Source organism: Ahaetulla prasina, chromosome 3 (genome assembly GCF_028640845.1).
Source record: "Ahaetulla prasina isolate Xishuangbanna chromosome 3, ASM2864084v1, whole genome shotgun sequence".
Classification (NCBI taxonomy): Eukaryota; Metazoa; Chordata; class Lepidosauria; order Squamata; family Colubridae; genus Ahaetulla; species Ahaetulla prasina.
Genome location: NC_080541.1, coordinates 127,009,535 through 127,153,713, shown reverse-complemented (window position 1 = coordinate 127,153,713; position 144,179 = coordinate 127,009,535). Strand labels below are relative to the sequence as shown.

At 38.6% G+C, this 144,179-nt stretch overlaps 4 protein-coding genes across 7 annotated transcripts in view; 3 read left to right on the top strand and 1 right to left on the bottom strand.

Annotated features, from left to right (window-relative positions):
• The window catches only part of APOBEC4 (apolipoprotein B mRNA editing enzyme catalytic polypeptide like 4), an 8,885-nt gene extending 2,363 nt beyond the window's left edge, over positions 1 to 6,522 (top strand). Inside the window, exon 2 of the mRNA XM_058177792.1 lies at positions 4,687 to 6,522. Coding sequence (XP_058033775.1) covers positions 4,717 to 5,727 — 1,011 coding nt within the window. The 5' untranslated portion in view covers positions 4,687 to 4,716 and the 3' untranslated portion in view covers positions 5,728 to 6,522. The remainder of the gene's footprint in view (positions 1 to 4,686) is intronic.
• A 3,342-nt stretch (positions 6,523 to 9,864) lies between these two features.
• ARPC5 (actin related protein 2/3 complex subunit 5) lies at positions 9,865 to 17,127 on the top strand. 3 transcript variants are annotated; one of them, XM_058177594.1, is made up of 4 exons: positions 9,865 to 10,065; positions 12,105 to 12,176; positions 13,941 to 14,117; positions 15,779 to 17,127. In XM_058177594.1, exons 1-4 carry the CDS (start codon positions 9,922 to 9,924, stop codon positions 15,839 to 15,841), a joined length of 456 nt encoding a protein of 151 aa, XP_058033577.1. In that variant the 5' UTR covers positions 9,865 to 9,921; the 3' UTR covers positions 15,842 to 17,127. The 3 variants fall into 3 exon arrangements, with proteins under 3 accessions (XP_058033577.1, XP_058033578.1, XP_058033579.1); XM_058177595.1 differs by having other exon boundaries at positions 9,950 to 9,989; positions 12,106 to 12,176; XM_058177596.1 differs by lacking the exon at positions 9,865 to 10,065 and adding an exon at positions 10,151 to 10,184 and having other exon boundaries at positions 12,106 to 12,176.
• A 20,867-nt stretch (positions 17,128 to 37,994) lies between these two features.
• NCF2 (neutrophil cytosolic factor 2) lies at positions 37,995 to 61,381 on the top strand. The gene is made up of 15 exons (XM_058178149.1): positions 37,995 to 38,365; positions 38,970 to 39,052; positions 39,893 to 40,001; positions 41,478 to 41,612; positions 42,969 to 43,076; positions 44,682 to 44,741; positions 52,146 to 52,189; positions 52,680 to 52,821; positions 56,514 to 56,576; positions 57,166 to 57,241; positions 57,608 to 57,627; positions 58,296 to 58,441; positions 58,526 to 58,634; positions 59,154 to 59,316; positions 60,590 to 61,381. The coding sequence occupies exons 1-15, from the start codon at positions 38,192 to 38,194 to the stop codon at positions 60,691 to 60,693; spliced, it is 1,536 nt and encodes a 511-aa protein (XP_058034132.1). The 5' UTR covers positions 37,995 to 38,191; the 3' UTR covers positions 60,694 to 61,381.
• A 3,929-nt stretch (positions 61,382 to 65,310) lies between these two features.
• Positions 65,311 to 127,658, bottom strand: SMG7 (SMG7 nonsense mediated mRNA decay factor). Of its 2 annotated transcripts, XM_058176974.1 has the most exons (23): positions 127,462 to 127,658; positions 113,844 to 113,875; positions 112,643 to 112,760; positions 110,989 to 111,121; positions 108,622 to 108,793; positions 107,098 to 107,169; positions 105,450 to 105,600; positions 104,638 to 104,773; positions 103,165 to 103,327; positions 101,449 to 101,605; positions 96,819 to 96,889; positions 94,732 to 94,792; positions 93,865 to 93,984; positions 90,674 to 91,106; positions 88,463 to 88,607; positions 87,149 to 87,540; positions 85,566 to 85,940; positions 76,807 to 76,956; positions 73,178 to 73,258; positions 68,682 to 68,838; positions 68,050 to 68,220; positions 67,823 to 67,971; positions 65,311 to 66,741 (listed from the first exon to the last, which is right to left on the bottom strand). In XM_058176974.1, the coding sequence occupies exons 1-23, from the start codon at positions 127,488 to 127,490 to the stop codon at positions 66,628 to 66,630; spliced, it is 3,582 nt and encodes a 1,193-aa protein (XP_058032957.1). In that variant the 5' UTR covers positions 127,491 to 127,658; the 3' UTR covers positions 65,311 to 66,627. The 2 variants fall into 2 exon arrangements, with proteins under 2 accessions (XP_058032957.1, XP_058032958.1); XM_058176975.1 differs by lacking the exon at positions 76,807 to 76,956 and having other exon boundaries at positions 127,462 to 127,657.
• Positions 127,659 to 144,179: the final 16,521 nt, after the last annotated feature.

Genomic DNA, 144,179 nt, shown 5'->3' with positions numbered 1-144,179 from the left:
ACTGATGACCTCCCCCAGCGGCTTCATATAGATGTTGAACAGGAGAGGCAAGAGAATTGACCCCTGAGGCACCCCACAAGTAAGGCGGACAACCTCTGCCCCCCTGTCAACACCGTCTGCGACCGGTCAGAGAGATAGGAGGAGAACCACCGATAAACGGTGCCTCCCACTCCCAATCCCTCCAACCGGCGCAGCAAGTTACCATGGTCGATGGTATCAAAAGCCGCTGAGAGATCTAATAGGACCAAGGCAGAGGAGCAACCCCTATCCCTGGCCCTCCAGATGTCATCCACCAACGCGACCAAAGCCGTCTCCGTACTATAACTGGGTCGGAAGCCGGACTGGAACGGGTCTAGATAGACAGCTTCATCCAGGTACCGGGGAAGCTGCCATGCAACTACACTCTCTACAACCTTTGCCACAAAGCGAAGGTTGGAGACTGGACGATAATTTCCCAAAATAGCTGGGTCCAGGGAAGGCTTCTTGAGGAGGGGTCTCACCACCGCCTCTTTCAAGGCAGCGGGGAAAACCCCTTCCACCAAAGAAGCATTTATAATCCCCCGGAGCCACCCTCGTGTCACTTCCTGAGTAGCCAATACTAACCAGGAGGGACACGGGTCCAGTAAACATGTAGTTGCATGCAACCTCCCCAGCAACCTGTCCACGTCCTCGAGAGCCACAGAATCAAACTCATCCCAAACAACCTCAACAAGACGCGTCTCCGTCATCCCACTTGGATCATCGCAATTTTGGTCCAGACTATCCCGAAGCTGAACGATTTTATCGTATAGATAACCGTTAAACTCCTCAGCACGTCCTTGTAAAGGGTCATCCCGTCCCTCCTGATGAAGGAGGGAACGGGTCACCTGAAACAAGGCGGCCGGGCGGTTATCTGCCGATGCAATGAGGGTGGAAACTTAAGAACGTTTTGCCTCCCTCATTGCCACTAGGTAGGTCTTAGTAAAAGACCTCACTAGTGTCCGATCAGCCTCAGAACGGCTAGACCTCCAAGTGCTCTCTAGGCGTCTTCTCCGGCATTTCATCTCTCTCAGCCCCTCGGAAAACCAGGGAGCCAATTGAGATCTACGCCGGGTCAGAGGCCGCAAAGGCACGACACGGTCCAAAGCCCCAGCTGCGGCCCGTTCCCAGGCCGCAACTAGTTCTTCAGTCGTGCCGTGGGCAAGATCCTCAGGTAACGGCCCAAGCTCCGTCCGGAACCTCTCCGGGTTAATCCCTTGTTAATGAAACATTTCAATAGAACATTTTCCCCACTATTTCCAAATTTGAGTTAGTCCACAGTATCAATTTCCCAGGTAATCTGAAATCAAAACAAAAGGATAATTGGGAGTTAGTACATGTGAACCAGGGGTGGGCTCCACTCACCCTTACTACCGGTTCTCAACAGGAGCCCACATGCGCGCTTGCTTCATTCACGCGCTTGCATGTGCTTCTGCACATGCGCAGATCACCAGCGACATGTCGGGGTGTCTAGATGTCTCAATTCTGAATCAAGTAGACTTGTATTCTTCAATAGCCTTGATTCTGGGGATATACAGGAACAGTAGAAATAATTGTATGAGAAAAATTGCCTATAACTATGATCTCTATTCATGGAGTGATAGAATGTGAATGCTTGTGTGTGTGAAGTTGGGCACCAGGGGCAAGCTTTGGATCTTGCTTATGTGCTGACCACACTGCTGCCTAGCAGGATCCATTCTTGAGCTCCTGGACATTGTTACTGATTTTGGAATTTCCCCAGCTTCCAGTGCAAATAGTTAGCAACATCTCTTCTGTATCAAGGAACAGGATCAAAGGCATCAAAGAGCCTCCACTGTAATTCATCAATAAATGGGAGATAAAGCATATATATATATTCTGTTTCCAGGATTATTTTTCCTGGCAGTAAACCTGACAACAAAACTAGGAATCTACTTTTTTGTTTGAGAGTCACCATTATGGCTTGACATCTGCTATTCAACATCTGCAGAAAAATGCTAGGAAAGATAATTCATCAGACTGGGTTCTGATACAATCAATTTGCTGATGATACACTGTTTTATATATCTTCTGTGGGTTGAGGTAGAGATAGAAATCTTAACCTATTATCTGGAGACTTGATAATGCTATCAAGTATTACAACCATACAGTATGTTAGCCTTAGTAAATTGACCAGACAGGAAATCTGACTAGATAAGCTACATTAACAAAATCTTGTAAATCCAAAATCTCTCCTCATCTCCTTTACAGTTCAAGAAACTAGGGAGTGTTCCTTTTGAGCTCTTGCCCCATCCACTATCTAGCTGTGGGCTATGTTCTCTCTATCAGATTGTTCCCTAGCTCTTTGCCCTATGTCCCAGGATCTTTCCTACATACCATTATTACATGGTATCACCATAGCAAATCAAATAAATTCCTCCAAAACATCTTAAATAAGCCAAAAGACCCAGTCGCTCAAAAAGAAATACTATACAGTATAAAGACTATAACGTTAAGCTACCATGCACTATAGACAGGCAGGCTAACAGAGTGCATCCATGACCACCAACTAGCAGTCATAAAACATGATTTAAAAAATTCTTAATCTCACAACACAAGGACAAATTAAACTATAGTTTCAGCTTGGAATCTGTGGGTGTTCTAGACCAAACTAAATACAAAAATGCTAAGGAATTCCTGGAAGTTTGACATTCCAGAATAGTTTGTCAGCCATCAATAGTCACATAGTAATAAACCACATTTACACACCATTCAAAAAAAAAACTAAGCTAAAAAACTAAGAAGGAAACAAGACTTGAACACATCCTCTCCAGCAACCAATATCCAGATAAGGAGGGATTAATACCAGACAAACAATCAAGCAGAAACCAATATCATAATCAAGGAACCACCAGGAAGAAAAATCACATCCCTACCAACACAGCTAGGGCAATTTGCTGTATATAAACAGGAATAAAACCCCACACTGACTAGCAGTGATGATTTAACCTAGTTGGTAATGAAATATCTGCAAGCAAAAAAACAAGCTCAGAGAGCACTACAATATGTAATCTATCCTGTGCTTTCCAGTTTGCATGTATACCCAAAGGTGCAACACAAGGAGGGAGCAGAAACACCCACACACTTTACTAGGCTACACAGAATATAAATGCCTCTTAAAGGCCACAGCTGGTGAAAAGATTGGGAAAAAATCCTTCCTTTTCTACTGACATAACAGTCTCACAAAAATTAACCATTTTAAAGAATAACGTTATACTGATAAAATTCAAGATTACGTTTTTGGAGTTTTATCGGGATAGATCAGGGGTGAACTCTAAAAATTTTCCTTACTGGTTCTGTGGGCGTGGCTTAATTGGTGGGGCTGGCTTGGTGGTCAGATGACTCGGTGGACGTGGCCAATAACATAATAAATAATAAAAATAATAAACAAAATATACAAAACAATAAGAGATACCAAAAACCAACTTTCACAGTTTACACACACAACACAACACAACTGACTCACACACAATGTAAAAGCAGCTGCACTTCACCCAAAATGACCCCTGCAACAAGCAGGAACCTCACACAGCCATAAAAAGCTCAAAAACTAACTTTCACACTTTACACACATACACAACACAACACAACAAAACACAACTAACACACACACACAAAATGCCACATACAGCTTTGTGAGATTTTGTGTGTTTGTGTAGTTAGAGTGAAACACTACAGAAACACACCAAGTTTTTTACTTGGCTGTAAACCGCCCTGAGTCCTTTGGGAGAAGGGTGGTATAAAAGTTGAAATAATAAATAAATAAATAAATAAATAAATAAATAAATAAATAAATAAATAAATAAATAAATCTCAGAAAGCTGCACAAATATTTTATTATTTTATTTTATTTATATTTTTAGATAAAAGCAGTTAAATTTAAAACTTCCTTTTAAATTTAGACGCAGCAATTTAAAGTTAATTGCTATGTTTTTTTAAAAAACCTCTTTAAAAAAACCCCAATTAACTATTTTTTAAAAGCTCCTCCCCCTCCCAGTTCCTTACCCATTTCAAGAGACAAGGCAGGCAGATTGAGTTGCTCACCAATGAGATGGATTGCAGGCAGGCAGATTCAATTGCTCGCCAATGCAGTTGATTGCAGCAGCCAAAGCAAAGCAAGGCAGGAGCGAGCCCGAAAGAAGCAGCAAGTAGGCAAGTGGGGACCGGGCGATTGGGTGGGCAGGGATTTTTGCTCCGAACTATCCGCGCCCATCGCTACCGGATTGCATGATCCGGTCCGAACCGGGAGCATTTCACCCCTGTGATAGATATATTTGGACAGGTGTACTATGCTGCACAAGTACACAGCTGATTTAAAGACTTGCAAGTGGCTGCTATGCTTTTGTCACATGGTCCAAACCAATGTTTTGTAAACAAATGTGAAATGCCTTGCAGCTCCAGGATATATGTTAAAATACAAAATATAGTAATTTATATTCCTTAGCTTTCATGGGAATAGTCAATTACATGAAGAGTCTAGGGTTCTCTAACAACCCATCATTAATATAAAAACAGAAATTGTTCTTAGTTCCTTCTCATATAGAGTTCAATATTTGTTTGGTTTGAATTTGTAATGTAGACGTGATTTTAATTTCAAAACTTCTAAACACAGGGTAATAACTACTCAGAAATTTCTTCTCTGTGTTTCAGGATTGTCAGCTTTCAAGGTTCTCACACATAATGGACCTAGAAACAATACCGTTTTGCCAAGAATACCTAGCACAAAGAGGTACAATAGTGAAACCATATTACTGGCTAACAATGAGCCAAAACTGTACTAAATGTCCTTATCATATACAAACAGGGGAAGTAGCACGAGTTCCCTACACAGAATTTCAAAAGGCTTTTGGATTCCCATATGGGCCAACGGATTACCAAAATAAACACCTTCTCTTTTATGAGTTGAGACATGTATCAAGTAAATTAATTCAAAAGGGCCAAGTTACAAACTGTGAAGAATACAACATCCATCCAGAATCAATGCTATTTGAAATGAATGGTTATCTAGACTCAGTTGTACACAATTGGGGGAACATTGCATGTATAATTCTTTATTCAAATTATTCTCCTTGTAATGAGGCAGAGCATGGGTGCATAAGCAAAATTTATAGTTTTTTAATGAAGCATCAAGACATCACACTCTGCATTTATTTCTCACAGCTGTATCACACGGAGGAGGATTTCCCCGTGTCCACCTGGAATTGTGAAGCCTTGCAGAGCCTTGCTAGCATGTGGCCTCAAGTGACACTGAATCCCCTCTGTGGTGGACTTTGGCATTCCCTCCTCTCTAATTTTGTGCATTCTACGCCACAAGCAAGATTCTACCACCCCATTTTACCTATAAGAACCCTGGCTGATAAAAAAAACGCAACACAAATTCGCAGTATAACAGGAATGAAATTGCCTTTTGTTAACACCTTGTCTCAGCCAATTTATGGAACTTCAAGTGCTGCACCAAGTTTGCCAAACTATTACTTATCAACTTCAAACTACCCAGCACAAGTGACAAATAGCAGATTGCCTCCAATGGGAATGCCACCATTTCATTTCACACCTCCTATTAATACTTTGCCACCTTTATACAAGAAACCTAGAAACATTGTCAGACATGTAAACATGCTAAATGAGTCATTAAGCAAATTAATACCAAAGGAAAGATCTCTTCACAGGAGAGAAATCATTACTGAATAACTTTCAAACAACAAATTTGCAGAGCTTGAAGGCTATAGAAAGAAAAAGGATTAAATTCACCTCATATAAAATTGGAGTGCAGGACTGGACAATTCATAGGAAGGAATAGATACAGCAGTGACTTAAGAATATGGAGAAGAACATGAACATTTCCCCCCATATGTAATTTTTATATTGGAAAAAGACATGGAGTATCAACTGCCAGCAGCCGAAGAAAAGATGGCAAAGCAATCTTTTGATTTTTCTAGCAGATTCATTTACAGTAACAGCAGCAAAGCAATGGCCAACTATGAAGGTTGTTTCTCAAACTGATAAGAATTTTTAAGTGACCATTTACCTAAAATCAGAGTATAGATCCTCTGTTCCCCCTCCCCAAATCCGAGAAATCAACCTTGCCATACCACAACGAAGCTTTGAAAAAATGAATCCTAATGAGTTCCTAATGTACAAATATTAATTTTTATTCTAAAGAGAAGAGTTAATGTGGTTCAATCTTGTAACATTTTTACTTTCAATTAAGTTTGCCTATGAGAATTCTGCTTGGAAAAACCTTTACATTTGTTTCAAGCAGCTGTCACAGCTTAGAAAGTAACCTTCTGTTTTCAATTTCAATAAGAAAATTTATTTCAGGCCAAAGATACCATTTGATGTTATGTTGATGGATGCATTAAAATAAAATGGGCAGAATTAAGACAAAAACATAGCTGAGGTGAGGGCAACTCTCAAAAAAAGAAGATAAGAAAAAATAGTATGGCTCAAGTGGTGTTTTTTTATGTTTGTTGTAAATTTGCCATCTTTGTGGCATTGCTATAATTGATTATAAACTCAGTAATAAGGTTTTCTTAATGTTTTCTTATTGTTTTTTGTTTTCTAGTCATGGACTGAAATAAATAAACAATTCAAAACTGAATATCTTTATGGAAAAAACATTGTGCATGACATATTCCTACATAAACTCACGTAATTATTTTTCAAAATGCATTTCTGGGTGATCAAGAATGCTACAGTAAAATGGCTTTCTAGCTTCTGTTAATCAGTGTTAACTTATAAAATAGCTTGTGAAAGTTCTTCTAAAACTGACATCCATACAAACACTCTAGGTTAGAAATAAACAAAATGAGAGGGAGGTCCTGCTTGAAACAAATTTTTGCAACAGAAAAGTGGCTGCTCTGCAAGCAGCAGAAAAGCCCATCAAGTTCCATGAGACTGAGCCACAAACCAGATGAATTAAAGCATAATGATAGCTTAACATCTATTCCTTTAAAGTATTTTTTATAAGTTATTCTTTGCTCTAGTAGACTGTTCCATTGTTGTGCTGTGAACTAATCTTGATCATAATGAAAGACAACTGAGAAATGGATTAAATAAAATCTCAGTGAAGCTAGCAATCATGCTTGTCTTAAATTAGTGTCTTTTCATAAATGCACTGAACTTTAGAAAATAGGCCACTTTATGTTTGGTTAAGTTTAATCCAGTATATAAAAACCTCTACTCTAACAAACAGTTGGAGGAAAATTATCTTTTCAAGATCTTACAATAATTTTAATTTGCTAAATCATTCAAATTATCTTAATTTAGGAAGGGATGAACCAGTAATTTAAATAGAGGGAGTGTCTCTTCTCTTAAATCATACAAAATCCTACACACCCAATTTATTTATATGTTCAATTAAATTTAATCCATTTGTTATCCCCTTAAATCACTATATATTTCTGCTATTCTTTTTTAAATGGCAGATTACAACCAGAATGATTTGTTGAAAAAGACATACATATGTACATTTTTAATAGTAATAACAAAATGTAGTAAGAGAACATTTCATCAGGACCCTCTGTCACTGAACTAAGATGGCCAACCATAAAAAATATGTGAAAACACCTATTATTATTCAACAGTATTTCTTTAGGATTTTCCCCATACTGAACTTTGGTGAATTACCTCCTGCAGAGTTTGGATGACTTCAATGTTTTTATTGAAGACTGTTGTGGAAAAACTGGCTTGTTTCCCAGCTTCCTAGGATACAGGTCACTAGATGCTTAGGAAAGATGTGGCCAAGAAGTTCATCTATGCCAAGGAAAACTTTTGTGGCAGGCAACGATCTGCTGCTTCCTTCAGATACAGCCCAGGTTTTACTGAGGGAAGAGTCCCCAGTTCCCAGAATACAGGTAGTCCTCGACATACAAACATAATTGGTACCAGAATTTCCATTGCTAAGCAAAGCAGTTCAGTGAGTCATACCCAATTATATGATCTTTTTTGCCAAGGTTAAGCTAACCACATTGCAGTTGTTACATGAATAATGCAGTTGTTAAGCAAATCCCACTAACTTTGCTTCTCGGAAGGCGACTAGGAAGATCGCAAGTGGCAAACCCATGATCCTGGGATGCTGCAACCATTGTAAATATATGTTGGCTGCTAAGTGCCTGAATTCTGAACATGTGACAATGGGGATGCCCTGACCATTAGAAGTGTAAGGACTAGTTGTGTTGTGACCCAGGTTCCTGGACCCGGACTCCTGGACTCGGATGATTCAGAAAGTGAGGGAGAAGACCTGGCAAGCCCTGCTTCTCTTGGGCCCTCTCCCTCCCTGGCACCCACTCAAAGGGAGGAGGAGGGGCCGGCAAGGCCTGATTCTCTCGAGCTTCTTCTGATTTGGCAACGCCCCAAGAACAGTTTTGGAGTGATGCAAGACTGCGCAGACGTGATCGGCGCGAGCAGCAGAAGAAGCGTTGGGATAAAGCCAAGGAATGATGGTCATGGAGTGACATCTGCAGAGACTATAAATAGGAGATGGGACTTCCTGGTTTTTTGTCTTGGACAAAGCAATGAATTTGCGTGGGCAAACTGTATCAATGGAGGGAAGAATATATTCGTGAGTAATTTTGGCCATATCTATAATTTCCTTGTTATCTCCAGAAACTTGGCAGGCCCGTGGGTAGATGTGGCCAGGACATTTATCTATGTAAATAAAGTAGAAGAGGAGGCCTTTGACTGACTCTTTGTTGGGAGTATTGGGGGAGGGAAACAGAACAAGTTGCAAGTCACTTTTTTCCATGCCATTATAACTTCAAACGGGCTGCTAAACAAATGCCGTAAATTGAGGACTGTAGTGTTTTTCACTTGTACAGCAGTATAACAGCTTTTTAAAAATATTTAATGTTTTAATTTTTGTAACCAATATTGATAATTACACATCTGTGAGAGGCATCCATATACATTTGACAAATAATGGGGGGGGAAGTTTATAAGGTAACTTCTTCCCCCACATAGGATGTACATGAAAGGATGCTGTTACAAAAGAAATAAGACATGCTGTGAACTTCCATCACTCAAGGAGGCTGTTTTCCTATTACAACTGTGGCAGCCTTCTGTTGTCCTTATAATAAAATTAGATTTTCACCATTTTTCACTGAACTATAATTATGATAGGCAGCATGTGAACCTTAGCAATATGAAGAGCTGTAGTTCTTTACGAATATTTTTTTTGAGGGGGGGGAGGGAATTCCAGGAATTATAATCCAAGGTTTGCATTGAAGAGCGATCATATCTGACCATCTAAAAAAATCTATCTTTATAGCAGGCCCTATAGCTGGACCACTCATTTCAATTTTCGTCAGAAGTGGTGGTGGGGTTTCCTCTTTTTTGACATTTCTTCAAGGACCGACAGGAACATGGCTCAGCTACAATTCTACTTCATTTAACCACGGCGGACCTGAACTGTTCCCCACCCTCGGACCCAGTTTCTATGGAAACCGACCAACTTCCCTCGCCCCCCCACTTCATCGCGCCACTGTACGAAGACACACGCGCCCACGACCTCGCCCGAGAGTTCTGCGCATGAGCCACGGGGACCCTATCCGGGTGGGGTTGAAATGGCTCTCAAGGCGCGCCCAGGACTGTTCACTCACAACCCAAAGCGGTACTGCGCGTGCGCAACTGCTACCCTATCAAAGAAAAAAAAACTAGTAAATGAAGCAAAAAATGGAGTAACCAATAGGGCGGTCAAAAATAAATAAATAAATAAATAAACCAGCCAACCCTCCTTAAGTTGCGTTCTCCGCTTGCCGTACAAGGCGAGAACGGCCTAGGCGGGCGTTGCGCATGCGCGTTCCCGGCGTCCGCGGTTCCGCTACTTCCTTCTTCCGCTTTGGGTGGTAGGCGCCGCTCCTTTGCCGGACGGAGGTGGACGCGGCGATGGCGAAGCACACGGTCTCCTCCGCGCGCTTCCGCCGCGTCGATGTGGACGAGTACGACGAGAACAAGTTCGTGGATGAGGAGGACGGCGGGGATGGGCAGGTGGGGCCGGACGAGGGCGAGGTGGACTCGTGCCTAAGGCAATATCCTTCTGCTGCCTGGGCGGGCAGGCAGGCGGGGCACGTCATTCTCGGTGGGGTCCCTGCGAAGGAGCAGGAGGGCGAGCACGGACTGCGAGTGCAGCATGGGCAGTAGCGTCCTGGGTTAGTTACGGCGACCGCATCTACCGACCCGTGTGCACGACCTCTGGAAAGCAGCAAAGAAGCGCAGAAATGGGTCTTTGCTGCACTCCAGGGACTGTTTGGATTTTTGCAGTCCCATTGAGGTCGTCCCAATAGTGTCACTATAATTGTTGGGTGGTGGTTGTTTTTTAAAGAGTTCCTTATTTAATCTATTTCGGTTTTGGTCCTGAAGTCCGAACTCTCAAAACGGACTTGGAAACTTCGTTCACTCCTTGCCTCGGCTCCATCTAAATTGCAATGTGAACGGGGCCTATGAATTAACAGAGCAAGGATCGCTGCTTGGAGCTTTTAATTTAGAGGGTACTTAAAAGAGTGCACTGTTTTTACTTGGGATTAGTAGTTTGGGAATTGCAAAATCTTTTGGATACTCCGCCTATTATTGCTTTGGAGATGCTGCGTCTGGGTTAGAGCAGTTCGTTATTTAATCCAACTTCAATCGCCTATAAATGTTTTGGTTCTTCATCATCATCATAGGATTTTCAAAGAAGAAAAAGCTATGATTAGAAAGTCAAAAAAGCTGTTACTGTGTTTTTTACTCCCACAGCATCTAATTTTAATTACAGGTTTAGTGTAAATAAGGCTGCAGTAATTCAAATTAGATATGGGTTGTTTCTAATCTCCTCCCAAGAAGTACAGAAGTAAAGTAATTCCTGATTCTTGAGTTTTTAAAATGAAAAGTCATGCTGTTATTTGGAAGTATCGCCATTTTTAAATAATGTAGATGTTTGTATAAATATTTGTGTGACATTTTGCTTTTTGTGTTCTAATAAATTTCCCTACTGCTTGAGAAAAAAATGAATTGCTTAATATGACATGAATTTTCAAATCTGATCTCAAATTATAACATTTGAATTTTTCTTGGAGCTTACTTTTGCACACATTTAATAGATTTAAAGGTAATGAAATTGAGAGGAGTCTTGATTATAGTCTCCCCGTTTCCTCTTCTCAGAAAAGGAAGTATATGGCTTCTGCAGGGGTTTTCTTTTTATAGAAACAGTTACATTTACAGTGCTGCTTAATTCTATGTTACATGTAGGAATAGAACCAATTGATATGTTATTTGAAAAGTATGGTTCTCATATTTTGTGTCTCTTGTTCACAGTTAGTTTCTTTGCTTATTAAGGCTAGTTTTTAATCATATTAATAACTATTCTTATCTTTGCCCATATTACATGGTTTCATAAGTCTAGGTAACAAAAGGTATTGGAAAAATGTATGCTTGTTGTTTCATTGTTTAATAGCTGAGTTGCAGTTCAGTGGTATTTTGCTAGTTCAGATCTATGGATCTTGTTGCACTGTGGATTTTCAGTTGAAAACTGATAAGCTGCCAAAATTTGTTTTGACATCTCGATAATATATTGTTGATTGTTTAATGGTTCAAAGACACTTGCCTAAAGATATGATGGTAAATTAATGCTACTTTTAGAATGGACAGTGGGGCATTTTTCAAAATATATCAACTTGAGATTTGAACCGAAAGCCACAAATTCACAAAAAAGCATTTGCCGAGCTGCTTTTCTATAACAAATTCTTGTTTTCTTCTGTAGCATGAAGTTTTTAATAATAAATATAAGATAATTTGTTATATTTATCTTCTGTCTTTCCAATAAAGGAAAATGCAATTCATGATTGCTGACAAGTAATATTGGCTTGACTTTAGTGTGAAATGTTAATATTTTTTAGGAAATTAATATAATTTGTGCAGGAATTGGAACCGGATTTACGTTTTCTAGAAAACTCTTGTAATCACTCACCTTACATGGCTCTCACAAAAATTCCAGTTAATATGTCTGAAGCATTTCTAATACTTGAAATGTGATATATTATTAGTAATAACATTGATTCTAAAAACTGCCAAGTTTGCCTTAACTGCTCTTCACAGGAAACATGATGGCAGCCTTACAGGCAGCTCTGAAGAATCCTCCAATTAATACAAAGAGTCAAGCTGTAAAGGTATGGTAACTACATACTTTTAAAAACTACAGAAATAGCCATTGGTAAACCAATTCTGCAGTTCAGAATATTTTTCATAAAGCATCTAAAGAAAACATGGGTGATTTATGGTTTTGCAGCCTTAATTGTAAGAAGAAACAGAATAACAAGCAGATTTAATGAAGTAATCCTTGATTTAAAAGCAGAATAGGAACTAGAAAATTAGTTGTTAAACTGTGATCATTAAGTGAAGCATCACATGACCACAACTGATTATAACCTTTTACATTAATGAGACATCGTGTGATCTTGAGGTTGCAGTCTTCCTTTCCAGCTTCCCCATTGACTTTGCTTGTTAGAAGCTGGCTGGGAAGGTTGGGAATGGCCATCATGGGATGCTTGCAACTTTTGTAAATGCACAATGGTTGCTGAATATGCAGATCACAGTTACGTGACTGCAGGGCTGCTGTTGCAGTTGTAAATGTGAGGACCAGTTGTAAATTACTTTTTTCGGCACCATTGTAACTTTTAAATGGTTGCTAAAAATGATAGTAAGTGGACCACCTGTATTAAGTAAGTCTACTTGAATCTGACTTAATGTAACATGACCATTTTAAAAAATATTTTAGCATGAGCAGAGAAGAGATGTAGTTTCTCGTTTGCCTGTTTTTTAATTGTGTGTTTAGGTTCTGTATTTTTATCTTTAAATATCTTTATTAAATTTAAATATATTTAAATAAAATAAATTTAAATAGCTTTAAATTCTGTATTCCTTAAATTAATCTAAGCTTGTTTTGCTTCATTTAAAAGTATCTTTCAGCTTTGTAAGTGATATGTGGGAGGATTGTAGTCTTGCTGATATAAATGATACTAGTATCAATTTTGAATTGAATGTGTCATTTTCCTAGAATTACACAAGAAAGGGTGATGTTGCTGACAATGGGGGTGCAATGACTTGCAGTGGGGATGTGAATAAAAGTAATATTAAATATATAACTTCCATAAGTAAGTGCAGTGAAGGTATTGCATGGTAAATATATGCTCTCAGTTTGGAAAGATAAATGTTATTGCATCGTTCATTGCCTTTTCTTCTCAAGAAGTAGATAATAATTGCTTTCCAATTCTTGCTGCAAGGCCCATCTTAAAGAAGGAAGGGCCTCTCTGGCCTGTATGCAATCTACAAACATGAGATTTGATACTGCAATCCTATATGTACTTAGTAAAAGTCTGTATTATTGATTTCAGTGGGAGTTGTAGGCCATACTCCTAAGTCAGACCAAATGACAGAATCAAGGATATATTCAGCAAGAATGGCACTAAAAATGAAATTACTACATAGAATTAAATAATGATATCTAACACAAAAGTAATACCTAGTACAAAAAAGTGTTGCTTGAAAGACTGAAAGAGAATATTAATCTTATTTTTTATATTAAATTATTGCAATGGTCTAATTTGGGTTGTGGTTCAATATACCATGGAGTGCCTTTATTTCTTTTTCTGCCATCCAAACATCATAATCAGAAGTCTAGCAATATATTTATTGAATGATTCCTAAATATTAGTTATTTCTGCATCAATAAGCCATATTTCTTGCTTGCTGCTTATTGAATATATTTGACATTTTAGGATAAACATTAATAGTATATCTTAATGGATTCCTGTGTTTGAGCTCAGTGTATCTTAATTTCAAATAAATGTGTACTGGTTTGTAATCTACATCTCCAGATAGAGTCAATTTTGGCTTTTGGTGTCTTCTGTATGATTCATTCTTTCTGTCTCCAGGATCGTGCAGAGAGCATTGTCCTGAAAGTGCTCATCTCTTTCAAAGCCAATGATATTGAAAAAGCGGTGCAATCTTTGGATAAAAATGGAGTTGATCTATTAATGAAATATATCTACAAAGGTTTTGAGAATCCCTCTGACAACAGCAGCGCTGTCTTACTGCAGTGGCATGAAAAGGTATGTTAACATAGATGACAGATTTCTTTATTCTTATTAATGAGCTCCCTAAACTACTTTCTTGAGTTGGTAAGTGTAATATACATTTTCAGCTTGTTCATATTCAGAAAGACTTCTGCTCAACATTGCATAAACAGAATTTGAATATGTGAGGTTGGAAATGAGGTTTTTGCTCATTGTTGGCTGTTTTGTTTCTAAGTCCTCACATTATAAGACATTGTCATGTCTTAGTTCTGTTACTTCAGATTTCACTAAAGTGTGTGCGTGTGCACGCACACCAGGGGTGAAATCCAGCAGGCTCTGGCAGGTTCTGGAGAACCAGTAGTGGAAATTTTGAGTAGTTCAGAAAACCAACAAATTCCACCTCTGGCTGGCCCCAGAGTGGGGTGGGAATGGAGATTTTGCAGTATCCTTCTCCCAGGAGTGGGGAGGGAATGGGGATTTTGCAGTATGCTTCCCCTGCCATGCCCACCAAGCCATGGCCACAGAACCGTTAGTAAAAAAAATTGGATTTCACTACTGGCACACGCACACACACGTAAACACACGCTTTAGGGAAATCTGAAGTAACAGAACTAAGACATGACAGTGTCTTATAATGTGAGGACTTTAAAAAAAACAACCAACAAAGAGATGAAAACCTCATTTCCAACCTCACATATTCAAATTCTGTTTTTTCCAATGTTAAGCAGAAGTTATACATACATACATTTAGTAATTTTATATTTTATATTTTAAATTCGTTTTAATTATATATATTTTGTATTTTACTCTGGCTGTACACCACCCTGAGTCCTCCGGGAGAAGGGCGGTATAAAAATTTAATTAATTAATTAATTAATTAATTAATTAATTAATAAATAAATAAATAAATAAATAAATAAATAAATAAATAAATAAATCATACATACAAACATACATACAAGAGTCAATGATACCCAAAGGAAACAGATGGAAAAGTCACATAGAAGAACTAGAAAGACAGGTGCCCAAAGCTTCAAAAAAAAATGTTAAGAGTTGGAGAGTTGTAAAAAATAAAATTATACATAGGCTGGAAAATAATGTTCGATCAGGAACAGTCCTAGATTACCAATGAAAAGAAATGTAAAATAATGTACATTTATTACAGATAATTAATTTTCAGCTTTTAGAAAATGAAGGAGAGAGGGAATTCAAGAAGAATGGAAATGCTTCTCTCCTCTCCCCCCCCCCCCCGGTTGTTAAAAACTATTGTATTCATTCGTGGGACATTAAAAATGATTTGAATAAAAGTGACAGGAACTGCTATCTAAAGAAAGTAAAACAAACTTTTCAATTACGCCATTGAACATGTTCTCTGCTCTTTAAATATTGCTGCCATATCTCCAATTAGCAATTTATACAGTGAACTAAGACAGTGTACATTACAGCAAGAGATTTAGTGCAAATATAAACAAAGGGGATACAATTCTGCCAGTGATTTGTATTGTAATGCAAGCTGTTTGTGTAGCCATCTCTCTCTCCTCCCCCACCCCAATGATACTAGATTTCTTGTGTGGAATGCGGAATTAGTGTGGAATTAGAAAATTTCTAATTTTCTAAACCTCTTTGTATTAAAAATTTCAGAAACATCCATAATTAAGTTTACTTTGTGTGTGTATGGTTGTTTTTCTGTTTTGCAGGCTCTCGCTGCTGGAGGTGTAGGTTCAATTGTCCGCGTCTTAACTGCCAGGAAAACAGTTTAAGTCCAGCGAAAAATCCCCTTCTGCCATGGGTGTGGGAAATGCTGGGTACAAGACCAAAAAAACCCAATTGCCATCACTGCCCTGTGGGTAGCATCTGTCTCTCTCTCAGCTTGCCTTTTTGCTTTTTCATAATCTGTGGCTTAATAGACATATGAAACTTTTTGTGAAATGTTGGATAAATGTAAAAAAAAAAATATGAAAATTTGTTTTTAAGAAGATACCTACAGAAGATTTTAATAACAAATGCAAATTTTTGCATTGGAGCTACATTTTCAGAAAACCATGACAAGACACTGCCTTTCCCTCTTCAGATAGATTTTTTGAGCAGGGATTGACATCAATATTTTAAATTCCTTAGCTAGTCAGGCAGCATTCCATGTAATCTGTCGCAGGTGGGATCGCTTTTTAAAATTTGGGGAGGGGAGCAGGACCTTGCTTTTTTTTTATTTAAATCAAACAGTAAAAGTTATGCCACCTGGCAAAGGTCTATGGAAAGGTTTGTGCATTGTTGTGTAAATGTTTTTATAACAATTGAATGCAACCATTTGTAATGAATTCATTACAATCGCTTGCTGTTGCAATGAATTATTTAAGGAAAGGAACAGAGATCATTTGAGGGAATTGAGTTTAACCGTTGCCTCTTGATAATGTAATATGAATAAAGAAGGATTAGGGCAAAACTACACACTGCATTTGACTGGGGCTACTGCCAAAGAATTTTTCTTTGGGAAGACATTTTCCCTTAATTTCTAACTTCCAGTTACCTCTCACACCACTCTATGATACTGTTTTACTGTGTATGTAACTCATAAAATGTGCAATTAACATAAAAATTAGTCATGATACCAGAATGTGGGACCACAGATTCTATACGTTATACTGGAACAATGAGAGAAATGTCACACAGAGATGCTAAGTTGATATTGTCCCCCTAGCAATTTAATGTATAGTTTTATCTGAAAATGCAGACATTCCTTGATCAGTATTCAGGTACTGTGACCTAGAGGATCTTGAATTTTGCTCTTATTATGGTCATGTTCCAAGTTGTATTAAGTAAGATGATGTTGATCAGGGAGAAAAAAAAATCACCTATAACACATTAAGGCATGACTTTCCTAAAAGATGTAGAGCATTCCAGAATGAAAGCAGCTTGAATGTGACTTTGGAGCAAAGCTCGCTAATATATTCCATTTACATTTAATGGAATTAGGAAGATTTTGCTCATTTTTATATCTGCTTTTTTTTTTGTAAAATGAAAAATAATAAAATGGTCACTGTTAAATACATATTTTCAAAGTGTGGTTTTGTTGCCTGTTACTAATGTATACTTAGAGAAAGAGTAATGAAAAGAGAGCAATAAGAGTCATGAAAGACTAATAAGTGATAGGAATGTGCAGTAATCCAGGTTCAGAGAGCAACTTATGATTCAGTGTGGGATGTCAGTATCTGGTACTTATAAGGGACACCTTAACACGCATCCTTCCAGAGACTGTGCAGGAGCTGCAGAGTCAGAGAATGCCAATGTTTTAAAATGTTCCTGTTGTGCCTTGTCCGCTTTCCCCGCAGCCGGGGCCTTCTTATCTGCTTCTGAACACTGAGGAATGTCCTAGCATGCCTCCCGGCCCCAGCCCCGGCTCCATGCCCAGACAGGCTGAGGAAGAAGAAGCGCCTCCAGCCCCCAGCCCTGGCTCCATGCCCAGGCAAATGGAGCAACTAGACCCCTCCCCCTCCCCCACAGCATGTGAGTCTGAGGAAGGTCAATTACCAACAGCTGCAGACTGGAGTGACCCTCGCTTCAGGAGAATTGATAAGCGGCGTCAACAGAGGGAAGGGAGGGGCAGGCCTGGATAAGTGCTGAATCATGGAGCCACACCCCATGGTCTATATAAAGGATCTGCTTTCTGGCATTCTCTGAGTCAGGCAAAGTCTACCTTATCTTGCTGAAATCACTTTCTGGTCTCCTGCCTGCCTTGAGAACTTTGCTAGGACTTTGGCAGAGCTGCAGAGGCACGCCTGATTCGGATTTCCCTGACCCGGTCGTCAGTGGAGAAGTGGGACACGACAGTTCCCCACATAATGCTTGGTGCCTGCTCACATACCCTGCAGATCAGATATTGCTGTTGAATACAGATTGCTGCAAAGCTCTACTCAATGAACTTTCAAGGAAAGTCAATAAAGGTCTTGCGAAGCGTAAACCACAAAAGGAGAAGGTTTTCCTTGTGCAGATATGAATGAAAAATCTGCCATTGCAGACAAGTCTTCTAAGTACGTTGATCCAATGGGTGTTCGTCCAACTATCTTCAGTAAAGCTTAAGCTCTATGTAACAAAACAAGGACCTCGGAGGAATAGAATTCTATAATCATATTATGAGCATTTTAATAGCTGCTATAGAAGGTGGTTTTCTCACAGCCAGTCACAAAGTACACATATATCGGCCCTTGTACACCTACAGGGGTGTCTCACTACTAGTTTATCTTTCTCCTTTTTCTGAGTAATTGACACATTATTGAATGGAATTGAATACTTTACTTGGCCAAGGGTGATTAGACGCACAAGGAATTTGGTACAAAAATACTCTTGTGTACATGCAAAGCAACAGAATAATCTGATAAAAGGGGGAAAAAAGAAGACAAAGATAAATAATAACTACAGCCACAGGGAAATGTTCATCAGAATGATGGTATAAGGGGAAAAAACTGTCCCAGTGTCTAATTTTGGCATATAATGCCCTATAAGGCGGGGTCTCCAACCTGGGCCACTTTAAACCTGGCGGGCTTCAACTTCCAGCAAAGCTGGCTGGTGATTTCTGGAAGTTGAAGTCTGCCAGGCTTAAAGTGGTTCAGGTTGGAGATCCCTGCCCTATAGCACCATCCTGAGGGAAGGTGCTAAAACAGTTTATGTTCAAGATGTAAGAGGTCTGTGGATATTTAGTCAGCTCTTCTGACTCGCACAGTGTACAGCTCTATGGAAGACAGACTGGTTGCAATTGTTTTTGCAGGCTTAACTGCTGGAGTCTGTACCTGTACCAAACCAGACAGTTATAGAAGTACAAATAACATACTCAGTAATTCCTCTACAAAGCAGATTCTGGGGCAGTCTGAACTTCCTGCAGGAAGAACATTCTTTGTTGTATGCATTCTTTTTAATTAAGGTTCTAATGTTGAGCATCTATTTCAGGTCCTGGGAGATTGATTATACAACGCAAAAACTCTGATACTGTGCTGTTGAATATAGTAAGAGGCAGTAAAATAGAAGGGTTCCTCCTAAAATCCACTCTCCTCTCTATAGTTTTAAGCATGGTCAGCTCCAGATTGTTATGTAGAATAGAATAGAATTCTTTATTGGCCAAGTGTGATTGAACACACAAGGAATTTGTCTTTGGTGTATATGCTCTCAGTGTACATAAGGGGTATAAAATACATTCATCAAGAATAAAAAGATACAACACTTAGTGATAGTCAAGGTTACTAATAAGCTATTAAATCGTACTAGGAAACAAATAATGTATGTACATACAAATAATGTATGTACCATAGGGCCAGTTTTTGTTTAACCTCCCATCTATATGCAGATTCATCAGCGACTCAGATGAGGCCTATAATCATTATATTGTCTGCAAAGTTCAGAACTTTATCAGAGAGTTCCCTTGAGGTGCAATATCGAAAGAAAGTATTAGGCTGCACCACTTAACTGTTCTTTATTTTCTAATGCATTTAAGGCATTTGTGGGGTCCAGCTGTATTTTAGGAATTAAAAATAAGGATGTATGCTGATGCTTTGCACTATGCTAGATTCCCATTAAAATGTTTAAATCAAATTGTCAAACAGAAGTAGAACACAGAGCCAGATAGACATTAGTCAAAGTATCTGGAAGAATATTGATCCCCATGGATAGCATGCTGCACTTATACAGCTTCACATAATGAGAAAAAAAAACCCACTAAGATTACTGTTCTATTTCTTTACAAAGTAAGATTTAAACAAATTGAACATAACCGGTTTCTCAGAATTTTGAACTGATTTTTTTAAAAAGTCATGGATACGTTTTTCTTTTAACAGTTCTGTCCCTTCTATGGTGACCCTAAACTATTGAATGACTTGTCACAGAATTATTTCTTAAGTTGTAATGGTTTTTATTGTCGGGTACACTTGTAAATTGAAGTCTGGGCAGCGTTTAACTCTTATATCCTGACTTGTTAATACTGTAGATGCCTCTTTCTCCTACAGAATTTAAACAAGTTTTATACATCCCTGGGCAACTGCCCTTCTAATCTTAACAAAGCACTTTTCAGCAACTCTAAAAATGACAAGATTTAATAGTGGTCTGTATGAAAAAAGTAACACTATGAAATTCTGGTTATTTTATTACTGCTTTGGAGAAGGAGAATATGCAGGAGAATGTATAAATCATGGCAGACTACAAGTTGGATGTAATATGGATGTATTATTCTGGCATGCAAATAGGACACATCCATTGGCTTAAAATACTTGGTGAGCTAGAAGTTCTAATTTGAAATACTTATTAGGCTTCATTGTGTTTAATATGCTTCGGTTGGCAAGTGGGAGACTACTTTTCCTTTCATTCCCAAAGGTGGATGAAGCTATCGCAATCACTACATTTAATTTACATTTAAATTAAATGTAATTAGTAATGTTCATGCAATTATTTCCCATGTGTTAACAACTTTTTTCTTCTTAACACATTAAAAATTACAACCTCAGTGCAACTTTGGGAGGGGATTTGGCAGCAACGACAAATTGGCAGGCTGATCCCTAATTTTAAGGTATGGAAGAAATTAATCTAAAATACAACCATTCTAAGTGATGTGCATAAACTGGACCACAGGACAGACTTGGAAGTAGACTAGCTGAGATACATGTAAGTCGATGAAACTACATCATTAAAATATACTGTAAATAGTAACAACGTATGTAAAAATACTTTGGCCACCAAATGAGAAGAGAGGACATTGGAAAAGACCCTGAGGTTGGAAATGACTGAAGACAAAAGGAGAAGGGGATGGCAGAGAATGAGATAGCAATAGCACTTAGACTTATATACCGCTTCATAGTGCTTCACAGCCCTCGCTAAGCGGTTTACATAGTCAGCATATTGCTCCCAACAATCTGGGTCCTCATTTTACCCACCTAGGAAGGATGGAAGGCTGAGTCAACCTTGAGCCTGCTGAGATTTGATCTGCCAAATTGCAGGCAGCTGGTAGTTAGCAGAAGTAGCCTGTAGCACTGCATTCTAACTGCACCACTGCAGCTCTTATGGGGAATGGCCTGCCTATGGCATGCATTCCAGAGGTCACACGCAGCACCCTCTCTGATGGCATGTGAGGTGTCGCCCCAGTTTAAGCTCTGCTGCGCATGCACACACGCCTTCCACTGGCCATTTGGTCTTTGGGTCTCTGCTGCGCATGCGCAGGGAGCATATGCGCAGTGGAGCTGAACGCTGGCCAGCTGGTCTTCCGGTCTCTGCAGTGCATGTGCAGGATGGGGACATGTGGGAGGGTATGCGTATGTATAGGGGGGCACGCAGGGGCCGTTCGCACATGTGCGTGGTGCAGGGCGCATGTGGGAGGCTGTATGCACATTGCATTTTGGGGGTTTGGCCAGGCACATATGCATCCACGTGCACACACGCGCTTTCGTCACTCAGTCCGGAAAAGGTTAGACATCAATGGCCTACCCTATGAGATCGTTGGGTTGAAACAGCTATTGGAAAATGTCACAAAGCTATATATCTTTATCACCAACAGATGAACATAAATGCCTTGCAAATATGAAATAGCTTTATAAAAACATAACCTTTTCCCTTTTCTTAGTCAATAGAAAATACATTTATCTGTGGAAATCTACATTTTCTTTCTGACAAGAAAGTAACTGCATATGCAGTTTCATAGAGCTGCAAATATCAAACAGTTATTTCTATTCCATGCCGCCTTCTTCAGAACAGACAAGATCTTGTCACTCTATACTATACTTGTTATCCATGGATTTTTTTTCTTCATGGGAAAGCAGAAAGATGAAAAATATCCAACTTGTGTGAATACAATTTTAAATATAACAGCCAATAAAATATGCAAGGATAAAGAGGCACAAACGTGCCTACCGTTCCTGTCCTTTTGTTTCTTTCCCTATATATATATATATATATATATATATTTGTTTTCTGAGGTTTTCGCGGGTGTTTGTATGTAGGTCTTTGGTTATTCGGGTTTTCTCCCGCGTAAAATTGGAAGTGTCTTGGCGACGTTTCGACGAAGTCTCATTCGTCATCTTCAGGCTTCAGCTTACGTGCTTCTGGAGCTCCCAGAAGCAAGCTGAAGCCTGAAGATGACGAATGAGACTTCGTCAAACGCCGCCAAGACACTTCCAATTTTACGGAGAAAACCCGAATAACTAAAGATATATATATATATATATATATATATATATATATATATATATATATATATATATATATATACACATATACATATACATATATATATATATATATATATATATGCTTATACTTCCTTGTTTCTCCTCATATATTTGTTTATACATTATATAATCTTTTTGTGTTATGCCTGTATATATTGTTTTGACAAAATTAAATAAATAAATAAAAATAAAAATATGGAAAGTGCCTGGTTAGACAAAAAGCACATTACAAGCAAGCTTTCAGTTTTAATATTTCTTTTAACATATAATAAACTTTAAATTTTGGATTTTTTAAAAGAGCAGTTAGATTTGTTGTCTAACTTCCCTACGGAAGTTGTATGGATCAGCTACCACTGATTTTACAATCTGATTTTAAGTTTAATATTAAAGTTAAATATCCAGCAGTATTATTTACCATAATAGCTAATTGGAACTTCTGATGCCAAAGCAATATCATTTATGTGCTCCAGATTATGACTAGCAGGTGTTGATACAATTTTTAATGTGAACTGACGACGTTTGTATGTATATATGTATTTATTACAACATTTCAACACCACTGTATTTCAACCAGATTGATGTTAGCTCCTTTGCAGACAGGAATCCAGAACCATGAATGCTACAGTGGTGAAATCCACTTACCTTCGTATCAGTTCGGGAATGGGAGCACATAAGCAGAGGGTCAAAAATGGGATGCTCCGCCCACCCACCACTGGGACTACCAGTTCACACGAGCCGGATAGATCCAGCCAGATTTCACCGCTGGAATACTAACACTACTTTTCTTATAAGGTTACAATAACAGCATCTTGCAAGTTTGAAGAATTAGGATGGTTCCTTTCTCAGATGCTTTCTCCACCTTTATCCTTATTATTTAGATTCAGATTCCTCTTTTCTGACCGTTGTCTAGACTGTGGTACTTCCTCCTATATCCCAAGTTTATTCTCACAGACCATTACAGCAATCCATAAATCGCTCCACCATAGATACCACAAGAAATTATAAAATAGCCTAATCCACCACTCACATTGAAACTCCACTTGAATAGGGTGGTTTTCACAGCTTTGTCAAAGGCAAATAAGATGGGGTTGCCCTGTGATTCAGGGGCGAGGATATTCCATAGCATGAGGCCAACAGTGAGAAAGGGCTTCCTTGAGTCTCCCTGGGCAGTGGAGGCCCTCAAGAACTCTTCCTGGGATGAATCTGCGTAGGCTGATTCTAGATGGGAGAGATGAACACAGAGGTACATGAGTGCCAAACTATGTAGAGCGTTAAAGATTGAAACCTACACCTTGAATTGGGCATAGAAGTAAATTGGGATCCAATGAAGAAGCATGAAAATAAATGCATGCTTCTTGTGTTTCTACATGTTGCTTTCAGACAATACTGGTAGTCCTTGACTTACAACCATTCATTTACTAACTATTAAAAGTTACTAAACACCATTACAATGGCACTGAAAAAGTGACTTATGACCATTTTTCACAGTTACAACCTCTGCAGCTTGTCAACTGGCTCATATTTATGACGTTTGCAATGTCCCAGGGTCATGTGATCATCTTTTGCAACTTTCTGACAAGCAAAATCAGTAGGGAAGCCACATTCATTTAACAACCATGTTACTTATTTAACGACTGCAGTGATTCGCCCAACAACGTGGGCAAGAAAGGCCACAAAATGGGGCAAAACTCACTTAACAAATGTCTCACTTAGCGGCATAAATTTTAGGCTATGTTGTGACCATAAGTTGAGGATTACCTGTATTGCTGATGTTTGGTCTTAAAGTTTCATATTAAAATGGCATAACAGCCCTTTTCCGGCATTGCAACGTTCAAATCAACTCAAATACTTTTATTATGGACTTTGATCAGCCTTTATGATAGGAAAAGATTTGGCACAGGAATTCATTATTGGAGGGGGATGTAAGAGACAAATTCACATCATGTGCAATCAGTTGCATGACCTTACAAAGATATTTGGCTCCCTGGTATGTGAGTATAGAATTAAAAAAAACAATACACAGACAATTTATCAGTATGTCTATCAGTATGATCGGAGCTCCTCTCTGAGGGAAATGGGCGCTTAAGAAATAAGGTATCTAATTCTACACATAATAAGAGCCGCAAGAATATCTTATGAACAGAACTGGAAAAATGAGAACATACCATCAGAGGAGAAAGTGATAAGGAAAATTCTGGACTGTGCTGAGATGGATAAATTAACAAAGGAGATAAAAGAAAAGGAAGATAGAGAATATTATATAGTATGGAATAAATTGTATAATTGGATAGAAATTAGAAATGGTAAATGACGAAAAAGGGGAAAAGTTCACCCAAAAAAAAGGTAGTGCATGAAAGAAAAGATATTGTTAGGATGACAGATATGATGGAATATATATAGAAATAAGAGATAATGGGACAAAAAGATAAGCATAATTAAAGAAAACGAGGGGAAAATATAAATAATAGAGGATTACCGATACGAAGCTGATGTAAAGAAGGAGTATATGTTTTATGTTAGTGTTTGTTACGTCTTGTTGTTTTTTAAAAAATAAAGTATTTTAAAAAAAGAAATAAGGAACATAAATTATTATATATAAAATTTAAAGATGACTGAGGTGATCAGAGCACTTCGTGGGGCATCATAAAAAGGACATCATTTGAGGATACGGTCAAGAGGTTCTACCTCCCTGGATCTACATGGGCAAAGGGCCGCGGTGTGGCTCAGGCTGTAAGAAGCCTGTTATTAAAACACAGCTGCCTGCAATTACTGCAGGTTCTAGTCCCACCAGGTCCAAGGTTGACTCAGCCTTCCATCCTTTATAAGGTAGGTAAAATGAGGACCCAGATTGTTGGGGGGGCAATAAGTTGACTTTGTAAATATACAAATAGAATGAGACTATTGCCTTACACACTGTAAGCCGCCCTGAGTCTTCGGAGAAGGGCGAGATATAAATGTAAAAAAAAAAAAAAAGTCCCTGTCTATAAAGAATCCCACGAAAGCTTCCTGACAGCAATGCAGTCCATCAAAGTGGACTCTGGAAAAGGCCCATCTATATTTACTTAGAATTAGATTGTATAGATATCCTGCAGAAGAGAGTTTACAGCTCTCTAAAATTTGGCAATAAGAGTTCAGAAACATTAATGATAACATTTTGGCAATCAATGCCCCTAATTCTTTCTATGCTATTGATTTGGCTTCTCTCAAGAGTTAACTGGCTTACATATTCAGGAGAGAGGCCAAGACTGCAAAACTCTTTCCATAGGTACGGTGCCAGTGAGATTGATAGCTGTCTGACGACAGCAGAGGTATCAGGCCAGTAGTGTCAAAAATGATTCTGAGTCCTGGGATTAGCATCCTGCTCCAGGCCTGACAGTTAATGCTTGGCACACTCACTTCAAACCTCAAGACTGCGTTAGGGTGCAATTTAAGGGTGCTAAATAAGTCCTAAGAAAATGATTTCCTAAGTCCTTAGGCTTTTGTATGGCCCAAGTATGGCATCCACATAATAGTTGGGCAACTGTTTTAGCCAGAAAGTATTGGATTGCCACTGGAATGTAATTAACCCTGTTGCCTATAAAATTTAGTTATTGCTAGTGCACTCTTTTGGGCAGTAGAAGTGACATAATTTATTTGGACTGTTAATTTCCCAAAAGCCTGAAATAACGATATCCAAGATTTAAACCATCTGATTTGCTGTTTCCCAGGAATCAGTTTTTTTACTTGTGCCTTTGTCATTTGTTGGAAAACTGATATCATATGATACGATATGGTAAAACTTTGGACTTATCATAGTTGATAATTAAGTGTTCCTCATTACAGTGGGATGCTAGGGTTCTTAGTGCTCGCTTGCTATGGGGCATTTTTACCAAAAATTGAAAGCGAACTCCAGTTTTCAGCAAAAATTTCATAAAATGCAGTCATTAATGAAGGATGCAGCAAATGAATATAAATGCAGACCAGTTGCTGAGCACTTGAAATGTGGTCACATGACTATGGTGCAGGGGCCCAACCACTGGAACTTTACTTTTAAGGTGGGCCTTGTAACTTTGAATGGTCACAAAGTGACTGATTGTAATTTGAGGACTATCCATCTGTATATTGGTTTTCTTGTACCATACAGATGACAGCAGAGCTCTGTGAAGCAACGGTCATATTCTTATGATTTTCCTTTAGTCCCCCTCTTCCTTCAGTTGCTCCATTCATACTCGGTGTTGCACTTTCAACAGCCATATGAGTTTGCAAACCTGCAGTTCCCTTCAAATTGCTCAAAGCTGCTGTAGCAATCTTGGAGAAGAAAGCCTATGACTCCTTTGCTAGATAGATTCAGACCTGACTGTTTATAATGAGAGGCTGACAGAACACATGACAAATTACATCTCACCGGGGGAGGTAATGATGTATTATGCATCTTAGTAAAGGAAAAAAGTGCTTTGCATCACAGGGGAAAAAAGGGTTTCTGTACACTGGAGTTGTCTGCACTTTAAGCCAAAGCTCCTTACTTTAGCCCAAAGCTTTACCCTGTGACCCTGCATAACTCAGAAAGAGGAAGGAAGGAAGGAAGAAAGCATTGCTTCATTTTTAAAGTTTTCTCTGCACAGATAAAAGAACATTTGTCTCTGTTCGGGAGAATGTGATGAGTCATAATTCTTCATCTTCTCCATTGCAGAGAAAGACATCATTATACAGAACCAGTTTTTCTAAATAAAGAACTTCTGGGGTTTTGGGGTGTGTGTGAGGGGTTGTAAAGTTATATCTGTCTTGTGGGCAAGAGGTTACCATCTTTTTCCCCCTGAAAAGTAAGGTGAAAAGTAAGATGAAAGGTTAAGGATTTGCCCACCCTTGATCTATCCATGAAATAATATGTTCAGTTTATGGTGTCTTCCAAAAATTGCTGTTTTTAGAACAGGAATATTCATTCTCCCAGAAAAACTAGCCTTACTTTAGAGAGAGAGAAAAGGAAGATGGAAGTAGCCATCAGATAGTTCTGACTGGATTTGGTACTTTAATTATTGGTTCCTTCCTAAAGATTTAGGATGGCTAAAGTTCTCATCATCATATGTGCTATTGGCAGGGGGGCAGAGATCGACCGCGAGGCGCCTCACGTGTGGGGTGCCACAGGGGTCGATTCTCTCGCCTCTCCTGTTCAACATCTATATGAAGCCGCTGGGTGAGATCATCAGTGGTTTTGGGGTGAGGTACCAACTGTACGCTGATGATACGCAGCTGTACTTTTCCACCCCAGGCCACCCCAACGAAGCTGTTGAAGTACTGTCCCGGTGTCTGGAAGCCGTACAGGTCTGGATGGGGAGAAACAGGCTCAAGCTCAATCCCTCCAAGATGGAGTGGCTGTGGATGCCGGCACCCGGTACAGTCAGCTCCAGCCGCAGCTGACTGTTGGGGGCGAGTCATTGGCCCCAATGGAGAGGGTGCGCAACTTGGGCGTTCTCCTGGATGGGCGGTTGTCTTTTGAAGATCACTTGACGACCGTCTCCAGGAGAGCTTTTATCAGGTCTGCCTGATTCGCCAGTTGCACCCCTTCCTTGACCGGGATGCCCTATGCACGGTCACTCATGCTCTTGTTACCTCTCGCTTGGATTACTGCAATGCTCTCTACATGGGGCTCCCCTTGAAGAGCACCCGGAGGCTCCAGTTGGTTCAGAACCTGATTAAATTAAGCAATGTCGGCTGGTGGCCCCCAGGGGAAGGGCCTTCTCTGTGGGGGCTCCCACCCTCTGGAATGAACTCCCCCCAGGACTCCGCCAATTGCCTGACCTTCGGACCTTCCGCCGTGAGTTGAAGACATATCTATTTATTCGCACAGGATTGGCATAGAAATTTTAGTAGTTTTTAATATTTTGGATGTAAATTTATGGGGTTTTTACAGTTTTAAAGGGATTTTATTTTGGCCGTATATTTAATAAGTTTTTTAATTATTGTTTTACTGTGTATATTTTTTGTTTTATTCTGGCTGTGAACCGCCCTGAGTCCTTCGGGAGAAGGGCGGTATAAAAATCTAATAAAATCTAAATCTAAATCTAATCTATTCTAAATAATGCAACTTTTTGTAATTGATGAGTTGAGATTCTACCCATTCCTATAATGCTTTTTCAGATATTTTGATATGGTACCAAATGCATCTTCCACTATTAGCACTACTATTACTTCCTTTTTGCACATTGACTCTACCTTTATTTGAAGTTCTGTATATTCTTTCTAACTTTCCAAGGTCAGTTATCCATACTTATTTTTTCTACAGTCATATCTGTCTTATTTATGGTTAATTGCTCAATCATCTAGGTGTTTAGTCTGGATTTGGCATTTTTATCCAACTATTGAGCCCTTCCCAAGAACTATTATTATTATTACTGGTGGCACAGTCAGCCAGATATTTAGACTGGATCTGACATTTTAATCTATTTATTGAGTCCTTCCCAAGCATCTGGGATGGGCAGATATTGTTGTTTCATGGTGTTAAAGATATCATCACAGAATTATTATGGTTGGTGGTAAAATTAGCCAGATGTTTAGACTAGATTTGGCATTCTTATCCACCTATCAAGTTCTTCTCAAGGACCTGGGATGTGCAAATGTTTCATCATGTTAAAGATATCATCACAGAATTATTATGGTTGGTGGTAAAATTAGCCAGATGTTTAGACTAGATTTGGCATTCTTATCCACCTATCAAGTTGTTCTCAAGGACCTGGGATGTGCAAATGTTTCATCATGTTAAAGATATCATCACAGAATTATTATGGTTGGTGGTAAAATTAGCCAGATGTTTAGACTAGATTTGGCATTCTTATCCACCTATCAAGTTGTTCTCAAGGACCTGGGATGTGCAAATGTTTCATCATGTTAAAGATATCATCACAGAATTATTATGGTTGGTGGTAAAATTAGCCAGATGTTTAGACTAGATTTGGCATTTTTATCCAACTATTGAGTCTTTTCCAAGAACTATTATTATTACTGGTGGCACAGTCAGCCAGATATTTAGACTGGATCTGACATTTTAATCTATTTATTGAGTCCTTCGGGAGAAGGGCGGTATAAAATCTAATAAAATCTAAATCTAATCTATTCTAAATAATGCAACTTTTGTAACTGATGAGTTGAGATTCTATCCATTCCTATAATGCTTTTTCAGATATTTTGATATGGTACCAAATGCATCTTCCACTATTAGCACTACTATTACTTCCTTTTTGCACATTGACTCTACCTTTATTTGAAGTTCTGTATATTCTTTCTAACTTTCCAAGGTCAGTTATCCATACTTATTTTTTCTACAGTCATATCTGGCTTATTTATGGTTAATTGCTCAATCATCTAGGTGTTTAGTCTGGATTTGGCATTTTTATCCAACTATTGAGTCCTTGCTAAGAACTATTATTATTATTATTATTATTATTATTATTATTATTATTATTATTATTATTATTATTATTATTATTATTATTATTATTATTATTATTATTATTATTATTATTATTATTATTATTATTACTGGTGGCACAGTCAGCCAGATATTTAGACTGGATCTGACATTTTAATCTATTTATTGAGTCCTTCCCAAGCATCTGGGATGGGCAGATATTGTTGTTTCATCATGTTAAAGATACAGGTAGTCCACGACTTACAACAGTTGACTTAGTGACCATCTGAAGTCACAATGGCACTGAACAAAGTGACTTGTGACCATTTCTCACACTTATGATCGTTGCAGCATCCTCATAATTACATGATTCACATTTGGATGCTTGACAACTGACTCGTATTTATGATGGTTGCAGTATCCCAGGGTCACGTGATTCCCGTGTTACTAATTTAACAATTGCAGTGATTCACGTAACAAGTGTGGCAAGAAAAGTCGTAAAATGGGGCAAAGCTCACTTAATGCATTTCTCACCTAGCAATATAAATTTTGGACTCAATTGTGGTCCTACATTGAGGATTACCTGTATTGACACAGGATGTAAGCAGTTCCGAGAATTTTGCAATTCACTGATGTAATTTTGTCAATGCCAGCGGTGTTCTAGTAGTTACACTTCGCAAAGTTTATTTATTTTTATTTATTTATTTATTTTGTCACAACAATATATGTAACTATCATACAGAAAGGTTATATAGTATATAAAGGTATAAGTATATATATATATATATATATATATATATATATATATATATTTTTTATTTATTTATTGCAGCATCCTCATAATTACATGATTCACATTTGGATGCTTGACAACTGACTCGTATTTATGATGGTTGCAGTATCCCAGGGTCACGTGATTCCCGTGTTACTAATTTAACAATTGCAGTGATTCACGTAACAAGTGTGGCAAGAAAAGTCGTAAAATGGGGCAAAGCTCACTTAATGCATTTCTCACCTAGCAATATAAATTTTGGACTCAATTGTGGTCCTACATTGAGGATTACCTGTATTGACACAGGATGTAAGCAGTTCCGAGAATTTTGCAATTCACTGATGTAATTTTGTCAATGCCAGCGGTGTTCTAGTAGTTACACTTCGCAAAGTTTATTTATTTTGTCACAACAATATATGTAACTATCATACAGAAAGGTTATATAGTATATAAAGGTATAAGTATATATATACTTCCTATATATATACCTTCCTATATATACCTTCCTATATATATATCTATATATATATAGGAAGAAGAAAAGAAAAACAATAGGACAGGAACAGTAGGCACGTTTGTGCGCTTATGCACGCCCCTTATGGTCCTCTTAGGAATGGGGTGAGGTCAATAGTAGAAAGTTTTTGGTTAAAGCTTTTAGGATTATGAGAAGAGACCACAGAGTCAGGTAAAGTATTCCAAGCACTGATGATTCTGTTACAGAAGTCATATTTTCTGCAATCTAGATTAAAGTGGTTGACATTAAGTTTAAATCTATTGGTTGCTCTTGTATTATTGCAATTAAAGCTGAAGTAGTCTTTGACAGGAAGGACATTACAATAGATGATTCTATGAGTTAAACTTAGATCTTGTCGAAGGTGACGGAGTTCCAAGTTTTCCAAGCCCAGGATTTCAAGTCTAGTGGGATAAGGTATTTTGTTGTTTACAGAGGAATGGAGAACTCTTCTTGTAAAATATTTCTGGACACGTTCAATTGTATTGATGTCAGAGATATGGTGAGGGTTCCAAACAGGTGGTGAGCTGTATTCTAGAATTGGTCTAGCAAATGTTTTATATGCTCTGGTTAGTAGTGTAGTGTTTTTGGGAAAGAAGCTACGCAAGATTAGGTTTACAACTCTTAGAGCCTTTTTTGCTATGTATTTGCAGTGGGCTTTGGCACTTAGATCATTTGACATGAAAACTCCAAGGTCTTTAATGGGATGGGGGTCATCTGTGAGGTAATGTCCATCAAGCAAGTACTTAGTGTTTGGGTTCTTTTTTCCTATATGTAAGACTGAGCATTTGCTGGTTGAGATTTGGAGTTGCCAAGTTTTAGACCAAGCGGTTAGATGATCAAGGTCTTTTTGAATGATAGATGTATTATCAGTGGTGTTAAATAGTTTGACATCGTCAGCAAAGAACACAATTACTTGAGATATGGTCACAAAGATCATTAATGTATAGTATGAAGAGTGTTGGTTCAAGGACGCTGCCTTGAGGAACGCCACTCTTGACAGGAACAGGATTTGATAGAGCATTGCCAATTTTGACCACTTGTTGTCTGTTAGACAGAAAAGCAGATATCCATTTGTGAAGGGGTCCTGAAATGCCGTAGGATTTTAGTTTTAGGAGAAGTTTATCATGTACTACTGAGTCAAAAGTCAGAAGTCTATGTAGATTGCATCTATTGTTTTGCCTTGATCGAGATTTGTAGTCCATATGTTTTTACAGTGGAGAAGTTGTAAGTTGCATGATAATTTTTTCCTAAAACCAAATTGTTTATTGGAGAGTAGGTTGTTTGCTTCTAAGTGTGAGGTAATGGATTGGTTGATGATTGATTCCATGACTTTGCAGGTGACACAGCATAGAGAGATTGGTCTGTAATTTTCGACTAAACTGGGGTCTCCTTTTTTGAAGATAGGGATGACTGTGGCCAGTGACCAAAGTTTGGGAAGGGAACTGGTAGTGAAAGCTTTATCAAAGATTATGCTTAGGGGTTCTGCTATATTAGTGGAAAGTTTTTTTAAGAAGTAGGCACATAGTCCATCGGGTCCAATAGATAGCGATGGTTTTATGTTATGAAGAGCTTTTCCAACATTTTCTTCTGTGAAGTCTATATGAGTTAAGTCATCATGTTCATTGCTGGTACGTTTGTGGAATGTCGGATATGTGTCATCGCTATTAACAAAAACTGAGCCAAAGAATATGTTGAAGAGGTTGGCTTTAACTGTTTCGTCATTGCATTCTTTGTTGTTAGAATCTTTTAGTGGTGGGATGGATCTTGTGTCTTTAAGTTTATTGTTAACAAAATTATAAAAGGCACGATTGGAATTTGTGCGCAGAAGGTCCTCTTCTTGTTTGGTGTGGTAATTTGTGCATTCAGTTTTTATTTGGTTGCATATATTTCTGTAGCGGTTTTTGAAATTTGCTACAAAGCCTTTTTTGTTTCTTTTCCAGAGGGATTTTTTTTTTGATTGAAGCTTTTTTATTGATATGGGTAGTTTGCTTTTCCTGATTATGGTTGTCATTTGTGGTACATATAGTTTAATGACTCTACTGATTTCAAGTAGGAAAACTCTATAGTGGTCTTCAGCAGTTATGCAGTTTGCAAACAGATTTTGCCAGTCCAGAAATGAAAGATTGTTGTTTATAAGATTGTAGTTGGCTTTTTTGAAGGTGTAGATGGGGATACTATTGTTATGACGATTTGAGTATGGACGTATATTGAGACGAAAATTCTACATGAGTTTGTAAAGGTAAATTTGATGGGCAGTATTAGCTGAATCTACATACAACTACAGTCTTTGCTGGGCTCAGTTGTGGTCATAAGTCGAGGATTACCTGCATGGCTATTTTGTAGAATTTTAACATGTGAAGAACAAGATGTTTGGCACTTCTATTCCATGCAGGTAATGACAGTTTTTGTCCTTTATCTCTTGTTATCTAAATACCAGCATGGCCTTATTTTTTTCAAATAGAGTGGCAATATTACCCACCTCACAATATCTCTGGTTTGCAACCATGCTATATAGGGAGACAACCCACTATTTCTTAAATGTATTGGAGGTTTACGCAACTAAAATGTCAGAAAATTTGCTTCACAGAAGAGACAAAGACCTAACTACATACTAATTTCATTTAGCTTCATCTTTCTAAATTGAAAATGAACAGTTGATCAGCTCTAAATAGCTTTGGCATGGAAACCTCCTTTGACAATTCCATGACAGATTTCCCTCTTTTCTGTGGCACTGAGCTTTTCGGAGAGAAATGTATCACTTAGCTGGTGTCAGTCACACTGGGTTTGTGCTGGTTTTAGAAGCAACCAGTAAAAGAAGAAAAGAGAAGGCAGAGTTATTACTTAATGAAAAAGGATTGCTTGAAATTGAGAGGTTTACGGTTCTGCATTTAGTGCAGGTTTCAGTCCTGGCTGTCAAAACCACAAGTTGTATAGATATGTGTGTATTGGTATAGAACAGAGCTGTACTGTAAGTAGAGAAGCCCATCCCCCCCAATTCAAATTTGCTGTGAACTCACTAGGATGGCAGTATTGGCCTGCTTGAAAGGGTTGTTTAACGATTAATGAGGTAAGGTAATTTAAGAGACAGCATGATGCAGTAAGTAGATTAGGTTCAAATTCATTCTCTGATCTCAAACTCACTGGTCTGACTTACCTTATCTCACTTAATTGATTTGAGGCAAAAAAGAGAGAAGGGAACAAAGTTTGAAAGACATCTTGTACTTCTTAGATGAAAGCTGTGATACAAACATAATTTTGAAGTAGATGAGGGATACAGAGTATACAGAACTACAGTAACTGTGATAAATATGGAAGTCACTGTTGGTAACCTACATTCAATTCAGCCCCAAGTTAGTTCAAAAGGTGACAGGAATCCAATTATCAGGGGTGGAAATCATTTTTTTCACTGTATGGTGACTAAGTTCATTTATTATTTTGGTTATTGTCTGAAGGATATTTTTTGTCTGAAGCCATGAAGTATCACCTACGAACTGAACAGAATAGGTTTATCAGCCCAAATCTACCAAAGACTTTATGTGCAATCCAGTTAGACACTTGTAAAATGGCTTTATTTTCATAGGAAAGTACCTTTAAGTTAGAAAAGTTCTTTCTTTCTCAGAGAAGCGGGAAGCTATAGATTTTAATTTTATTTTGGCTAAAATATAGCAAACATTTGTGGATGCTTATTTATTCATCTAACTAACTGCAAAATGGAAATTCTTATCCATGTGCAAAATTAAATCTTATAATAATAATATCAGAGTTGGAAGGGACCTTGGAGGTCTTCTAGTCCAACCCCCTGCCCAGGCAGGAAACCCTACACCATTTCAGACAAATGGCTATCCAACATTTTCTTAAAAATTTCCAGTGTTGGAGCATTTACAATTTCTGCAGGCAAGTTGTTCCACTGATTAATTGTTCTAACTGTCAGGAAATTTCTCCTTAGTTCTAGGTTGCTTCCCTCCTTGATTAGTTTCCACCCATTGCTTCTTGTTCTACCCTCAGGTGCTTTGGAGAATAGTTTGACTCCCTCTTCTTTGTGGCGACCCCTGAGATATTGGAACACTGCTATCATGTCTCTCCTAGTCCTTCTTTTCATTAAACTAGACATACTGAGTTCCTGCAACCGTTCTTCATAAGTTTTAGCCTCCAGTCCCCTAATCATCTTTGTTGCTCTTCTCTGCACTCTTTCTAGAGTCTCAACATCCTTTTTACATAGTGGCGACCAAAACTGAATGCAATATTCCAGGTGTGGCCTTACCAAGGCATTATAAAGTGGTATTAACACTTCACGTGATCTTGATTCTATCCCTTTGTTTATGCAGCCCAGAACTGTGTTGGTTTCTTTGGCAGCTGCTGCACACTGCTGGCTCATATCTAAATGATTGTCCACTAGGACTCCAAGATCCCTCTCACAGTTACTACTATTGAGCAAGGTACCACATATCCGGTACCTGTGCATTTTGTTTTTTTTGGCCTAAATGTAGTACCTTACTTTTTTCACTCTTGAATTTCATTTTGTTAGATAGTGCCCAATGTTCAAGTCTGTCAAGATCTTTCTGTATCTTGAGCCTGTCTTCTGGAGTGTTGGCTATTCCTGCCAGCTTGGTGTCTTAGTTCTTTCCTGCTACAGTGGGAATGTTATCAGTGTCCTTCTCTTCATTTGTACATAGAGAATTAATATTTTTTTCTCATTCACACTTGTACAAACACAGGCACACACCAAACCAAATATTGTGGCCTCAGAACTCAGAATATTGAGAATATTTGTTGTAGAAAATAAGGAAGATGAACTTGATAGAGATATGTATGATTCATTGCCTAGGCAAAAGGGGCTGCAATATTGTTAAAGTCGAAAAAGAGGTAACATTCAGAAGTGGATCAGACAGATGCCTCCTTAATTCATTGATCTACAAGTAGTCCTTGCCTTATGACCACAATTGGGACCAGAATTTCCATTGTTAAGCAAGGCACTTGTTAAGTTAGCCATACCCAATTTTACAACCATGAATTACTGTAGTTGTTAACTGAATTATGTGTTCACTAAGTGACTCTGCCTTCCCTCATTAACTTTGCTTATCAGAAACCGATGGGGAAAGTTGCAAACAGCAATCATATGACCATGGGATGCTGCAACCATCATAAATACATGCTGGTTGCCAAGAGACCAAATTTTGATAATGGACAATGGGGATGCTGCAAAAATTTTAAGTGTGAGGATAAATAATGTTATTCGATGTTGTTGTAACTTTGAAAGGTCACTAAATGAATGGTTGTAAGTTGAAGTCTACCTGTAGAAGAAGAATGAGGAGGATCGGAACTTCCAAGGTTTCATTATTATAGCCAACATCAATAAAATTAATGTTAACCTTCCAGTAGAGTTGTTTTACTGGACTAGTCTACCTAGTGGGACTGACACTTGTTCAGAAAGCATTGCCACATGTTCATAAAATAGAAGATTTACTCCAAAGTGACACCACATAATATTATTCCAAAAAAAATTGTAGCCAAGTATTGAATAGGCAAGACTATCTATGGTATATATCCCTGCTCTTAATGCTTTTTCTTGCTGGAGCTGAACAGCAAATGGTTCTAGTTAGAAGAAAAACTAGGAAGTGCTGAGACAAGATACTTTTTGGCATGATGGAAATAATAAATCCAGCACAACATGGGACTTCTTTCCACCTAAATACTCATTATTGTGTAAGGATTTCCTGAATGTAAGAATAGTGCATGGGTTTTTTTTTAAATGTAATTGTCCCCATTTGCCTGTTTGTGAAAATCTAAAGGGAAGGACTCAGTGGTGGGATTCAGCCAGTTCACACCACTTCGGGAGAACTGGTTGTTAACTGTCTGAGCAGTTTGGCAAACTGGTTGTTGGAAGAAATCATTAGGGTAGAGAACCGGTTGTTAAATTTCTTGAATCCCACCACTGGAAGGACTGTCTCATCTTTAATTGATCTGTAAGTCATTCTTACAGATGAGTAAGTCTCTATAGCTCTTGGAGCCTTTCCAGACAAAGAATAGAACAAATGCTTTCAAAAATATGCAGTATACCTTACCAGATTGCTGAAATGGCAGTATTTCAGTAGCCTGTCTATAATTGAGCAATATTTTATTTTAATCTTATCCGATCCACAGCCTACTTTTAAATCTATTCTGTTGTGGAGGAATCCACATTTTCCCCAACATAATTTTATCATTCTCCATTCTGCATCCTTGACTAAATTTTTCCTGTTTTTTTAAAAAAAGAAATACCCATCTGCCCATTACAAAAGAAATCTATGATGACATCACTGCTAAGGATTAAAGGAAGCCATTTATGATCCTTAACCTTCCAGAGGAAAACCAATAACAGTTAAGGAATTCTATCTGCTAGGAGGTAATTATTAAAATGGTGGGGGGGGGGCATGATGGCCTATCAGTTAAGATGTTGGGCTTGTCGATTAGAATTTGACATGCAAGCACTGCATGACATGGGAGCTCCTGTTCTCCACCCAGCTCCTGCCAACCTAGCAGCAAACGAAAGCATGCAAATGCAAATAGATAAATAGGTACCACTTTGGTGGGAAGGTAACAGTGTTCCATGCTCCAAGGCATATAGTCATGCTGGCCATTTGACCACAGAAGTGTCTTTGGACAAAACTGGCTCCCTTGGCTAAAAAACATAGATGGGCACTGTCCCCTAGAGTCACACATGAGTGGACAGGGGAAACCTTTACCTTTTTACCTTAATTATTAAAATAGATTAACAACTAGGACACAATCAAGATATAGCCAGTCAGTCAATGCAACTTTCTAATCTTAACAGTTATTTTCCAGCAGGCAATTTTTAAAATGTCTTGTCCATCCATTTTCTAAATCAACAACCACTGATTTAATATTACCCAGAAAATGAACAATTCTGATAAGCCAGTTTTTTTTTTTAAAAAAGGAAGAAATAACTGTATCTTGCTAAAGGGGTGTTACCTAGAGAGTCTTGTTTGAAACAATTAGACAAAGAATCCTCTGTTTAGAAAACAGTTTCACTTGAATCGTTTTCAGATTTTACTTCCCCTTGAGAGTGAAGACTGCAGACACTTCCTGATACGTTTGCGACATGTAAAGCTTTCTGAAAAAATATCAAAACTGGAAGCAAAGTGACTGTTCCGGTTGAATCAGAAAAAGACAGAATAAGTGAGGAGTGAAGGGGAGAAGTGTGATCAATCCAAGGTTGTTCCTGAATTGCCTCAAGATTTCTGTCTCGCCATGTCACTTGTAGAGACCATCCGGCTTTGGAGTGAAGGTGTATCTGCTGCTGATCGCAAGGACTGGGCGGCAGCCCTTGAATCTTTCATGTCTGTTCAGAATCCTTCTTCCAAAATCTGCTTTAACATTGGCTGCATCCACATGATTATGAGGAATTTGGAAGAGGCACAAAAGGTGAGTGGCTGAATTTTAAAGTTGTCATTGTCAGTGACTGAACGAAGCAATCTTGGGCACCAATCAGATAAAATTACCAACTTCTGTTTTCAAAAATACTGTCCTCCTTCTAGTGGATGTCAGATGAAATCTGGTAATCCAAGGGAGAGGGGAACAAAAAGAAAACTCAGAAAATTGTGACCATTGTCTTCCAGAAGTTGGAAAGTACTAACTTTGCCACTCCTGATACTGGTTGCATAACTGATCACTTTAAAAAAAATAATAACCAGTCTCGTAAAATAATAAGTTGGCAGCCCAGTAATAAGAAGTGCCAGTTATCTATCAACCCTTTTTTCATTATTTGTCCAGGCAAACGTTTTTTAAAAAATGAAGTTAGGTGAATCGTTTTTGGGCAACCAAGTCTAAGAGGATTCAAAATGATGAATTTATACATTGTGTGGCGCAGGCCTGGACTAAATATATGACAAAATTTATTGGTGGCCTCGTAAACATGTTGATCATAAACTTGCAATCCAGAAATCATAAGCTAAAAACATATGATAGATGTTATAGATGCATTTACATGACAGCAATTATGTCTATGTATTATGTCTGTTTCCTCCAGGCCTTTATCAGAAGCACAGACCATGACAAGCACTTAGCGGTGGCCTATTTTCAGCGAGGAGCTGTGGCTTACCAGATGGAAAAGTGAGCTAGAACATTATAATATCTTCCAAAAATGATAGACCATTTGCTGGTTTATTACAGTAATCAATTCTGTCATTTCCTGCTTGCCCAACTTTTGTGTGATTTGGGCATACAAATTCATTTTTAGTTTAAAAATTAAAAGAGGTCTTGGAATTATGTATCAGTAAAAAGAAAAAGTAGACAGATTAAGCTGCTGGTTTTTAAATAATATTGATGAACCACAAGCCGCCATCATGTAAAATTATCATGTTGAAACTGCATAGCATTTCTCCTTTTAATCCAGGAAGCTTGCGAATAAAAAGGAATCAACGTTGGGATGCTATTAAGGGAAATCAATGTTCTGTAGACTCTTGTAATGGATGGAGGCTCATCTCGGAACTTGTTGTAAGGAGTAAGGAAGATAATTTGGATGGAAATATTATGCAGGATCCATTGTTTTGGCAAAAGGGGCTGAATCATTTTTAAAATCCAGAATGAGATAACATTTGAAAACAACTGAGGGAAATCACTCCCTCGTTCACCAGACTGCAAGTAGAAGTGCAGCTCAATTAAATATATAAGATTCCGTTATTATAGCCAGTCCCAATAAAAGTATTTTTAGTTTTCCTGTGAAATTTATTTCCCAGTCAGACTTTGGGGACTGATTGGATTGCCAATCCAGCTCTCAGTCTTTTCCAACCCTGCTATCTCTTAGTTATGTTAGATTATTATACCTGTAATGCCCAGCCAACATGTCTACCTGGAGGGCATCAGCTTGAGGAAATCTGGCATTTTCACATTTCCCTTGTTCTAGGACCACATATTAACCATTCTTTTTTTTCTTTTTTCTTTTGCTTTAAGTTATGAGTTAGCTATTACTGACTTAAATGAGGCCTTGGCTCAACTACGGGGGAATGACCTTATAGATTACAAGATTCTAGGCCTGCAGTTTAAGTTGCTTGCTTGTGAGGTAAGTCTTTATTGGAAATTGCAGCTTACTACAAGATCGATGTTTAAATTCAAGATAGCTCTTTCAGGAATGGACAGGGATTCAGTTCATTGCATAATAATGTACTCCGTTATACCAGGGAGAAACCATGTTTTGGGGAGCTGTTAAGAGATTTGAATTTTTGAGGACATATTGTATGTATTCCCATTAAATAAATGCAACAGAAGATTTGCTTATTCATAAAATGGTTGCCAAAAATCTCTATCTGGTTTTTTTTTTTTATTACATTTATATCCCGCCCTTCTCTGAAGACTCAGAGCGGCTTACAGTGTATAAGGCAATATACATTGCCTTATACACTGTAATATACATATATATGGCAAAATAGTAAGGAATGAGTGGAGGCTTATTTCAGGACTACCATCTCAACCCCTCCAGAATTTTACCTCAGCTTTCTTTTTTTCTCAGTAGAAGCCAAGTTTTCAAGGAAAACCGGAAACCACCCATTATCTCCTTCTATCTAAGCATGTTTTTGGTGTCAGAAGGAGATGGAAGGAGGGCAGAAGCAGTCTGGGGATGCAACACACTTTGCTTTCTAGCATGCCAATTTAGATTTTTTTAAAAAATCTAAAAATTAGGCGGGCAGAGAATATTTCCAAAGGGGTATAACTGGACACTCTGAAAACATTCCACATACTTGAACTGCACATTTCAATCCTTACTATAATTATGGTTCCTTTTTGTATTTGAAGTTCATCATAGAAGATCACCGCAGTCCCTTCCAGCTCTAATTGATTTCAATGAACTCAAAGTGACATACAGAATTGCTCCATTTGCTCTTACTGTTGCAATTTAATTGCTGCTACTTGATGCTTTATTTAAACTTATATTTGTGTATCAGTGATTGCATGATCTCTATAGATGCATATGATAAATTTTGCTCTTACAACAGTTTAGTGAAGTAAGTAAGTTAAAGGAGCAAGTTGAACCCAATCAGCATTGAGTTTGGGGGGTGTGTGTGTTGTTTGCTGCAGATCTGAACTATCTATTTATTAGTTATTTTATTTCTTAAACAAATTTATATAGCCACCCAACTCACACATTGGTGACTCTGAGTAGCTTACAAAATCTATCATCCTGATAGATAATATTAGGTGCCCTCTAGAAAGATGGAGGCAGAAAGGTACTTAGAAAGAGAAAAACCAGGGAAGAGATCTGAAATAACCTCAAAAGAAGGGCTGCAAATTGGGGCGAAGAGGAACAGAAGAGCATCTGTTCTAACAAGATTGGGATGGACAATGCAGTTCAGTTTTCCCACATTTGGTATTGGACTACAATTCCTAGAATTCAAGGCTGCTCTGTAATCCGGTGCCTGTGGAAGGCATCAAATTGGGAAAGGCTATATTACCTTATCCTGGTACTCCAAATCCATGAGACTTCTAAATAATAAGAATTAGGTCCAGGTATATTTCTGATATCCCTACTCTTTACTTGCAGCTATTATACAACATTGCTCTCGCCTACGCTAAGCTGAAAGACTGGAAAAAGGCTGAGGAGCATTTGACAAGAGCAATAAAACAGAGGATGGGCTCCAGGCACAACAAGATAGATAAAGCTATGGAATCCATCTTGGTAAGAAAATGTAGAAAGGGTGCATGAATTCCACCTCTTGAATACTGTTATGCATGATGGCTGCTGCCCTCATGGTTGCAAATTTGGTATCAGCATGAAGGGGATCTTTATTACAGATGTACAGTAACTTACCTGCACAAAGGATTAATTTAAAACTCTAACAAAAGATGAGAAATGTCTCTTCAAAACTTGGCACCGAGGAGCAGCAGCTTGAATAGACCATGTAGAAAGCGAAATGTTCTCTTGCTTTGACTCCAGTTCTTTGCTTTGGAGAGTCCAATAAAGAATCCTATCGAGAGCTGAGCAGCCAAGGGTGCATTTTGGTATTCTGTTTGCCGTGCAATCTTTAGTGTGCACTAGGAGACTTCAGTTTCACTGCCTCTGTTTGCTAGAATTTAAAACTGTTAAGCTTATTTCAAAAGAAAGTGGGATTCTTCCTAGATTTAACATGAGGAATCTCAGCGGGGGCATAGTTTTTAGGACTCAATTTACTCCACAGTCTAATTAAGATACTTTGTTACTAAGAATAAGGAAGTTGTTATTTCAACTTAAAAGAGAAAAATGTCTAGATGTTTAATATAAAACATTAAAAATATGTAGATGCTTAATGTCCTGGTGGTGGTTCTTTCTCATGTTCTGAACACATCATTGTATCTATTTACAATTTCTCTCTCTATTCTGGGATTCTATGATTATATTAAACATGGATTCAGCCATCTGAGTACAAAAATCTCTCTCTCTCTCTAAGAGAGAGATAGAGAGAGGAGGGGAGAGAGAGGAGGAAGAGGAGGAGGAGATTGAAGAGCAGCCTGTTTGTTATGAGGTTCTCAGTTAAGAATTTGGAGCAAGATAGCAGAATTGTTTTTTTTTTTATGGGAAATCGCATTCTTTCAAGAGTAACCTCTTAGGGGTGTGTACTAATGACAGTGATGTCTGCAGGGAGAATTTTAAAAAATCAAGATGGTGGCCCTGGCAACCATGGCCTTTTGTACATTTATGTGACATTGATGCAATACAAAAGGAATGGGTCTTCGATCATGCTGTTGCAATCATTATTTTGATGTTTTATCTTCCTGCTCCCCACCACTAGTGATGGTAGATGGATCAGAAATACTCGTTGGCAGATCCAGACCCGAAGATGGCCAAAATCAGCTATCTTGCTAGATTCTCTGGCTTTCTCTCCACTTCTGTCTCTGCCATTTCACTGTGAAATTTAGGTGGTGCACTGCAGATTCTCTTTACCCAATTTATTATAAAAAACATGGAATAAAAGATGTTGGAAGAAACTGTTTTCACTCATTGGGTCAGGGAAACTGGCTGATTTTTGTTCTTTATTTTTGTTTTTGATATGTGCAGAAGCAAAGATTGTTTGAACCTATTGTGATCCCTGAAGGAAAGTTATTTCGACCAAATGAAAAGCAAGTGGCACAGCTGGAGAAGAAAGATTATTTAGGGAAAGCCACGGTATGAATTTAATCTGCCACAAATATAGAATTATTTTGTTTTATAGATAATTTTGTTCCTGGAGTTTTTCTGGAAAGGCTATTCAGGTCATATGATAATAGTTCTGCCAGCTGATTGGAAATCACTGCCCTCAATTGCCATTGCACCATTAACATTTTTAAATCTAGTAAGCAGAAAGTGATACTTTATGTAGCACAGAGATTATTCTCATCTGCTGGTCAAAAACCGATATTAATATTTATAAATAAATACATAAAGCAACCAGCTTGAAGAATTAAGTGGAAAGAGAATGTGCCTGGAATCAATGACAATTTCCTTTCATGGTTAGTGAAAAGATTAGGATTGCAAATAAAGTACACAATTTAAAGTGTACACAAAAGCCAAGTAAAAGGAATGATAAAACATTTGCAGACAAGAGTTGCTATTACATTTATATGGTACCCTGATCGAATTATATGTTTCTACAGTTCCCTAAGTGAAAAAAATGCAAATGTCATTTTCAAATGCCATTATTTTATTTTCACTCTGTAAATCATTGAATGTTAATAGTAAACATGCAGTCAAATTTAGAGAAAGATGCTTATGTTTAACTATGTACCATGTGAAAGATTAATTTGTTCATTGAAGAGTTCATTGAAATGTATCATTTTATCATTGAGGTCTTAACATTTGCAGACAAAATAATGTTCCACCATCTATCTAGTAATGAATAACAAAAAAAAATTAAAAATAATTAAAATATAAATGAAAATTTCTAATTTTTCATTTTTGCCCTGAACATAATAGTTTTCAAGACTATTCTTGCAATTCATGTATTAAATCTATCTGAATTGTTACATTTAATTTCTAGTATACTATGGAATCAACCCTTCATTATCCCTCCATTCATATGGTGGAACTTCCCTTATAATTGTACCCTTGTATTCTAAGCCAATGCTCAGAGCCCCTAAACCTGGGAAACTTTTTAGTAATAGTGAACTCTAGAAGGAAGTCTCAGCTGAAGGAAGTCTTAAGACATGGTAAGTCACACCATAAATACTTTTAAAGTCATGAGCAAATTCTGTTTTTCCCATGGCGGGGTCCATATTCTGCATCAAATTGTTGTTCATTTTGAGACTACCTGTCCTTGATACTCTTTGGGTGTGTGTGTCTTAAATACACTTAAACAGGCCTTTTTTTTAAAAAAAAAATTGCATTTCATTTCAATACTTTGATTTTTAAAAATAGGTTTCAAATGTCCCATATTATACAGACATTTCTGTAAACCCAATAGAATGTCCTGTGTTTTGTAGGTATCCTTGTAAGATTGTTCAGGATTTCCCAACATTAGAGGTAGAATTAGATAAGAAATGCAGGTTTATTCTTCATCATCACTGAAATAGAGAATGCATCACTCAGTTCAGCTTATTTTCAAGGATCAAAAGAAGAGGCATAGAACAGGTGACTGTGTTCAAATGCAAATAACTATTATTTATCTCATGCTAGTATTTTAATACCAGGATGCTATGTTGAGCAGGATGGGGAAATAACAGTTAGAATGCTTACAGTTCTGACTTTTTGGGGTGAATAAAATAGATTAAAAACAAGCCTTGCTTCCCATTCTAGGTTGTGGCATCTGTGATTGACAATGATGACTTTTCTGGTTTTGCTCCTCTTCAGCCCCAGGTAAGAGAGGATCACTACTTTGTTCAGACCCATGTTCTCCTTTTTTGATCATGATTTAGTTTCCACTTTGGGCTCCATTTGCAGCCATAATCTCAGAATATGATCTGCCTCAATTTGCCTTTTGCCATTCCACCCATCACGCTTTCAAAGTCTTATTATCTGCGATCACGCTTTCAAAGTCTTATTATCTCCGATTACCCCCAACTGCTGAAAATGTAAATTATTTTATAAGATGAAGTAAATTTAGATATGAGCCAACAGTGTGCAGCAGCTGCTAAAAAAGCCAACACAGTTCTGGGCTGCATAAACAGAGGGATAGAATCAAGATCACGTGAAGTGTTAGTGCCACTTTATAATGCCTTGGTAAGGCCACACTTGGAATATTGCATCCAGTTTTGGTCGCCACGATGTAAAAAAGTTGTTGAGACTCTAGAAAGAGTGCAGAGAAGAGCAACAAAGATGATTAGGGGACTGGAGGCTAAAACATATGAAGAACGGTTGCAGGAACTGGGTATGTCTAGTTTAATGAAAAGAAGGATTAGGGGAGACATGATAGCAGTGTTCCAATATCTCAGGGGTTGCCACAAAGAAGAGGGAGTCGGGCTGTTCTCCAAAGCACCTGAGGGTAGAACAAGAAGCAATGGGTGGAAACTGATCAAGGAAAGAAGCAACTTAGAACTAAGGAGAAATTTCCTGACAGTTAGAACAATTAATCAGTGGAACAACTTGCCTGCAGAAGTTGTGAATGCTCCAACACTGGAAATTTTTAAGAAAATGTTGGATAACTATCTGACTGAGATGGTGTAGGGTTTCCTGCTTGAGCAGGGGTTGGACTAGAAGGCCTCCAAGGTCCCTTCCAACACTGTTGTTATATTATATTATATTATATTATATTATATTATATTATATTATATTATATTATATTATATTATATTATATTATATTATATTATATTATATTATATTATATTATATTATATTATATTATATTAAATTGAAGTGATAAGTCACTTATCAAGATGCCTCCTATTTTAAAGAAGTGAGGTTTAGAGTGGGCCCTCTAGAACCCTGTCTGACTATGACAGCATCATTTGCAATAATTAACACTTTGAGCTTTTCATTTTAGCCATATAAAATTCAATTTAATTAAACTGAATAATTATTTTCATTTTTAGTAGAACACGAGAAGTTCCAAAACCTGTAAGCATGCAGGGCACAGGGTATTCCATCCTGTGCAAGAGGGAACAGAAATGTTTTGTTATCAACATCATAAAATGGAATTTTTTGGTAACAAATACATACTTACCAACATATTTAATTGCCCAAGACATTAATTTTTATATGGAGGATTTTTTTAAAGGGAACTGGGAGGTTAGAAACCTTTGCCTGTAGTTTTCTATTTCAGAAACTAAATATGGGTTTAAGGAGACACAGTGGCCTAGCAGCTAGCATGCTGGCTTGTCAACTGAAAAATTGGCAGTTCGAAACTCAAGTACCACATGACAGGGTGAGCTCCCATTCTGGCCCCAACTCCTGCCAATCTAGCAATTCAAAAGCACGTCACCCTCCTGCTGGGTGCTCAAACAGAGCACTCCGTGTTAGAAGATTGTAAAAGTCAGTGAAACAGAAAATAAATCACTGTTCACTGAGCTTAGCATAATCTCTGGGTGAAAGAGATTATCAGAATTGTGGAAGAGTGGCAGGTCTGACAGGGGGTTTGCTCTTAAGAGCGAATTTTCCTGGATTTATGACCCCACCGAATTCCACTCCTTCCAACTTCAGCACGCCCCTGTTTTTATCAGGGAAAAGGAGAGGAATGTTGCTTCTGCTCTAGAGAACTTATTAAATTGATTGATATTCCAAGCAGACGGAATTTCACAAGCGTCAACTTTGATGTAGAATCAGCACGGCAAGTACCGACTCCTTTTGAAATTTGAAACCTTTCTTTGTCTTTGATTAATTGACTTTTAAAATGGCGTCTAAAAGTGAAAGTAAAATTTTTAGTACGATGAAGCAGCGTTACTTGTGGATTGTTACAAACGGAGTTTTTTATACTGAAAGGAGGGAAGGAGAGTTATTAAGTTTGAATTCCTGATTCTTTTGAAGACAGAATGGCAGCTAAACCTTTAAAGCCTTCTGGAAGAAGGGATCTGAACCAAGTCTTGAGGAAATATTGAAAGAACAATTAAAACTTTCTGAAGATAGGCAAAAGAGATGATGGAGAATTTTAATGCAAAAATAAGAGAAGATATTCTTATGGCAGTTCAAGGACTGAGTAAAAAATTGAAGGATTGGAAGTGGAAATGCAACAGATCTCTCAGTCAAATAAGTATTTAGAAGATGAAATGAAAGGTGTTCAGAAAAAAGTGGATCAAAATGAAGATCAGGTTGTGATATTACAATATAAACTTATGGAAGGAGCTCTTAGAATTCGTGGTATGCAAGAAGAGCGTGAGAAGACTTAAGAAAAATTATATCAGAAGCATTGGCTGAATTTATTGAAGCGGACCCCAAGAGGTAGCTTACCAAATTGATAAAATATATAGAGTTAATTCTTGGATTGCAAGACAGAGAAAGCTTCCTCGGGACATTGTGGTTTATTTTGTGAAAAGGACTATGAGAAATCAAATTCTGCAAGTTTCATATCAGACAACTTTAAAAATTGGAGAACAGGAGTTGAAGGTGTTGAAAGAGATTCCTTCAAAGATGTTAAGAGACAGGAAGCAATTTGCTTTTTTTACACAAGAACTTAAAAAACATCAGATTCAATTCAGATGGGAGGTGCCAGTTGGACTGACACTATTCTATCAAGGAAGGAGATATAGAATTGACACGGTTTTAAAGGCAAAGGATTTTCTTTCTACAGTTTTGAAAGTCGAAATAGAAGTGATAGAAAAACTCCAGGAGCCCCAAGAAGGCGTGGTGACCCAAGAGCCTTTATTGCTGCCAGTATTAGAGGAACCACAAGAGCAAAGGGTGACAAGAGGAGCCCTTAAGCGTAAAGAAGAGCAACAGTCTCAAAGTAAAAGTCAGGATCCCATTATGGAAGCTGTGGGAGGAGCTAGACGGAAGATACCGGAGGAGGAGCTTCCGTTGTCTGCTTCAAAGCTTCAGGAGGCCAGTAATGGCAAATAGAATCTTGTCATGGAATGTTAATGGCTTGAATTCAGCTCAGAAAAGAAGGAAAATATTTCACTACTTGAAACAATTAAAATGATGTGATTTGTTTGCAAGAGACACATATAAAATTATCAGACCAAAAATATTTAATTAATTCAAAATTGGGTAACCATTTTGTTGCATCAGCTTTGGAAAAGAAGCATGGAATTGTTGTATATATCAGGAAGGATATACCAGCTAAGCTAATTGAGGCAGATATTCAAGGAAGATTTATTGCTATTGAACTGGTGATAGATGCAAAAGACTTTGTTGATAGGTATTTACGCACCTAATCAGCATCAAGAAAAGTTTTACAAAATGTTACATGAGAGGTTGACCCTCTGGGATTATAGTTCGTTTATTTTATTAGGTGACTGGAATGGAGTAATTGATACAAGAAGGCATAAGAGAACTTCCTCCAAGAAGATACCTATACATGCAAAATTACCAAAATCTTTTTTTGAAATGATGGAAGACTTTGAGTTTAGAGATATATGGAGGTTACGGAATCCAGATGAGAGAGATTTTACTTTTTTTTCTGATAGGCATCAATCTTTTTCACGCATTGATTTTATTTTAATTTCTAATGACTTGCTTTCTAGGGTGAAGAAAACGAAGATATTTTCGAGGTGTTTAACTGACCATAGCCCAGTATGGATGGAATTATTACAAGGGAAAAAAGGTGGTAGAACATGGAGGTTGAATGAAAATCTGTTTAGATATGAGGATAATGTAACTTATTGTAAGAAACAGTTAAAAGAATTTTTTGATTTTAATATGTACAAAGGGACACCTATAGGAACTGTGTGGGAAGCGAGCAAAGCGTTTATTAGAGGGATATTGATTTATTTGGACACCAGGCAAAGGAATAATAAACAAAAGCAGCGTAGATATTTGGAAGAAGAAATTCAAAGGAAGCAACAGTTATTAATTCAAAACCCACAAGATCATAAACTTAAAGAGGCTATAAAAATATTACAGAGTCAATTTAATATGTTAATGGCAGACCAGGTGGCAACGAATATACAATATGCTAAACATAATACTTTTGTAATGCAAATAAACCTGGGAGATGGTTGGCATATAATTTAAGGAAGAAACAGAAAGCACGTGTCATACAAAAATAGAATATAAAGGTAAAGAGACATATCAACAGGATAAAATTAAAAAGCATTCTCAGAATTTTATACTGCACTATATGCAAAAGACAAAATATTGGATAGGGATATTTATGATTATTTGAAAGATTATAAGGTGAATATTCTAACATTAGAACAGAGGAGGAGCTGAACCGGCCGATAGCTACTGGAGAAATAGTGGAGGCAATTAAACAATTAAAATGGGAAAACCCTGGTACAGATGGTCTTACAGCAACTTATTATAAAAACACAGGATGAAATATTAGGCCCACTTAAAGAATTATTTAATCAGATACAATTAGAGTGGGAATACCCCGTCATGGAAAACATCTTTTATTTCACTGATATCAAAGAGGAGCAAGACTGCTCTAAACCTGGTAACTATAGGCCGATTTCACTTTTAAATAATGATTATAAGATTTTTGTAAAAATAATAGCAAATAGATTAATGTTAGTTTTACAACAAAGAATTCATACTGATCAATCTGGTTTTATAAAAGGGAGGCAGATGAGGAATAATGTTAGACAGATTATTAATATATTGGAATATTTGGAAAAGAAGAATACTTCAGCGGCACTTATTTTTTTGGATGCAGAGAAAGCCTTTGATCGATTGCATTGGGATTTTTTATTTAAATTAATAGAGAAAATGCAATTTGGAGACTGTTTTATTAGAATAATTAAAGCGATTTATGGAGAGCAAACAGCACAGATTATAGTAAATGGTAGTTTGACAGAAGTTATTAAGATTGCGAAAGGAACAAGACAGGGATGTCCCTTATCACCATTATTGTTTGTTTTGACTCTGGAACCATTATTAGATAAAATACGAGAATTAATGAAAATAGAGGGAATTAAGATTAGACAATATGAGTACAAAGTTAGAGCTTTTGCAGATGATGTAGTGGTTACGTTAATGAATCCTATAAATTCAAGTAGATTTTTGTTGGAAGTAATTGATAAATATGGAAAGGTATCAGGATTTAAAATAAATCAGAAAAAAACAAAAGTGATAATTAAAAATATGTCTATACAACAGAAACAAAAACTAGAGGAAATGACAGGATTTGAGGTAGTAAAAAAGGTTAAATATTTAGGGTCTATATTAGCTCATCGAACAAGAAACTTTATAAGAATAATTATGACTTGCTATGGCAAAAAGTTCAGAATGATATGAATGGCTGGAAGAAATTGCAGTTATCCCTATTGGGAAGGATTGCGGCTATTAAAATGAATGTGTTACCTAGATTTTTGTTTCTGTTCCAGATGATACCTATAATTAAAAAGGATAAAAATTTGGAAGATTGGCAGAGTGGGATTAATAAATTTATATGGCAGGGTAAAAAGGCGAGGGTTAAAATGAAAATAATACAGGATTCACGGGAAAGAGGTGGTTTAAGAATGCCTAATTTTAAACTATATTATGAAGCAGTAACCCTCTCAGTAATAAGTGACTGGTTTAACTTAACAGAGGAAAGAATTTTGAATATAGAAGGTTATGACTTGTTATATGGATGGCATGCGTACTTATTTTATGGAAAAAAAGTGGATAGGGCTTTTAAGAATCATGTGTTGAGAAGTGCTCTTTATGGTCTGGAATAAATATTCCTATAAATTAGATTATAAGATTCCTATATGGCGAGCCCTAGACATGCAATAGAGAATATAAATATAGAACAGAAACAGGAAATGATTACATATAAAGAACTTTTGTATGCTGAAGGAGGTAGATTGCAATTAAAATCATTACAGGTATTAAATGAAGAAGGAGGAATTATACTTGGTTTCAATATGGGCAAATAAGTGCTAGATGGAAAGAAGATCAAAAAATTGGTATAATGCAAAGGAGGAAAATTTAATAAAGCAAATTAGAAATCAGACCCAGGAGCATATAAAGAGATTGTATAATGTGTTGCTTGAAATAGATTCGGAAAAGGATTTGGTAAAGGATTGTATGATAAAATGGGCACAGAATATTCAGGAACCAATAATGTTGGAAACATGGGAGAAAATTTGGGTTAGAAATGTTAAGTTTACACAAGCACAGAATTTAAGGAAAATTTTTATAAGATGTTTTATAGATGGCATTTAGATCCCAAAAAATTATCATGTATGTATCCTAATATCCAAGCGAAATGTTGGAGGTGTGATTGTGATGATGCTACATATTTTCATATTTGGTGGACTTGCAAGAAAATTAAGGTCTTTTGGATAAGAATTTGGTGGATTATTCAAAATGTACTGAAGAAGAAGATAAAGTTCCTGCCACAATTTTTCCTTTTGGGAATTATAATGGATTGTACAGGGATTGAGACTAAACTGATTTTGAACTTAATAACAGCAGCAAGACTGTTGATTGGACAATACTGGAAGAAAGAAGAGATACCTACAATAGAAGAATGGATATTGAAAGTTATTAACTTGGCTGAGATGGCTAAAATCTCAGCGCTTTTAAAAGACAATACGCAGGAAAGATATTTAATTGAATGGAAAAAATGGATTGATTATCTACAAAACAGATATCAGATTAAGAAATATCAGATTGCCTTTGAATAATTAGAAAGTTATTTTATGTAATGGGGAGGGGGTTGGGAGACGAAAAGCTTTGGATGTGGTTATTTGGATTGGACTTTACCTTGTGATTGACCCGGGAAGCCGGGGGGGTGGGGGAGGGAGGGGGTGTTTTGTTTTGTTTTTTTTTGGGAGGGAGGGGGAAAAAAGGGGGAAAATGTTTTTGTTTTTTTTAAAACTCTTTCAATAAAAAAAAAAAAAAAAAAAAAAAAGCATGGCAAATGCAAGTAGATAAATAGGTACCACTTCAATGGGAAGGTAACAGCGTTCCATGCAACTTGGTGTATATTCATGCCGGCCACATGACCAAGGAATTATCTTCAGACAATGTTGGCTCCCTCAACTAGGAAACAGAGATGAGCACTAGAATCGAACATCACTGGCCAGTTACCAATTTGCTTCCTAGATGGGATGTGGGAAGGAAAAAGAAAACTACTTCCCCTTCAGTCCAAGTGAACTCAGGCTATCTATTAGAAAAGATTGAATGTCTCCTATTGATGGATAGGAATAAGCTAACATCTATGCTGTGCTTACAGACATCAGATCCACCTCCCAGACCTAAATCACCAGAAGTCCTCAGGTAAGATCAAGTCCAGAGAATACTAACATCCATTAGTTATTCCTTCAGCCAATCTCTCCCAAGACTACATAAAGAATAGTTACAATAAATTCAGAATTCATGTAGATACACAACATCACAACATGTAGATATACATCATTAGCTATCTAATTAATGTAAGATAAAAGCTTGTTATAATAAGCAGGAGCATCATTTTCTAAACAAAACAGAAAAAATATTCTAAACACATAAATGTGCAGATATTGTAAAATGCAGAATGATTTATTGGAGGTTTTTTTCTCATAATGCTTCCACTCTTTGCATCTTAAGAATTAGACATTATGGGAAATATTATGCATTGAACAAAATGCTCTTGATGACCAATTCCTTGTCTACAAGTCCCATTTCTATTCTTCTGATTGATTCCCCCCCCCCCCCCCCGGAAATTGGAATATACAGAAAAGGAATCAGTGGATGATCTAATACTGTATACTCTTGCTTACTTATGTAGGGCACTGCAAGGAAAACCTCACAGAGTCTTGTATGAATTTATTCCTGAAACTTCAGAAGAGCTTCAAGTTGTTCCTGGAAACATTGTTTTTGTTTTGAGAAAGGAGAGAGACAACTGGGCCACTGTTGTGTTTAATGGAAAGGTAATGCACGTCTTTAAAGCTGTAATTTACAAATGGGCTACAGAAAATGTGTGAAATAATTGAATTTGTCTGACATGGATTTTTCAAAACTCATGAGACCTTTGGCTTGGGCCAGATTATCTGACTGTGAAACTAATATTATGGACAAATAATTTTCGTAATATGGTGTGGTTTAGACCAGGGTTCTCCAACCTTGGCAACTTTAAGCCTGAAGGACTGGGCTGGGGAATTCTGGGAGTTGAGGTCCTCCAGGCTTAAAGTTGCCAAGGTTGGAGAACCCTGGTTTAGACAATGATACGAGTGAAAAATATTTTCAAAGTGGTCCTTTGTGCTTTGATTAATAGCAGAAAAGATAAAGTGGTCTTCTCTATACACAGTCTGAGAACCACTTCCAACCACTGCTGCCTTATCTACATTAACTATTGGTGTCATTTTGGACCTTCATTCTAAGTACACTGAACTGATTATCAGTTGTAGGTTACCAGGCGGTATTGTTTTCTGTAATTACATACATAGCATTATCACATTAATACCTCAACTCAAAGAGCTCAGAGTCATATTGCTAAGGATGAGCATGACAAAAATGAACTTGTTAGGTTGAGAGAAATGAATGAGGGATGAAGGATTTACCCAACGCTGCAACACAAAGTTTGGTGATGAAGCATACAGTAAATAAAATGCTCAACAGCTTTCCCATCCTGGTGCCACACACATTTACCACACATTTATTTATTTTTATTTATGTATTTTATTAATATGTTGATTTCCAATTTTCATTAGCACCATTAGTATGGATATCCTGGCTTTAAACTATTTGGCAATGATTAAGCACCAGAAATCTGCCTCCAACTATCTACCTGATGCATTAAAAACATATAGATTTTTTTTTTTTTGCTGGCATGTTATAGTCGTTTGGATTTTTGCAGCCAAGATTTGGTAATCACTAGAATTAGGGAAATTCCAATACATAGAAAATATAAGCTTGGAAAGGCCACTTTACAATTTTTCCATTAAAGCCAATGGTATTAATTAATCCTTAGTTCATTCCTAGAAAAGTAGTAATTTCTGTCAGACTCCAATTTGTGCCAGGGTTAGGGTTAGGGTCAGGGGCGGGTTTCCAAACCCATTGCTACTGGTTTGCTTGTGGGCGTATGCATGCACACATGCAACACATCTGTGCATGTGCAGAAGTGTCTGGGCGGATGGGCGAAGCATCCTGCTGCTGCCACCGGTTCACCTGATCCAGGGCAAACTGGTAGCAACCCACCACTGGTTAGGGTTAGGGTTAGAGGGGGTCAGAGATTTGGAAAAGCAAATCTCTGTCTGTGAAGGAGGTGGTAATGTTTCACTCCATTCTCAGGAAGCCATTCTTGGATCCAATGATATTGGAGAGCGTTGGATAACTTTTGTCCAGTCTCCAACTTTATCTTTTTTGGGGAAGACTGTTGTAACTGTGGTAGGAATCCACCTTTGGATAACTTTGGATGAAGCAAGTTACCTAGACCCTTTTCAGTTGTAGTTCAGGCTGGGTTATAGTACCAAGACAGCAATACTTGTATTTATGAACTTTTATGACTTGGGAAAGGGATTGCGTCCCTTTAAAATTTTGGAATTGAGAGTGGAGGCACTGTCTCGTAGTGCTTCTCTTCCTTCTTCTGTGGCCAGTTGCAATCAGTGCTTGCTGGGGGAAAAGGGGAGGTCTGTATGGGCAGCCTCAGGGCCCGGGTCTTTAATCACAATTTAACACCTACATGAAACCACTGAAGGAGGTCATTTGGCAGCATGGTATCATCAGTATTAGGATGATACCGAGCTATGCAACTCTGCTCCATGCTGGGCAGGTGATTTTTACCCAGTTCCTGGAAGTTGTGAGAGCCTGAATAAGGACGAAATGTGACCCACCCTAGCAAGGCGGAGTGGTTTGCCACCCCCTCTCCCCTGTCCCTAGTCTGGTAAGTTATCATCTTTGACTTTGATTGGATAGTACATCTCCAGACAGAATTGTCATACAATTTGAGGGTCCTTTTGGATTTGTTGCTCTTGCTCAAGGAGCAAGTGTCAGCTGTGGCAAAGGGGCTCTTTGCACAAACTCCTTATGTGTCCCAGCTTTGCCTATTCCTGAACTGGGAGGCCTTTGGGCACAGTAACTCACATCTTAAACCATTTCCTGACCGGGCTACTGCAATGTGCTCTACATGGGGCTGCCATTGAAGACCTCTTGGAAACTATGGTCAAGAATGCAGTGGCACATTCAGTTGTGGCACCCTGCAGTTTCCCATGCCACACCACAGTTGTATGAGCTGTACTGGCTCCTCATCTCTTTTTGGGTACAATCTGATTAAAGATTTAAATAACAGAAGGCCAGGTTAATTGCCAAACCACCTCTCCTTAAGGGCATTTGTCCATTACTAGGTCAGCCAAGGTGGGCATGCTCCAAGCCCCTTCCCATAAATATTGTCATTCAGTGGTTCCTCTGAATCATGCCTTCCCTATAGCTGCTCTGGCCTTTGGAACAGACTCCCATCTAATACCAGTAGTTTAGCTCAGATATCTTTTAGCTTTCTGGAAAGCCATGGAGACCTGGCTCTTTGCTGAAGCCATGGCCCAAGATGGAGATGAGCCAGTGGATATAAAGTAGATGAGATGCTACAGTACCATACTAAAAAAGTGTAAACTTTTGTAAGGGAGATACAATTGTGTGTTTTGCTATTTTATGTTTTGTTGTAAGTGTCCTAGAATTATTGAGTGTACCATAGGCAGCCATATAAATCTAATACAGTAAATAAATAAATAAACCAATATAGTATTTCAGTATAAGCTTACTCTTGAGAAATTCAACATCCAGTCACACAAATGCTGCACTGGTGCCTTCACAGCAGCACCACCTATAGTCATTTTGCTGTAGGTCAGTTCACTTACTGCTTAGCAACTTGGCTTCAAAACTTTCATAAGGACATCTAATATTACATCGTGACCCCTTCCCTTGCTTTGCTGCTGAAGATTTCTGTTGATCTCCTAACAATTTCAAGCTCCATTTTTTGATTCGGGATGTCCTGTGGCCTGGAATTACTATCTTTACCTAAAAGCAATACATGCTCCTTAGGGCAGTAACTTTGCTTCTCTAATTATGCTCCAAGTCCCTTTGCAAAGGAAACATGCCTCTAAGAGACAAGATTATCAAGTTAAAGTAGTCAGGTGTTTGTTTGTTTTTTGGTTTATACCTAAATTGATATTAAAAACAATTAGAATTTGTTTTTTTCCATGTTGTACACCATAACCATGTGGGGTAGTAAAAGGCAGTATTCTTTCTGACATTGGTGATCAAACATAAGTGAAAGGTAAGTGGAACCCCATACGTGAATGTAAGGAAGTTGTTTTGTGATTTTGAACTTTCAGTTTTTCATGGACAGCAGGGGTGTCAAACTCGCGACGTCACGTGATGTACTGCAACTTTCTCCCCCTTTCGCTAAAAAGGCGATGGAGGTGACCAGCGCGGGACGCATCCGGCCCACAAGCCGCGAGTTTGACACCCTTGATGTAGAGGAACTATATGGCTCAGAAAAAGAAGGTACCAGCCAATTAAAAGTGCTGTCATATAGACATTAGAAATAAAGAATGGATATTTTTTTCATTCTCATAAAAAATCTGGATGCATTCTAACATTAAAAATTCTTGCTTTGACTTCTGTGTAGAAAGGGATTGTGCCTTGTAACTACTTACAGCCAATGGAACTGCAGAACCAGCCTATATTCCAGGTGAGAGCCCAATGATTTTGTTGGTAAGAATTATATGTAAGAAAATGGATTGGATATGCCTACCAAAAAATGAAGCTCCATAATATCTCCATGCTCCCCTTCCATATTATTTAGGATTTCTCAGTTGAACGACCTCTTTCTAGCTAGCAACAGTAAACAGTAAAATGATACCTGGAAATGGGAAATACCACCCTCAGTACACAATTAGATTTCTCTTCAAGGTTGTGACTTGAAAAGAAGTTTGAATTTCCCTGCTTCCTTCAGTTGGGCTGCTTTAGAACACACACTAGAATAATCGTTCCAGGTTTATTAGGAGTTAAAATTTATTCAAGTAAGTTTTTATTCAGCTAGTTACCTATTGATTTATCAAAAAGTGGCAAAGGTTCAGATCAGACAGAGACAATGCTCTCTTCAAGGAGTGCATCTTTTTTTATGGAGATGTATATGATAAATCCAAGCCTGGACTACTACTCCCAACAAGCAGAGATCACCTTACCTGTTTTGTGTTGTATGTTTTGCAACTTAAAACAGTTCAGTCACTGCATATACTACCCTCAGGACTCTGACAAGCTATTTCCATTCTCTCCAGGAAGAAAACAATAAAGAGATGGATATCCCTGCTCCACCAAGCTTTGCTGCTCCAGAATTCCCCAACCATCCTTCAAGTGAGCAAAAATCACATACAGCAAATAATCCTAATGTTTCGGGCTATTACAAAAGCTACCTCCAAATCTATTCCCACCACCCAACAAAGCTAAAACAGGAGTTACTCTGTTTAATTTCTCTGTCTTTACGAATTATGAGAAGGAAATATTAACAGAGGCATAAGCTACATTTCTGATTAATGATAAACTCTTAAGCATTATAATTTTCAGTTTCATGTAATATCATATTTATGAACACCAATTTATGAAGAGACCATAGGAATCCTTTAACAAATCATGATTTAAATCAAGCAAATGCATAGTCTAAGGACTGTGTTATTTTTTAACAAATATTTTTTATGTAACAATTTTTTCTGTTTTCTGCAGGTCGCAGCGGAGAATTGAAGGTATATGATTTCCTTTCATTGTGAGCTTTTGGACAGGCAAAACTGCAATACTAATTGCTGTTAATTAAAGAACTAATGGAGTTCCTATTTCCAGCAAGGACACAGCATCTTATACAAATATTTAAAAATAATATATAAACAGGGCTGTCAAATTATGCCTCTCACAAAAATATTAACTCTTTACTCAATACGAACCATTTTACACCCCAGGTGGTGCACTGGTTAGAATGCAGTATTGTAGGCTGCGTCCAGTCTGGAGTTCTTTCCTTGGAACTTGAAATATTTCCCACCATTATAACACATTTTTTGATGTTTTAACAAACCATTCAAGAAGTATTTATTGGACTGTGAGTTGTATTGTGTTGGGGGGTGGGTGCACTGAGGGAGCTCAACCAATCTCATTGTACATATGTTGTGCACTGACAATAAAGATTTGAAATTGACAGCATGCAAATAAAAAAATAAAGAATATACTGCTGCCTCTATATACCTTTAATTCTATTCAAAAAGCAGAATTAAAAAATATTGGTCACAGCACCACAGCTGTACCCACTATTTTCACCAGTTTTAACCACTGTAATGCCTGAAGTACACAGCAGAGTTTTAGCATGTCTTTTCATGCACTGAAATCATGAACTGATCAGGGTCTTGTATTTTCTCTTTAACAGTTTGATGCATCTCCAACACCTTATATCATCAAAGTGCATTACAAATTCACAATAGCCCTGCTTGTGAGTCCCAACTTGTCTTACAGCAGCCTTTTAGAGAAGGTGTGTAAGAAACTGGAACTCTCTCCTGAGCATACAACACTGAGGTAAGCAAGACCACTCAGCAGCACTTCGCTCCTAATGAGTGGGATGAAGCCTTTTTAGTCCTCACCATGTCTTCTGTTGCTTAGCTACCAGACAATAGATGGCAAGGATCAGGTCCTGAATGAAGACGGAATGACAACCTTATGGAACCATGCAAAGGACAACTGCTTGACATTGTGGTGTACCGTTAATGAGGTAAAACAGACTAGATTAGAAAGCAACATACTTTGTTGGGGAGCACCACCACATAGAATTCCACGAGAATATTAAATATTAAAATTTAGGTCAGTAATCTCTGAAAATTGCATCTAAACCCACAGAAACCTTTTAACTATAAAAAGTGAAAAATGCTACCAATATTATTCTGAAATGGCATTTATAATTTTTCCACTTTTTCTCTCCCCACACCCCTATCCCAGCAATGTAAGATGTTTAGGTGTAGGAGTAGATGTTTAGCATTTACCAATATGAAAGGTGCATCTGGAAGAATGCTGTGCCATTTAAGATAGCTAAATAGAGCTTCTATTAATTAATTATTTTCCATTTTTTTCTGTTAAGTTTTGTATTCCGTTTTTTGAAAAGCTTAATATACACATGTGCATAAGTAATAGCAATTCAAGCAGCTATAATGAAGGTACTTTTGGGGGGAAAAATCAAACTGCTAATTATGAAAGCATCAAGAGATACTTAAAGGCATTTTTTTTCTCACATTAGATCAGCAAAGATAATTTAAGAATGGAAAACGGTGAAGAGGCACAGCAGAAAATACTAACAGAGACTGAATCAAATCGAGTTATAGCACGTTATACTTACGAAGCCACTCAGGCAGAAGATCTGGAGTTTCAGAAAGGGGACACAATTGTTGTTCTGGCCAAAGGTAAATTTTATCTTGAACTATGGAAACTTAAAAGTCATTTGAGAAATTATCTTTCTCCTTCTAGTTCCTCCATCTTAAACCTTAACTCCAATTTTTCATCTTAGCAATCATTAATTACATGAACTAAATAGCTCCACCTACAGGAAGCTGCAGTGTACATATTTATTTCTACTTCAATCCATATTTTTTGCAAGTTCAATAAATTTCATTCGGAATGTGTTAATTAAGTGATGGTAGATCATACTGGTATGATGAAAGTTTCCAAGTTTTAGCAGTGTGCACAGTTCTTTCTGGAGCTCAGATTCACAGCTCTTCTTTCTTGGAAAATAAATACAGTGTTGTGGTATTGGTCTCTTATGACTTACCATCTTTAGGGTCCATTTTCCAACCAGTTCTCTTCCTCAGTGTTAATTGCCTTGAAATATTGGCTCTGGGCATCTTTCATTTCCTCACTTTTGTTGCCTTTTTCAATCTCTTCTTCATCTCCCTTACATACATCAGTGGCAATGTGAAGTTCACGCTCAGTGCTATTAAAAGGGATGGACAGGATATCTAGACAGTAGCATGGCAACTGAGAACCCTACAGCTTCTTGGCTCAAAATCATACTGAGTATGGCTTAGACTTTGTATTGGAAGGCAAAAAGATGCCCTGGAGCACACTGGAGTGCACAAATAGCATAAATCTATGACCACTAAAACCAAACACAAATTTTTCCAGGATGGTATTCCATCTGCATTAGGCAAGTGTGGAACCCCAGGGAAAGATGCAGCTGCTTAAGAAAATGCAAATAGGTACAAAGTGAGCACCTTCACGTGCTCCAAATCATTTCTCCCCCCACTCTCTTTTAATACAAAGCACTGCACAGCCCGGGTATCAAATGTCTTGTAATCTCACAACTGTATGCTTCTATTGGAGAATTTACATTTGTTTTTCAGATTTCCCAATTCATCTGCGGTTTGCAGTCAAGTAGCATCCACTCACTCTTACCACCAAATCCATTAATATTTTTACCAAATACAGTATTGTTTAGCAAATTAGGCTTCTAACTTCTGATCATAATCTTAATAAAAACTCATACTCCCATCCTTTAATGGCCATATTCTCCCTCACAGGGATTTGGTAATGTTATAAATGGCTTAGTTATGGAACCCTCCCAAAGATTTCTTACATAGGTTTTTGCAGATTTCTCCATGAGGCACCCTCTTTCAATTTCATTTCCCCATTCACCCTTACTCAGTGGTGCTTATGATTCAATCTTATTTTATCTTACAGTGAATGAAGAGTGGTTGGAAGGCACGTGCAATGGGAAAGTGGGCATTTTCCCCAAAGCATTCATTGAACACAGCCAAAATCTGGAAAATAATTCTGAAGAATAAGTTGAAAGCCCACAAAGAATGGAAAAAATCATTAATTTTTTTTCAAAGCAACTCATTCATTATATCGAAAGTTGCCTTTGCCAATTGAAGCCCTTATTTTTTTTCTTGCTATTATTGTGGTTCAGTGTATTTTGCTTAAATGCTTATCATTTATAACTTCCCTATATTATACCTTACCTAAAGTGCCAGTTATTTGCAACTGGATTCATGTTTAGTAGCAGTATTTTACTTTCCATCTCTGGCAACGTTCTTTGCTGTCAGTAGAGTTATCATCTCCAAACACAGGAAAAATGTATCTTTCAGATCTCAAAATGTTTTGCTACCTTGTTAGGGCAAATAATGTTAAGTACTGCATAGCAGAAGCAAATAATAGGCCATGAAGAAAAAATGGGCAGAAGCTACAGCTGCTTCAATTTCTACTGCAGAAACTTTCAAAGGCACATGTGCAAACCTAAGATTGAACCTCTGAATCTTAGATGAGAGGCTGGAAGCATAATCTGAAGATACTTCCATCTCTAGCAAATGATAATAATTCATTAATTAACTCAATTGCTTCTGTATAGTGTTTTACTGCAATAAAAAAATTACCTGCAAGGTTGTTGAAAAGCAGCACAATGTTCAAGTGTTGATTTTTGCCAGTACTTCTTCAAAAGGTGTGGTTTTGTTATTTTGTCTATAAAACACAACTAGTGTGGTTTTTCCCCCAACTACTATTAACACAAAAACCAACTCTTTGATAAAAGAATTTACCTGTAGGGCAGTTCCAAAGAGTTTAATCTGTTAAACCTTGGCTGTCTAACTCCAGAAATCCATTTAGTACTCTGTGTGTGTCTCTCTCAAACACTGCCAACACTTCTGTCACACTCAGTAATTGAAATGATACAACACAGCTTGCCAATAGCGTTTTTCTTGGTGTAGAAGATGCAACCTTGTTCACCGTGCTTTGTCATATTCAACTTCACTTGCTGTATGCATCACTCTATAAATCCCTTCTACTTGTTAACAGAGCTATCCTCTGCCACAAAGAAATCAATGGAGTTTCATTAACAAGAAATAATTGGTTAAAGAAAATGTTACTACACGAGACTGGCTGTAGAGAACATGGTTTAATTAAAGGCAAAGCTGAGTTCAGCAGCTGCAGGTCTCACACAGACAGACAAAAACACAAAAGAAGCTTACGACACAAACCAGTTTTCTCTGCTGGGGGAGGGGGTTCCCCCCCTTCCCTTGAGGTTCTAGCCATGGCAGGGTGTGTGTGTAAAGGGTGGATGGGGAAGGGAGCCCTGCCTTAAAGATTCAGGTAAAAAATAAAAGAGAGAGAGAGAACATTCCAAACACCAGATTTCTCATGCAGAAATGGGAACCTATGGGTCAGGATTCTGGCAGAGTGGAGAGTGTGAGATCATGAATCTGGTTAGGTTGTCTAGGGCAGGGGTCTCCAAACTTGGCAACTTTAAGATTAGGATTAACTCCAGAATCCTCAGCCAGCAAAGCTGGCTGAGGGATTCTGGGAGTTGAAGTCCACAAGTCTTAAAGTTGACAAGGTTGGAGATCCCTGCTCTAGAGTGCAAGAATCAGTGGCTGTTCAAACACTGGAATGTTGCAGCTGCTGGGGGTGCACAGCTCAAATACGCAAACTTGGGAAAAGGGACAGAAGCCGGCTTGGGAGCGGGCAGGGGGCCAAAGAAGCACAACTAGGGCAAGAACTTCATCCATGAGGGTTCAGTTTTTTTAAAAAGTTTTCCAAAGAAAGTGGTTTTTTTTTTTAAGCAATATAACCCAGAGCAGCAACACTGCTTGCACAGGGAGTTCAATTCCTATCCTAGAGAGAGAGAGCCTTACCTCATTCAGCTTCTTCTTTTTTATATATATAGTCTATATGGGGCTGTTCCCCGACTCCAGTGTCACTTGTGGACCCCGGATGTGCTTTGCTCTGCAGCTGTTTTTTGTGGCTCACAGATCCTGAACTGATACACGTACACATACGTACTCCTGCATTTGCAACGGTTTAAAACATTTAGACTGTTTCCATAGGTACCCCGGGAAACAATACCCCCCCCCAAAAAAAAATAATTAAAAAAAGGTAAGGGGGAAAAAAAGAAAGAAGTGTCCTTGTTTCCTATGCAAGAAGAGTTGCAGCCTTCCTTCTGCTCAATAAATATCAAGTTCAACCTTTCCCCCCCTTTCTGCATCCTTATAGGAGAGCAAGTGGGACTGACGGCTTCTCTGCAGGGGTCCCCTCATAGGGATCGTGTTGCCTTGAACTTCCATTCTGAAACTGGAACTCTGCGATTACACGTGTGCGTGCACCTGCGGACATATACTTACTGGCAGGGGAGACTGCCTATATTGTCCTGTCTAATTCCTTTGCTCCCCGTTATCCTGCTAGAATTTGGTGGGATGCTGCATATGAAGAACAGAACTACAAGCAACCAAGCAGGGTTGGGGGGGGGGAGACAAGAAAAGGGGGTGGGGAGAGAGAGAAAAAAAAAGAAAGACACAGAAAGCTTCTACCTACCTACATAAAGGAGTCAGGCTGTGAATGCACAGGCCAGCTTTGCCATTTCATCAGACTGGTCACTACGCTATCATAAAATGTACAGGAATCTGAACCATTTAACTTAAAAACCCCATAGCAGCAGTGTGCTGCCCTGAACTGAGGGCTGGCAGTTGCCACTGCACTTGAGTACTGCTGGAATCCTTAACCCATTCACAATCGTCCAGACTCAACCTTTGAAGAAGAGGTGGAAATGACGCCGGAGGGACCAAATTCTCCTTCGTGAAACGCCTTACCTAACCCAGGAGACCAGACACTCGCCCTTCCCGCCAATTTACCACTTACTCAACTCTGGCCGGCTGGACCAGTGACTCGAGGGGTGCTACACACTGACTACAAAGCACATTTGTGTATGGAAGAATTCAGTGTGATCTTACTACTGAGACAGTAATAATTCGAAATTTAGACGTTGAGGAATAAATTTCAACTACATTCTCAGTCAGCAAAGCTATAGGTAATAGATTCCTATTAGGTTCCCCAATACTGAGGAAGAGGATCGAGAAGTTCTCAGTGGCTTCTCCCATCTGCTCTTCTTTCCCATCTTTTTATTTTCCCACATGGCTGGGCACATGCACGATGGAGAAGGTGAGAGGCGGTGATATCAGGTTACCGTGAAGATAAACAGCAGTCCCTCTCTCCCTCCAGAAGGCCCTGGTGGGATAGGAGAGTTCCTGGTGTTGGTTTTCCATTGCACTGCATTCATTTTCGTGCATACTCAGTGGGTTGGTGGAGCACTTACACCCTCCTGACATCAAGGAACAGAAGAGAGGCTGCCACGCGCACAGAACTGTGTGGGACAGTCCTGTAAACCCAACATGCCATGATGTATGGAGCTTCCGATTGCAAAGGTTGCCAGCTCTTTTGTTCTCAGTGTGGTGGATTCATGGCACCTTGCCCACGTTGCTGCTTTTGCTTCTGCTGCATCAACAGTTGCTCCAGAGCAGAAGGTCCAGGATGCATCATAGAACTGGACCAGATAGACTAAGCAAAGAAACAAACATCCCATAAGAGGAAATTGGAATCTGATGCATAAAATGAGCATACTAAAAACATCCCAAGGCACTGCTTATTTCCTCACTAACTTCTCTACCTTTTCCTCTCTCTGTCTTGCTGTTCTTCCTGCCACAGTAGGGCTGAACCTACCTTTTTTTTTATTTTGAATTTATATCCCGCCCTTCTCCGAAGACTCAGGGCAGCTTACACTGTGTTAAGCAATAGTCTTCATCCATTTGTATATTATATACAAAGTCAACTTTATTGCCCCCAACAATCTGGGTCCTCATTTTACCTACCTTATAAAGGATGGAAGGTTGAGTCAACCTTGGGCCTGGTGGGACTTGAACTTGCAGTAATTGCAAGCAGCTGTGTTAATAACAGACAGACTTAGTCTGCTGAGCCACCAGAGGCCCTTTGAAGCATTGTCAAATAAATCTGTAAGAATTTAAATGCTTTGCCACCATAGCTTATCTATATACAAATGATAAATGCAATAAACATGTTGGGTATTTGAAGGTACTCTTATAAGGTAGTCCTCGACTTATGACCATCTGTTTCACAACCATTAGAATTTATGACTGTGCTGGAAAAAAGTGACTTATGGCTTATTCGCACTTACGACCATAGTGGCATCCCCACGGTCACAATTCAAACACTTGGCCGCTGGCATGTATTTATAACAGTTGCAGCATGCTGGGTCCATGTGATCACCATTTGTGACCTTCCCAGCCGGCTTCTGACAAACAAAGTCAATGGGGGAAGCCTGATTTGCTGAACAATTACAGCAACAAAAGGTTGTGAAATCAAACACGGTCATGGGATGACTCACTAAACAAACAGGCTGCTTAGCGATGGAAGTTGCAGTCATAACTGTGGCTGTAACTAAAGGACTACCTATAGATACATCTTAATTGTACATACGTCACAGACAAATGGTTCACAACACCACTGCCGAATAGCAAGAATCAGAAAAATATCACAAAGGACACATCATTATCATTTCAGAATTTTGCCATATCTCTTATCTAATAACCTGACAAAAAGGTAAGGGGAAAAAGAAGAAGTGTCCTTGTTTCCTATGCAAGAAGAGTTGCAGCCTTCCTTCTGCTCAATAAATATCAAGTTCAACCTTTCCCCCCCTTTCTGCATCCTTATAGGAGAGCAAGTGGGACTGACGGCTTCTCTGCAGGGGTCCCCTCATAGGGATCGTGTTGCCTTGAACTTCCATTCTGAAACTGGAACTCTGCGATTACACGTGTGCGTGCACCTGCGGACATATACTTACTGGCAGGGGAGACTGCCTATATTGTCCTGTCTAATTCCTTTGCTCCCCGTTATCCTGCTAGAATTTGGTGGGATGCTGCATATGAAGAACAGAACTACAAGCAACCAAGCAGGGTTGGGGGGGGGGAGACTAGAAAAGGGGGCTGGGAGGGGGAGAAAAAAAAAGAAAGACACAGAAAGCTTCTACCTACCTACATAAAGGAGTCAGGCTGTGAATGCACAGGCCAGCTTTGCCATTTCATCAGACTGGTCACTACGCTATCATAAAATGTACAGGAATCTGAACCATTTAACTTAAAAACCCCATAGCAGCAGTGTGCTGCCCTGAACTGAGGGCTGGCAGTTGCCACTGCACTTGAGTACTGCTGGAATCCTTAACCCATTCACAATCGTCCAGACTCAACCTTTGAAGAAGAGGTGGAAATGACGCCGGAGGGACCAAATTCTCCTTCGTGAAACGCCTTACCTAACCCAGGAGACCAGACACTCGCCCTTCCCGCCAATTTACCACTTACTCAACTCTGGCCGGCTGGACCAGTGACTCGAGGGGTGCTACACACTGACTACAAAGCACATTTGTGTATGGAAGAATTCAGTGTGATCTTACTACTGAGACAGTAATAATTCGAAATTTAGACGTTGAGGAATAAATTTCAACTACATTCTCAGTCAGCAAAGCTATAGGTAATAGATTCCTATTAGGTTCCCCAATACTGAGGAAGAGGATCGAGAAGTTCTCAGTGGCTTCTCCCATCTGCTCTTCTTTCCCATCTTTTTATTTTCCCACATGGCTGGGCACATGCACGATGGAGAAGGTGAGAGGCGGTGATATCAGGTTACCGTGAAGATAAACAGCAGTCCCTCTCTCCCTCCAGAAGGCCCTGGTGGGATAGGAGAGTTCCTGGTGTTGGTTTTCCATTGCACTGCATTCATTTTCGTGCATACTCAGTGGGTTGGTGGAGCACTTACACCCTCCTGACATCAAGGAACAGAAGAGAGGCTGCCACGCGCACAGAACTGTGTGGGACAGTCCTGTAAACCCAACATGCCATGATGTATGGAGCTTCCGATTGCAAAGGTTGCCAGCTCTTTTGTTCTCAGTGTGGTGGATTCATGGCACCTTGCCCACGTTGCTGCTTTTGCTTCTGCTGCATCAACAGTTGCTCCAGAGCAGAAGGTCCAGGATGCATCATAGAACTGGACCAGATAGACTAAGCAAAGAAACAAACATCCCATAAGAGGAAATTGGAATCTGATGCATAAAATGAGCATACTAAAAACATCCCAAGGCACTGCTTATTTCCTCACTAACTTCTCTAGCTTTTCCTGTCTCTGACTTGCTGTTCTTCCTGGCACAGTAGGGCTGAACCTACCTTTTTTTTTATTTTGAATTTATATCCCGCCCTTCTCCGAAGACTCAGGGCAGCTTACACTGTGTTAAGCAATAGTCTTCATCCATTTGTATATTATATACAAAGTCAACTTTATTGCCCCCAACAATCTGGGTCCTCATTTTACCTACCTTATAAAGGATGGAAGGTTGAGTCAACCTTGGGCCTGGTGGGACTTGAACTTGCAGTAATTGCAAGCAGCTGTGTTAATAACAGACAGACTTAGTCTGCTGAGCCACCAGAGGCCCTTTGAAGCATTGTCAAATAAATCTGTAAGAATTTAAATGCTTTGCCACCACAGCTTATCTATATACAAATGATAAATGCAATAAACATGTTGGGTATTTGAAGGTACTCTTATAAGGTAGTCCTCGACTTATGACCATCTGTTTCACAACCATTAGAATTTATGACTGTGCTGGAAAAAAGTGACATGGCTTATTCGCACTTACGACCATAGTGGCATCCCCACGGTCACAATTCAAACACTTGGCCGCTGGCATGTATTTATAACAGTTGCAGCATGCTGGGTCCATGTGATCACCATTTGTGACCTTCCCAGCCGGCTTCTGACAAACAAAGTCAATGGGGGAAGCCTGATTTGCTGAACAATTACAGCAACAAAAGGTTGTGAAATCAAACACGGTCATGGGATGACTCACTAAACAAACAGGCTGCTTAGCGATGGAAGTTGCAGTCATAACTGTGGCTGTAACTAAAGGACTACCTATAGATACATCTTAATTGTACATACGTCACAGACAAATGGTTCACAACACCACTGCCGAATAGCAAGAATCAGAAAAATATCACAAAGGACACATCATTATCATTTCAGAATTTTGCCATATCTCTTATCTAATAACCTGACAAAAAAGGACAGAATCAATACGCAGCCCACCTTCAGACTTTCCATAAGCACAGCTGACGAATCCTCTATGGATGGGCCATGGGCTGACCAGGGACCGCTGTGGGTGCTGGTTGGGTGCCAGCTACTCTCTGAAGAGGATGATGTTGCTGGGAGATAGTCCAGGCCAAAGCCTCCCATTGCTGAATGAGAGCAAGAGTAACAGGTAAATGTCCCTGAAAACCACTGAGAGTAAATTGATGCTACGACCTTCTGCTCACCTGGCTTATCTGTCTTCCACCGATCTGTTATCCTTCTATCCCTGTTGTCTGGTGTTCCAATGGGCCCAAAGTTGGAAAATGGAACCGAATTATGGTTGTGAGTTGGAGGAGAGCTTGGCAAGCTGCTTGGGTTGGAGGAGTGAGGAGACTGGCTGGCTGGTGTTGAATGATCTATGAAATTTAGAAAAAAGTCTATTAGGTGATCTCCTGATTTAACTTCTTTAGTTTTATGTATGATTTTGGTTTTATTAATGTAAGATTTTTACTCATTTTTATTAATGAATAAAAAACATACATGGACTTTGTGAGCATTATAGTTACTAAGTTTTCTTTGTTCTAAGAATATTGCAAATGGGTTTTCAGTTCTCTCTCTCTCCCTTTCTCACGTACACACACAGAGCCCATATACATATATTCAGACAGATGTAGAAATATAACGAGCAGGTGTGTGCAGACATTGAAAGGAAAGAAAAGGAAAAGAAGAAGAATTATATTTGCTGAACAATTCAAAGGAAACTTGATGTTCTATGATGTTCCTATAATAGTGATGGAAGGGAGTTACTGAGCAAGGGGTACACCCATTATCCTCAGCTTGTATGCTATAGGTGATGAAGAGAATGTTGGAGCCTCACCTGAGCTGGCTGGAAGAGATGGAGACCATGGAGTACCTTCAAAAAGAGAATAAAGTGAAGTCTCCTGGTGAGCTACTGATGGTGTAACCTCGGCTTTTGTGCTGGCATTGAGGTTTTTCCCATAAACTTCATTGAACATGCTGTTTGGATATCTTTCCTATAAAATTGAAAGAAAGAGCACAGGGATTAGAAAGGGATCACACCAGACCAATTCAATACATTAGTATTGTAGTAGTATTAGTGGGGTATATCAATGTTGCCTTTACCAATATTTCTGAAGTATAGAACCAAGATGGCAAACCTATGGCACGCGTGCTGGAAGTGGCACATAGAGCCATCTCTCCAGGCACACGAGCGCAAAGACCAACTGGCCACTGTGCATGTGCGTGCCGAAAACCGGAAGGTCGTCTTTCCGGTGCACGCATGCACACCCAGCAGCTGCTCTTCTGGCGCTCCTGTGCATGTGAAGACCAGGTGGCCAGCACGCTGGAACCTGGAAGAGCAAGGGGAGCAGAGCTGCCAGGCAGGATGGGCAGGCGGGGGCTTCCCTCCCTCCCCGCCTGAGCGGGCTTCTTGCATTCCAGATTGCTTGGCTGGCTTGGGTGCAAGGGACAGTGTTTGCTTCTACCGCCGCGAGGGGCGAGGGGGCGGTGGTGATTCTCCCACTGCCGCTTCCAGCCATGATACTGGAGCAGCCAGGAGGAAAAGGAGGAGCCGCTGTCAGGGAGGCGAGCTGCTCCAGGAGAGCTGGAAGAAAGTGCAGCTCCTCACGCATGGAGACGTTGCCGAGCCTTTCATTTTTCCCATGGTGCAGCGGGGACAGAGGAGCAAGCCCAACTTGGGCTTGGGTTGGCTGGCTGAGCAGCAATGCAGCTGAGGCCTCTGTGCCAACGTTCACTGGCAAGCACAACTTTAGTTGGGCCATTCAAGCCGCCATTGGAGGGCAAGCTGCCTGGCACAAAACCACACAGTTTTTCTCCTCCTCAGCGTCATCCTCCCTGCTCAAGCAGCGGCGGGGTCCGTGGGAATCATTCCTGCCCCTGGGCTGCCTGCTCTGTCCCCACCGGCTGCTGGGCGATGCTACGCACGGGGCATTGAGCGGCTGTCGGCCGCATGGCTGTTTGCTGGTGGCCAGCCCGGTGAGGAAGCACATGGCCTTGGCTTTGCGCTTGGGTAAGCGAGGGTGAGTGGCATGACAGCAGCTTCCCTGCTCAGCCCTAACAAATGATGCATCCATGGTACCCGCACCAGCGTCCCAAGAGAAGCAGAGAAGATCGCAGCTTGCAAGCAGACAAGCAGAGGTAGCAAGTGTATGCTGTGCCATGGGAACAATGAGAGGCCCTGTTGTCCCGCAGAGCCTGCCACTGTTTGGGGACAGGGGCGAGGAGAATGGCAAGACTCAAGGAGTAGGTCAGGTGGAGCTGGCTGACTCAGGGCTGTTCAGAAGCTGCCCCCACTGCTGCCAGAAGTTTGGATGCCTTGGCTTCAGATCGCTCCCTCCCTCCCTCACACACACATACAAAAACAGAGGTTGGAGAGCTCTCTTGCTCTCTCTCTCCAAGCACCCATGCACAGGCCATTTGAGGAAAGGGCACACATGGCTGGGCGCATTTGGTTGCAGGAGGAGGTGTGGCGCAATGAGGTTATTTTGTTCGCCATGGTGGTGCTTCAGGAGGGCAGGCGAACATCTGCAGCTGACAACTATAATGAATATGTCCACCTGCCCTCCCAAAGCACCACTACTGCCGTTCGCTTTCGTTTTGCGGCAGAAGGGAGAAAGTAAACAACGGCGGTGCTCCAGGAGGGCAGGCGGATGTCTACTGCCAGGCAGGAAGGAGGGCGGCGAGGGCCCCTTCCAAGCACAACATATGGAAGCAGCAGGCAAGGTGGCCTTGGCACGCCTGTTGAGCAGGCAACTGGGTGGGCAGGGATGATTGTTATCAGTTCGGCAAACTGATGGCAAGCATTGCTACTGGTTCAGCCGAACCGGTCTGAATCAGTAGCATTTCACCCATGGTCTGGGGCAGTTCACTCTGACCAGAGTTGCGGCAAATCTCTCCGCCTGCTGGCCCCCCAACCCGAGCCCCAGGACACCGACGCCACTTACCTCTGAGGCTGGGAAGGAGCTCTGGCTTTCCAGCAGAGGGAGGTGACATTCCCCACCCAACTTTCTCTCCCTGTCCTGGGCTGTGGAATGGATCATCAGTGGAGATGTCCCACCACCCCAATGGGGAGCAGGGGGGCAGGCAGGGAAATGCGAGGACCCCCCAAAAGTCAGGTGGAGCCGGCACATGCGCACAGGACAGCTGGTCTTCATGTGTGTATGAGCACCAGAAACTGGAAGACCAGGTGGCTGGCGCGTGCGGAAGATCATCTGCTCTTCTGGTTTCTGGCATGTGTGTGCGCGCACACTCCCCTTTTCAGCCGAAAAAGTTCACCAACACTGGTATAGAAGGTTTACTTCAGATTGCTAAAGAGTTCATAGTAAAGGTGTCCAAAACCATTTAGCTTACGAATGACAGTAATTAATATTAAAACCCAGAGGTCTTTTTGCATATTACATTTATCTATTTTAAATGATATGATATGAGGGATTAGATATAACCTAGCTATAAGAAGGAATACTGCTTTTACTGCTATGCACTATTCTTGGCTCTTAAATGAAAATAAAAAAGTAAAAAATAGAACCATGTAACTGTATTATTCTATATTAGGTCAAAACTAAAAAAATCAGATTGCAAAACAAATGCCAAAATCAATGTGTAAACATTTATTCATAACATACTGTATATTAAAACTGTAAGAGAAACAGTAAGTTCCTTTTGGTATCAGCAAGCAAGCAGAATGAAATGTGCTAGGATAGTATATATTTAGTTCTGTTTGACTGACAACACATATTGTATTGAATTGTTTAGATCTGGCAACTGAACACACCACTATCATGACTCAAAATACACATGGCATTGTGCCTCATTCTTACATAAGTTTAGCAGGGCACCTTTAAGCTGTTTTAGGAGTCTGGTTACTACATGGGATGTACAACTTGCCAGGATAAAATGTTCTGTGTTATGTATACACCATGAACATACCATGAAACTCCAGCCAGAGAGAACTAGCATGCTACAAGGAAAGTTACAGCCTAAAATTACTTGCACCTTATGATATTAATACATTGTACAGAGGATTATTCCAATGTGTGTCCAATCACACTTGGCCAATAAAAATTCTATTCTATTCAACATGAGAGTTTTCCCTTCCATTCAAAATGGTTCAGACCAATGGAGTTAACTGCTATTACCTTAAACAATTTGCAATGATTGTTCTTGATTGTTCTTCAAGCAATTCTTCAATGACTGAATGATTGTCCTTGATATCTGTGGGGCCATCTGATGCAGAGAGGTTCCTCTGCTTGCTTGAGAAGAAGGATAAGAATTCCTACCCCTGAGAACTTAATATAAAGAATCTCCAGGGCGAAGTTGTTTGCAGTAGCCCCTTTGCTCTGGAATGGAGGTTAGGATGGCTCTTTTAATCACATTCCAGAGCCTTTGGGCTAAAGTTGCTACTTAATTATAGGCAATTGCTCATGGGACATAGCGTTAGTCTGAATGCATGCTGTAATATTTTTCTTTTTTAAAAAAATGTTCATTGTTAGGAGGTATAAGCCTTCCAGCATATAAATTCAAGTACCTATGGTTGTATGTATGTATGTATGTATGTACCGTGTTTCCCCCAAAATAAGACCCTATCTTATATTTTTTTGAACCCTGAAATAAGCACTTGGCCTTATGGCCATGCGGTCAAAAGCCTGATTGGGCTTATTATCAGAGGATGTCTTATTTTGGGGGAAACAGGGTATGTATGTATGTATGTATGTATGTATGTATGTATGTATGTATGTATGTCTAAATAAATAAATAGGTAAGGAACCCAAGAGAAAGTTCTAGGGTAAGTGGCATCAAAAAGTACACACACACACATACGCTATAGGTCCATTCCCATAGCTCGACCAGTCTGTAGCTACCTGTGCCTGCTCTCAAGGTCTTTCAACCTGGGTAGCTTTAGTAAGCACTGCAGGATTGTCCACAGCAGGAAGCCAGCCAGGAAGCCCACTTATTGAAGAGACTCCAGATTGGCTAACTTTGCTGCACTGTCTATTAGACAACTGTATGGTAATTGTTGAAGCCAGCCAGCCAATCTGGATGCCTTCCAGCATATGGGAGTAGAATCAGCCTAGGTATTACTTGCCACCTGCCTGAGTAAAGATCGTGGGCAATGCATCCTGAAGAAGGGAACTGAGCGTGCTCCCTGACTGCATATCTCTGGCACTGGCTATCCCAGCTCCTGGTCTTAGAAGCAAGAGGATCTCTATTGCTTTCAAAGCAGCTTGGACATGGTGCTTTGTTCAAAGCTCTGATAAGCTATTTCTTCAAAGCAACACATGCGCCAGCCAAATGACAAAGCTGTCCAGAAGGAAAAACGAGAAAGTTATTAGTTACCTGATTAAGGGAGAAGCCTGTGAGCGATAGGAAAGATGGTGACTGTGACATCAGATCTGATGGTTTCTCCAACAGTGATTTCTTCCAGATAAGGGAAAGAGAGTAATAAAGCTTGGTTATTGACTTACAAGTCGGCTAATATAAAAATAACAGAATGGAAAGCGTCCTGGGGGTTTATATAGCATGCATGAGAACAAGAATCATATTAAAGATCCTTGTATTGTATTACTTCTTTTACAATATGATAGAGGCGCTTAAAATAAACATGAATAATTTGATTAAATTGCAAATGATAGCAAACAGTGCAGTCAGTTGCATATGTAGCTCTCAAAAAATGGCAATTCATTTGGGAAATTTCATACTAAAACCATTTCATACTAAAACTCCTCAACCTCACGTTGTTGAGGAGCCATAAAATTGCAGTTCATTGAACTGTTCATTAGGTATAAATGTATGACGTAAACAACTAATCAGTTTCTGCTCAAATATGAAGGCTTAATATCTGAATTAGTATTTCCATAACCACAAACTTAGTAGTATTTAGAGTTTTACTTTTTTTAAAACTGATGTTGCAAATAACTTGTTAATGCAATTAATAGATCAACGTTAGCCAAAATGAAGATATCTTGTTACATACAATCTGATTAAAATAATTAAAACTGACTAATATGCAGAGCTATATCTGCTTTGCAAGCCTGTTCTTGAGTGTAGAAAAAAAAGAGGAATATCATTTGAATGACGACTACAATTTCATACAGCAGAAACAAGGTCCTATATAATTTATCTCCAGAGGAAAGCATGGAAGTATGAGAGCAATCCTATAGAGTTGCTGGCTTTCTCTGTGAAAAGAAAATCAGAATAAATTGCACAACATTGTATAACTATTATGCAAAACTTTTCAATTTGCATAATCTGGGGGGGAATTGAAAATTTCTGATTGGTTGGTGAGATAAATTAAGTTTAAATCATTTTTTTTTAAAAAAGTAATCAGATAAACTCAGGGTTAATATCATATTTTGGCATTAATTGATGTCAATTGGACACATATCTGCAGATAAAACGCCACATACCTTCAACTCTCTTATAATGGAGGCCCTGACCTGACATGTCATTAGGATTTGATTAGAAGGGATGCAATCAATGCCAGCTGCATAGTTCAAATCCTTAATCTCAAATGATACTGGGGAGATGAGCAAGAGTAGCATTCAGTCTAAAGAATTATTAGTCAATGACTAATAAATTTCATGTGTTTTCTCTAAAGATTTCATATTCTTTTTCCATATCTTTCTTCAGAAAAAGAAAACATTTTGGGTTTATAGAGGATAATTACTATAAATTGCTTTATGAAACTGGAAAGATAGTTTAAGGGTAACTGTCAGAAATCAACTCAAAATTATATGGAGAAAAAAATATTCTGCAAAAAATATTTTAAAAATATAACAAAAAACCCAACCTTGCAGGGATTTTTTTATGTCTGATAACTGAAGGCCAATCTCTTTCACAATTTCACTGGAATAAAAATCTCAGAAGGATTATGTATGCATAATCCTACTACGTTTTAATACAAATCAAACATTTTCTTTGATTGAATTTAAAAATTCACACACACACACACACACACACACACACAATCAGCAAATCCATAATCCATAAACAATCCATAAACTCAATGACTTTCCTGAAATTTTAACCAATTCCCTTCTCTTTGCAGCCTCTTATATATCAAAAACAATCTGGAATACTGGAAGATTTTGTAACATAGTAAATTATTGGGATTTGCAAAGGAAAGCAAGAAACGGCATCTCTTTCTTCCCATTCCTATTCTCCCATTCAGCAAGGAGGCTCTCATGGAACCAAGCTTCCCGTGATAATGAAATAATTCCTTCATTTGTCAATGAATTCAAGACATATTTCTAAATATTTAGATCTTTAATAACCTTCCATTCAATAAATATACCCAGTTACTGTGTTTACAAAGTAGGAACTGTTTCTGAGAAACAGTGACATTTCTAAAGATCTATCACTGAAAGTAAATTTATACAAGATAATCAAGACCCTACAAAGCTGAAGTATAATACTTATTAACTATGCTTTGTGTAAGAGACTGGTGCTCTTGAGTTCTTTTTGCAACTGCTCATCTAACCATGCATCACGGATGTTGACATAAACAGTTCCATGTAGTTGAGCCATCATTTTAAGAGAAGTAGTTTTTAGCCAATTCCACAGGTAGTATATAAATAAACGTATATTTCATATGTATATATGTGAAATGACCATTTAGAAATTCAACCTCTAGGATCTAAATTTTACAGGTCTTCACTTTTCTTACCTTCCCATCAAGCATCCTAAGTAAATATATAATTAACAGGAAGAAAGAAATCCTAGTGATTGTCTTTCTTAATGGTAGCATTTTAATTAGAAATTAGAATTTTATTAGAAAAGTTTTGGATTTTCACTAAGGTTGAACATGTATTCAGACACAGGATTTCTCTACCTTTTGTGGTAAAATACATAGCATCTCCTTAATTAAGGATTTTTCTGCACTCATGACCCCAGGAAGGATACAGGTACATAAATGTCACATATTCTTGAAATACATATGACCTTTATGTTAATCTATGATAGCCTCGAATTAGTTTCAGAAATTAGCTTCAAACATCAAATTAGATGTTTGAAAGATGAATCTATCAAGGCTTACTCCTTTTCCAATACTAGAGAACTTTCTATCAGCAAAAGCTGGGAATGGTAAGAGGGAAAACTGCTATTTTCATGTTTCACATCTGGTTGACTAATGAAATTTGCATGAAACCCTGACATGGCCTAAACCAGTCCTTATTGATTATATTAACAAATATGAATATTTTTCATCTCATTCTTACTTGAAGGACTGTATTTCTCTGCCTGATAAATGTCAAAACAGCTTGGGTAGCCTTTAAAAAAGGAGTTCAATGGGCCACATGCTGACAGTAGTTTACTTTCCAGACTTCCTTAAAGTAGAATGTCTCATTTCATTACAATTAATTAAATGGCTGAGAAGTGCTTGCTAGGTCTTAAGTTCATGGTTCTAGTCTCTTAATGCCTATTTTATTCACATTACAGAATGTAAAAGCATATTCACTTTTCTACTAACACAGATGGAAAACTTAATTAGAAAGTTCCCCGCAAGCCAAGAAGGAACCAGAATTTGGATCATATAAGATTGCAGCTTTTTTACACTGTGCTTGAATAAGAATTCTGGAGCAATAATGCGGTCAGGTAGAATAACACCTTTAATAGGTTGTAGTAGGCTAGCACACTTTCATTACCACCCAATTGAATATAGACTAGGGAAAGTCAAGGTGACCCATTTTTGTAGAAAACAGAATTGGGTGGGGTATGGTTCAAAATGCCCCCCACCTTCCAGTATTTACAATTACATTGTGCATTGGGCCAGAAAGGAGGAACCCTGATAAAACATCACATCTGCATAAAAGCTGCTTTCTCCTATAAGATCTCAATTTCCCCCCATTAAGACAATTTCAGCAAGGAATATAGATTTCAAACTTCCAACTGACCTTGCAGGGAAAACAAACAAACAAAAAGAGGGTAAAATTAGAGCAAGAAGCAGCAGAATTAAGTCAAATACATACAAAGAGGCTTCGTCCAGGAAGAGAGGCGAGAGGCCCCAGCAGTGCTGGGTAAAGATCAGGAGGATTAGAGAAAATCAGCTCTTCCTCCTCCTCCAAGGCAGCCAAACTCTTTAACAGGTCCGGAGGAAGCAGAGGGGAGCTCTTGGGGTCCTAGTGACAGAAAGGAGCACAGTGAGATGCAGCATGGAAAGACCAGGAAGCAAGAATAGCAACAGACAAGCAAAAAGTTTAAAGGTCCAAAGAGGCGCAAGGATAGGAGAAAGGGGAGAGAATGCAAAGATAGGTAAGCCAGCATGCAAAAGCTAGGCAAAGAGGTAAAGAGGAGAAGAAGACAAGATTCAAAGGAGAAAAGAGAAAAGCAGTGGTAATATAATCTTCTGTCACTGTTTTGTCCTTTAGGAGGAATCATTTCCCTTCCCTTCATGTTTGAATGTATAGATAAACAAAACATCGGGATTGACATTTGAGGAAAATGTAGTCCCTCCTGTCTGACTTAGCAAGTGTGTGCAAAGTAAGTATCTTAGTAGTTCTGTAAGGCGTAGACAGTAATTTTGCCCACAATGCAAGATATATTTATACCACCTTACTGATCAAAACTGGAAGATATAGACATATATACAATATGGCAGAATTCTCAAATAATGCAATACTATGATCCCCTAAAGTGATCAATGAGTTTTTGCAGCCCATGTCATGAATAACACTAAATAAACAAATGATATGTAAAACTGATGTATTTTGCAGATGACTAGATCTAAGATTTAACTATCTCTCAAAAATAAAAATGACTCTTAGCTTTATTATTTCCTCTGCCTTCCTTAACTTATTGCAGGTCACTCAAAGTGGGAGCAGGTTTTGACTGTCCTTATGATTACCACATGCAAAACAGAAATGCTCTCAAAACTTGGGGTAAGTTGTTCCCTGTTTTTTCTAGCAAAGCCACCATAGGCTTGCCCAGACAAAGCTGGAACAATTTTTAGAATATTTCGACTTTGCATGCACTGCTAAAATATTTGTGGTTCCCTCTATGTTGCTTGCAACTTCCTAAGGGATAAAACTCGTATTTTGAGAACCCTTCTATAACTTAGAAATTGGACTTTTAAAAAAATCACTGGAAGTTGTTTAAAGTTTTCAGAATGCTACTTGTGAGCCAAGCAAAGTCCTTCTTTGATCTTGAATATCGCAGCTTCCCTCTTAGTCTATTTGATTTTTTGATTTTGATTTTTGATTTTTATACCGCCCTTCTCCCGAAGGACTCAGGGCGGTGTACAGGCATAATAAAACCGAACATACAATATACAAATTTAAAATATGATTTAAAAAACTTATTTAAATTAGCCCAATAATTAAAATTTACCACGTTAAAAAACCCCGTTTAAAATTAATAAAATTCAACATTAAAATCCCAATTTAAGCCAGCCCCGCGCGGATAAAAAGATGAGTCTTGAGTTCGCGACGAAATGTCCGAAGGTCAGGTATTTGGCGTAAACCCGGGGAAGCCTGCTCCAGAGTGGGAGCCCCACAGAGAAGGCCCTTCCTGGGGCCGCCAGCCGACATAGTTTGGCGGACGGCACCCTGAGAAGTCCCTCTCTATGGGAGCGTACGGGTCGGTGGGAGGCGTGTGGTAACAGCAGGCGGTCCCGTAAGTACCCAGGTCCTAAGCCATGGAGCGCTTTAAAGGTCATAACCAACACTTAAAGTGCACCCGAAGGCCACAGGCAGCCAGTGCAGTCTGCGCAGGAGCGGTGTTACATGGGAGCTACGTAGCTCCTCTATAACCCGCGCAGCTGCATTCTGACTAACTGAAGCCTCCGAGTGCACTTCAAGGGAGCCCCATGTAGAGAGCATTACAGTAATCCAAGCGAGAGGTAACGAGCGCATGAGTGACTGTGCATAAGGCATCCCGATCAAGGAAGGCGAACTGCCGAACCAGGCGAACCTGGTGGAAGGCCCTCCTGGAGACGGCCGTCAAATGATCTTCAAACGACAGCCGATCATCCAGGAGGACACCCAAGTTGCGCACCCTATCCTTTGGGGCCAGTAACTCGCCTCCAACAGCCAGCCGCGGCTGCAGCTGACTGAATCGGGGTGCCAGCATCCACAGCCACTCCGTCTTGGAGGGATTAAGCTTGAGCCTGTTTCTCCCCATCCAGACCCGTACAGCTTCCAAACACCGGGACAGCACTTCAACAACTTCATTGGGGTGGTCCGGGGTGGAAAAGTACAGCTGGGTGTCATCAGCGTACTGCTGGTATCTCACCCCGAAACCACTGATGATCTCACCCAACGGTTTCATGTAGATGTTGAACAGCAGGGGCGAGAGAATCGACCCCTGTGGGACCCCACAAGTGAGGCCCCTCGCGGCCCACCTCTGCCCCTGTCAACACCGCTCATGCATCGTCGGAGAGATAGGAGGAGAACCACCGATATACGGTGCCTCCCACTCCCAATCCCCCCAACCGGCGCAGCAGGATACCATGATCGATGGTATCGAACGCCGCTGAGAGGTCTAATAGGACCAGGGCAGAGGAATATCCCCTGTCCCTGGCCCTCCAGAGATCATCCACCAATGCGACCAAAGCTGTCTCCGTGCTGTATCCGGGTCGGAAGCCGGACTGGAACGGGTCTAGATAGACATCTTCATCCAGGTGTTGGGGCAGCTGTCGCGCCACGGCATTTTCTACAACCTTCGCAACAAAGCGAAGGTTGGAGACTGGACGATAATTACCCAAAATAGCTGGGTCCAAAGAGGGCTTTAAGGAGGGTCTCACCACCGCCTCTTTCAAGGCGGCAGGAAAACCCCATCCAACAAAGAAGCGTTGATAATCCTCTGAGCCAGCCTCGTGTCACCGCCTGAGTGGCCAGTACCAGCCAGGAAGGGCACGGGTCCAGTAAACATGTCGTGCCGTGAAGCCTCCCCAACAACCTGTCCACGCCCTCGGAGCCACAGGGTCAAACTCATCCCAAATGTGCTCAACAAGACGTGCCTCCTCTCCTCGCTTGATCATCCCAAATTCGTCCAGACCGCCCCTCAGCTGAGCGATTTTATCGATAAGAAAACCACTAAACCCCGCGGCCCGCCCCTGCAAAGGGTCACCCCGCACCTCCTGATGTAGGAGAGAGCGGGCCACCCGAAACAGGGCGGCCGGGTGGTTATCTGCCGACGCAATGAGGGTGGAGGCGAGGAGCGCCGCTTCCTCATTGCCACTAGGTAGGTCCTAGAATAGGTCCCAACTAGTGTCCGATCAGCTCGGAGCGACTGGACCTCCAGGTGCTCTAGGCGTCTTCTCCGGCGTTTCATCTCCCTCAGCCCCTCGGAGAACCAAGGGGCCGGACGAGATCTACGCCGGGTCAGAGGCCGCAAAGGCGCGACACTGTCCAGGGCCCCGCCGCGCCTGCTCCCAGGCCACGACCAGTTCCTCAGTCGTGCCGTGGGCCAGATCCTCAGGAATGGCCCAAGCCCGCCTGGAACCTCTCAGGGTCCATCAGGCGCCTGGGACGGAACCACCGATAGGTTCCGTCTCCCTGCGGTGGTGAATGGCGGTTCGGAAGTCTAGGCGAAGGAGAAAATGATCCGACCATGACATTGGTTCTGTTACTAAATCATCTAATACCAGATCATTTAACCACTGTCCAGAGATATAAATCAGATCCAGCTTGCCTCCCCTGTGTGCGAGGGGCCATCATTTACTCGAATCAGGTCCAAGGCCGTCATGGAAGTTTGAACTCCCGAGCTGCCGCCGATGACAAGCCAACTGATGGCAGTTGAAATCCCCATGACTATAAGTCTGGGGGTCTCAACCGCCACAGCAGCCAGTACCTCCAACAGCTCGGGCAGGGCTGTGGTCACGTAGCAAGGAGCCAGGTACGCGATCACCAAGCCCAACTGATTCCTATAGCCCCAACGCACGCAGAGGGATTCGCAGCCGGCAATCTGAGGAACAGTGGTCTCCCTCGGCTCTAGATCTTCCTTAATAACAACCGCCACCCCCCCACCCCTACCTTGGACCCTCGGCTGATGAAATGCTCGGAAGCCTGGAGGGCACATCTCAACAAGGGGGACCCCCCCCTCAGGGCCCAACCAGGTCTCCGTAATGCCCAATGATCTGCCTTTTTCACCTATTCCCAACGACAATGTAGTTCATGCCTGAAATCTATAGTATCCTAGGACAAATACTTCAAAATTGTTACAGCGGGATAAAATCAAGTCTTAAGGTTATTGAAATTAATCTAAATACACCAAAGTAAATCTGAAACATAAAATATTATAGAGCTTTATGATATTCTTTTATAATATTTCTAGCAAACTCTCACAGAAAGGGCAAAAAATATTATTAACCTTTAACATATTTGCAACTACTAACAGGAAGCAATTGGCTCCTTGCTTTTATTTTTAAAAAGGTGATATTATATAGGAATAAGGAGATTTAACAGTATTAGCTTTATCTCTTATCAGGGCTACCACCTGTAGGCTTGTGTGGCTATCTCTGTCAGGAAAAACATAGTTATAATACTTAGGAATGTTGTCTTAATATGACTTTGATGGACTGCTGCAATTAATTACTTTTTTAAAGAAGTGATTTTGTGCCTTGATTATTTTCCTGCACAAACTATTCTCAATAATATACCCCTGAAATTAGATTAGCTCCATCCCTTTTGATAAGTCCCCAAGACAAGGCTTTGTTGGCAGGCTTGGGCTCCCAGAGACTTGCTCAGATGGCTCCTTTCTAGAGGTGGCCATTTTTATTTTTCTCCCATCTTTGTCCCAACTTTGTATTTTTCACTTTAATGGTAATTATTAACATGGATTTTTATGTATATAATTTATTTGTTAATTTATTAATTAATTATCTGATTGTTGTATGCCATCCAGAGTTCCTTTTGGTGCTCTATAAATTTGATTCATTGACAGACTGATAGATAGATGATTCATTTGGGGGTTTCTTAAAATTTCCCTGATAAAGTCAAGGAACAACTGACAGAAAAGAGGTTTGGGTTTGCTTCCTCTACATTTAGGAATTATCTGACTATTTAAATATTAATTTATACAATCTTACAGTGATAAAGCTTGAGAATAAATAAATTACGTTTTAACTGGAAAGTTTTGTAAGAAATCCATGTCCAACTTGGACTTTAGAATTTGCCACCAGATAATGTTCCATTCCTCTCCTCTTGTGACATTTTAAGTTTTAAAAACCTCATGTTGGATATCAACATTAAACTACAAGCAAGCAGTATCTTGTGATGTTGCAAATTATTTCTTTATATATTGTAATGTATACATATGTATTTAATACACCCTGGCAAAAGATGCTGGGGCAAATTACTACATTACATTACTAAGCAAAGTCTCCCTAAGCCACTGTACTGACCAACTATCCCTTATTCTGGTAACTAAAAAGTATGTTGCTTTCCAACTTTCAGATTTATTATTCTGTTCAATACAATAAACAGAGCTTTTGTTCTGGCTCTGGCAGGAAGTTCCTTAGTCCTACAAATAGGCAAAGTATTCTCCATCAGCCACAAAGACAACAGGCAAAGTACCATCCTTGCAGCTATTGGCTGGTCCTAATGAAGGTAAGGGAGGGGAAAGTCTATCACATGCTGCTGCTGTTTGACAGAAAAGTTGATCAACATTTTGTAAAATCTTTGCTATGGGGAAATTAGATCAATGGATTACAATGCAATATATTAAACATTTTCTTCCACACATATATAGCTATCACACAATTCCCTTGTGGCATATTCAATATTACTCAGAGTACCAAAAAAGTAGCAAAAAATCTTAAATTGGAAAAAGTGAAAGAATTTTAAGAGGAGAAAATACAACAAAAACTAGTTTATACCACCCTGTCTCTTGATATATTACAATCTTTGCCAACCATCTTGCTTCCTCCACATCTACATCATCAAATCACTGTTTTTTATCTATTTCAGGCAAGTGGTTAGACAGATGGACAGACAGATAGCTGTTTAATGTGCCTGTATACTGCATACAACCTTGCAAAGTTGAATTTTCAGGGTTTATTCTTTTATTTGATTAGCTTTGCAGTGCATTTCTCTGGAAAAAATATAAAAAAGATGCTTTTCTGCATTTTGACTTGCAAAGCGTATATCATGAAGTGAAGGAAGTCTTTTGAGTTATGAAATGTTTGGCACAAGTGTAGAGTTGCAGATTGGATGCTGAATGTGATAATAGCTGTGTAGGATTCAAATAAAGCATTCATGAGGGTAGTTCAACAGGCCTTGGTTATTTAACATAGTTATGGATGTAAATGTATAAGAAATGTGCCATCAGAGATATGTGGGTTAAGGATGTGGATACATATGTACTTTCGTATGCAGAGAATGCAATGCTGTTAGAAGAGAACACTAATGGCTTGCTAAGAATTGAGGAGTATAGATCTGAATGTTAATGTAGCAAACGTTCAAATCTGACAGGAAAAACAAGGGTGAAAAATGTCAAGTTATACTTAAATGGCAAAAAAACTAGAGAAAATAAATTGATTTATGGATACTACTGAATACATGTGAGATGTGAGAATGGATGAAGAAATGTCAAGGTACGTAAATGGAAGCAGGCAGCTACTAAGTATTTATTTATTTAATTTCTATAGCCACCCATCTCAGCAGGTATCTGTCAAAAGTAATTAATATTTGTCAAAAAGAAGCAGAAATGGCTCAGAGTGCTTCTTCTGTCCACTTTTTTCTATGAAAGTAAGAGTTGGGTATGTCAGCAGGAACATCAGCACTGAATGTAGTAGGCACAGTGTGGGCGAGTGTTGTCTGAATGGATGTTAAATTAATGAGTGTTGAGTACAAAAGTAAAAGACCAGTAGAAAGAAGTAAATTGAACTGACAATGAGAGTGAATGAGGACAGAATCACAGAACAAATATATAAAAAGCTAATAGGTCAAAAGGAAGGGAAAAACAAGTTTGTGGCTGGATAGAATGGATAAGATCCTCAAAAGTAAAAGTAAGTGAAGTTTAAAGAACAAAAGACAGTGAGAAAAAATAGTATGTATTTGTGGTTACTTTACTTTCTCTTCTTTGCATAACATTGCTAACTAAAAGAGAACTGTGTTAACAGCTAGATACTTATGTATCACTTTTAGAGGAGTGTTGCCAAATATATAAACGCATGCATGTATATTTAAGAAAAGTCACAAACTAACAGTACAAAAGTGTATTTTTGTTCTTGTGGATAGACTGTGCAGAAGTAAACCTATTGATGTTTTTTGTTTGCTGACTGATAATTAGTAAGCTCCCCTGGGCACATAAACCAGAGTCTAGAACAAACTACTGGTGCCCCTATTTAGGATCCTTTCATCACAAACCCCTCAATATCTGCCTGGCCTTATTTCTCAATACAATCCTGCCTGTTCTTTACATTCTTTGAGAAAAAGCCTTCTTTTCGATATTCAGTCCAGGATTATAATCTCCCAAATTGTGTGCCTAAAGGATTCCACTCAACTCCCTTTGTCTTTGTGGAAATCTCACAGCCTTTTAGATTGTTGTATATCATTTGGTTATTATAGAGCCTGATTGTTCCATCCCACTTTTATTTAGTTGACAGATTAACATATCCACATAGTCCTCGACTTGCAACAGTTCATTTAGTAACTGTTCAAAGTTACAATGGCACTGAAGAAAGTGACTTGTGATCGTTTTTCATATTTACAACCTTTGTAGTGCCTCCATGCTCGCGTGATCAACTAGTTCATACTTATGACTGTTGCTATGTCTCAAGATCCTGTGATCCCCTTTGGCAACCTTCTGACAAGCAAAATCAATGGGGAAGCCGGATTCACGTAACCGTGTGACTCAGTTATCAATTGCAGTGATTCACTTAACAGCTGTGGCAAGAAAGGTCATAAAATGGGGCAAAGCTCACTTAACAAATGTTTCACTTAACAACAGAGGTTTTGGGCTCAATTGTGGTCGTAAGTCGAGGACTAACTGTATTTTAAATTATTATGGTTGCGTGGTATATTGTCAGCCCAGTGAGGCAGACCAGACAGGAAACATGGGACAGATAACTAATTCTACTTTATTGTAAGTTAAATAAACAGTATCTTGTGTGTCTGAAAGTACGTTTCTCCCCCTGTCCCTTTACAGCTAAGAAACTATGGAGGGTCTCTTCTGAGTCACTGGACCCACCCACATTTCTATGGGAGGGGGGCTAAGTTGCCTTTCATCTAACTGTATCTCTTCGTCCTGCCTCCCAAGATCATTCCTACATACCATTAAATACATACACTATCCTAAAGTATTGTTTTAAGGGTACCATTGTGTTGGTCATTTTAATATAAATATTTGAGTTCTGAGCTGATTTTATTGGATTGTTCTGAAACTATCCTGATGGGTTTGGTTTTTGGTTTTGGTATTGTGCCTTCATGCAGGGGAATAATTATGAACAACAAAATACAAGAAACATAATGTTTGCTCCACTGGAACACGGTATGCCTAAAATATTCCAGTGAAGTGTTCTAAGTGGGATTGTTTTGTTCTGAGCTTAAAACAAAACAACCTGGGTTTATTCTGGTTTCATGAACACTCTGCCAGTTAACTCTTTATAAGAACAGTAGGACTGTGGAACCATTGAGCCAGAAACACAGATTCATCCAATGAATGCCAAGCAAACATTGTAGGAAGACATGACTGGCTTACACATCCAGTCTGGTAAGTCATCAGAAACTGTCCATTTGTGGCATAAAGGAAACTACTGCCTATATTCTATGGTCAACTCTTAGTTTACCTCAAAACCCATCCTCGGCATTGGGTCCTGCTCTGGGCGGAAGATTCCTTGCTGACGTTTCCCTCTGCGGTCCAGGTTGGCTTGTTGTTGTGCCATCACAACACGGTTATCAGCCATACCATAGGAGTCCCAGTAAAATTCTGGCATCTTGACCTCTGAGGGATTCTGGTTATATGGCTCCATAGGGAAAGGCTTCATTTTCTTCTCCAGAGGCTGCTGTTGTTGCAGAAGGGGAGGCTGCAAGGAGTGTTCAAAGAGTTTCACGGGATCCTGGCCCTGAAGATAGTACGGCTGCTTCACAGGCATGATCTTCCCCAATGGGCCTTGAACCTGAGAGGGGTTCCAGAGCTGCTTGGAGGAGTCTCCCTGGGGATACTAAGAATAAATACGCCAGCTTTCAGTATTATCAGTAATACAGGACCCTCTGGATAAGAGATTGACCACAGAATATAAACTGACTGTGATATGAATGCCAAGTATACTCTGACTCAGAATTAAATAACAGGGTTGAATACCTCAAGCACTATAGGATAACAAAAAAAACACCTTTCGTTCTTCTCTGCACATACGCTGTACACTGTATTACCTTATTTTAAAAATATGTTCAATGCCGAACGTTACACAGAACTGCACATTCAATTCTACAAAGCAAACTTCCAAAGTTTATGGTTTCCTTTTGAGATTAAAGTTTTCAGACCTCACAAGCAGAGAAAAGCTAAAGAAACTTTTTAGCAGAGACAGACTACAAGACCAGCATTTTGACATTAAGATTCATCCGTCAAATAATTTCTCATCTTTCTCATCTTTCAACGAAGACACAATGTTGCAGCTCTGCAAGGACAACAGTGCATATTAAGTTGTAATCTTTCGAATACATTTAATCAATCTTTCAATAATACCAATTCATCATTTATAAGGCTGGCCATGCCATACTTGAGAAGAAGCAGTAGGAAAAGTTTTATCAAATATAATCTGAACTATTCTGATTCCTCTTGCCCGGAAAAGAGACATTTGATCATTAATACCGTATTTCCCTGAAAATAAGACCCTGTCTTATATTTTTTAAACCCCGAAATAAGCACTTGGCCTTATTTTGAGGCGGTCTTATTTTGGGGTGTGTGGAGCAAGACAGGGCTCCTCTTGCCATCTTACCTAATTTCCAGCTGTCTCCCTAACCCTAACCAGAGGAAATGGTGGGTACCAGCTGCGCATGACTTAAATATTTTCAGGGAGGGCTTATTTTCCAGGGGGGGGGCTTTTTTTAGCACATGCACCCAAAAGCCCAATTGGGATCATTATCAGGGGATGTCTTATTTTCGGGGAAACAGGGTAAATATCCATTCTTATATTCCTCTGTTCTTAGTCTTCAACTACATCCCTAGCTTGTTCACCATATTTTGGCTGCCTCTTTCCCATTGACTTGTTAATTCCTTTTCTCCTTTAGTGGTTGTACCTGCCATTGTAACATTTATAGATAGGCCAGTATTGCAATCTAAGTGGGAGTCTTTGTTTTATTTGAATACAAAACGTATAAAGGTTTAGAGCTCGAACACACTCATCTCTCAAAGTTAGCAGAGGCTCACCTGCTGGAATCCAGAATGGTGTGGAGGACTCTTTCCTAATGCCTGCACAGCTTTTGTTGGGGACTGTTGCTGCTGCTGCTGCTGGGCAAGAGCCTGGACCTGTAGCTGGCTTGCAGATGGGGTTGTTGCCTGAGCTGGTATGGATGCAAGGGGCTGCTGAGAAGGGGATGGAGTCTGTTGAGGTCCCTGGTTCATTGGGCCTGGTCCAGAGGGCCGCTGCTGGCTGTAAGGAATGTGGGATTGCTTCCCAGCTTGCACCTGATTTCCTGCAGGTGAATGAGCTGCAGGCTGAAGAAAGGTTCCTGGGACAGAAACACCACCTGGGAAAGTATATCCTGAGCTCATAGAGAAAGCCACAGGAGGAGGAATAACGTAGGCAGGAGGTGGGAAGCCTTGAAAGAAAAAAAAGCACACATTTTAATAACTGAAACCTTGGATAATACTGCCTGCCTCCTCTTCAAGATTAACCACTGAGACAGATTATGACTGGTCCTTTCTTTACCTCTCTGATCCTACTAGCTAAAGAGAATCTTTGTAAAGCAAAGCTCTCCTATCTGTCAGCATTCAATTACAAGAATGGATTAATTCAGTCTATTCGTCTGTGCTGAAGAAATATTTGCGGGAAGAAGTTTGTGCCAGTAAGCCTGCAGGTGTACTTTCACTTTGCTGGAGGAAAATTCTACGAAATCGCTAACATCATAGGACAGGTCTCTCCAACCTTGGCAACTTTAAGCCTGGTGGACTTCAACTCCCAGAATTCCTTTGCTGGCTGGGAGTTGAATTCCACCAGGTTTAAAGTTGCCAAGGTTGGAGACACCTGTTCTAGGGGATGCTTCACTGCGACTCAGAGAACTTTAGGCTTCTTTAAAAAAAACTGTTATACACAAATAAACTAGTTCAAGCAGTACAGGGATGCTTTGCATTTTATTACGTTTTCTACTTCAAAATCTACCTTTATGTTTGAAAAGATCTGTACGTTTTCTTCCTTGTCACATACTCTATACACACACACACACACATATATAAACTGTGAAATAAAAGCAAGATGGCTTCTCATGCAGCATCTTGGCAAAAAAAGCACTGTGGTAACGTTACATATTTAATGATTCTGCCTACTTTCTAGAAATAATGTGAACATTCCAGTTAAAAATGCATTTACAGTACTTATTATCACATATATACACATACATCCATTCTTTCCCTTTTGCCCCTTTCCCCTTTGAATTAAGAGAGATAAGTATATGGGAGACATTAATTGTCTGTTCCATCGGTTTATACGAAGCCAAGATTAGTTTAGAGAAAGAGCATTTTTACCTGGCCGGCTGGGAAGAGGAGGGAAAGCTCCTGGGTGATGGATGGGGATGAACTGGGAGTTGCTGGCCTGATTTGGAGACTGAGTTACTGGTGTTTTTCTGACTTCAGATACTGGAGTCTTCCTCAACTCAGTCTGGGATTTTACCTAAAGTGATAAGTCAGTAAAGGCAATAATTCTAAATATTTGCCCTTGTTCACTTGTCCATGCCTTCTTAAGAATGTAATAATTAAAAAGTTAGTATAAGACATATCAATTCTTTCCAGGGATTTGCTTTACCGGAACAAAGAATGTGGGCTTGGCCTTGGCCAGCTCCACATTTGCAGTTCTCAGAACACTTTAGATTGATCATGTACTATTTTCCTCTGACTCACAAGTTTAAAAACAAATGCTACTAGCTTTTTCAAAAAAGAACTCAGACTGAAGATCATGTTTGGAATTTGGGGGAGCCATTATCTCCACAGTGGACTAGAGCAGGGGTCTCCAACCTTGGCAACTTTAAGACTTGTGGACTTCAACTCCTAGAATCCCTCAGCCAGCAAAGCTGGCTGAGGAATTCTGGGAGCTGAAGTCCATGAGTCTTAAAGTTGCCAAGGTTGGAGACCCCTGGACTAGAGGAGGTAGCTCAGACCTGTCTTTGGCTTCATACTTTCTAGATGGAACTCAAGAGTCATAGCTTCAAAAGAAAACTAATAGAGGGGTTGGTAAGAACTCCCAGCAGCTGGGCCACGGATTCTGAATATTAAAATACAAACATTGATAAAAACATTATTTGAGATTTTTTAGAAGTATTTTAATATTTATCCAGCTACTGGACTTATGATACAAGATAACTCTGTCCAGAAGCCCTGTTTCCAAAACTACCACAGCTTTTACAGGTACAAGAGTATAAGATGTAGGTTTTAATGAAATTAGAGCCTGGTCCTTACTTCTTTATATCAATGTCAGCTTCATTGTATTCAATTTCAGTTGCAACTTCAAAGTTACAGCAATTCATATACCATAGATGTGCTGGGCTTTTTTGCAGAAAAGATGAAGATACCAACATGTTTGTACCTTAAAAATGCATACACCCAAACTAACACACTTATTCCAGAAAAAAATGAATACATTAATAAACCTATGAAATATAAAGCTGAAATTTAGGGGAAAAGAAAGCACAATAAATAACACCTATTGTGAGATAACTTTATACTTTATTTAGAAGCAACAGCTTATAAGGGAAAGCTCTCAAAAGAACCATAGTTCAACAACAACAAAAAATGAATCCCTAAGCAAATTTGAACTGCAAAATAGTGTGTTTAGGGAGGTACTATCTGTCCCCATGGAATTGTGTATAAATACAGAACATTCTTCAGCTAAAGAATCTAATCAAGAAGATCTCTGTACTGAATTCATTTTATAAAATGTATCCTAAATTAGATTCACTTAGACCAGTTCCCAATTGGAACTGCTCTAAGAAATTGGCAAACATTTGCTATAATATTACATCAAATGCTAGCAAATAACTCTTGCACTTTGAAAAATATTAAGAATGCTTAATTTCAGAAAACATAATGGCATTATTAAGCTTATTTAAACCCTATGATTAAATAATAGTGTCATGTAATCATTAAGAGGTAGTACTAGCATTGGGGAGTTTTGAGATTCATGTCCAGTCTGAAGCTCCAAAGTGTGACCTAGGGCAAGTCACTCTCTCTCAGCCTATCTACATCACAGGGCTGTTGCTAAGAGGGGGAGTGCTATGCATGGCATCCTGAACTCCTGAATGAGAAGGCAGCCACGAATCAATTGAATGAATGAATGAATGAATGAATGAGTGAGTGAGTGAGTGGGTGAGTGAGTGAGTCCCACTCTACTAAGTAAAGAATTAACTGGACATGCTCTAATTAGGAAGAGAGGTACCAAGAAGAGAACAACTAACAGAGTAAAGGAGGGAAAGGAAAGGAAAATAAGATCATAGATATGCAATGAAAAAGATAAAACATAAACCACTATTCTATTAGATCCTCTAGTAAGTAAAATGAAGGTATGGAAGAATGAGCAAAGTGAACGTATGGAAGCTCCAGCTGCATCTGTCTCTCATAGTTGTCTCACTATGCTGCATCATCCAAAAGCTTAAAGGTAGCTTCAGGCAACTTTATAACATTGCAACTAAATTAGGTGGCAGCATGAAAAAATTCAGAGGTATGATAACATATAAAGAATCATACCTGTACTGCTACATTCTGCTTCCCTGTTTCTTGACTCTTGTCCATGCCACATTTCTTAATCTCATTCTTCCTTTTGTTGTTGATGTCCTTCTTTCCATCATTTTTATTGGCTGTTATTCCTTTGTTATAATCTCTTCTTTCCCTTCCTATTTCCTTGGTCAGATAGTTTCGGCCTTGCTCTCTGTTTATTTCTCGTGGTTTAATGTTTTCTTTGAATGTCACCATTGGCTTATCTCCTGTATCAGAGCTGCTGCTCAGGTTTCGACTTGTAGATAGCACGGACTTAAGTCCTGGGCTCCCATCTACAAACTGTGGCTCTGATGCTTCCTGCAGGACATGACTCTGTTTGGATTCATTATGTTCCTCCAGTAACAGTTCTGGGATCTCCGTCAAAAACATGAGTTTGCCAACCTCATTTTCACATTGGATCAACCTTTAACAAAAAAATAAAAACAATTAATTGTATGTTACCGATAAATTTTCAAGGATAATCAAAGTCCCAAACCTTGAGTGGGGAAAAATACACTGGTTTCTTTTTTTTTATTTTAAGCCCACAAAATTGAAAGCAAAGTAAAAATAGACATCGAAGGGATCAAAGGGAAAGCAACCTTTACTTATGCCAATTGAGAATGGGTAATCTTGATGAAGTTTTAAAGCAGTCAGGGATTATCATCTGATCTCCTCTGACATTTTAATAGATAAAGGCTTTTTGAGATATATTTCCGTAGCTTCTTTGGCTGGGTGGTAGCATTTGCGCTAAAAACTCACCATGCTTTTTTCAAACCAGCAGCTGAAGTTCAATATAACTAAGAAAATCGCACAACACTATCATAGCTCAGTTGACTGAAACATGCTGCACAATGCTATTGCTTATATTGCAGGCCATTACAACAGACAATAAAGCCCCCTTTGCCACAGTATTGCACTAAGAATGAACACCACCATCATTCTTTAAGTTAATTTGACTAAAACCTGGGGTTAATGTTTAAGAATTTGATTACAGAAATAATGAGTACTAAAATGTAAGTAATAATCTTGCATTTACTAAAGCAATTGTTTTTCATTCTCCCTCTGCAAGGACTTCATTCCCCCCTCCCGCCAACTCCAGTAGATTAATCTAGGTAGGGAATGACTACCTGCAGCTTTTGATACCCAAGATCTCCAATCTAATTTAAAAAGGCCTATGCAAGTGATCAGCTCAGATCTCTAGAAAAATCTCTCTTTCTGCTGTTTTGGAAGAAAAAGAGCTTCAGAAAGTAAAAGGAAGAAAGGGGACAGAGAATGGGAGTCCTACGTATTCCTAGCTCTAGCCCCATGCATTGCATGCAACACAACTTTTACATGCTGAGGTAACTGAAACACTGCAGGAAAACATTTTTGATATACAGATATCAGGAGTAAACCCCACTACATTAATTCATATGCTTTGGGTGCAAGAGATTCCAATTCAGTCTGCAGCAGCTCCTGCTTAAAGCTGTGAAGCGGTCGGGCTGGGAGCCTGAGTTATTACAAAACTGCAATCAAACTAGGTCAGTGATCAGATTTACCAAAAGACAACTAATTTCTTTCAATCTGTTTAGCCAGTCTACTATTAGGGCTAGGCCGTGTTTCAAATTCAAAGTCAAAAAGATGCTTTGATGTATAGGAGATGCAAATGTGATGCCTGTCTGCAACTTCTTAAAGCAGCTGGCTCCTTTTTCTAGGGTTGCAGGTGAAGCATTTATTTGCTCCATCCCCCACCTACCCTGCCCCCCATACACTGAAACACTTTTATACCACGAATCTGAAGAGGCGTGTTGCCCTGAAAATTATGTTGCTTCCGGTATTCTGCACTTAACCTCCATTTGTTATGCAATTGTTCAAAGTAACAACAGTGCTGAAAAAATGGAGTTGCAACCAGTTCTCAACTTACAACTGTGGTTTTCTGCTTCTTTTTAAAAAAGTGTGCTTGTCCAAGCAAAAGGCTGGATGCTTCTTTTAAAGTTATACAGACTTCCTCTGCAAAGCTCAATTCACTGGGCTTCTACACTCACACACCAATTTATTCTGATGAATCCTGGAAGGATTAGATTATAATAAGAAAGAAAGTTGTCTGCTCATGTTTACCCAGCCAGCTTCATGTCTGAAGAAGGATGTTAAATCTGGGTTTCTCCCCAATGAACTACAATATGTCATTCTTAAAGCAGTTATGCATAGGATTTTAAATCTCATAGTTCTCAAATTGTGCTGGAAAGGAATTCTGGTGTGGCCAGAAGGTGTAACATGAACGTTTGGCTTAGTCAGCAGGGTAGCAGCACATATCCACCTTCCCACAGTACTTTCCTGTGTGGCCAGGATAATGTGCCCAGTAAAAAAGAGGGAGGCTAAAATGACAGTAAAGGTTAGTTGGGGCTCCAGGCAGGTGGCAGGAAGCACGGGCAGGCAAGCAAGTGCTGCAAGTGGGAACTAGGGTATGCAGGTGGGAAAATGTGTGCTTTGCTGGATGCCGTTGTCAGTGGGGATGAGCCTTCAAACTATGGATTGTCTCTCGGTGATCCTTCTTTGTTGATCCTTCTGTTCCAGCCAGAAGGGGCATGCAGTCAGGCGCAGCACGAAGGACTATCCTAGCTGGCAGTGGTGCATGGTGGACAGAAGTGGCAGTGGGTAGCAGGTGGCCAAAAGGGCAGAAATGAGAGGGAGATAGGAAGATTGGGGGGGGGAACTAAAATAGTTCCCTATTTTAGAAGGACCAAGGCTCAGGAATGGGAGGGACAGTGCCAGGAAGAGCTTGGATCAGGTTGGGTCCTTATGTAATGCCCAAGCAGGATTCATAGCCAAAGGAACTGTCAAAACTACTGTGGGGCAGTTATGAGACATTGCTTTGATTAGGAATGAAATTGTTGGTCATTATTATGGGAATTAGGGATTTTAATTAAATGAGGACTACCCGTTATATCAAACTAAAATATGGCTTTAAATTCCTAAACAAGCTCTCTAAGCCTTGAAAAAAAAACCATACTTATTATGCACATTTTAAGTATCTACCATTCCCCTATTACTGCCTTGTGTAAATGAAATTATTAGTGTCCACAATAATACCTTTGTTACAAGTTTTAACACCTGTCATTAGAAACATGAAACAGCAATATTGAGTGGCAAAGAGAGCCATCATGGGTGAAGGTATAGGATGATACTAGCAGCTATACAGATACCTTGGCTGATTGTCAGCGATCCATTTTCCTGTGAAGATCAGGCGTTGTTGCCTTATACGGTAATGTTGTCCTTCTTTGTCTCCAGTAATTCCCTGATGGCCTTTAGAGAAATCCAAGTTCCTGATTGTTGACAAAAATAAAAATGGGACGTTCGTATTATGAATCAGGAACAAGAGGGGTACAAGCAGGTCTAACATGTAATGGTCTGATTAGTTATCTAAAGTTTCCCTTTAAGTGAGAAAGTAATTACACAGAATTTGTAAGTGACAGGGAAAGAGTCCTATTTTAAGGAAGTTTTACTATTCTGTTTCAGATAAATACTTGCACAATGTTTATATATTTTGTATCAAGCTTTATCATCCTTGCTGCAATTGTTCTTCAAGTAATTTTCCACCTTAACACTCAAATATAAAAGCCAATAGTAGCAGAATCAATTTCAGAGTAGAAAAGTACTGTGCATATGTTTACAGGCTCCGATCTGCCAAGTCCCCCCCACCGCCGGATTTACCCAGGGAAATTAATTTGTAACAGTAACAGTTATCTTGTATAGTATTATACCAAAAGATCTATCAGGTTAAAAAGCAGAAATCCTATTTAGTGAAAAGGAAGAATAGATTATCCATTTTTTTTCCTTACACCACTTTTCCTAAAGGCTTCCAAAGAGATTAAACTTTAAATACACAAAAATTAAACTGAAATTTAACGAATTTTAATCCCAATGGTTCTTTAACAATGTATTACAGAAAATAAGGAAAATATACAGAATTTTGTAGTGTGCCAATAATTACAAAGAGCTTAGAAAATAATGGATATTAACACTATTTGAATAGCACTGGTGAGTATCATCTATCTATAATAATTACTCACCTAAATGAGGGTCTCAGAGCTAAGAATCCCTGCAGCTCAAACTCTTCTGGAAGAGGGGTGGCTAGTGAATGAAACAAAGGAATATGTACATCTGTATTCAAGTCTACTTCTCCGTAGTAAGCAAGGCTCTGATCCAATAAATATCAAGTGCTTTTTAAGTTACAGGTAGTCCTCAGTTTATATTGATATATTCAGCAACCATTTGAAGTTACAGCAGTACTGAATGGACTTACGACTTGTCCCTGAAGTTACAGCCATTTCAGTGCTCTCATGATCACAATTCAGGCACTTGGCAGTCTGCCTACACTTACGACTGTAGGGATGTTTCAACTCACTCTCTATTTATTTTCCCCTTATATATGCCTTTTATACACCCTGTATCTGTGGGTCCTGTGGCCTTAGATGACTGCCATCTTCTTGCTCCCGGTGCTGACCAAACATGCCTAGCATGGCCCTTGTGAGACAGATGATGGCTACGTAAAACGTCCCCCTACCCTGATTGCACACAGAAGATTCATCGAAACATCTGGGCAAGATGGCCTCAGGAAGTCAGCAGTGGGAGCTAGATGGCAGTGAAGGTCAACTGGGATGGCTGACCATGTTGAGGGAAACCTAGATCTAGGGAGTGCAGGGCAGTGAATGTGGCTGGGCTGAGGCAGATGGAGCTTCAAGGGATTACTAAGGCTTTACCCTACACTGCTGGCTTTGCACCATGCAACTGGGCTGTGGCTTCACGCCGTGCTACTCAACTGTGATGCCATGCTTTTAGGGAGCTTCCCAGGACAGTTGTGGCTTTGTGTGCACACTCAGGGTGCACATTATGCTGATGGGACTTCCTGGGGATTTTTCCTGTGGCTCAAGGGGCTTCTGACAGGTCAAGCAGTCCCATAGCCGTGTAGGGTTGCTTACTACCTCACCAGCCAGGGTGTAGCACTGGCAAAAGAGCAGAGATTTGGTGGGGGAGGGTTTATAGGAAGGAAAGGGTAATTGAAGAGGAAGCAGAGTCTCTTACTGGGCTGTGAGGAACCAAGCCTGGAATGGCATACCTTAGGGCAGGCCCTTGGCTAACAACTGGTGGAATTTGTTTAATGACAATGGGGAGTTCCCTTACTAACTGAAGCAGTCATATCACCTTGACCTTTACAACCAAATAACTTAGCACTAGATATTCCTATCCCAGTTGTGGTCGTAAAGTAGTCCTTAATTTACAACTACAATTGGAATCGGAGATCCAGTCATAATTGGGTGTGGTTGTAAGTCAAGGAACCCATATGACAGGGCCCATTTTTAAAAAACATTTTTTGCAGCAATCATTAAATGAATCACTATAGCTGTTAAAGAAAATCACAAAATTGTTAAACAAAACCATTCTTCCAAATGCAAATTACAATCATGTGCCTGCAGGAGGTCGTAAAGATGAGCCAGTTGCCAAGAGCTGAACGGACATTATACGGTGCCTGTATAGCACCTGTCCCAAGGCCATTTTAATTTTAAATGGTATAAAATGGTAATAAATCGAGAACCACTTGTAGTTAGAATGTATTAAAATTTTAATCCAAAAGACAACAGATGCAATTCTTCCTGAAAGCAAAATAAGAAAATTCATAATTAATATTGCACAGAATATTCTCCAGCTTCAGTAACCATTCTGGGAAATTCTGTATTTGTCACATCTCTGAATATTCCTATTATCATTTATTTTTCATCTGCAGATTTTGACCTTTTTTGGGTCTTATTTGGACCCCTTCTTGTGGGCTTATTTCTCTGCACTTACCAACTATTTGACTGATTGTTGTAATGCATATGATAGTATTGAAGGACAAATATAAAACTGTAAACTAACTGTACCATTAATGATACCAAAGAGCAGCTTGGGCAAATAAAATGATGGAGGCTGAGGGCATAGAATAGAATCTACATGGGTACTTAAAAGGTACTTCTCAGAATCAGTGAAGTCAATGTGAGCTAAACAGTTTTGATTCAACTTAAATTTTTACACCAGTTAATCAGTGTCTTCCTACTACAATGTTCTTGACTTAACTCTGCTCTTATCTTCCTTGAACTATGCCAAAAGGGAGTGTTCTTACCATTAGGGCAGGAGAGGTCTTCTTCATGAGGCTGAAAACTGTTTAGAAGAGAAATCAGCCAAGGCCAAACACTGCAAATCAAGAAGAATTTTACTTACATAACACACTGCACACTCACTATTGCCTCTTCCATTGCATACTTTGTCCTTACTGCATCAAATGCCCCATTTCTTATTAGGTGTCTTCTGACATAATCTATAAAAATTATTTCTATCTGATCCTTTTCTGAAAATTCCAGTAACTATCTTGCTGTATGCCAGAACAATTTTCAACTGGTATGTCTACAGTATCATTTAAATAACACAGTCACACATTATCCCATTGGTTCAAACACACAGGCATTGCTTAATGTCACCGTAAAACAATGCCTTATAATTGTATTTTATTTTAATCCTGAAGTAGCTACTTGGTTTTTCCTCTATACAACCAAACGGATGAAGGATTGGAGGATGCCTATGTATCCCTTTTAGGGAAATTTTTTAGTTGATTCTTTCTGTAGACTCTTTTAAGTCAGTTTCTAAGGAATACTGACAGAAGGTCTGACTTTTTCACTACTGGGCACAATCATTCAGACCTAGAAAGCTCAGATCCACAGCTCTTGACTTCATGTTTAACCCAAAGCCTTCTCACAAATATTTGGTCCATCTTTGTGGGAAAGGAGTGATGTTGTATATTTATGATCCAGAGGGGCTTTTACCTTTCACATCATTTTTTCCATTAGCTTTAACTAACCTAACATGGCTAGGCTAGTCTTACATGGCTTTAGCTCCCATTTTCTCTCTTGCTTGGATTCAACCAGCCTTGTGCATTTTTTTCAAATGTGGATGCTGAGAGTCCCCATGTTACATGAAGAGAATGGAACAAAAAGGTAAAACTTCTTGGTGGCTGCCCCATTTTGAAGAAGAATATGCCCTAAAGTATACAGAGTCCCCAGCCCTTTAGTTTCTGGAAGGCTATGAAGGCCATTTTATTCCAGCAAATGTTTGATAGATAAGGACGATGCTGGGCCACCATTTTGACAGATTTTGTTGTTGGCTAGATATTTGTTTTAAGTAGATTTGTAATTGTTTACACAGGATTTTCTTTTAAAATATGTGGTTTTATGTCAGATGTACCTTGAAAGTGGAGACTGCATAAACTTATTTATACATAAAAATAAATAATTCAAAAACTATGTGTATGTCTAGATTTTTAATGGCAAAGGATTCTTCCAGGCTTAATAAAAAGTGGCTATTTTTAAAAGTCACACAATAGTTTATTTCTGACTTATGCCATAACTGTCAAACTTATTTCATTTTCCTCTTTAAGTCTGCCCAGTAAAAAGAAAAAAATAATAGGGTAATTTGTTACATGACAGGAGAATTTTAAAAAAATACTCTAATGTCTTTATTTTACCATTTACAATCAGACATGCACTGTTAACACACACTGTTGATATCCTTCTTCGATTCCAGATTTTCTGGATTTCCAGACTATATATTTGCTTTACATTTCCTCTATTGAAAAACAATTTGAACAACTATTGAGTGGAAAATTATAATATAATATAATATAATATAATATAATATAATATAATATAATATAATATAATATAATATAATATAATATAATATAATATAATATAATAATATAATATAATATAATATAATATAATATAATATAATACAATACAATACAATACAATACAATACAATACAATACAATACAATACAATACAATATAACGTAACATAACAAGAACTCATATTAAGCAACCAGTTTCTAATTTAAAAACCTTACTTATTCAAGCTATAAGATCCAAATATCAGGGAGTTCAAAAGCAGAGCAGTGCAACTGAGTGACTGGTGTTACTTAAGTTACTTACTCAGTTAGTGAACACAAGGAATGCCTTACGCAAATCTTTGCCTCTAGTTTTATTCAGCTGTTGTAAAAACAAAACCTTATGCATTTGAAGGTAACACTGAAGTGGAAACACTGTCAAAAACCTAAAAAGGCCCTTGTGTGCAATTTGGAGTAGGGGAAATGCTACTTTTCTGAAATTGAAAAGAAATACCACTGCTTCTAGTCTCAAGCAGACTCCCACAGAGTTGACAGCAATTACTGCCAACTTGCATAAGTAGATAGCAAAGAATTTTAAAATAGAAAGATTTTCTGACTCCTCTGGAAGGTAATTGAATTTTTATATCAAAAGATACCTGTTTACAAATTACACCTAAATTAGTATTGAAAGCAATTTCAGTATCAAGAGGTTTGGGTACAGGAATTTCCTTCGGTATACAGGAAAGCGATGAAGGAGATTATGTATAGGAGATCAAGGAACTATTCTTGACCTTAAAATTAAAATAACTTTTCTTTCTTCAACAAGGGAATTCATTCTTGTTTTACCTGAGGATAATGCAGCCATCTACAGTGGCACTTAAACATTTGTAAACTCATTGGAATTTTAACTATTTTTGCATAAATATGAGCTAAAACGAGATCAGTTCTCCACACAGTTCAAACTAGAGAACCCAAATGAACGAGAGTCAAAAACGCTTTTTATAGTATGTTAATATAATATGATATATGATACGATACGATATGATATGATATAATAGAATAGAATATCCCAGTACTTTAAATATAGTGTCTGAAGTGGTATAAACAGCCAACCCATGCTTGAAAAGCAGTGACATCCGTCTAATATCTCTCTATTTCAGTTTGAAGCTATTTTGCTCCACAAATTCAGTTCTCTGAATTTAGCATTGACAGACTAAATACTTAGAAAGTATATATATTCAAAGGAAAGGGAAGGTTACTTTAGAAATAATTATAGCTTCCAGGTATCCACATTATAATTGTTGAGTCATGTATTAGGAAACATTCACTGAATAATCAAAGCATGGAATTTGTGTTGTATGTAGATCTCAAACTTAACTCCACTGCAAAATGCCACTTAGAGGGATGCATCATCTTCAGCTCAAGGTTTAGAATTAACTATGACTGAGTACTATCATCTGATCTTTATTAATTTGCTATCTATTTCAGTATCTGGCAATAGGTAATGAGGAACAGCTAGCCTAGATATCTGAGAGGCTATATAATTGAAATCTAGCTATGATGACATTATTACCACACAAATAAAGGCATACTTAAGACTGAAACATGCTTTAAAGATAAGCTATGGATATAACTGATTTCACAAGTGGAAATAGCAGATAGCATAACTATCCACAATTTTTTAAATGATGGAACTCTAACTATGGAGTTTGTTCTCTGGGAAAATGCAGTTAGCTCAAATGACAGAAGAGTTTAGATTTCAAGTAAAAACATTTATTCATCACTATCAACCTCATCAAACGGAACCTGACTGTCGACTTATCATTTGAAATTTTGAGCGTTATATGCGTTTTAACTTTATGGTTGGATGTAACAGTATTATATTTATGTTTGTCATGCCTGCCCTGAAACCCTTTGCCAGTAAAAATGGCACATTAATATTGATGAAGGAAGGTCTTCCATACTGTTATATGATTTATATAAACTATCATTATAATCAAGTAGAGGGAAGACCATGTTACCAACTCATTGGTGCCTCTCTCCCTGTATATATTTGTCCTAATGCACATACTGGAGCTAGTTTAATAGGTATAAACCATGTTCTTTCTCAAAGAACCATGTTCTTTGCCTGAGATTGTAAATAGGGCATTCACAAGATGTATCCTGTTTCCTGGTGCCATTCCCTCTAGACATGTTAATAGATATGGGATTGCTAAGTGCCCAAATAGAAGACTGCTAGGAAATTCCAGTTACAAAACTTGGAATCCTATTAACATGGAGAATTGGGATATACATGAAAGAAAATAAACTTTTGCGTAAAAGTGACAAAATATTTCATTCATTAAGCATTTGTGACTGAGAATTAAGTGAATTTAGTTTGAAGCTATTCATTCTCCAATCTTGGATCAAATCAAGGAATTACTAGTAGGATTTTCAGAAAGTTAGCAATTTCTTCCTTTTCAAATTATGATCAAAGTTAGAGAAGAAACAAGTGGCTACTGAAGATGGAGTGCAAATAGCAGAAGGCATTTTATTTACTTGATTGACTATCACTAGAGAATTCATAATAAAAACAAGATTAAGTCTATGGATTTTCAGTTCAAAGTCATTGTAGGAAAGAAAAAAAAGAAAAGATGTTTAAATTGATTGCTTTATTTAAAGAAAAGAATATATTCTAATTTTGTTCCTGTTTGGAAATCACTTCTGAATGTTGTGCTTGTGATGGGAAAAAATGAAATTTAATTTTGTTTTGCTGATTTGTTGTCATAGAAATGGGTATGTTACAATACCTGTTGCTACTGTGTAAACGTAAAAAAATTGAGTCTGTAATGTTCTTACCTTCTACTGTGCTAAAAAGGGTTGGAAGTCAATGCTATTTTTTATTTTCCCCCTTCAACTCCACACTTTTTCTTTATCCCTTTTGCCTCCTCTAATTTCCCATTATTTTTATTTTCCTTTGTATTTTATATTCTGATCAACTAATAAAAATTTGAACTGCAACCAAATTCATTATATTTATATCAGGAGAAATTTAGATTATTCATTACAAATTTACTTCATTGAATGGAAAAATACAGGCAGACAAGACTTACTATTGCCTTTCATCAACCACAGTCTCCTGAAAAACACTGGGTCTAAGTTTCAGCCAGTCCATTGAGACTTTGAGTGCAGGAAGGGGATAAGAACCGCAAGATTCTTCTTGGTAATCATTCTGAAGTGGGCACTTGCACAAAATTCCAAGAAAAGACACTGAGAAAAACAAAAGTATAGTGTGTGTTTTTTGGTTAATTACTTTGAGCACTATACTGAAATAAAAATGATTATCAATTCAATTCAGTAATTATTATTTCTTGCTGATCATTGGTGTTAATATTTTTTTGAAATTGTGATTAATTTCAAAAGATAAAATACAAAATGCAAATTAAAAAACAGGAACAAAAAGTAACAAAAACTACAAATGAGGCATGAAAAAATTAACAACACTGGATAAAAGGAAAAAAGTGTATATAGCAGATATTCATATCTAATATTTTTTTTAATAAAACTATTAATATAAGCTCAACCTTCCATCCTTCCGAGGTGGGTAAAATGAGGACTCAAATTGTTGGGGGCAATATGCGGACTCTGTAAACTGCTTAGAGAGGGCTGTAAAGCACTATGAAGCGGTATATAAGTCTAAGTGCTATTGCTAAAAATCATGAGAAATGAGTAAAGAACAAAGTTCGTTCTTTACTCAGTCTTAAAAAATGCTAAAATTGATCATACGTTTGCAAAAGTTGAGCCAGGATCTTATCAACAGAGCAAACTGTGATATATGGTAATAGACCACAACTGAGCCCAGAATTCTAGCCATATGTCATTGGGGTTGTAAGTCAAGTCACCAAGTGACCAGACTCAATTTTATGATCATTTTATGATGGTCATTAAGCAAGTCACCATTGGTATTAAGCAAATCTCATGGTCGTAAGTCTGAATCCAGCTAATCCAAAGGGTGTCTTTTTGCTGGCAAACAGCAAAAAAAAAATATCAAAAAAAATCACCATATGCCTTCAAAGTGACCACAAGATGCTACAACCAGTTGTAAATGCGAGGTGGTTGCCAAGCGCCCAAAATGTAATAATGATAGTACAGTGCAGTAGTCGTAACTTTGAAGACAGGTCATGACTTTGAGTGCAACGTAACTTTAAACAGTCATTAAGCAATCAATTCTAAGTCAAGGACTATCTGTATTATCCCTGTTTTAGCATTTAAATTTATGCAAAATATGAAATAGTAATATGTGAATATGGTAACTGTGGCTCCACCACAGTCTCTTTCTATGCGCTAAAAAATATATAGGAGGAAATTATATAGGTTAGGATCTTATAATGTCAGGATTCTATGTGGTACAGACAGCCTATACCTTAAAACAGATTCCCAAGTGCAGATATTCCCCTTCCAACATGCCAAAAGAAATATGTGATATAACAGGAAAGCAGGGAGTAAATCAACAATTAAATGGAAAGAAGGACTCGTAAATGTAGAAAACTTAATTAATTTATTCACAATCTATAAGAACTCAATTGAGTCACAATTTCTCCTCTAGAAGCAGTAACTATGACATCTAGCTATATGATCACACCACGATAATGCAATTAAAGAACAGCATTAGCATCACAAGCAACTGTTTCTTCTCACTGCACAATCAGCCTGTGCAATGGTGAACCCACTCCAGCCTTAGAATCTCATTCCAGGATCCAAGACACTTGGTTAAAAAGCAATCTAGCAAATAGCTGTGCAAAAATACTCTGTCAACTTGTATAACTTACTGAAGAGTGCCAGTAATTGTGTCCAGCATAGCTGTTCATCCTGACTGTAACTATGCTGTTCAGTCTCATTGCTAAAATCCCGTAAATGGTGTAACTGAAACAGGTTGATGACAGTAATATGGACAAGCTGTTGAGAATTGAAGGTTTTTTGGAACAGCAACCTCTGCAATAACAAAAAACACATAATCCAACCTTTCAAAAATATATTATGTCAAACTGTTCAATCTGACTGGCAGCTATTACAGAGCATCTAATATACTGCTATAGACCATTTAACACTCAATTACCTCCAGCATAGCAATGTATATAGAACCATGTGAAACTGTGCATATACAAATCGCTATTGTCTCAGATTTAGTTTAGTCCCCTTCATGGTCTTTAATTCTTTTAATTCTTTATTTTATCGCTGAATGACAATTCACATATGTAGATGAAAGTGCTATCGCTGGAGAGACCAGTGCATTAATGCCTTCTGTCTATCAATTGCTGCGCTGTGTATCATAGTGATACACAGAATAGTGATACACTAATATGAATACACAAAGAGAGTACTACACACATCTAAGCAGTCTAGGTAGAGAATCAAATGACAGACTCAACCAACTTTTCAACAAAAATTCTTTGCAAAAACAATTCTGTCTATCTGTCCCTCCCCACCCCCATTGATCTATATACATTTAATCTCTTCTTCCAAATTAAGATCACCATGCTATTAGCCTGTTGCTTGAAGTGTAAAGAATAGAAAACACAAAGCAGCAAAATGAATTGCAACTATGCTTTTTAAGACCCAGGATTTCAAGTAAGAGAAACAATTATTTTAATGCCAGATATGTAAGGATGCAAGTATTACAGCACATTTTTATTGTGGCATCTTGCAAGAAAAGGATCTTTTTGTAAGATGCATGATCTCATAATAGTTGTCTTCTTTCTTAAGCAAATAAAGAACAGAAAAGCAGCATTCCTACTAAAGGTAGTCCTCAACTTACGATCACAATTGAACCCAGAATTTATGTTGCTAAGTGAGAAATTTGTTAAGTGAGTTTTGCCCCATATTAACTTTTCTTGCCACATTTGTTATCACTGCAGTTAAATCACTGCAGTTGTTAAATTAGTAACATGGTTGTTAAGTGAATCTAGCTTCCCCACTGACTTTGCTTGTCAGAAGGTTGCAAAAGATAATCACTGCCACCATCACAAATATGAACCAGTGGTCAAGCATCCAAATGTAAATCACATGACCATGGGGTTGCTCCAATGGTCATAAGCGTGAAAAATGGTGATAAGTCACTTTTTTCAGTGCCACTGTAACTTCAAATGGTCACCAAATGAACTGTTGTAAGTCGAGGACTACCTGTACATGTTTAAACGGATTAGAAGAAGCTTCCAAGGATTGTTGCATCCATAAATCAATTAAATCAATTTTATATAGATGTTAGTTCAGCAGGAAAAGCTGGGAGTATTCCATAAACTAACCTTGAATTGCTCTTCTAATTTCTCACGAAGAGGATTCAATTTCTCCAAATTCTTACTCAGATATACATGGCCATGGAATTTTATAAATGCCTTAATGAAATCAGATATTCCCCACTGAATTTTCACCTCATCACGACTGCAATTATAAGACAAAAATTGTATTTCAGTCTTGGAAGCACACATATTAAACTTTTATATTATACATGCACTTTGTAAATAATTTACTACATAAATACATATTTATTACTGGACCTTATTTAAGGGAATTATTATGGGTTGATCTGGAGAAATAATATTTAGTAAGTGAGTCAGAAGCTAGACAGAATTGCTTTGGAAACCCATATCGTTCACTAAAAAGCAATTAATCAAAACAAACCAAAGACCCATGTTAATAATAGAAGCTTAAGACTGCACTCGTGTACAGTTTTGATATAGCCAGCTGTTAGGAAAATCAACTTATCCATTCAGCCACTAATTCAAGGACTGCTCCATCTCATAAATAAAATTATAATCTCATTTATATGCAGTATTTACAATTAGGAATTCATTTACAATCAGACCAATACTGGATAAAAAGTTATGGGAAAGGAAATTATTTGCTTGCAACTTTTTTGAGAACATAGTGATGCTGCAGTTTGGACAAACAATCTATAATGTGACTCTAGACACACTTTAAACCTTATACATGGTTAATACTTTGCACACATGAACTTATGATCCCCAGATGTTACTGAACTAAAATAATATTTGTACAGAGACGTCCAATGATACATCAATAATTTCCTTTCTGAAATACATCCAATCAGCCTTACCTTTCCAGTGCTTTAGAAAGTGCTTTTTGTAGGTTAGTAGAAGCAGCTGGGAAAGGGAATTTCACAGCAATGCTTCTGCAATAGTAGAAAATTGTGGTCAGGTGATCTCCTTTGGAGGATGCTAAAATAGCCAGCTGATTATAAGGCTGACCTACATGGGATAAATAAAAGATTTGTTACTGAGTTCCAGTTTTGTTTTATAAACACAATCCAAGGTCCTTGTTATATTCCAAATCAGGGGTCCAAATCCTCAGTCCGTGGACCGCTATCGATAGGTGCCTGATGAGAACGTGAAGAACTTTCTGAATTAAATGCTGAAAAATATGAATGACTTCAATTTACAGCAAAATAATTCATTTACATAATTCCTTTTATAAGTCAAAAAGTATCGTATTTTTCAGACTATAAGATGCTCCAGATATAAGACGCACCTAGCTTTTCAGGAGGAAAACAAGAAAAAAAAACTTGCCTCTGCCTCCCAGCAATTTGCCTCCTTGCAGCAAACATTAAACAGCCTGGTCAGTTTCAGCACAGCCTGATTTAGCACGAGCAGCTGATTGGTGGTTGGATCAGCCTCCGGAATACCAACGATCAGCTGTTCCACTCTGCGTGCTCCATTTTTGGCCTCCGTGTGTCCCATTTTTGGCCTCCACACATCCCATTTTTGCCTTCCGCACATCCCATTTTTGGCCAGTTCCAGGCGACAGCAATTGTCACCGCCACCACCTATTGCCACAGAACGGGACACATGGAAAACGGGATGCATGGAGGCCGAAAATGGGGCATGCAGAAGCAGCGATAGTAGCGGTGATCATCACAGCCTGGAACTGCTGATCGTTGGTATTCCGGGAGGCCGATCCAACCGCCAATCAGCTGCTCGTGCTAAATCAGGCTGTGCTGAAGCTGACCAGGCTGTTTGCTGCAAGGAAGCAAATTGCTGGGAGGCAGAGGGTGAAGGGTGGGGGCCAACAGGTGGGCGGGGCTTCAGCAACATTCACTCTATAAGATGCACAGACATTTCCACCCACTTTTGGGGGGCGAGTCCATCTTATAGTCTGAAAAATATGGTATGTACATTTAAAAAATACAAGATAGGTATGAAAAAGCTGTTCCAATCAGATATGCAATAGAAAAAAACATTTCAGTGTGATGCTTAGTAAGCATCCTGTAAGACAGTGGTCCCCAACCTTTGCAGCTTGACGGCCTGGCTGGGTGGGGGAGGGGAACTGGTCACATGAGCAGCTGGCCGGCATGCATTTGCATGTGTGCACAACTTGACTTCCAAAGTGGCGGGCCAGTGCGCACATGCATACAGCTTAATTTGTGCAAGCTGAACTGCATGAGCATGTACACATGTGCTGGCCTACCGCTCATACAAGTTGAGGTGCACATGCGGCCCATTTCCAAATAGGCTATGGCCCAGGGATTGGAGATCCCTGCTGTAAGGTTCCTTTAAAACAGGGCTACTTCTGATATAAAATCCTCAGCAATGATTAAGTTGGTCTTAGAAAGACTGCCCTGTCTTCCTTCTTTCCTCGCAATGACTGTGAAATATAAATACTTAAAAACTGGTATCCTAAATACAAATAAGCCTTATCTGCTGTAACAGAAGTTATTCAACCATGTGTATTACACTTTCAAAACTCACCATTGGAGGGGACAAGCTGAGCTGCATGCCTATAATAGGATTCAGCCTGGCTGGTCTGATTTCTGTAGCGAGCTGGGAAGAGAGGATTTTATTTTAAACAGAATACCAGTTTACATATACCCAATTTCTAAAATAACTTGTTTTGTGCATAATACATAGCAGTTCATGCAAGATTCGTGACCTTCCAAATATATGGTTTTTGAGTTTTACATAGTCAAATTGACTGTGACAAAACTGGTAAGATAAGACAAATACTGATCATGGCTAAACCTGAATTATTATTACTTTCCCCTGCTTGAGAGTAGCAAAAGGAATCTGGCTGGCTATGGTAAGGGACACAATGCTGTCTTTGGTCTGCTCTTACGCTCTTGTTCAAGTTCTTACTCTTTACCCTCATGGCATAGTTACCCTTTGACATGTCCCTCTATTAGATGCTGGAGGGAAAGTCTAAATATTTTGTTGTCTACGAGAGACTAAAAAACTAATTAGTAACCAGAGTTACAAAATTGCACAGGTGATCAAGTGCATCACTTTAAAGATTTCTACAATCAACAATCAACATGTCCTGTTTGTACTGCAATTTCACAATGCCACAATGTCATTTAAATGTGGCATCTTCAAGACACTATAGAACAGGGTTCCGCAACCTTTCGGACCTCAGGGACCATTAAATTCATAATTTTAAATCCGATAGACCATTCATATGATCTGCCTAATGACCGGCTGGGTGGGCGTGGCCAACTCAATGTCACGCCAAGGGGCGCCTCGCCAGCCTGTACTCGCCCCTCCCCTCTCAGCCACTCCTCCCCTCCCCTCCTGGGCTCCTTAGGCCCTCTATAAGAAACAGTTGTTGGAGCTAAGCGGCCACCATGAGAAAGAGTCAGTAAAACAGCTTGCTCAATTCAAATTGGATCTGGCTGAGAAGGAGGCTCTGCAGAAGCACCTCACTGAGAACTATGAGCATAGGCTTTCCAAGCAGAGAGAAGACCTGCGGGAGTGCAAGGCCAGGTGCCGGTGCCTGGAGGCTCAGCAGGCTGAGATGGTCAGCCAGTTTCAGGCCATGTTGCAGTCCCACTGGAAAAAGGCCCTCGGTTTTTTGCCACCAGCAGCACTTCCCTCCAGCCTTCGCCCAAAGCCCAGCACCAGGAGGCCAAAGCAGACCACAAGTCAGAATTTCTGCCCCCCTCCGATCTACACAAAAAGACCCCAAAGGGGGAGACTCTGTGTAGCAACACAAATGTTCATTGCAAGTATCCCACCCAGGGGCTGTAGTTTGAGCACCCCGATTTAGTGCAATATAAAAAATGCAAATAATCTTTCCGTGGACCACCAAAATGTTCTCGCGGACCACCAGTGGTCCATGGAGCACCAGTTGGTGACCAGTGCTATAGAATATGCAGTCTTGTACTGTCTTAATAAATGGATTTGTCTTTTTCAACTCCTCCTTGGAATGCTACCATTTGTATATTTTTTGCTCTCTGAAGCTAAGCTTTAAAAAGAACTTTTCCTACTTCTGATACTTACCGATGTCTCCAAGGTGGACAAGGCAGTGCTGGCATATATATGAGCAGGAGCTAGATTGTGGCTTCACTATGGCGCTGGTGTGCGTCTGTTTATTGCTGATAATTCCCAACTGAGAGGACTTCACACGGCAGGGCAAATCCACATTAAATACTGTGCACAGCTCCTGCAGTAGCTGAAATTAGAAATTATCAGTTATATCTAAATCTCAGATTCTCTACTGAAGCTTGGCTAAACATTTCTCTTTGTTTTCTCCATCATAATCACTTTGCCTTGAAGTTATTCAAGAAGATTTAATAGATAAAACAATAAATCTTTTTACCATTCTTGTTTTATTTCTTCTTAAGATTGGAGGTTTTGAGCTCATTAGTTAAAAAAAAAAACACCTCACAATATTCAGTGGTCAAAAAAATATTATAACACAGAGATGATAAAAGACTTTAGAGATCCTGAAAGAGGTAAAAGAGAGACCTATGGTATGATTTGTTTTAAAATAAATAAGTAAATCACTCTTGATTCCTGGCAACTACCTGGAATTTTCCTAGCACGGTTTTTAGACCAACCCCTGGAATTTTCTTAACAAGATTTTTAGAAGTAGTTTGCCACTGTCATTCCTCTTTGGGACAAGGGTGAGAGTGATTGGTCCAAGCTGGCTTCAGGACAAAAACTGGACCAGGATTCATGATCCCCTAGGTTTCTAACTTGGTGTCTATACCATACCAAACTAGTTTTGGTAGACAAATAGGTAAAGAGATCATTCTAGTTCAGCATTCTTTTTTCCAAAGCAGTCAAATTAACACCAAAGAAAAATCTCAAAACAAGATTGGTATCTCCTTTTTATAATTTTCTAATAATTAGTATTTCAGACATACATACTCTTATTTCAGACACATAATCTTATCTTGACATATAGCCATCATGTTTGGTTTTCATTGTTGGTTCTGTCTGTCTGTCTGTCTGTCTGTCTGTCTGTCTGTCTGTCTGTCTGTCTGTCTATCTATCTATCTATCTATCTATCTATCTATCTATCTATCTATCTATCTATCTATTTCTGGCCATTCTTATTTTAATATTTTTTAAAATTAAACTATAATGGCCTGGTTAGCATGGAACACTAAGAAGAAAAACCATTCATGGCTTACACATCACATTTTAAGAGTGGATGAGCGACAGCCTGATTCTCATACAGAAAAAGCTATCATAAAAAGATAGCAAAGAACTCTAAGACCAAGAAAAGCACAACTCAAAATCTGGTAACTTAAAACATGGGAAGACATTCAAGCTTGGAACTATGAGATTGTCATATGGCAGATTTCCTACATGCTGCTATATATATAGAACTTCTTCATAAAACTATCTAACCTTTTTGCATCTGTTTGAAAATATGAATAGAGATAAGAATTTTATAGATGAGCTTGAAACGCATAGCTGGGTTCTACACAACTCAATCAGATTACATTGTGATTTACTACATTACTTGAACCAGCCTAATGACTGCATTGTTTATGACTCTATTTACGCCTCTTGTATGAAGCTGCAAAAACATAATATGCAAAATCGGATTCCTTCAGACTAAAGAATAATGGAGTCTATTATGTGAGCTTAAGAACGTGGTTCTAAAATTTTATAACTGATATCTTATATTTTTTTAAAAAAATCAAAACTAAGTATATCTTTAATTGGCTTGCAATTCTGTCTTATTTCAGAATCCCTACAATTTTTGGTGTTTTTTGGGAAGATAATTTCATAAATATTAACACAGGTGCAAGCAAACAGGAAGAAAGAAAATATAAGAGATATATTATGAAAACTCTCTCTTCTAATTACTATTCTACAGTTTAAATACTCTAAATCAACAGTCGTTCTCCAACTAACACGTTTTCCTTAAAGTTTTTGCAAGCTACAGCTCACTTCATCAGATGCAATGGCTAGGCTGGCATAGAATGTAAATTAGAATTAGACAAAGGGGAAAGGAGGGGAAGACAGAATAGTTATCTGCAAATAGCCGTATACTTTCTAAAAGTGTTTATGATTGAATGTCGTGGAGATATCTCTTGCCTTTTCTAATGGGGAAATAAATTTGCAGTACTCAGTGTACCCTTTCTCCTAGAGTCCTCCAGGCCTGGAGTTGGTGTCTGTTATTTGCTTAATGACCTCTGCCTTGTTTTGCGGATTTTGTTATTAGAATATTTTAATTCAGGCTGCCTGTTGATTTAATATCGTTAGCTGTTTTTATCTCTTTTTATAGTTTTGTGCACAGCCCAGTCCACAGTAATTGAGCAGCCAATACATTTAAATAAATAAAATTTCATATTGTTCAGCAGTAATGCAATTTCCATACCATGGTCATAATGCTATCCCTTGACTCACCTGCGTATAGAAGCCACTAGCTGCTTCTAGAAAGAGAGAGAGGTTTGCCTGAACTTCACTCCGGTTTGGATTTGCTCGGTTTTTTGCTTGACCCTGTAGAGTTGTGATCTGATTCTTAAAGGCATGATTCCACCTATAAAAAGGGAGCAGTTTTCATTGTTCTATGTTACACAAAAAAGCTGATATACTGAATGATACCTGCTTGAAGGAGAAGGGAATATAGGGGAGTGCTGTTTCAATGAAGCTTCTAGAGTACCACAAATATTATCTTCACGTTATGACCATATACCTACCTAACCCTTCTCTTCACTTGTTGACACTTATGTCAAACATCAGTAATGACCAAAAAGATTCATGTAAATGAGGATTGTCAGAAAGCCTGCCTAGTAATAAGAACTGGGAGTGAGTATTACCCTTTTTTCTCTTTACGGACCAAAAAAATCCCCAGATTGCTCAGTAGAAAAAGGCCCAGTGGAAGGATGAGTTCTCTCTAAGATCACATTGTGACAAGGGGGGGAGATGAACCTGGCTGTCTACAACAATCAGTAATAGAGCAGCTGCAGGGAGTTTCTTCTCTGCAAAGTAGAACACTATGCTTGTGATGCAGCAAATGCTTGGAACTGAAAGGCTATGCATTCTGGAAACAGGTACTGGACAAGGATATCAAGAACTGCCAGCTAATATTTAGTACCCACAGGAAATGCCAATCAGCTAAGGTTGAATTGGATATAAATTCATCCAAGGCTTTGGCTTGCATGAATGGTTTCCCAACTGTCTTTTCTTCTTCTCCTCTTTCCTTGAATGTCTTTTTTTTTAAGTTTGTAAACTCAATGACAAAACTTATTCTTTTTTAATTGGGAGTCAATATGTGCTTGAAATCAACCAAATAGCTATAATATTACTGCTCCTATATTACCACCAACTACTTGCAGTGTAGGAAAAAAACCGCAGAAGTTTCATCTAAAATCCAATTTTTCAAAATAATTTTCCAGTCTGCACACATCTTGTTCAGTTCAGTTTAGTTTAGTTTATTGATTAGCTCATAGGCCATATCAAAATACAGAACTCCAAACACAAATTATTAATAAAATTCTATAAAAAACAAGTTAAAATGAAATTGGAGTAAAATACAATATATAAATAAATAACATAAGATAAAATTATGTTTCAGTATAACCCCTATAATCTACCCCAATCAGACCCACATATGCCGATCTCAACCAAACCATTTTACTCAAGTACTTGTTCAGTTAAAAAAGAGATTGTACGTATAGTCCTTATTACCACAATTGGAACCAGAATTTTGGTTGTAAATTATTGCAGTCATAAATAAAGTTGGACTGGGTTTAATGACAATTTTTATGGTAATCATTAAGTGAATCACAATTCTTCAATGGTTGTTGTTGTTGTTTTTTGCCAGAAACTAGCAAAAAAGATTATGAACTGTGATCGCATGAGTATAGGGTGCTGCAACCGGTCATAAATGTAAGCCAGCTGCCAGCACCTGAATTGTGACCATAGGACTGTGGGGTTGGTGTGATAGTAGAGATTATAAATCCCAGGCCATCATAACTTTGTTAAGTGAATGGTTGTTAAGTCAAGGACTACTAGCATCTTTAACAAAATAATATAAGCCAAACTTAATTATACTTACAGATCCTGTTCCACTTTTTTATCCAATGCATACTCCAAATCTGTTACTAACATTTTCTGGTATAAGTCCTGTAAAGCTTGTCGAGATGTCCAGGCTTCGGCTGGTCCCAGCTTCGAATCTGAAAAATACAGATATATTTGTGTTTGTGCGTGTATATGTGTTTGCGAATGTATCTGTATGTATGTGTCTGTCTCTATGTACACTTGCCCTAGACCTGTGATAGCGAACCTATGGCATGCGGGCCAGAGGTGGCACGCAGAGCCCTCTCTGCTAGCACGCATGCCGTCGCCCCAGGCCGATCTCCATGATGTTTCTTTCATGAGCTTTTGTTTCCCTGCAAACGACGAAACAGAAGCTCACGAAAGAAAAAGATCTTACCTCTTGCCGCGCTGCCAGTGTTGGGATGCTCTGTCTCCCACCGGCTAGCTGGTCTTCAGATCTCTGCTGTGCATGTGCGCACGCCTGCACATGCCCATGCCCGCACATGTCAGTTTGGGCATGCGGTGCCTAAAAGGTTCACCATTACTGCTTTAGACCAATGGTCCTCAAACTTTGTTATCTGAAAAACCTTTCTCAATGTGAAAAATTGTATAGATCCCATTAATAAATGTTTTATATAATACCTTGTCATAGATTTCTCTCCTTTAAACAAAACAAAGGCATGAACATTTTACATTTTCACTATAAGAATAAGTATAAACAGTCATGTGGACCCCCAAGATAATTCTTATGGAACCCTGGGTTTCTAGGAAATGGTCTTGGTTTTATTGATTCTCGACCAATAAAGCATTGTCTTAGCTCTGAACTAGCTTGCACACAGTTAACTTCTCTTTAGTTTTCGCAGAATTCAAAATAAGAAATTTGGAACAGTGGCACATGGAAGTTAGTGGAAATAACAAGATTTTCATCTGATCTGGAAGTGTACTGATCACTAGTTGTGATTCAGTTGACCCCAAAGTATCTAAAATCTTGGAGCAGTAGTGCTAGTCCTCCCTTTGTCCTCATTCCTGCTGCCACCCTGTATTTGAGATTGATACCTTTGTATCTTCTTACTCCAAAGCTACTAGAAAGGATGGCTCCTCAACCACATCTATTGATTTTAGTAACTCACCAGATCAGAAAATTAATTAAAACCTGTTTGTGAATTGTGAATCAAATCTGATTACCTAAATTTGGCAGATTTAGATGGTGAAAATATTACCTGTCATGTCAGCCTTCAGGACTTCTGCCTGCCTGTATATAAAATAGATACAATACTTGTTAAAATAATCAATAAATATCAATATTTTAAATAAATTAAAATGCAAGAATATTCAGGACTTACGGATTTGCGCAATTTATCTAAACTGCAATTTGAAATAGAATCTCAGCTCATGTTCTAAGCTTTAGCCTTCATTATAATATATTAAGAATAACATTTTTACCCAGTTCGCAATATATATAGATGTGCTGCCAAAATATAAGCAACAACAGATTGCTAAATTATATTTTTTTCACACAGTGGAAGAAAGGAATAAAAACGTGGGATACTGCGGATTGCATCAAGCTTAGGTATTCATATATGAATTCGTACCCAAGCCATTAGATTAGCAGATATTTTTGTTTTCAATCTCTCTGAGGTATAGCTACTAACACATTTTACTGTTATTTCACATAAATGCCATCCTTCTCAGCAGCTTCAATTGGCACTTTAAGTTTTATATATGTTGTAGTTGTTATATAACACATTGACAAAACTATTCCACGCATGTGTTTAGATCATTTTAGAGCCATTGTTGAAATGATTGGAATTGGCTATTGCACAGAATGGCTGCAACATCATAAAATATTTGTTTTCTAGAGGAACCTAAGTGTCCAGATCTTGACATTGTTTGAAACTGCTCTTTTGAAGTATCTTTTGTTTCAGTTCCAATTAAAGAATGCTTTCTACTATCCCAACTTATTCTTTTACGTAACTAATTATTAAGAACAGAAGAGAATAAATTTAGATGCAACTACTAAGACAACTGTTTCATATAACTTTGTTCAAAGAAAAAATTGCTATAGCACAGCTATATGGAGTAAGTTATAAATATTTATTTATAAATATGCACACTTGCAGCAGTTTCATATACAGCTCACTGGTTTTTATAAGATCATTTTTCATATTCAAGATATCCTAAGAATCTATTTGGAATATGTCCAACACTGGGATTTTTAGGAATTTAAAATTTAAATGTATGTACTAAACAGTTGTTATATAGAAGACAATTATCACAAGGGGAATTCAACAGCATTTATAGGAAGGAGTATTATAGCTTATTTATAAATCTTAGTGTCAAGGTTCCAAGTAACACCCCCAACAAAGTAAGACTCCGAGGCAGGCATTTCCTCAAACTTCCATTTTCTTAGAGCTGTCATATTGGCACATCTGGGAAAACCCGAATCTGAAATCTCCCAGGTTTTCCCCACCCAAAGGAAAGTCAAAGTCCCTTCCCCTGCAGCCACATGTCCATCACATGGTCCAATCAGGTCACCATCCTAACTGGAGTTGTTTCCCAGTTGTTGCCTCTCCAGATGCAGGCTGAACGTCCTTGATTCCCAATGAAAGAATGTTGTTATGGTTATACATCTCATCCTGTCACCATCCAACCCCCACTCCCTGTTCCCACAGCATGCCCATCCACCAAGTGTAGAAGCCCTGAAGATCGAAAGAAAAGGATGGCCTCCAAGGCTGACACTTAGCCAGCATGCCAAGGATGATGTGTATGAACAGCAAATAATAGGCAAAACTTAAAAATACATGCACATACACCAGTTAAAATGAGAGTGGGTTTTTTCCACATAACTGGACAGGATAATACAAATATCTATTTTAACTTGTGTTCCTAATCTATTTTTTGTGGTGCTGTTTTTGATAGGTTGGACTGTTTTTCCCCTTTGTGTAAAGGCAGATGCAAAAAACGAGTTAAGTAGTTCTGCTTTTTCTTTGTTCTTGTCACCTTCTTGCCACTTTCTCCCAGCAATGGATCAATTGTTTCCTTGACTTTTTTCTTGTTTTTAACATATTGGAAGAAACTTTTTTTTCTGTTATTTTTTACTTTTGTCACAAGCCTTTGTTCGCTGTGAGTCTTAGCTTTCCTCACTTCATCTTTGCAGGCTTGGGCTATTTGCTGATATTCTGCCTTAGTTATGTGCCCCTCTTTCCACTTTTTATGCTTGTCCTTTTTGTCATTCAATTTGTCAGAGAGTTCTTTATGCAGCCATGCTGGCTTCTTTTAGGAGCTGTTATTTTTCTTCTTCATTTGGTATTGTGCTAGACTGGGCTTTCATAATCGCACTTTTCAAAATTTCTCAAGCTTCTTGAGTTGTTTTTGTCTTGAGGATTCACATCATTGAATCCTTCCCAAGTTCTCTCGAAGTTTATTGAAATTAGCTCTCTTAAAGTCCAAGACTCTAGTTTGACTGTTCTATCGCTTGTGCTTGCATAATGTTGAATTCCAATATTGCATGATCGCTCACCCCCCCAAGGTTCCTGTAGCTTCAACACCTTCTATCATTTCATCTCTGTTAGAAAGAATTAAGTCCAATATGGCTGATCCCCTTGTTCCCTTCTTTACTTTTTGGGAAACAAAGTTGTCTGCTAGGTTTGTCAGGAACCTGTTTGATCTTCCACTTGGTGCAGAGTTTGTCTTGTTTCCTATTTCAGTTTCTTTCAATTTAGTCATCTACCCACATCCCTCTTTAGAAATATTAATAATTTGTTTTTAAAGAAAAGCAATCTTAAAATACAAAACCTGATTTTTCATGTTTACTTCAACAGCTAAAAAATTAAAAACTTCTTTCCAAAATGTTAAAAATAAAGTAATTTGAATTGGAGAAATCCTAAATACTGAAGTCTAACTGCTTATGTTGAAGAGTAATTTTATTCAAATATAATCATTTCTTCTATTTATGAGAATGTGAATAATTTAGCTGGAAGAATTATGAAAAAAATGTCTCACTATATGCTGTATTTCCTTTGCCTATGCCTTGTGCAAATATAATACACACTCACACACACACACACACACACACACACACACACACACACACCATGCTATGTTTGTTCATTTTCCTCTAAAAACAGACTTACGCCTGAAACCTGAGGGCCTGCTATCAAAGTTGCACATCAATTTCCTGTCAGCTGGTATTTTCAGTTTCAAAATACATCTTCCAAATCCTGATGTTTCATTTAGCTCTTTTATTTCCATATTAATATTATTTGTTTTTAAAGAAAAGCAATCTTAAAATACAAAACCTGATTTTCATGTTTACTTCAACAGCTAAAAATTAAAAACTTCTTTCCAAAATGTTAAAAATAAAGTAATTTGAATTGGAGAAATCCTAAATACTGAAGTCTAACTGCTTATGTTGAAGAGTAATTTTATTCAAATATAATCATTTCTTCTATTTATGAGAATGTGAATAATTTAGCTGGAAGAATTATGAAAAAAATGTCTCAATATATGCTGTATTTCCTTTGCCTATGCCTTGTGCAAATATAATACACACACACACACTATATATATATATATATATACCCGTGAAAACCTCAGAAAACATATATATATATAAGCAGAAATTCAATAGAAATAATATTGTCTTTGTTTCCATTCATATCTATTTTAGAATATCCAAAACACAAGCTGAAACAAGGAACTGACCAGAGTTAAAGCCTAACCTATTTAATCACATTTGCCATACGAAACCAACCACTTTTATTTAGCACTATAACAAGAGCAGTACACCTGTCACTCTCTCTCAGCCCAACCTACCTCACAGAATTGTTCTTATAGGAAAACAGGAAGAGGAAGGTATACTGGATATGTTTGTTGCCTTGAGTTACTTGTAAAAATAATACAGGTACTATACAAACAAACAAATTAATAGTGATAGTGCAGAACACAGTTTTAATATATTTTCACAATTGCTGTACATTAATGGGCTTCTTTTTCTTGTAACAATTCACCATCATACTACTTTTCATCATTGTGCATTTCCAATACCTGTGAGCAAGCAAGCATGCACTAAAAAGGGGGCAAAGTAGCAGATGTACATAGACTTTCACACATCCTGGTCCAATGGAATACCCATGTTTGGCCATGATAACTCTAAAAGAGCTATTACTTTTCTGCTCCAATAGAGAACTTGCATTAATACCCCAGTCATTCTGTGAGAGGGTTGTTTTAAGCCACAATTCCTCTCCAAAGTGGAGCATGAGCCCCACTGGAATACCATGGTCCTGAAACTGGAAGAGGCTGTGCAAAATACAAGTATCACACTCTTTTTTAAACCACTCTCAGACATCTAGTAAGGATTAAATCAACAAACAGTAGTGCCTACAAAACTGATGCAACATTTGTAGCATTTTCAAATGAACAGTTTCAGAGAGGGAGGGAACTTTTCCAACAACTCTACAACCATGAAGAGCCACAGGTGTCACCAGTAGATCCACTACTCTACTTATCCAAATGCCCCCAAAAAATCAGGAGTGAAACATTGTGCCCACAATAGAAGCATAAAGCTAACAAAAAATGGGAGAACAGATGGATGGAGCTACAACTGCGGCACCCAGAGCTAGTGACCATTTCATTAAGTGACTACATTTATAGTTAATTTGGCATTCACAGAAAGTCTCCACTATATGGAAACAAAGTATTATAATCTGTATTTTGGAAAAAAGATGACAGCAATTCAAAAGCAACTGGGCCATAAGTTTTATTGTCAGTATCAATAAAGGAGAATATGTGTAGCTTAGAGTTGAAATGAGGGTCCTTTGTCCTCTTGGACTTGGTTGTTTTCTTGCAGACGTTTCATTACCCAAACTAGCACCGATGATGTTACCTAATTTGGGTAATGAAACCCAAACGACTGTCATAAAAAGAGTGGAAAAACAACCAAACTCAGAGAGTTCCAGGACTCCTTTATTTATTGTTAGTCCTTGGAAAGGTCTTCATAAGAATCAAATAACTACATTTCCAGAAACAATAGGAAAAATAATTAGAGGAAAGTAGTCTAGTTTCCACCCTAACCAAGGATACTGTGACCAGATTTTCATCATCAGACAACTAATGGATGAGAGAATTCAATGAGATAAATAACCACTTGCTCATTGACTCTGAAGCAACTTCGACAGCGTACATTAGTCAGTTTTATGGAAAGAACTGAAAACCCACAAATTCTACAACAATTCCAACAACTGTGTACGTATCCAAAATTAATGTTCAGTTCTTGATTCGAACAGGCATTAGGTATGGCTGTGTGATCTCAACCCTTCTGTTCAAAGTCATACGGATGCTATTATGGAGAAAGGTTTAGAAGGCACTGCAATGAAACCCATTATCTTCAATTTACAACAACTGGGACTGGAATTTCTATCATTAGTTGTTATAGTCAAGGCTCCCACATGACTGAACCCGATTTTTCCACTCTTTTTATGGCAGTCGTTAAATGAATCACACAATTGTACGTCGGAACCATGCAATCATTAAGCGAATAAGGTGGTTGTTAAGTAAATCCATTCCTCTGCATAGGTGAGGCTTTTTGCCGGCAACCAGCAAAAAATATTGGAAATCAAGGTCTTGTGACTATGGGACACATAAGAAAATAAGAAAATAAAAACTAATTTATCTGTGAAGTACAAACTGGACAGTAAAGGAATTGCAGAGACTGTAGAACAATTGAAACAAAGTATCATGGCTATTGCAGAGAAAATCAAGTGATATGCCAATCAAATAATTCAATTCTAGCAGAACTTGCACTTGAGAGGAAATCAGCCTCAATTCCAAAAAACGCTTGAAAATATGGAAGGACTGGTCACAAATAATGTAAAGCCTGGCAAAGAAGGACCCTAGAATTTTGGAAAAGATTGTGGGAAAATAATTGGAGTCACAATAGGCATGCAACATGAATCAAGCAAGTTGAAAACATAGTGAAAGTACTTGGTATAGAAGAAATTAGATTAATTAAGGAAATAGTACAAAAGCAATCAGAGAAGGATAAAAACTTGACTGATCCTATATCAGATGAGTTCCATGGATTCTGGCTAAAATAACTGACAAATCTACACTTGAGGTTGGCAAACCAGATGAATAGGGTTTGGAAGCACCAGAAAATAAAAAAATGGCTAACGGCTGAAAGTACATTCCTAACTCAGAAGGTGAAGAAAAAGGGAAATGAGCCTCAAAACTACAGGCCTGTAACCTGTTTGCCAATAATATACAAACTACTTATGAATGTAAATAAATGTAAATTAAATCTACAGCTATTAAAATATAGAACAAAAAGGGTGCTACAAAAATTCAAGAAGAATAGTGTGAGAATATTTGGGATAAAACTCGGCATCCACTTGTGGCATATTGACAATATGGGCCCAAACTAATCAGAACTGCTGATTAATAGGGGACAGTACCTGTGGCATGGATAAAATTAACTGCAACTTGGAGTCTATAAAGATCAAACGGTAACAAACATTAAGAAACAAAATAGAAAACATATCAGGTCTGTGAAGATGCTGGGTATGGCTCGTAATGCAGATTTTTGCTCTTTAGCAAGTCATTGAAAATATACGAATGTGAAAAAAGAAAGTTTATTCTAGGTTGTAGTTTACAGAAAGCATAAGATATAACAGGTAGGCTTGAATTATGAAAAGGTTTCCATGAATATAAATGTGATAAGCAGTCTATGACGACAGTAAAGAACACATGAAAAAAATGAAATGTTAAGAGAATATTTATTACACTGTAATGCTGTAAAATGATTAATATATTAATGGATAAATATATACAAAATTACTGTGGTGCCAGCAAAAGTTATATTGATGAAAAATAAGGATATATGTGTATTATTCTATGCATATAATGCCATGTTACTTGTTGAGAACATGAATAGTTTGCTGAGAAATCTGGATAGAAGAAGTAGGGATCTTAATGTTGCAAAAATCCAGATAGTTACTGTATGTTTGATGAGAAAGAAGACGTGAACAACTGCAAGTTTTATATAAACAGCAAAAAACTAGAGAGTCAATGACTGCACGTACTGGTTGAATCTGGTACAGGATGGTAGGTGTACATGATACGTTGCAAAGAATTAATATTTATCACAATACATGAAAGGGCTGTCTATAAGAGTGTGCTTATCTCCAATTTGTGATGTAAAAGTAAATAGTAGATATACCAGAAAAAAACATCAAAGTGGAACACAGTCAAAATGAATTAATTAAAAAATCTGTTTGCTAAAATACTAATACACACCCACCCTAATGTGATAGTAAGTTTATGAATAACTGTAAGCACAATGTATCTGCAAGGATTTGGTTTAAGAATATGTCAAACCTATGTTCTTTTTTACATCTCAAAAATAACTAAAAAACCCTCCCACCAATTTTGTGCTAAGCACAGCGTAATTAATACTTTAAGGATCCTCCCCCCCAAGTTTGCTGTACAGTGTATGGTAACATGATTAACCACAGCAAGAGAAAAACTCAAGATGATTTTTCTCTCTATGGGTACCAATTTTCCAAATTCTAGTGTTCAGAAGATGGTTGGTCTAATTCCTATAATCTAATGGATTGCTATTGAGGAATTGAGGAACCATCTCATCCTAATAGGATTGGCATGCCAGCAAAGGTAGCATGTATTGGTCCCATCAGACTCTTGCCCTTTGGAATATCTTGCCCCCCAGAGTGAGATTGGCTCTCACCCTCCTGACTTTCCATACTAGGATAAAGACCTGGCTTTGCCAGTTGGGATGGGACTCCAATGGGGGAACATCATGCTGGAAGTAGTTGACAGATTAATAACATTAATATCTATTTTATAATGCTTTATTCTTATTGAAAAAAAGCTGTTGCATTGTTTTATACTTTTTAATATTATTAACCACCCAGGGTTACCTTGTGGTGAGATGGCAATAAACAAATTTCACAGATATATAGATATTATAAATAGATAGATAGATAAGAGACTAAACCCAACACATTGGCCACAAATGTGTTGAGGAAAACAGATCATTATTTTCCTATTCCTCTTTAAAAGAAAAGGTGGAAGATCAATTCAAACATAAGAAATTAAGTTCTGTACAGAGACAAGACCACCACCTCTCACAGGCTTAAGCAAAAAAAATTATTGGTGTTTCAACATCAAGAAATTTATATATACAATATTAAACAACCAAATAGAAAAAGTATACTATTTTGATTTAAAATAGAGTTTTAAAATCTGAATTACCAACAGGCTATTAATAGAATCTTCAAAAATCATGTTGGATATCCGTTCTAATTAAGATTTTGATCTCATTCACTAGACTTTAAATAAACACTTGAGGTTCTGAATTCATTGTGTATTTTACCCTCACACAGGCTCAAAGGCAATCCACAATCAACATTGAAAGTTACACCTAATTGCACTACCATATCTTCAAAGTCAAATATAAGAATTGTATTATATTTATATCCCACCTTTTCTCTTTGGAGTTTAACACAATATATATAAGCCTACAAGATAATTATTTACATCACAACTCTCTGAAATAGGTTACACTGAAATTTCATGACTGCACCTACATCCCACATATTTAAAAAGTATAGATTTCCCACCTCTTGAATGTGTGATAACATTTTATTTATCAGAGGTCACTTTAGTCAGATTAGAACTTACCTCATGATTTTGAAATATCACAAGTATACCCTAGGCTTTATATAAATATGATGTGGCTTATGTATTATGAACTTCTATAGAGAATAAGTGAGTTTGGGATCAATTCTAAATCATAAGCCTATGCATGTTTACTCAAACATCAGCATGACTTCACTCAGTAAAGTTCATAATTTAGTTATCAGTTTTGCAACCTATAATATCTTATAATCTTTTATATACTTCACTTATTATGTTTAATTAATTTAAATTTATTGGTTGCCCAACTTCACGGACTATCACTTAGAGGTGAAAAATATTTAAAAGTCAAAATAATATTTGGTTATCCTGGTTTTACAATTACAAAATAGTGGTCCTTTACTTTTCACCACAATATTTATAAATATATTTGCCCCACAATATAATACTATGATCATACAGAATCTGTATTTCTCTAGGAAAATTTTATTGTGGGATCAATTTCAATGGCAAATTTACAGACAAGAACAGTAAGGAAATATGTAAAAAATAACACATCTCTACTGGAATGGGCCATAATACAATTATTATTACAAGAATCTATCTATATAATATTAAAAGTCCTGTTCCAGTTATCTTTAACTGGACAAAATAATACCTCACAGGGCAAGAATTTTTGAACTAAGGTACAGCATGATCTATTTTCAAGGCAGATATATCTCAGAATGGATCCCAATATCTCCAGTAAAGGCAATGCTGTAGAGCAGGGGTCTGCAACCTTAACAGTCAAAGAGCCATTTGGATCCATTTTCCCACAGAAACACTGGGAGCCACAAAACCTGGGTAGGCATGGCCAACTCAACATCACTCCCACCCAGTCACATGACTTCCCAGCCATGCCTACCCAGGTTTTGTAGCTCTGGGTGTTTTCTGTGGGAAATGGGTCTCTCTCTCTCTCTCTCCCTCCCAGGAAGGTGGTGAGAGCAAGTTGCAAGAGTACTGGCCTGGCCCAGCTGTGGTTGACGCCGCTGCTCTCGGTGCCTCCATTGTCTGTTCAGTGCTCTCACAGTGCCTTGTGCAGCACACTTAAATTTAGTGCGCGTCACAATGGGGGAGATGGCGTACCCTCCTCCTCCTGGAGCCCATTACGATGTGAAGCATCAGCCACAGCTGGGCCGAGCTGAGCCAGTGTCTCAGGCTGGAGAGCAAGTCACATGTCTCCCCGAGCGACCGAGGTGCACGTCCCTCACACTCTGGAATATGGAATGAGTCTCCATCCCTGCCGTCCCCCTTACCTTCTCAGGCCAAGCGAGGAGTGACTGGGAGGGGAGGGCAGGGTCGGGGACAGCTAGCCCACAGAGAGCCACAGCAAGGGGATGAAAGAGCCACATGTGGCTCAGGAGCCGCATATTGCCGACACCCGCATTTAGAGTTTCTATCATTGTAGAAGACATTGAAGAATCTTGTAAGAAATATCACTGAAACAATGACCCAACAGAACACAAGTTGTCTAGTTGGCTATAAAACCAAAGCTTTGAGAAAGGATTACACAAACAAATCCAAGATAACCTGAAACTGCTATAGAGGTTCAGTATGGTCACAACAGAATTATTATATCAAGAGCAATCTACATAATTATTCTGATAAAAGAGAAGTAAGCAAATGTAAAGACAGAAAATATGTACTGTTAATGAGAAAAAAATATTTTATAATTTCATTATACTCTACCAGTAATGACTGTTCAGAACGTGTACAGATTAGAACTATTTATTTCATTTTCTAATAGTTTAAGAGCACAATAAGCTGAATTAGCCTATCCACATTTTCTTTCCTCAAAATTTCAATTCAAAAGGCACTAGTTTTTTAATAGAAAGTTTGCTTTCATCTCACATACTATGATGCCCAATAAAAGTAACCAAAGTGGTACCCTGAGTAGGACTGCAAAGGCATTTTAAGAGACACTTTCAGAATCTATCCTAAAACTATTGCCATGGCCTTCAAAATATTTCAATTATTGAAGAGTCTTCTGCAATTTCAGAGCAAATCTTGGGGAGAGAAAAAAAGCAGATAAAGTCTACTATATGTAATGTTTCTGAATAAAAAAACTTATCGGAAAAAAGTAAAAAACTACTATTCTAAGTTAAATGATAAAATAAAAAAAATATTTAAAGACATATCTCCAAGATAACTGATAAAACAAAAAACTCAAAGCTTTTCTGGAACAAAAATGAACAAAAGAAACTGCTACCTTTGATGAAGAAATAGAAGCTAGGTCTACAACTACAGAGTCACTGCTACCAGCAAAAATTATTCATTTTAGTGGAATAGGTGAAACCTAAGTAAGGCCTGATTTGGTAAACATGGTGGGAGAGTTGATCCAAAAACAAAGCATGATCCTAATGAAAGTTAGTTCAAAACTGTAACTTTTCAAATTACAGTTAGCGTCTTAAATTCAGAAGTCAGTCTAGCTCAATGTGGGAAATTTGCATTAACATTGTAATCACACCCCATCAACTGCCAAACTATTGAATGCCCTTAACGCATAAATATTTCTCACCAGCATCACCTTTCTTTATCTACATTTAATACATTTATTTAACTTTATCCTTCCAAGAGTGGTGTAGTGGCCTAGTATTGAAGACCCTGTCCCTTCCACTCCAAAGGTTGAGAGTTCAATCCTAGGTAGCAGCAGATAGTTCTCTCCTACGGTGCAAAGAAAAAATATCTGCTGTGAACTCCTATGGTATCAGGAAGAGTATCTGGCCAGTAAACGCTCAGGTTCATCCAATCCCCCTGACTCTACCCTGAATTTAAGGGATTACAGAATCGTTTTATTTAACTTTATTCTTCCAAAACCTGTTCTCATTTGAAAATAGAAAAAGGAGAACATGAGATATAGAACTGAACATCTTTGGTTGTAGTGATGATACCCAAATTCAAAGCTGCAGAAGAAAATTTAGAATAAAGTATACAGTAAGAGTATTGTAGAACATTTTAGCTCCCATGAAGCTAAATTTATGCTTTGACAGAAAGAAATGAAGGCACGAAAGAGCAAGCCTAAACAACTTAAAGATGATAGAGAATAATCATCAAGGTGTAAGATAGCCTCCCCAAAATAATCAGATGTTGTGTTTCCCAAATTTATCTCCAATTGCAAGTCTTTAGAGCTTCCAAGCATACATACATACATACATTTACAAAATGAAGAGGATCCATTATCCAAGAACACATGGAGGTTTTTAACCGGGAAAGCCTATTTATTTATTTATTTATTGTTCAAATTTTTATACCGCCCTTCTCCGAAGACTCAGGGCGGTGAGTCTTAGGCAGCCTAAAACCGGCTAAATCTTTATTTGGACAAATTGCTTTAAAACACATAGGAATTATTATTCTTTTTTTTTCATTTTCATATAGCTTAATAGTTTACAGTTGTCAGTATGAGCTTCTGGGCCATATATCGAAAAAAAAATTTAAATCATTTTAGAAGACTTAAATGTATGTTGATAAAACAAAAATAAGTCAACGGGTATGCTATCTATATTATTCTATGAACTGGGTAAATAATAACAATGACATTTATACAACTTTAAAGAACTGAAATAATATAGAAACATAATTTAATTTAAAATGATAGAATAATGCACAGAAATATCTGGGATATAACATACTAAAATTCTATGGCCAAAAACTATGTGCAGTAAAGGCATCATCCAACAACAAACACCTTTTTATTTTTATTCTTCTATCCCATTTTTTTTTTACAAATAACTCAAAGTGGCAAACATATCAACACACTTTCCTATTTTCCTCAGAACAACCACCCTGTGAGGCAAGTTGGGTTGAAAACAATTTACTGGCCCAAGGTCATCCAGCTGGCTTCCATGGCTAACGAGGTAGTCTCCCACTTTCTAGCCTGGTGCTTTGACCACTTGAATTATCTCTTTTCTTTCCAGACAAATAATTTGATTTAGAATTAGTTGACACTGCAGGCTTAGAAGAAGAAACTTGCAGAGGACTGATAACCAAGTTACCATAATTTAGAAATGAATCATAAAGCACATTAAAGATAGATCTCCCAGAAATATTTTATGGGAGTTACTGATTAACTTTACACCTGAGGTAAATTCTTGTACCATTTAACAACGTAAAGCGTAAGTGCGTAACTGAATTTATAGGACAGCTTTCAATTACTGCAACTACAATTCAGGCTGAGAGATAAGTGAATTAACATACGTATATCTAGGACAGCACTTGCATCTTTAAATGAACAAGAGCTCCTCACTTCAGTTCCCTAATAGCCTGTTCCTCTCTGCCATGCAGTCTTCTCATTTGCTCAGCCAACCATTGTCTCACCCATCAGCCATGAAACGTCACTGCCCTTCTGCACATTTCCCACTATATCTCCCTCTCAGTAAGCGCTAGAGCAATCCCTCCTCTGTAGAACCACCTTCTAATTTTGCCTCCTTTATCATCGGCTGCATGTGCACACACACGTCATTTTATTTGTATCACCTACACCCAGCCTTAAAATCGCTTGCGCTCCTTGCAATGTTACTCTATTTCAGAAGGTGTGTAAGGAGCATGGAAAGGCTAATGAGATGATGAGGAATCCATGTTCCATTTTAGCCCGGTAGTCTATTCGCTTACTTTTTCAGGTGCTGCTCGAAATAAACCAATCATGAACACACACCAGACAAATCCCAGACCGATATTATTGTAATGTCTTAAGTTAAATGAAAGACCAAGGTGGGGGGGTGTAGATTTTCACACACACACAGGACACACAGTTGCTGAATAAGCGTCAGGTAACTTAATACTGTGAATGCTAGAATTGAGGGATATGTTAAAAAACAACCACCCTATAGGAGGACGTATGTTTCTCTTCCTCCTGTCACTCTCTCCATCTTCTTCACCAGGAAACCTCCCTTCCCAAAGAGCAGCACAGCATCCCACTCACACACTGGATGGAGTCTCTTCCAGATCTTGTAAAGCTGAGTTTTGATTATTCCTGGTTTCCTGCTGGGTTAGCGGCTCCTCCAGTCCATACAGCTTTCCTAAATGGTGTTTAATCTATCCGCACCCCCATCTCCTACACACACACACGCACACGCACACTTTCTCTCTCTCTCTCTCTTTCTCTCTTTAACGTGCTTCCCATCTTCAATAGGATTTCCCCATCCTCCTCACCGGAGATACTGAGCGCAAAGCAGGCTCATCCTCCGCCGCCGCCGCCGCCGCTCGCTGCCCGCCAGTCCACGCCGGCCCCGCGTCGGGGTCTACAGCTCGGGCCCTTCCGCAGCCTGGGAGCCGCAGCCGCTGCTGCTGCCGCCTCCGGCCGCCGCCATCTTCCCGTGTCGGGCCAGGCTCTTCCTGGAGAGGGAGGAGGCGGGAGGAGGGGAAGAGGTAGCAGCGAGGGGAGGAGGAACAGTTCCGCTCTCCGCCTCCTGACTGGGGGAAAGGAATTCTCGCGAGAGCCTCCCGAACTGCCCCGCCTCCACGTGGAAGGCGGCTGTTGCCTCCCCTGATTCGCGCGGAGCCGGGCAGGCAGGTGCTTGACTACCAGCCGGCGAGCCTCTCAGTCAATGCCTCCTTTTTTCTACTTTCCCACCCTCACTTCCGGGCGCGGCCCAAGCTCAACGGGACCCACTTCCGTCTCTAGTGCACAGTGAAACCCTTCCCTTGTCAGCTCGTGGGCCCGCAAGGCGGACTTCTAATGGGACTTCCCATTGGCGGCGCTGCTGTCATAGCAACGGGGAGTTGCGTGCGAGCGGAGGAGGGGGATGAACAGTGGTGTGGTGTGTGTTATCGCCATGGTAACCGTCGCGACGACTCTAGCGCGCGCTCCTTCCCCGACTACCCACCTGGAAAGTCACCAGCTCCCTCCTTCCCTCGCTCTCCTAACGCCCGTCTGGCAGTTTCTCTCTCAACCGGTGCGAAGACATCTACGGAGACATCTTTTGACACGCCACACGCCCCGCCCCGAATAAGTGGGATTCATTTTATAACAAGACTACTCGAAGTCTGCCGCGAGGTTTGTCGCACCCGTCCGAAGGCTCAGGGCGCCGATCGGAAGCGCCGAGATTTGGTTAACGTTTGACGAGAGATGAAGGGTAACCTTCGAGCCACGGGGTTACCGTGGCGGCTTCTCTTGTGACTCTTTCTGGAGTCGCTTTCCCAGCGTGGCACCCGGACTTCTCCCGCAAGCGGCAGTTGCTCCTTGGGAGTGTCAGGAATAACCGATGAAATAAAAGTAGAATCGTTTAAACTTAGGGTACTGGGATCCCTGCCAAAACCCCTGCCTATTTTTAAAGAAAGTCTTTAATAAAGGGAGTGGAAGTAGGCATGCTGCAGAAGAAATTGCCAACCTTTTGCCTCTTAAGCAGTGCCATGATTTTTTTTTTTTTGCTTTTTTTGCGGGTGGGGGGAGTAAAGTAGAAGATGACTTTGGCCCAGTCCTTTTGTGGACCCTTTATATCTCTTCTCCCCTCCCACACACACACCACCAAAAAAGAAAAAAAAAAGGAGAGAAATATATTCAGGGAGTAATAAAAGATATATTGAGAATTGTAAAGGTGGGCATTTCTTCCTCCCTCCCTCCTTCTCTGTTATATAGCTGCCCAATTTGCAAGAGCAACTCTGAAGGAAAACTAGATTGCTTAAAATGTAAAAATATTTTTAACATAACTTTTTTATATAAAACAAGAAAGCCAGAAACAAGACTGTGACGATGATGAAGAGCAAGATATTTATCCACAAAAAAATAGAATGTTTTTTTTTTTCAATTATTGGTCTGTGGCAGGTGGTATTGATACTTATAAACCAGATGGAAATATTTGTTTTGGAATATTTCTTATCTTTCCTCTATAGTCATTTCCTCCATTACTTCAATTGTCAGAAGCGGTTTCTATTTTAAAAAACAGTATTTCAGAGGTGTGGTTTTTTTTCCAAATTGATTATTCTATGACTTTATAAAATGCAAATAATGCATTATAGAATACAGATGATGGCTGAATACAATGGTATTTATACAAAGAAAACTAGAAATTGTTAATACTGATTTAAATAAACCTTGAAAGATTTCATTTTAGCAGTAAATAGTTGTCTTGCATCATTATCTAATAAATTACTATAATATATTTATATAATTATGTTTTTAGCCTATTTTGTATAACACTCATTTTTCAATATATTCATTATATGTCCATATAAAGCCTATGTCTTCAGGCAATCCTCTCATAGGTGGCAAGTGCAATCTGGTCTTCAACCCATTGAGTGAAAGAGATATATCTTTCTAATGCTGCAATATTGGCATATTTGGCCATAATAAAGCTGAGAAGCTATTTACATTGTCCAGTTATTAAATTTCAAGGACTAGGTATGTGATTAAAGAGAATATTATTGTCTGAAAATTTTAGCTTTTGTTGCACAATTACATTTATGTAATTCAGTACTTCCCCCCAAAACTTATTAAGTATAAGACATTATAAAAGTGTGTTTTAAAGAAGCATAATCCTTATTACATCTCCAACGAAAGTTTCTACACAAACATAACAGACTTTAATTACTTCAAAATATTTTTGTTATGTAAATCATAATTTGAGATCTATTAGCACTCTTGCTATAGATGCTAAATCATTCTCCCATTGTCTAGGCAATATAGGAACTTCTGATTCTATATTTCATTTATTTCTTAGAATCTGCATATCAAATTGATTTCTTGATAACAAATATCTGTAAAAAATTAATAGCAAGTCTTTTTAATTTTAAAGGATTTAACAGTCCTAATCCCAGCATCTCAGCTGTCTCAGAAGCTAAAGGTCTTCAAGTCCAAACAATTTGTATTCAACTGACTTGTGTACTACTGCATAAATCTCTGTATGTTGTCCAATAACACATGCCAAGGGTTCCATTCAAATATTAAAAAAGCAAAGGTGAAAATGGACATCTTTGTCTTATTCCTCTAAATAGTGAGAAAGTACAAGAAGGCATGCCATTAACTTTTATTTTAGCTATAGGTGACTCATATAATATGACCCATTTTAAAAATTCAAAAGGAAATCTGAACCTGTTTATATATATCTTGTCAAAGGCCTTTTCAACATCTAATGATAACATTATAAATTGATCTTTATTCAAAACTATTATATCTACAACTAAATCTATTATATCTACAACTAAATTGTCTGAAAGAAAATGGGGCAAAACTCACTTAACAAATGTCTCACTTAGCAACCAAAATTGTGGGCTCAATTGTGGTTGTAAGTTGAGGACTATCTGTATCATCTAACTTTGGTAGGTTAGCTTTATTTAAAAAGGCCTTTATATTTTCACTTGATATATTTTCTAGTATGCTATATAACTGAATAAATTTTTTAAAATTTATATCCTTTGAGGTTTTATACATTTTATTCATTTCATCTCTGATACTTGGAAGCATTGTCCTATATTTCTTTTGCTTCAGACGATTAGCCAAGAACTTAACAGTGTCTTTCATTATTCTCTTGCCATAAATTATTTTCCCAGTTATTTTTACAGTGTTTATAAACATTTTTAGATAGACTCCCTTAAAAGCCATATATACATGTTTGCCTTGCTGTTTTGTGTTCTTTTTCTATTTTTGCTTGAACTTTTATTATGGATTTATGCTGTTAGCTTTGTGGAAATTAATGATAGAGTTGTGTACTATCTGTAAACATCGCTAAGCTGCTTGTTGCTGTGAGCAAGTAGATGACTATATACATTTTCTAAATAAATAAATTTTACACCAATGATTTCTTTGATGTTCTTGGCAACTCTGAGAAGTCATCAGCATGCCTCAAGTTTTGAATTCAGTTTCTCCATGCCATTTTCTCATTTATCTCATTCCCTATTTCTATAGAGAGAAGAGGACTAGTAACACAGTTTAATATTTCTATTAATAGTGGCTCAGGGCCTCCACTTCTAATTTCAGATATTTTTGTAAGAAAAATCATGGCAATCTTGACTAACTCATCTTTATTTCTAAGCTATGCGCCAAACAAGGTATTATATGAAATTCCATGATTTGTGTTTCCATAACTCCTTTCCCCCTAGAAATCAGCTGCACATCAAGGTGGTGGTAGAATATGGGTAAGGAGATATAATTACTTGTTGGCCATGTATGCACAAGCTCTTTGTGCCACTTTGAAAACAGAGCTTATTTGTTTCTGGCTCAACTATAATGCAAGATTGAAGCCATAGCAAAGCTAGTGTTTATCTTTGCCAAATTGAAGTGCAAGGCAATGGAGCTAACCATGGTCCTGTTCACAGTTGGTGAGACCATCTGTCTCTCCACATTTCTTGACTCTTATACAGCACTCTCTCCATTCTAAAAAATCCTTGAAAGAAAAGAATAGCTGGATAATTTAGTAACTGAATTGTTCAACTGATCAGATTTTTTTAAAAAATATGAACAAATGCACAAAACCTGAAATAAGGACATGGATGGAACTGAGAGATATACTAGCAATGCATTTCATTTCCCTCTATGGAATAATACCTTTAGTCTTACTTTATTCCAGGATCTGGGACAATTGAGGACAAGTTGATAATTATTAGATATAATTTTCTATGCCTAGAAACTGGCAACAGTTTGGGCAGCTATGTGTCTCTTTGAAAGTCTCCCCGTGGATTGAGAAATGACCACAAATCATTGTTTATTATTGTATGTGAACTTAAGATACTGACATTCCAATGCAAATCCTTTTATTATGAATAAATGTATCAGCACCCGAGGGTGCCTCTACTGTTCCTTCTCCAAGCCTACTAGAAGCTTCATAGGGAAAGCATAAGTAGACAAAGAAGAAAGGGCAATTGTAAAATAATTAAATCATACATTAATGTCACTCTAAATATCATATGGTCCCCAGTATTTCTTCACTACATCCTCCCAAACCATTCAGAGAACAAAAACCAGCTACAATTCAAGTCAGAAAGTATTTTCTGCTGTATCACAGTTGTAATGCAGAGCATGAGGCAGCTTTTTGATGCACATGTCATGGCAATTTCACTGAGAATACTTTCAGATACAATGTGATCTATGTCTCATCTCAAAATCCTTCATAAAGTAGAGTCATTGCCTATCTCTGATTTAAAAGTAATCATGGCTGTGGTGGTGAATAGCCTTAATACAGATCACAGAGTTCATTAAATTATTATGAAAAAGGAGAAAGAGTTTAGTTACAATTTTTTTAAATCTTGGCACATCCATGATGAGAGACTCGTCCCAGCTCACATTTTGCCACACGGATAGTGTACATTTTGAAATATGTCACACTGGCAAACAGGAATATCTGCATCTGTGGTTTTCTGTTGTTAAGAGACAGGCTAGAGGCATTGAGACATTTGTTCAAGTCATGAACAGCAGTTTCAATAGAATCTATATTAGTTTCTAAACTAATATTCCCCAATCTGGTGCTCTTTAGATGAGTTAGTTTACAACTCCTTTCATGATTTCTAGCACTTATGGAGACTCATCCATTTGGGAATGGCTCCTGCAGACTGACTTGCAGCTCATTAGAATTTCCAGATCAAGTTTCTGGAAGACTATGGGGATCTCTTGAGAAGGGTTTTACCACTGAACAATTAAATGTGCAGTTTTCTGCCCTTCTTTGCTACCATCTGGTCTGGTTTTTTGCAGGCTTGATACAGTATGCCTGTTCCCTTTCTTCACAATAGAAAATTGTGAAGCAATTCCCTTCACAATAGAAAATTGAAGCAAAAGAAACAGCAATGGTTGCTGAGGGACCCTCTAAAAGCTCTGCATCCAGGGCTGCTGCTTGAACAATGACTAGCAGAAAAGTGGCAGTAGAGCACAAGATAGTATTGATCAGGCTTGTTGAATGCATGGAGAAAAGAATAAATGGCAAATGGGTTTTGGAAGGGTCACTGCATCTGTGGAGTCATTTCTTTTGGGGCAACCTATTCTTTAAAGCAAAACAAGAAGTAACAGTTGGAAATTTAACAAACAGACATCCAACCTAGAACTAAGAAGAAATTTCCTGACAGTGAGAATAATCAATCAATAAAATGATTTGCCTCCAGAAGTTGTGTGAAGCTCCAATATTGAAAGTTTTTAAGAATAGATTGGACAGCCATCAGTCCAGAATAGAATGGAGCCTCCTGCTTCAAGTAGGGGGTTGGATTAAAAGACCATTTCCAACCCTGTTATTATGTGTTTTGTATTCTTTCATTATATTTATGCCAGTGAAGACCACTGTCTATTACCCAGCTGCAAACTAGTAAGAATAACAATATTTCTTAATTGAGTATTGCAAGAACATGCCTTGCCTAGAACTCCCTCCTATTTCACAGCTGGGCAAAAAATAGTTGAGGATTTACTAGTAGTTTTGCTGTACATCACAAAGCAGTTCTGATCGTCAATGATTTAGCACAGGCAGTATAACAATTTCCCCCATTTTCTACAGTACATTACTGAAATGGAGGAAAGCTTGAGGGGAAAAATGAGCCTGGGTTATTGTGTGACCCCAATAATTCTGGTATTTAAACCAAATTGAGGAGTTTTCTTCATATTATTGTTCTATAAGATACAATGTTTGCATATAGATCTAAAAATAAAATCATGATAATTTCAAGGCAAGCTTCAAACCTCACAATAGAAATGTGAGGAAAGGAAGAGCTAAAACAAAGGAAAGCAGCTCCCCAAATTGAACAGTTTTTGTTTTGCTCCTTATTGTTTTGCTCCTTAACGTTTTATTTTCCTTGAAACTGAGGACACAAAAATAGTCTGAGCACAATATTAAAAGCAGATCTGTCAGCCTTGGCCTCCAAATAGTCACAACGTACTCTGGCAAAGGTTGAATGTGTTTTTTGCTTCTTCCTTGGTTTGATTTAAAAAGCCCATGTATTCTGAACATCTTATAGCTTAAATGTCCATAAGTACTATTTTCTTGTGAGGCTGTGCGTGACCTTATTCTATGCAAGCCTTGGAAAGATCTTCCTTTACATCAGAGAGCGAAAAGAATTATAGGCTTTGAAGCAGCCTGTCCATAAAATCAGAGGATAAGATGCAGTTCTCCAGGGAAAAGTCCCTGAATAAAACCAACTTCGAACTCCCTGCAATTAGAGATTTACCTGTCCCTGACCCAATCACTGTGACACTGTTTAGAGATTTAGATTCGTGCACTGAATTGATGCGTTCCTTTTCTTACATCCCTGTTCCCATTTCTTCGGTATAAATTAGGTCTTCCACGGAGCAGCTTTAAAAGTCTCCCCACATACATTTAAGATTAACAGGTAATCTGCTTTTTCTGCGGTTGAGCTCATACCGTAGAACAAAGTAGCACTGAAGTTAAGTCTGGAGTCCTTCAAATGACAATTTAGGAGCCAGCTTAAAGCTTATCTCTCCTCATTATCCAGGATTTTTTCAAGTTTTAAATTGTTGGTGTTAGTCTTAATATTGTTTTAGGACTGTAAATGATTTTCTAATTTTATCTTTTTTCTTGTAAGCCATCCAGAACTATTGGCTGAAGTGGAATGGACATTTATATATTAATAAATACATTCCTTCTAGGGAGTTTTCTGACACAAATCTAAATTCTGAGTTTTCTAATGATCAGAAGTACATTTTAAAAGCAGAACTACAGTGATTTTTTTAAAAAAAGGTATCTACTTATGCCTGATAATCCCCTAAGATTTTGTAAAGTTAGTTTTTCCAGGAGAAGTAGAATGCTTATAGTAATTTCTTATAGTAAGAATCCCATCCTTCTATGATTGTTCAGGTCTTCTTTATTTGCTTCCCAGCAATACACACTTTCTAAATGTATATGTATATGTGTATGAAGTGGAGGTGGGGAGAAAGAGAGAATCAGTCAGTATGGTTTGTGTTTAAACTGCTAGAGTAATAATAGGAACACCGAGATATTCGACCCCCTTCGACAGAGAAGTTGGCTGGATAATTTTGGGCCAGGCATTTTCTTTCATACCTATACTATGTTGAAAAACATCTATGTACTAAGCTGCACTAGGCCAATATGATAGACCCATGATGGCAAACCTATGGTACGCGTGCCACAGGTGGCATGCTGAGCCATATTGGTGAGCACACGAGCATTGCCCTAGCTCAGCTCTAGCGCAGTGGGACTGGAAGTCAGGAAATGGGCTGTTTCTGGCCTCCGGAGGGCCTCCAGTGGGGTGGGGAAGGCGTTTTCATCCTCCCCAGGCTTCAAGAAAGCCTCTGGAGCCTGGGGAGGGTGAAAAACGGGCCTATCGGGCTCACTATGCCATCACGTGCCAAAAGCGGTGGGGAGCGCAAGGGGGGTCACACACACATGCGCGGGGAGGGGGCAGGGGTGAAATGCTACCAGATCGGACCAGATCAGGCGAGTAGGTAGCGAAGACTGGGGCTGGTTCACTGAACCAGGAGCAATTGCTGGCTGGCCATGCCCCCAAACCGATCCATGGCCTGCAGTCCTGCCATGCTTGCCTGCCTTCCACGCTGCCTTCCCGGCATCCCGGTGGCCAGCTTGCGAAGGCAGGCAAGTGGAAGCCCCCGTGGAAGGCAGTCAACCATAGCAGGGCTTTGGGGAAGGGAGTAAGCTGCCCCTCCCCTCGCTTTACTACTTTATCTTTTCCTCCTTGCCAGCAGCATAAACTCGGCCAATCTCCCTGCAAACTTGGCCAACGCTTCCACACCTCCACACACTTCCTTTCCTTTCCCCCCCACGACCTCCCCACGCCTGCGCAGTATCTGTTTTTGTATTAAGGCAGCCGCGGGAATTGCCAACCCGTTGGAGGGCACCGGGAGCCCAGGAAGGGAAAGCCGCACTTACGAGAAAGGGGACGGTCCTCTCTTCTTTATGGAGCTCGACTTTGTCGGACTCTTCTCTTCTCTGCCCACTCTTAATGCTGCCGACGTCGATGCTGCTGGGAAACCGGCTGGATGTGGCCAAATGAGACCTGCTGTCCTGCCACACTTACTCGAAAGTGCCTAGGATCCAGGCTATGGTCAGGATCGCAATGGCATTAGCCCGGATCTGCCTCATTGCAGGACCTCCGGGGTGCCTGGAAGCTCCGAGTCATCTGAAAAAAGGTTCAATTCTTGGGGAGACGAAAAAAGAAGGCATAATTTTCAATAAAAAAGGCCTTAATTCTGTGGTGGATTCATTCAGGCTGATAATACACACGCGCACGCACACGTATTTACTATCTTACTGTTTAAAATCAAATGCTGTAATTGCAATTCTAGGGCAACAGGCTGAGCAAAGTCCCAAAGGTGCTTTTTCAAGAGGCAACTTGGCTTTTTGATTTATTTTTTAAAGATGTTTTGCTTCTCATCCAAGAAGCTTCTTCAGAGCTGAAGAAGCTTCTAGGATGAGAAGTGAAACATCACGTGGATGATTGACAATCTCCATGAACATTTAGGTTGAACAAAGACACCCAGGGCAGGTGGTTTGTGCACATACAATTTTGTTCTTAGCATCTTGCTGTACCTCCTCTACCTTTGCATATTTTGTCTGAGGCAGCCACATTCTACTCTATGATAATGCCAACCCTGCCTTTGGCCCATTTACAAATGTGGATTTTCTAATATGATTGGCAGCAGTGCTTCAGGATCTAATGCAGGCTATTCACCTTCCAGATTTGCTATCTAAGACCCTCTAACATCTTAAAGATGAACCTTCTGTATAACATGTTTTCTTCCACTAAGGTATCTTTTTCTCTTCATTTTTTCCTAAAATGTTATTTCCCACATATAGAAAAATCAGGGGTTTGAATCAATATGATCTTCTTTGTTTCATGTTGTTGTTGTTAATTGCGAAGTCATGTCCGACCCATCACGACCCCATGGACAACATTCCTCCAGGTCTTCCTGTTCTTTACCATCCCCTGGAGTCCATTTAAGCTCATGCCTACTGCTTCAGTAACTCCATCCAGTCACCTTGTTCTCTGTCGTCCCATTCTTCTTTTGCCCTCAATCTTTCCCAGCATTAGGCTCTTCTCCAGTAATTCCTTCCTTCTCATTAGATGGCCAAAATATTTGAGTTTCATCTTCAGGATCTGGCCTTCTAAAGAGCAGTCAGGGTGGACCTCCTCTAAGACTGACCGGTTTGATCGTCTTGAGTCCAAGGGTCTTGCAGGAGTCTTTTCCAGCACCATAGTTCAAAGGCCTCGATTCTTTGGCATTCAGCCTTTCTTATGGTCCAACTTTGACAGCTATACATTGCAGCTGGGAAAACCATAGCCTTGACTATATGCACTTTTGTTGGCAGGGTGATGTCTCTGCTTTTTAGTATGTTGTCTAGATTTGCCATAGCTTTCCTCCCCAGGAGCAAGTGTCTTTTAATTTCTTGGCTGCAGTCCCCATCTGCAGTGATCCTGAAGCCCAGGAAAATAAAATCTGTCACTACCTCCATTTCTTCCCCATCTATATGCCAGGAATTGAGAGGGCTGGATGCCACAATCTTAGTTTTCTTAATGTTGAGTTTCAAACCAACTTTTGCACTCTCCTCCTTTCACCCGCATCAAGAGGCTCTTTAATTTCTCTTTGCTTTCTGCCATTAGAGTGGTATCATCTGCATATCTGAGGTTGTTGATATTTCTCCTGGCAATCTTAATTCCAACTTTTGATTCATCTAGCCCCATCTTTATTTCATACTATTAGTTTTCTATTAGGCTATAAAATATCCTTCAGATTTGCTGCCTTAAACCTTATGCAGGTTTCAGTTTCCTATTCCTGCAACCCAGAGACATCTCATGGCTTGGTGGAATGGGAGAGCAATTAACATTTGCCATGGAGCAACCACAGAATCTTCCACAGAAGATAGCAGAATCTTACTACAGAAGATAGCAGCGCCCAGTCAACTTTGGATGATCCCAAAACAATCTAAACAAGGTTGAGCTGGTTGTACTTCCACTAGGAGATCCCAGGTGTAAATTAGACCGGGAAGTTGAAAAAACATAGAAGAAAGAAGCATGAATAAGCTTTATTCAAGGGAGTCTATTACAGATCAGTCTTATGAGTTGTACTAAACTGATAGGTTTGGATTTCTGGTGACCAGCAGCAAAAGGATAATGTTTGTGTTGTGGAAGAAAAGTCAAATTTAAATATATCTTACATGGATGAGAAAAATGATACCATTTATTTAAAAAATGAAATTTGGAAGAGAAAGATCCTCACAGAATCACTATTCATGAAGATTTTTTTTTAACATTCACATTAATCTCAAAGATTTTTTTTCTTACAAATAGTTTTAAATGAATGGAGTAATCTATTTCCAACTAATTTTATTCAAGAGAGGGTAAGGAGTGAGACATCTTTAACTTCATTTTGGATAACTATAAATAGCCTAGCACTCTTTATCTTTTGACCAAAATACTCCTAAAGATCTTGATCTACAGAGGCATCCGAAGGAAAAGTGCCATAATAATGGGTGATTTCAGCTTCTCTTGTGTAGAGCAAATAAATGTGTATTCCAATCATAACAGAGATAACAAATCCTGATATCCTAAACAATTCTGCCTTGTCATGAAAATGACAAAAAGTATCAACCAGGATTCAGTGTAAGACTGAATGAGGTAATTGATGAGGTAATTGATAAAATGAAGTTGAAAACTGATGTTGAAAGGGAAAGAATGCAAGGAAATCTAGTGATACTAAATATATATTTCAGTCTGGTTTCAGCCCAGAAGATACAGAGTATATGAGTGTGTATATACATATACATATACATATACATATACATATACATATACATATACATATACATATACATATACATATACATATACATATACATATACATATACATATACATATACATATACCAAAGCTCAGGACATTACAACACAACCAACCACCCAGGATGTTACAGCACAAGATTCAGGAGGTCACGTTCCCAGAACTCAGGACGTTTCCACACAGCCCATTACTCAGGTCATTACAACACAGAAGGCTAATGGGCACACAACCAGGATCACACTCACACAGGATGCTACGAAACAGCCAACTAATTTGCAAACATCCACTCCCCCTACTAATCAAGATGCAACCACACAGCCAACCAGCCCACTTACAACAACAAAGCCAACACTCCACACCTCCCCACCAGTATTTATAGAGAGACGGCAGCTCCGACCACATTTTGCTCGCACAAGCACAAAGCCGTAAGCACCAGCCTGGAGATGACAAGTTAGACCTCGTCTAAACGTCACCAAGATACTCTCAACCTTACACGGGAAAAGACCCGAATATGCCAAGACCTACATACATATACATACACACACAAACACACACAACACATGCATATAGATACATACACATATACATAGGAGAAGTCACATTTTTAGAGAGGGTACAGAACTTACATGTAAGAAGCTGGCTAGGTGGCTCAGAAGCCTGGCTAGGTGGCTCAGTGGCTAAGACACTGAGTTTGTCGATCAGAAAGGTCGGTGGTTTGAATTCCTAGTATAGGTCTCCTGCGTGAGCAGGGGGTTGGGCTAGATGACCTCCAAGGTCCCTTCCAACTCTGTTACTGTTATAAATCTTCTCTATTAGTTTAGTTTCTGATCTCTAAATTACTGGTAAAGATTGGGGTTGATTTTAAGATGAAATCATTGCCAGTTTGCTTCTGGGTCCAATTCAAGTTGTTAATTATTACATTTAAAGCCCCATATGGCAGGGATCTAGGATATCTAAGGAGCTTCCCCCCCAATGAAACTAGCCCATCCCACTCACACCAGCAGAAGATGTCTGCTACAGACCCCGTCTGCTATGAAATTCTGCATGGGGTCAAGGAGAAGAAGCTTTTCTGATGTGACCCTGGCCCTGTGGAGCACTCTACCACAGAGGCAAGAACTGCTTGCAGGGTATTAAAATTTGATTTTGCCGGTTGGCTTGGAGCTCTGAAGGGTATTCTCACCATTGAAAGTGGTTGACAGAGTAAGAAGACCTCATCCCCATGCTGTCCATCTCCTTGGTTCCATTTTTTTGCATAGTTTTTTTAAAATTGTTTTTCTATTTATCTTCTTATGGTTTGAAAGCTGCCCAGTCCCCTTACCAGAGAGATGGACAACATGTAAATTAAATTAAAAATAAAATAATATCAAAATATTAAATCTTAATATTGTTTTCTAATAAGAATAGACATGAAATGTGAAGTCCATATACTAGCCTTCCCCAATCTGTTGCCCTCTAGATGTGTTGGGCTAAAACACCCAAAATTTATGGACAACTGGAGATTGTCAGAGTTTTAATTGACTAAATATTGGAGGGCAATAGGTTGAGGAAGACTGCTCTGTGCCCCATGCCATGATATCAGAGAAATCACAGAGTGCTTTTTGATTTTCCCTTTATTCATTATTATTATTTTTTATGCTTTGCATTCCCTAATGGAGCTTAAAAAAAGATCACCATCAGTCAATTGCAAAAGGCAGCTTTTCTTGGAGCAGCTTATATACTCTGACAATATCTTTAATGCCATCAAGCAATTACTGCCTATCCCAGGTCCTTGGGAAATACTCAGCAGCTGGATAAAAATGCCAAGTCCAGTCTAAACATCTGGCTGACTGTGCAACAAACCATAACAATAATGTTTTATTTTTCAGCTAAAATACCTGAATGTCTCTGAGTAAATATATCAACCTTGATGTCATATTTATTTTTATATTTCCTTTGTCCATAAGAATAAGTGGAATTTAAACATATGTGACAAGCAATTATGTGTGTGTGTGTGTGTGAGAGAGAGAGAGAGAGAAATGAAGAAAGTTTCCTTCAAATAATTTCAATCTTCAAAATTTCAATAGAAATATTATTTTATATTGTATGTTCAATAATAAAATATATTGTGCAACAGTGTATAAATTATTTATTTCATATAATATAGGAACCATATGTAATTAATAATTTATTAAGCTCTTGCACAAAAGCAATATAATTTAGTATAGCACATACAATATGTATGTTCAATTTCAGCCAGTGGAGTTATTCTAATAAGCCGGTTGATGGCTCCAGTACCAAACTAAGAGTAAGAGAAGATAAAAGATAGTCTTGATGAGTCCCGGGAGGTATTTTTAAAGATGAAGAAGTGATTTCATTTATAATAATCCTGGGAAAAGGATTAGCGAACCACATAAAACCAGATTAGTTTTAAAATGTCATATCTGACCAAAGTTTTAAAAATGTATAAGAAAAACCCTTTCTGCATCCAGTGAAACCCTGCTGGTTTCAATTTTGCTGAAAAAATATCTAAAATATTGATAACAATGGGAAACTGGCAAGTAGGGTAAAACCCCTCTATCTCAAGTGACTTGAAAAATAGTGAATAAGTGGAAATGCACTTATTAAAAAATATCTACAGGGAAAAGTAAATTCTTGGAAAGAAGAGTAGTAGTGCAGTGTTGGACTTTGGGTGTTTAGAAAATGTGGTCAAGACAACAGATTTTCTGATATTTCACAGCAATTGTGGCTAGCATCTTCAGAAGCAAGGTGGTCTCACCACCCTGCACCAATCAGTTTGATTGAAGACCAATCAAAAGTCAGGAACCTGGCTGTAAAAGCAGAATCCCAGTCACTCCCTGTTCAGTTAACTGTCTGTGGTCTGCATAGCCTGAAATCCAACACTGCTGAAGAAGATACCAGTTGTGAAAGCATAGCTTAATATAGAGAAATATGGTTAATTTAAGAAATTGCTGGGTTTTGAACCAACAACTTTTGACATGTTATAACTGCATTATTACAGCAGTCATTGTAAAGGGGGTCCAAACCCCCCAAAAAAGAAGCACAATAGTAACAAAAGAAAGCAAAAAAAAGAAGGTATGATAATATCCTAAGACTCAGAAAATGAAATATTATGCTTTATTGTACATTTTTTGGCTAAACAACTCCACGACATTGCACAAGAAATCAAATAGTATTAATTAACATAATTAATCGAGCAAAATAAAATTAACTGCCAATATCGCAACAATAATGAGAATTGCCAAATAGCAGAAGGTAGCGGGGGTGGGGGACAGGAAGTCAAGAGTAAAGTTAAGTGAAAAGAGTTTTTAAAAAATAAATTGAACAGAGTAATGCGAAGTGTCCAGTCGTGTCTCTTGTCCCTCGAATCATCACTGAGAACTAGGTAAAATCTTTAAGTTTTATAAGCAAATTTCAACTGGTAGCAATAAAATTATACACTGGACCCAAAGCCATTTCAGTCTTTAAAGATTAGTGCCAAGTCTGGATTGTGCTAGTTTAACTTAAAGCATTCCTGATTACTCTAATACAGGATAGGCATTTTGTGGTTCAGTGCGTGGGTATCATGTAAAACATCTGTGCCTGAGAATTGGAAGGATCTCATGAATGCTCTCGTGTACTAAATGAAAGATTGCAACAGGGGATACATAAAAGCAGGGGTGTTTGTTTGTTAAGTGTGCCTGGGAAGAATTCTGCATGACAGAATTCTGGATGAACAAGTGTGAAGTGACAGTGAACAAAAGTGAGCCTTTATATATTGGTCAGAGTGTTTTCAGACCAGATTTAGTCCTTTAGCAAGTGAGTGAGCAATGTACACTTATGAGAAAAGTAGCAGTTCATAGTACATTTGTTGATTTGGAGAAAACCTGTCATGTTTTAATTATGGGCTATGGACTGTCTTGGGCAAATGTAGTATTGATGATTGCTTGCTGAATGTAATAAGAATGATTTGCAATTAAAAAAAGCATGAAATATGGGTAGCCCTTGAAGAGTAGGCTATATATCAGTTTATTTGGGGGAAGGTTGGAGGTGGGAGCTAAGGCCCTGTTGCATTCCATAAGATGTCACAATATCTTTGACAATATGCATGTTGGAAGATTCTATGGTAGATATTCAAATAGTGCCTCTGCAGACATAATCTAATGAAAAGAGTTCCTAGAAAATAACAAGCTTTATAACTAGTGACTATTAGGAGGTGAAAGATCTTCTATTGACATTTTATTATGCTTCCCTTTTAGTCTAGAATACAACTCAATCTATATTTCCACCAATATCAATAGACTGCCTTCCTGTTTCTCAAATCAAGTTACCTCTTCTCCATTACTTTCTCTCTTTCTATTGATTTCATGATAGTCTGGATAGCTAATATGAGCTGCAGTGCCTAGACTCTTGCTTGTAATTGTGAAAACATGGAGCCCTGTGCCAGGAGCATATTGATTACATTCAAGCTGTAAGACTGGTATGATCTGTCCTAGCAGCTTTATGAGGTTAATTTTAGCTAAACAACAAAAACAACAACAACACCCCAAACCACATTTCTTTCAACATTCACAAATTTCTTAGTTGTTAGCTTTAGAAATTTATACCCATTAGCAAAGGTTTTAGCTTTTTGAAATGCAGAAAATGTTATCATCTTGGAAGCATGCTGTGTTATTTCATGCCTGTGTGCATGTGTCAGATACACTTTGAAGTATCTTTATTCCCAAAAGGATTTTTCTTCTAGAGACATCAACAGATATTTATGATCCTGAAATAATTGCTTTTCCACAAAGCATTTTCTAAGCATTTCCCCCAAAGATTTAAATGCTTCATTTATGCAAACCATGCTTACAAACAGCTTTTTCTATTTCAGATAGATGGTATTTTCTTTATCAGGTTTTTTTTTAGTTTTGCTAAATTTAGATCTATGGCCAACAAAAAGAGCTTTGGAAGTAATAGGGACTGAGGGGGGGATTTAAAGAAATGTGACAAAAAGATTAAAAAGTTCAAAGTGAGTTTTTTATAGTTTCTAAACTACAGAAGAAGCAACAGCATAGAAATGAAAGAAGACAGCATTATTCTGAGAAGTCTGTTTGATAACCAAGGCTGGAAAGAATAAAGAATGATATAGTCATGACTGAGATGGCAAGCATGAATGAAGACGAATTATTTACTCACTATACAGTTTGCTTTAGTGGTTCAGGCACCAGGC

What these genes read in the sequence shown, in the direction of transcription:
- ARPC5 (XM_058177594.1), top strand. Translation starts at nt 9,922, where the DNA reads ATGGCGAAGCACACGGTCTCCTCCGCGCGCTTCCGCCGCGTCGATGTG. An exon ending in TGGACTCGTGCCTAAGGCAA is followed by an intron (nt 10,066 to 12,104) that starts TATCCTTCTGCT and finishes CTGCTCTTCACA; the next exon opens with GGAAACATGATGGCAGCCTT. An exon ending in TACTGCAGTGGCATGAAAAG is followed by an intron (nt 14,118 to 15,778) that starts GTATGTTAACAT and finishes TCTGTTTTGCAG; the next exon opens with GCTCTCGCTGCTGGAGGTGT.
- NCF2 (XM_058178149.1), top strand. Translation starts at nt 38,192, where the DNA reads ATGTCACTTGTAGAGACCATCCGGCTTTGGAGTGAAGGTGTATCTGCT. An exon ending in GTGGCTTACCAGATGGAAAA is followed by an intron (nt 39,053 to 39,892) that starts GTGAGCTAGAAC and finishes TTTTGCTTTAAG; the next exon opens with TTATGAGTTAGCTATTACTG. An exon ending in ATTATTTAGGGAAAGCCACG is followed by an intron (nt 43,077 to 44,681) that starts GTATGAATTTAA and finishes TTCCCATTCTAG; the next exon opens with GTTGTGGCATCTGTGATTGA.
- SMG7 (XM_058176974.1), bottom strand. Translation starts at nt 127,490, where the DNA reads ATGAGCCTGCTTTGCGCTCAGTATCTCCG. An exon ending in CTTTCTAAAGCACTGGAAAG is followed by an intron (nt 104,774 to 105,449) that starts GTAAGGCTGATT and finishes TTATAATTGCAG; the next exon opens with TCGTGATGAGGTGAAAATTC. An exon ending in GCTCTGAGACCCTCATTTAG is followed by an intron (nt 93,985 to 94,731) that starts GTGAGTAATTAT and finishes GTCAACAATCAG; the next exon opens with GAACTTGGATTTCTCTAAAG.